Source organism: Bactrocera dorsalis, chromosome 5, assembly GCF_023373825.1.
Source record: "Bactrocera dorsalis isolate Fly_Bdor chromosome 5, ASM2337382v1, whole genome shotgun sequence".
Lineage (NCBI taxonomy): Eukaryota > Metazoa > Arthropoda > Insecta > Diptera > Tephritidae > Bactrocera > Bactrocera dorsalis.
The window spans coordinates 48,001,656-48,133,366 of record NC_064307.1 but is presented as its reverse complement, the minus strand read 5'-3'; the positions used below and the strand labels follow the sequence as shown (position 1 = coordinate 48,133,366).

General features: G+C 37.6%; 5 protein-coding genes across 5 annotated transcripts; 2 read left to right on the top strand and 3 right to left on the bottom strand.

Annotated features, from left to right (window-relative positions):
• Positions 1-33,930: 33,930 nt before the first annotated feature.
• On the bottom strand, positions 33,931-46,569 carry LOC125778905 (uncharacterized). The gene is given in 4 exon segments (XM_049458527.1): positions 33,931-35,040; positions 35,042-35,625; positions 35,628-35,738; positions 45,643-46,569. Coding segments are annotated over 4 exon segments (1,407 nt in total). The 5' UTR covers positions 45,851-46,569; the 3' UTR covers positions 33,931-34,536.
• Positions 46,570-55,846: 9,277 nt separating this feature from the next.
• Positions 55,847-57,639, bottom strand: LOC125778906 (uncharacterized). The gene has a single exon (XM_049458529.1). It carries the CDS (start codon positions 57,129-57,131, stop codon positions 56,112-56,114), a length of 1,020 nt encoding a protein of 339 aa, XP_049314486.1. The 5' UTR covers positions 57,132-57,639; the 3' UTR covers positions 55,847-56,111.
• A 1,216-nt stretch (positions 57,640-58,855) lies between these two features.
• LOC105229141 (uncharacterized) lies at positions 58,856-60,986 on the top strand. Its single transcript, XM_011209240.4, has one exon. It carries the CDS (start codon positions 59,043-59,045, stop codon positions 60,876-60,878), a length of 1,836 nt encoding a protein of 611 aa, XP_011207542.2. The 5' UTR covers positions 58,856-59,042; the 3' UTR covers positions 60,879-60,986.
• A 47,404-nt stretch (positions 60,987-108,390) lies between these two features.
• LOC125778909 (uncharacterized) lies at positions 108,391-108,950 on the bottom strand. The gene has a single exon (XM_049458532.1). It carries the CDS (start codon positions 108,900-108,902, stop codon positions 108,450-108,452), a length of 453 nt encoding a protein of 150 aa, XP_049314489.1. The 5' UTR covers positions 108,903-108,950; the 3' UTR covers positions 108,391-108,449.
• A 4,814-nt stretch (positions 108,951-113,764) lies between these two features.
• On the top strand, positions 113,765-114,356 carry LOC125778910 (uncharacterized). Its single transcript, XM_049458533.1, has one exon. The coding sequence runs from the start codon at positions 113,789-113,791 to the stop codon at positions 114,239-114,241; it is 453 nt and encodes a 150-aa protein (XP_049314490.1). The 5' UTR covers positions 113,765-113,788; the 3' UTR covers positions 114,242-114,356.
• The last annotated feature ends 17,355 nt before the right edge of the window (positions 114,357-131,711 follow it).

Genomic DNA, 131,711 nt, shown 5'->3' with positions numbered 1-131,711 from the left:
ATCCATGTGTTGTCAACTTCGATACTCACGCCTCTAAATTGAATGCTAAATGTTCTGCCATTGTCGTCTGGTGAGCGACGCCGATAGAGTGAATATCCATCATTTCTAGTTTGTGTTTCCGAAAGAAAAGTACGTGGATACTGTTTCGTGCATTTATTGACAGACATTTAAACCGAAGTGGGATTGTAATGTCCGCAAGGTCCATGAATCATATTGGTTTCCACTACTTCCTATAATACTGGATCTTTCTCTACATCAGGAATTTCCGCATTATTGAATGATTTCATCAATTTGATCTGGTGTAACCACCTTCCGCCATCCAAAGTACATCTAGCATCTAACAGCACCATATATGCGTTGCATCAAGATAATGTCCATCGAAGCTGTTGAAAAGTCTTGCTGTGACATCGTGACGATCGCTTTCTGATTGAACGCGACCCATAATAATGCACGTATGTCATCGCATCCTGGGAGTACTCGTTCATGTGTCTTGGGCTGCTAATGTATATTGATGCCAAAAAGAACGCCGACCGATATTAGCGCGACCTCTTCATGGCATCGTAACAAATTTCAATCTGTAATTGATCACTTTGTTTGCAACACACATAACATTTTCACTGAATAATTTTAAAAAAATTTTGAAGCAAACGACAAATTTGAACGATTTAAATAATTGAAAAACAAAATAAAAAAATTTGATGAAAAAATTTGTATGGAAAAAATTAACTTTTTGGAATTTTCCAATTTTCCGACTTTTCTTCACGAAAAGCATACAGGTTTCTTTATTTCTAAACGTTCCACGATCCACATTGAACATTCTCTGAAAATTTCACCAATATTGGTTCAGCCGTTCTCTTAGTGTTACTAACGAACAAACATTCACTCGTTTGCATGAGAAAAAGAAAAGGGCTGTTTTTAGGGGTTTTCCGGCAATTATTCCAATTTTTTCTCGGCAAAAACCATCCCTGAACCTCAACGAACATTTTAAAAAAAGAATTATCAAATTTGGTGCAGTCGTATGAAAGTGATGCGCGTACATACATTTTGGCGATTCATTTTTATTTATATAGATGTATGTACATATGTATGTATAAGATTATTTGAATCGTTGAATTTCGGTCGTTTTTTTATTCCAGCTATTCAAAAGAATAATTATTGAAAATTATTCAGTGAAAACTTTATGTGTGTTTCACACTAAGTGATCAATTATAGATTGAAATTTGCTACGATGCCACGAAGGGATCGCTCTAATACATATCTGTCGCCGTTCTTTTTGTCATCAACGTATGGCAGCCCAAGACACATAAACTACATGAGTACTCCCAGGATGTGATGACATATGTAAGTGTGGAATTATGGATCGCTTTCAATCAGCAAGAGATCATCACGATATTACAGCACGACTTTTCAAACAACAGCTACGATGTTTGATGGACTTGATCTTGAAGCAACGTTTATGTGGTGCTGTTAGATGCTGGATGTACTCTGTTGAGTGGCAAAAGAGAAGTATGCCTCACGCACACATTCTTCTTTGGATGGTGAATGGTGGTTACACCAGATCAAATTAATGAAATTATAAGTCAGTCACCAAAGAAAGGAACGTGGCGATTATTGACCGTGAACGAGATATTATCAAATGGGTCGATACATGAATTGCAATGAAGCGTTTTACAAGATATTTACTTTTGCAATTCATGAACATTTTCCGACTATTGTGCATCTGGCAGTTCATTTGGAGAATAGCCAAAGATTGTTTTTCAACATAGAGAATACAGTACAGCCAGCAGAAACACTTCCAACAACAAATTTGACATTGACGAGTTTTATCTCTCTCACTATTCGGAAATGCCTTGATATTATACATGGAATGCATCGTCGAAAAATAGTTACGCAGAAAGCAAGCTCAACCAGTAGATTGACATCCAGGTGTGTTCTCAACTAATGCATTAGGATGAATTTACACAATCCACCCGAAAAACTAGGATTGTTTCTACCTTCGGTTGCTATTGATAAATGTACGCGGTTCATCATTTGAGTCATTGCGTGAATGGTAAACTTTTTGAGAAACATGCCAGCAATTACAATTGCTGGAACATGATAATCACTGAAATCAAACGATAGACGATGCGATAGCTACTTCGCATGCCACTGAAGTTCGCACTTTTCGCGATGATCATTTTGACACATCAGCCTTCAAATCCGCGTCAATTATGGGATACGAACAAAAATGACATTGCCGAAGACATTTTACATCGTATTCGCTAAGAATTGGAAATGGGCAAATTCCGATCATCTTGACAATGAAGACGAACCTGTGAATTATCCAGTGGAATTTGTAAATTCTTTGGAGAGGCTTGGTACGCCGCCCCATCATTTGCGTCTCAAAGTTGGATCTGTCGTTATTATGTTTCGCAATCTTCATGCGCCGAAACTGTGTAATGGAACCCAACTGATTGTGACGCAGCTTTCGAATACAAGGGGCCGAACGCTGGATTCTACGAATTCTTTTGAGTTCTCACGATTTTCCATTTCAGTTCAAACCTATGCCCTGCTATACGTGACGAGTTTATAAGTTCGAAACCTATCTTCTCTATATGTACATTTACGCACCGGAACAGAAACCAAAAAATGTTGTTTATCAAGCTTTGCTTCATTGGACAAAATCTAGAAAAATCGCAAATAAATGATTTAAACACAAAATATAGTACATTCAACTTTGTTTTATTTCAAAACACATAATTTTACGCAAGATGTCTCCTGCGGGGTCTGTATATTTATAATAATAGAGCACTAATTATCCTGTTTTAAAACCCAAATTAACTGATAGATAGGTACAAAACAAAACCTAGGTAGAAACTAAACATAGTTCGAGGTATAAAAAACCTATATAATGCCTCTTTTTTAATTAACGCCCTAATATTTCCACCAAAAATGCTCGATGAATTTTCGCATGGATTAATGTCTACGACATTGATACAGTATCCAGGGAAATTTTACAGATCGGACAATTAAGTATATCATATAGCCGCCTTATGAACTTACCGATCAAAATAAATTTTTGTGTGGAAGATTTTTTATTTGACAAGAATATATATGGCACATAAGAAAAGTAGCAACAATATGATTACATCTATTATCTATACTAATATTATAAAGCTGAAGAGTTTGTTTGTTTGAACGCGCTAATCTCCGAAACTACTGGTTCGAATTGAATAACTCTTTTTGTGTTGGATAGTCCATTTATCGAGGAAGGCTATAGGCTATATAGCATCACGCTGCGACCAATAGGAGCGAAGAAATGGTAAATGTGTAAAAAACGGGGGAAATTATTTATCTTTGAGGGTTTCCGTTCCTTGCGCTGAGAAAGCGGTCAAGATACACAAAAGTTATGTATGAAAGAATTATTTCTCTTTTAATGATCTAAAAAAAAGTCCGTGAGTACAGTTTTTGTGATAACTAATTTGGTCGAAATTATTTGTTAGAGTTGTATTAACATAATAATATTAATTTTTCTATATTTATTGTTATTTTCTTCTGTCGTTACATGCAGTATAAAACTATTCAAATTTTTGAGGTAATCCGTAATTTTTGTGGTTAGCAGTCATTTTATTATTTTTGATCTTACTCGCTGATGTTAATTCTTACTCTGCTTTTCTTAGAAAATGCCACGGAAGCGAAAATCTGGTATATCCAAAATGGCATGGTAGTTTTATTGAGTGGTGATTTCCGTCAAACCCTCCCAGTGATTCAGAGGGGGACACCAGCAGATGAAATTCAAGCGTGAATTAAATCATCACGCTTATGGTCGACAGTTGAAAAGCTCCGCCTGAAAACTAATATGAGAGTGCATCTTCATAATGACGTGGATTCAGGACTTTACGCAGAAATGTTGTTGAAAATTGGTGATGGTTGTTTAGATGTTGACGTTGAAGGCTACATAGTACTGTCAATAGAATTTTGTAATTTAGTAGAAAGTGATGTGGATTTCATTGCTAATGTTTTTCCGGAATTGCGACAAAATTTGTGTAGTGATCAGTGGTTGTGTGCAAGAGCAATATTAGCACCAAGAAATTAACTAACTACGGAACTAAGTACTTCATATCCTGTGGAGTTTTTAAATTCACTTGAACTATCGGGTGTACCGTCACATAAACTTCAATTGAAACTAAATGTACCAGTAATGCTTATGCGAAATCTAGATGCTGCTCTACTATGTAATGGAACAAAGCATCGGATAACAAAATTGGGACAGAACATTAGTTGGTGCTACTGTTTTAACAGGTGTCGGTAAGGGAAATAGTGTTATAATACCTCGGATACCAATTGTTCCCACTGACTTTCCATTCAAATTTAAAAGGGTTCAGTTTCCCGTTAAGCTTAGCTTTGCTGTTACTATAAAGAAGGCACAAGGACAAGCATTACAGGTAGCAGGAGTGCATTTAGAAAACCCACGCTTCTGTCATGGTCAACTTTATGTAGCCTGTTCACGTGTATCTAATGCCCAGAATTAGCACATATTTGCACCCGACGGGAAAACTTATAACATGGTCTACAAAAATATACTAGATTAACACTCTGTATTTTATTTTTTTAAATTGTTAGAATTCAGAATTATTTATTTTTGTTTCGGTGAAATATATTTTAACATTTTTTGTTGCATTTCAATACGCATATTTTAAGGTATTGAAACTTCATTGTCTGTAGTAATTTTTAAAAATTGTTGATCTCAGCCAAGCAATAAAATTTAGTTATCATTTTGACTCATTTCTATTATTATACCCTTACCCTTTATCTCTCATACTTATTTAATAGCTCCACTGCGGGCGAAGCCGCGGGTAAAGAGCTAGTTTCACATAAATGCTAAAATTGTTTAGTTAAAGTTGTTTAAAATGTAATTTTGCATTGAATTTGCTGCTGCTGTACTAGAGTTGTACTGTACAATTATGCGTAGTCAATGCTGATTTTGAGTGGACACTTATGTACATATGTAAATGGCACAGATTACTTCACAGAAGTTGTACTCGCGCAGATTTTAATTTAAGATCATTTTTTGTGTTCTTGAAAAATAAATAATTAATAGTATTTCAGTGAAAGAAGTAACGGGTGATTTTTTTGAGGTTAGGATTTTCATGCATTAGTATTTGACAGATCACGTGGGATTTCAGACATGGTGTCAAAGAGAAAGATGCTCAGTATGCTTTGACATTTCATCATGAATAGACTTACTAACGAGCAACGCTTGAAAATCATTGAATTTTATTACCAAAATCAGTGTTCGGTTCGAAATGTGTTTATCGACAAATTTTGTTCAGCGATGAGGCTCATTTCTGGTTGAATGGCTACGTAAATAAGCAAAATTGCCGCATTTGGGGTGAAGAGCAACCAGAAGCCGTTCAAGAACTGCCCATGCATCCCGAAAAATGCACTGTTTGGTGTGGTTTGTACGCTGGTGGAATCATTGGACCGTATTTTTTCAAAGATGCTGTTGGACGCAACGTTACGGTGAATGGCGATCGCTATCGTTCGATGCTAACAAACTTTTTGTTGCCAAAAATGGAAGAACTGAACTTGGTTGACATGTGGTTTCAACAAGATGGCGCTACATGCCACACAGCTCGCGATTCTATGGCCATTTTGAGGGAAAACTTCGGACAACAATTCATCTCAAGAAATGGACCCGTAAGTTGGCCACCAAGATCATGCGATTTAACGCCTTTAGACTATTTTTTGTGGGGCTACGTCAAGTCTAAAGTCTACAGAAATAAGCCAGCAACTATTCCAGCTTTGGAAGGCAACATTTCCGAAGAAATTCGGGCTATTCCGGCCGAAATGCTCGAAAAAGTTGCCCAAAATTGGACTTTCCGAATGGACCACCTAAGACGCAGCCGCGGTCAACATTTAAATGAAATTATCTTCAAAAAGTAAATATCATGAACCAATCTAACGTTTCAAATAAAGAACCGATGAGATTTTGCAAATTTTATGCGTTTTTTTTAAAAAAAAAGTTATCAAGCTCTTAAAAAATCACCCTATAGTATAAAATGGGATCCGGAAAGCATATTATAATAGTAGAAAGGGGAATAATTTGCAACATGTAGAAAAAATGGCAAAAATTGGCTGAAATTGCTAAACTAATGGAAATTTCTCGTAAAAAAGTATACAACGCAATCAAATCATATATGGAGAATTCCCAAGTATTGGCCAAAGGCAGGATTCGGAAACCAAAACCACGTAAAACGGATTCGCGTGCAGACGTTTCTATAGTAAGAATAGCAAAAAATCATCCATTTAAATCATCACGCCAGCTGGAATCAACCAATCATTGGGCTTAAAAATACATATCCTCTAGACTTGTCAGAAAACGTCTGAATCAGGCAAAATTCTTTGGCGGCATATCCAACACCTTTCAAAACAAAATATTTCAAAACGACTGATACGAGGGCTGCCATATATATTTCTGGCCTAGTAATGAAAATAGGAATATTTATCAACGAAAATGGTTTTATTGTTTTTTAAAATATTCTCCATCAAGATTTATACACTTTTGCATGCGCTCAAACCAATTTTCGAAGCACTTTTTCCACTCCGATTGAGACACCTCCAAAACATGGTTTTTGAATGCTTCAACAGCATGTTCTGGCGACGAAAATCGTTGACCACGCATTATTTTCTTGATGTGTGGGAATAAAAAGAAGTCATTGGGTGCCAAGTCAGGGCTGTGCGGCGGATGACCCATCAATTCGACGTTTTGGTCGGTCAAAAAGGCGCTGGTTTGAGCCGATGTGTGAGAGCTCGCATTGTCATGGTGCACAATGATTCGTCTTCTCTTGTTCGTTTTTCGAATTTCTCCGAAGACTTCAGGCAAACAAATGGTGGTGTACCTCTCAGAATTGACCATCCTACGTTGCTCAAGCGGAACAGTCGCCACAACAGGCGACCGAAGAAACAGGCGACCATTTGCTTCGAAGTGCTTCTTCCACGAACAACTTTCGTTGGATTTGGCTCATCTTGAAGACCCACACTGTCGATTGCTGTTTTGTTTCGGGCTCATACGCATAGATCCATGATTCGTCACCTGTGACGATCTTATAAAGCACCGCGATCGTATTTTTTCAGCATTTCTTTACACCAATCCACACGAGCCTTTTTTTGAGCGATTGCCAAATTGTGCGGGATCCAACGAGAACAAACCTTTTTTGCGGCCAGGTGTTCATGCAATATCGAATGTATGGTGGTGGGAGAAATGCATAGGCATGCCTCTATCTGAAGGTATGTTACATGACGGTCTTGCATTATCAGTTCACGTACGGCAACGATGTTTACAGGCACAACGGCTGTTTTTGGACGATCTTCACGAATTCGTCTTTGAGCGAGCGTCGGCCACGATTGAATTCGTTGTGCCAGTTTTTCACAGTGCAATAGGATGGTGCTTCATAGCCATACAAAGATTTTAGTTCATCGATGCACTCTTGTCGTGATAATCCACGTCGAAAGTTTTTTGGCCGAGATGAATTTTTTAATTCCCTGTAAATAAAACAATTCACGATTAAATGACAAAACGTTCTGAGTGATGTTATGCTAAAAAATGTCAAACTTTTCAATGGAAATGTCAGATTGCACCTGGCAACACTTAGTGTTGCCTAGGCCAGAAATATATATAGCAGCCCTCGTATTCGCCAAAGCTCATGAAGAGAAAAACTTAAATTTCTGGAAAAATGTATTGTGAAGTGACGAAAAAAAGGTTAACAGGATAGGACCAGATGGATATCGTCCTAAGTGCCAAGAATATAATCCTAGCTACACTCAGAAAACGATAAAGCATGGTGGCGAAATATTATTATGGTTTGAGGAGCATTTTCTTGGCATGGTGTAGGTCCGTTCGTAAGAATCAATGGAAAAATGGACAATTTAATTTTAGAAAACCATACGGAACCATATGCTTTGAGCCTATGCCAATTAAATGGAAATTTATATAAAAATATCCTGTCCGCCGTTACAAAAACTTGGTACGCTATACCTGAAGCTAAGTGTCAGAGTCTCGTAGAAAGTATGAGTCGCAGGTGTGAAGCAGTCATTAAAAATAAAGGTTATAGCACAAAATATTAGCAATAAAAACGTTTGTATGGAACAAAATTTATAAAAATGCAATATGAACTAAATTTTTCAACTTTTTTAAGGTTGTGTTATTTATGTGTCTACATTATACCAAAATTTTCGCATTTTGAAGATTATTTTTTTAGCAATAAATTGCAACTTCATTTTGTACTGTTGTTGACGACAAAACCCAAACACTTGTTATGTATTAAAAACATTTATGTATGATACTATAACACAAACCAGAAGAAAAAAAAATGTGCCCATAGCTGCTTAAGTTATATATTTATAGTACATATACATATTTATATGTATGTATTTATTTGCTGGACATTATGTACATATATGCGTGTTTGATAACATATATATTAAAAGACCAAGCGATCGCACATATTCACGATGAGCATATGTACATATGTACATATGTACTATATGTAAGCAATTATGTGCGCTTGGAAACAAATTTGAAAGAAATATATTGCATAATGTTTGTAGGTTTGTCCATACACAACTTTGTATGTAACGGGTGATTTTTTTGAGGTTAGGATTTTCATGCATTAGTATTTGACAGATCACGTGGGATTTCAGACATGGTGTCAAAGAGAAAGATGCTCAGTATGCTTTGACATTTCATCATGAATAGACTTACTAACGAGCAACGCTTGCAAATCATTGAATTTTATTGCCAAAATCAGTGTTCGGTTCGAAAATTTTTTATCGACAAATTTTGTTCAGCGATGAGGCTCATTTCTGGTTGAATGGCTACGTAAATAAGCAAAATTGCCGCATTTGGGGTGAAGAGCAACCAGAAGCCGTTCAAGAACTGCCCATGCATCCCGAAAAATGCACTGTTTGGTGTGGTTTGTACGCTGGTGGAATCATTGGACCGTATTTTTTCAAAGATGCTGTTGGACGCAACGTTACGGTGAATGGCGATCGCTATCGTTCGATGCTAACAAACTTTTTGTTGCCAAAAATGGAAGAACTGAACTTGGTTGACATGTGGTTTCAACAAGATGGCGCTACATGCCACACAGCTCGCGATTCTATGGCCATTTTGAGGGAAAACTTCGGACAACAATTCATCTCAAGAAATGGACCCGTAAGTTGGCCACCAAGATCATGCGATTTAACGCCTTTAGACTATTTTTTGTGGGGCTACGTCAAGTCTAAAGTCTACAGAAATAAGCCAGCAACTATTCCAGCTTTGGAAGACAACATTTCCGAAGAAATTCGGGCTATTCCGGCCGAAATGCTCGAAAAAGTTGCCCAAAATTGGACTTTCCGAATGGACCACCTAAGACGCAGCCGCGGTCAACATTTAAATGAAATTATCTTCAAAAAGTAAATGTCATGAACCAATCTAACGTTTCAAATAAAGAACCGATGAGATTTTGCAAATTTTATGCGTTTTTTTTTTTTTAAAAAGTTATCAAGCTCTTAAAAAATCACCCTTTAAATGTGTACACTTATTGCTTCATTCGAAATCCAACCTATGGCGAAGCTCACGTTTTCTCAAGGAGTCAATGTGTCGAAGAACTGACGCGACGACAAAGCGTCACAACATTGTGTTGTTGGTAGAAAATCCGAGCTGTGCTGGAAAAAAGCGAACGGACGCCGATTGGCACCGCTTCCCATCCCACTGTAACAGCTTGGCCCACAAGCTCGCGCAAATATGTATGTTCCTGTATGAGCTTGAATACATATAGACGCAGATTTTTGCGTACTGCGGAAATATATGTATGTAATTTAGATCTGCAAAATATTTTAAATGGACAAGAACTAAGTATGTTGCCCTTTTTGTCACTTAATTCTTTGCTTTGCGGGTTTGCGGTGTTGACACTTGTCCCAGAAGAACCATCAGAAATTGTTCAATTTACATATAATTTTTAGCTTTCGTCATCGTCGCGAAAAGACGCTTCGTGGCAAAGGCATGCTCAGGAGATGTAATGGTGTTTGTTTATATGAATGAAGCGAGTCTGCCGTTTGAAAGTGCACTTGCGCTCTTTAATGAAAATATTGTTGTTGGCTGTTGTTTTTGTAGAACAATATTTTTAATTTTTGCGGGCGACATATGTATGTACATATTTACATGTGTTTTTTTTTTTTTACGAGGAGGAAGCATCGAAAGCCTGGACCCCTGGTCAGTGTGGAACTTGAATCCGAACTAAACCTCCTACCGTCCTGTACCGTTCCCCCCGGTACCACCGTCAAGTATTACGTCGGGAGGATGGTTGAGTGACACTCATATGTACGTAATGGTCCAAATGCAGTCAGTTGGAAGTTGCATTTACTTGGCCCCACCTCTGTTGGTCTGATAACCCCCCATGTACATTGTTACATTGTTCGTCGCCAACCCTTCCCGTCACGTCAATGTTAGTGTGTTTGGGTCGTGGTTGTTCGTTTCGTTTAGCCGCTCACTTCTCCGCTGCTGTTCGCTAGCACGTTGGGATTTCATAACCCTGGCTGCCACTTCGCAAGCAGCTTTCCACTTCTCTACTGATTCGACCATTTGGTTCACCAAGTTTTCAGGGGTTGGGTCTGCACCGAAAGCATTTTTTAAGTGTTGCCTCTCATGGTGTCATGTGTGTTCTACATTTTCGACGGTATCGCCTCCGCAATAACCGCATGTGTCGTTGTTTTCGTGTCCGAATCGTTTCAAATATGCTTTGAAGCAGCCATGTCCTGTGAGGATTTGAGTTAAGTGGAAATCTACCTCACCGTGTGGTCTGTTTAACCATGGTTCAACGTTGGGGATCAGTCGGTATGTCCACCGCCCATTTTCGCTTTCTTGCCAGCGTTTTTGCCAGTGATTCACCGTCTCTGCCCTTGCAATTTCTTTCAGTGTATTATGCGGTAACCTGTCATTTGTAAGACATTGCATTTCTTTCGCCAAGAGGTCTAAAGGGTGTAGGCCCGAGATTATTAGGGCAGCATCTTCCGATACTGTGCGAAACGCAGAGCAAACTCTTAGCGCGCAAGTGGCATATATAGAAAAGAGGCCACGGCGATAAGATTTTACTTCGAGGGCATTTCCCCATATCTGGGCGCCGTACAGTGCGACTGACTTTAATACACCAGCTAATAGTCGTCTTCTATTTTGCTTTGGCCCGCGGGTATTTAACATTAATCGGGTCAAGGCTCTGCACACTTTTGTAGCTTTTTCGCATGTGTACGCTACGTGTTCTTTAAAGGACATCCTTGCATCAAGAATGATTCCTAAGTACTTAATTGCGGGTTGAGTAGTGATGCTTACACCTTTTGTGCTGAACGTGGCAACTTCCCGAACTTTTCTGCCAGTAATGAGTACAGCCTCGGTCTTGCTCTCCGCTAGGGTCAGTCCGTTAGTTTCGAGCCAATCGCTTATTAACGTTATTATTCTGTTGGTAGTCGTAACTATATCGTGTATGTGCTTTGCTATGACCACAACCGCGATATCGTCTGCGAACCCAATGATGTGTACGTTTCCCGGTACTTTGAGTCGCAGTACTCCGTCATACATTATATTCCAGAGGAGGGGCCCGAGTACAGATCCCTGTGGCACTCCCCCGGAGATTTTGTATTTTTTGTAGCCCTGGTCTGTGTTATAGCATAGGGTCCTATCGTTGAAGTAACTGACTATCAGGTTGTAGAGATATGCCGGTACAGAGAAGTTCTTTAACGCACTTAGAATACTTGGCCATGATGCTGTATTGAAGGCATTTTTGACATCGAGGGTAGCAACCATACAATATTTGATGGTGCCACCTTTCCATCTTTTACCACTAATGGCCTTTTCCGCCAGTGTCTTCACTAGGGTCACCGCTCCGCGTGTTGATCTAGCCTTCCTAAATCCAAATTGGTTTGGGGATAAACCGCCGGCGTCGTCAATGGCTTTACTTAAGCGTTGATAAATGATGCGCTCAAGAATTTTTCCCGCAGAGTCCAACATGCAGAGTGGTCGGTAGTGAGACGGGTCTGTCAGAGGTTTGTTGGGTTTTGGCAGTAATATGAGGTGTTGCCTTTTCCAGATCGTTGGGAAACAGCCATCCTGCATACATAAATTGAAAAGTGCTCTAAATGGGTCTATGTTCCTAGCAATCGCTGTTTTAAGCGCTATATTTGGGATGCCATCTGGTCCTGAGGCTTTACATGGGTCGAGCCGGTCGCATGCCTCTATGACCTCTTCGTTCGTTACTTCTGGTATCACCTCTCTTTGTTGCACCACCACGATCTCTCGAGGTAGTTGGGGTCGGGTCGGGAAAAGAACTGAAACAATTTTGTCAAGGGTTGCAGAGGAAGTTGGCATTTGACCTCGAATGCGTAGTTTCCCCATTACGGTCTTGTAAGCGAGTCCCCAGGCATTGTTTTCAGCATCGTCACAGAGTTTGAGAAAATATTCCTGTTTACTTTTTTTGATAGTCTGTTTCAAGAGCTTTCTCTTGGCCTTGAAACTTGCTTGTAGAGAGTTGTATTCGTAGGTACCACGAGACCTTTGGTATAGGCGTCTTGCTTTTTGGCATTCTTTCCGCAGTTTAGCAATTGAGTCGTTCCACCAGTAAACGGGGGGACGATGATTGCGTCGTGGAAGCTTCGACATTGATATGTCGCATGCACTCTTAATGCGGCTCATAATCAATGAAGTCGCCTGGTTAACCGAGCGCAAGTTATCAGGTAGAGTAGCGGGTCCAAAGGCTTCTTCGAAGAGGTCTGGGTCGAATGTTTTGGGTCGCCATGAACTTCTTGTTAGGGTCCGTAAGTGGAGCCGTGTCTGTGGAGCATTTATCTCAAATATAATGGCATAGTGATCGCTGAAAGTATACTGATCGCTAATTTGCCATTGCGCTCTACGAACTAGGCTTGAGTTTACGAAAGTAAGGTCTATCACTGATTGTCGGCCGCCTTTGTTGAACGTGCATTGGTTACTTGTATTGAGTAGCTCAAGATCCAGGGAAGCAAAAGCTTCTAGTAAGGCTTTGCCCCTACTGTTAGTTCTTTTGCATCCCCATTCAATAGCCCAGGCATTAAAATCGCCAGCTATAACCAATTTAGTTCTACCTCGGGCATCGGTTACAATGCAGTCGATAATATTCTTAAATTCTTCATCATTGATGCTGGGGGGATGACATATTTACATGTGTATGCAGATATGTATGTATGTATGTACATATTTAGGCTTGTGTATGCATTATTTGTGTGGGAATGTTATACTCACATATGCATGTATGTATGTACATACATATAGAGCAGCGAGCTTATAAACGATAATATTATGACGTAACCGGCCAGTGGTTTTCATCCAAAGAAAAACACTTTACTAGTTCTTTTAGCTGGTTGTTTACTAGAAACATTAAGGTTTCTTAATAAAGAAAATGCATCTTTTAGACCTTTATAGTTATTTAAAATTTTAAGAAGATTTATTACTGACTTAAACTTATGAATATAATGATGGCTTTGTTGGGTATCTCGTTAGCGGTCTTTTCCCTGCTTTTGATTAATTGTATGTCAGCGTGTGTCATATTTCCCTCCGACAAGATATTTAAAGCGATGACAAATTGTTGGTCTTCACACTGACGAATTATTTCGGTGAGCTCGAAGTATCGAAATTGATGCCAAACCGGAGTACCTGTAATTGCGCGATAATGATTATTCCCTCTCGGCGAAAATATCCATCGATCTCCTATTGGTGGCAACTGTTTTAAGTCACCAAACACGATAATTGGAATACGTCCAAAGTAAGCACTGCTCTTAAAAATTTGCTTTAGCCTACAATCTAAACACGCAAACATCTTTGCTCCAACCATTGAAATTTCTTAATTATTATAAGCCTAATATCTATGAGATTAGCATAAATAGTGTTCAGTGTGTCACTATTGAGGGGCCGAGGAGCGGCGAAGGACTGGTTGACGGGGAGTGAAAAACGGAATGAAGTGTTAGACCTCCAATTCCAAATGCTGCTTTGCCAGTGGGTGCGCAAAGTAACACCTGGGCTGTTTCGGGATTAGTTCCTGTTACACTGTTAGCGCGCAAGGTCATAGACTGATAAATCGTCGTTATCAGCCGGGGTTTGCCCACTCCAGCACCACCTCCGACATATTCGTATCAGATTTTCTTCTTCCTGACATTGTGCATTACATAAGAAAATATTCCCTCTGCTTGTTGTTAAGTGATTGTACCATTGCCAATAAATATCTTTTTAATATTAGAGGGGGTAGTTTAATTAATCGATTGTTGTCCTCGTGAAAAACATTAACATCTCCTATTTGCTCTGCTCAACTAGAGCTCTGGGTTCGGGATCCAAAAGTTGAGAGGCACCTCTCTCATCAGCTGTTTCTTCCGCTGAAACATCTAGGTTTTCCAGAATCCGTTCAAGCTCGTTGGATAAAAATTTGTCATATTTGAGCTTATTCTGCTCAATTTGCTTCTTGTGTGCGTTGCAAACAGTCTCGACATAATTTTTTAAAAGCTCGGTTTCCTCATTTCTCCGTGGGTGAAACATCATGGCAGTTTCTCTGAAGAAATCAGCTCTTCAATTTTCAACGCTAAAACATTTCCAGCGCAGAATAAGTGCTTACTTCCTTTTCCTTAAAAATCCTGATCCATATTTTAATGCCATTGAAATATCCATTGTAGTCTCTATTATTAACAGAAATATTCATACTTGTTTTGGAAAATCTGAACCATGCTGCAAAATCTGCTAAGCATAGTTCTTCCAATTGATCGGACCTTTGAGAGTAGTGTTCCAGTAAGTACACTCTGTACATATGTATGTGTATGTCCGTAAAGCATCCAATTCACGTCTGGACTTTAGCATCCTTAAACGATTGTTTGGATGTGATGTATTTATAAATATCTCCCCATTACTGGTTTCAGATAAATGCAGTCCGAAATATTATAAACTGCTTCTATAGCTCTTAGGCAAGCTCGACCATAACTGTGTTTTTGGTACTGAATATATTCCTGTAAGTCCAAATCATCGATGAAAGTTTCAACTTCAGTTGTGTTGATGATTCCATCACTTTCCAATTGCGGTACATCGCTTAACCAGTACATGCCATGGTAATGTGGTGGTCCCATATGCTGAAATTCAATTCTGTAATAATAACGGACTACTAAATCTACTCTAAACAGTCCGGTTTTTAACAGTTTCAGCATTTGGCGGAATCGATTGCCGAAATATCTGGATTTGTCCTTATCTCGCCTTTTCAACGTCGATCATAGTGTCGTATTTCAGATCGCACAATTTTGCTATATGTTGTCGTGGATGTTCTCTTCTTTCCGCAGAAATTTGTTGGATACGACAACTCCTGAGCATCATCGTCGGTTGTAACGTCCCTTGGGCATCTACCTTGCTCTGGTGCCATTGCAACCCGTTCAATCGATCTGTTTTTAACGGGTTCATTGTCCATAAAACTTTCCTGGCTATCTGAATTTAAATCCTCTTCCATTTTCTTTACATTTTATATGCAATATTCTTGCTGGTCGCACTGTCTCCGTCATAAAATGTCTGTTGTCAAACCTTCGTGGCAGCATGGTGACTGTCTCTACCACAAAAATCGGGATATTTACTACTGCTCCATGAATGGCACATTGTCGTTTATATCCTAAGGATATTATGCACATAAATGGGATTGTCGGGGATATTAGTCTTTCCTTCAGACACGTTAAACCCTGAAGACATTTCGGAATATAAGGAAACTCCGATCCTTCTGTGAGGCTGATATTTGGTATTTTATTTGTTTGACAATCCGGTAAGATGAAAGCTTCGATGACAAGTAAAAAAATTTTCTAGCATCTTCCGAGTGCGCGAACTTTGATGAGGTCTGACGTTTTTCTAACTTTCAACAATGCGTACATATCAAAGATATTGGTAGCTCGTCTTTGACGGGCTTGTTTCTCTAGCAGAGTATCAGGAGAAAATTCACGACGTCTTCTGATATTCCTCCTGGCTTGGAATCGAACTCTTTCCCACGTTAATATTCCTCGACGACTTCTAAATGCTATTTGATTATTGGATTCTGCCGTGGTACAGAACGTTCCATAGTATTGTAACAGTTAAAACTTAATAAGAAATAATAATATATATCAAAAAATTTATGGTTATTAAACAAAAAGGATTTTTTCGATAAATTTGAAAGTTGATTGTGTTTAAGCTGCACGCATAAACTGAAGTAATCCGTCGTGTTTTCACCTTGTTCATAAAATTTTTTAGAACTCTATATGTAAAATCCTTCCTGTTTTTTACCTGGTTACACTTTACCTAACCTTCCAACTTTGTTTATTACCTAGGTTTTGTACCTACCAATGAGTTAATTAGGGTTGGATAATTATGCTTACAATGTTACATAATTATCTGTATTAATATTAATAAACAATAACATATCTGGAAATATTAAAATTTATTTATTATATGACTAACTACCTCTTTACCCGCGGCTTCGCCCGCAGTGGAGCTATTAAATAAGTATGAGAGATAAAGGGTAAGGGTATAATAATAGAAATGAGTCAAAATGATAACTAAATTTTATTGCTTGGCTGAGATCAACAATTTTTAAAAATTACTACAGACAATGAAGTTTCAATACCTTAAAATATGCGTATTGAAATGCAACAAAAAATGTTAAAATATATTTCACCGAAACAAAAATAAATAATTCTGAATTCTAACAATTTAAAAAAATAAAATACAGAGTGTTAATCTAGTATATTTTTGTAGACCATGTTATAAGTTTTCCCGTCGGGTGCAAATATGTGCTAATTCTGGGCATTAGATACACGTGAACAGGCTACATAAAGTTGACCATGACAGAAGCGTGGGTTTTCTAAATGCACTCCTGCTACCTGTAATGCTTGTCCTTGTGCCTTCTTTATAGTAACAGCAAAGCTAAGCTTAACGGGAAACTGAACCCTTTTAAATTTGAATGGAAAGTCAGTGGGAACAATTGGTATCCGAGGTATTATAACACTATTTCCCTTACCGACACCTGTTAAAACAGTAGCACCAACTAATGTTCTGTCCCAATTTTGTTATCCGATGCTTTGTTCCATTACATAGTAGAGCAGCATCTAGATTTCGCATAAGCATTACTGGTACATTTAGTTTCAATTGAAGTTTATGTGACGGTACACCCGATAGTTCAAGTGAATTTAAAAACTCCACAGGATATGAAGTACTTGGTTCCGTAGTTAGTTAATTTCTTGGTGCTAATATTGCTCTTGCACACAACCACTGATCACTACACAAATTTTGTCGCAATTCCGGAAAAACATTAGCAATGAAATCCACATCACTTTCTACTAAATTACAAAATTCTATTGACAGTACTATGTAGCCTTCAACGTCAACATCTAAACAACCATCACCAATTTTCAACAACATTTCTGCGTAAAGTCCTGAATCCACGTCATTATGAAGATGCACTCTCATATTAGTTTTCAGGCGGAGCTTTTCAACTGTCGACCATAAGCGTGATGATTTAATTCACGCTTGAATTTCATCTGCTGGTGTCCCCCTCTGAATCACTGGGAGGGTTTGACGGAAATCACCACTCAATAAAACTACCATGCCATTTTGGATATACCAGATTTTCGCTTCCGTGGCATTTTCTAAGAAAAGCAGAGTAAGAATTAACATCAGCGAGTAAGATCAAAAATAATAAAATGACTGCTAACCACAAAAATTACGGATTACCTCAAAAATTTGAATAGTTTTATACTGCATGTAACGATAGAAGAAAATAACAATAAATATAGAAAAATTAATATTATTATGTTAATACAACTCTAACAAATAATTTCGACCAAATTAGTTATCACAAAAACTGTACTCACGGACTTTTTTTTAGATCATTAAAAGAGAAATAATTCTTTCATACATAACTTTTGTGTATCTTGACCGCTTTCTCAGCGCAAGGAACGGAAGCCCTCAAAGATAAATAATTTCCCCCGTTTTTTACACATTTACCATTTCTTCGCTCCTATTGGTCGCAGCGTGATGCTATATAGCCTATAGCCTTCCTCGATAAATGGACTATCCAACACAAAAAGAATTATTCAATTCGAACCAGTAGTTTCGGAGATTAGCGCGTTCAAACAAACAAACTCTTCAGCTTTATAATATTAGTATAGATGAAACTTTGTGCCATTTACATATGCATGTGTCCATACCCTACAAACCATGAGCGGGTAAAAAACCAGATAATTAGTGGGTAACATGGTGGCAAACGTGGGGATAAACATATATGTAGAGTGTATCTTAGGCCGAGCGAATATTTAACCCACTCACGTACGTATACATGTGATCATACAACAAAAAATAACCAGAAAATGTGCGTTGGTGTTAGTGCATAGAGAAAAAATGTGTAGTTGTATTGCAATATTTGTCACAAGCGGGTAGCCGTGGTTGGCTGGGTAGCTGTATTTGTATAAATTAATGACTTACTTGTTATAAAGTCAAAAAATTAAAATTTTGTGGTCAAGAGTGACCTTTATTTGTCGAAATCAACTTAACAACTAACTCTTAATACTAATTAACATATTCTTAATATTGCCTAAATCTACCTGCGTCAGCACTTGGCAATTGGCGCATGCCGGATGTTGTTGCAAGTGTTTTATTTTGCTTATTCCCTTTTTAGGTCGATCCAGAATTTTGATCGGCGCATGCCGGATATTGCACTGCTGAAATTGACGATTTCGCTGAGCGCGCGTCTGGGCTATTTCCCAGTTCTTTGTAATTGTTGACTTAGCGCTATAGTGTTGGTGTCAGCTTTGGTTTCAACTTAGCTGGCGCTAACTCTTCCGCCGCCAAAAACGAACGTCCTCGTTTGTTTGGATTAAAAAACTGGGCTTGTGGGTTCTGTTAAGTAAGGCATTTCGGGTGTTGCGACTTTTTTAGTATCGGCCTCATTGGCGTTCGGATTGTAGCTCGATAGCTCTGGTTCTGCCTTGAAATTTATTTTCATGATTAACTTGATAATCAAACTTGCTATGAAGATAATGCTAATGATCATTAGTGAAAAATTTGTTACTAGGGCTGCTGTGTGGGTTGTTTTCAATGCGTCCAACCGCTTGGTGTTATTAATGTGAAGTTCTTTCAACATTTCTAAGCTTAAAATTTCTTCTTCCTTGTTTGAGGGGATATTTGATTGCAGTATAGCAGGCAGGGGTTTGCTGGTTAGTATCTCGTTAAAAGAGTACTTCTGGTTGTCGATTATAACCGTGGAATTGTGGAATTGCACTGCATATGATCCTTCAAGGGTTATTTTTTGGTTTTGGTTCTAATATTGTTGTTTTCTTTACATTTTAGTTTAATGGCAAATATTTTATTATCATTACAAGTTACAATGTCCTCGAAAGGGATTTTATTAATATATTTTTCCTTTTTTATTGGTTTAATTAGAATTGATTCACAAATTTCTTCATTTGTTAATGGTATGCTTACTATGTAAAATAACATTGTGTTATTTGAAGCTATTTTTACATTTGCTAGTTCTAATGACTCTTCAACATTATTTAATGTAAGATTATTCTTTAAAATTACAGATTTAACTAATTCTAATTCTTCGTTTGATAGAATATATGAATTTACAATTCCGGCTTTAGCCCAATGAATCGCATAATCTATATTGATAATTTCTTCCTTTATAACTCTAAGTTTGTATTTTAATTCTATAGCAACGTTGTGCTGTATGTCTTCGCTAGATTGAACGGCTTTCAAAATTTTATTTGAAACGGATGTTATCTTAATTATCCTATCAAAAACTATTTTATTTATTGTTACTTGATTCTTGTTATTGTCTACTATGTTATTTATTTGGCTCTCCAGTGTAACTAGGTCATCATGATCGGGAGTTCCCGCGATCCATTTCCATACTTTCCCTATCGTGTCTATAGACTTCTTAAATCTTTTTGATTTAAGTCTATTTAGATAAGTTTGTGCTAGATTTAATTCATTAATTAGGATGGGTAAAAGGGGGTTTTCAATAGTAATCTTTGATTTTACAGTGGTGCTTATTTCATTTAATGCATTTTGGCATGCATCTAGATCAACTTTGTGTATTATCCTATAGGTCCCAGTTTGAATTTTCGTCAGTCCTGTGTCAAATGTTGCTAGTTGTGAGTTCGTATAGTCTATAATTTTAAAGTCTGCGTACACTAAATGTACGAAAAGTACTATATACAGCTTCATGATGATCCTCGAAACCGATGAGTGTGTATTTGTCCTGTTCCATGTTTGTACTGGGGTGCACTTTCTCACACTGTTTTTGTTTTGTAGGCTTTTTGCTGCTGTTCCTTGTCGGTGTCGCTGGAGCGTCCAGGAAGGATTTTCCTATCCTTTTCACGCTCTTAATGTGTTGGTTACTTTTTTATCCTTTAATCCGCTCGGCCTGTAGGACCACTTGTCACCAGTTAAAGGCTAACCTTGTCTTTTTCGCGGCGTTTTTTTTTTTTAACGGCACTTTTAACTTTTCGCGAACCGAACAAGCTTTCTTCTTTAGCTCGGGCGCCAATTAATGACTTACTTGTTATAAAGTCAAAAAATTAAAATTTTGTGGTCAAGAGTGACCTTTATTTGTCGAAATCAACTTAACAACTAACTCTTAATACTAATTAACATATTCTTAATATTGCCTAAATCTACCTGCGTCAGCACTTGGCAATTGGCGCATGCCGGATGTTGTTGCAAGTGTTTTATTTTGCTTATTCCCTTTTTAGGTCGATCCAGAATTTTGATCGGCGCATGCCGGATATTGCACTGCTGAAATTGACGATTTCGCTGAGCGCGCGTCTGGGCTATTTCCCAGTTCTTTGTAATTGTTGACTTAGCGCTATAGTGTTGGTGTCAGCTTTGGTTTCAACTTAGCTGGCGCTAACTTATACATAAATATATGTATGTATTTGCTTATGTCATTAAAAGTTCTTAAAAGACCAATTGGCGCACATGTGTGCGTGTAAACAAATATGATAGACCATACGAAAAAGTTTTGTAAATTTGTCTACTTTCAATATATGTATGTATGTGAAGACTCAAGGCTTCATGCGAAACTTCCGTTGACGCGGACAACCAATGGCGAAGCTCACGTTTTTTGGTTTCATTTCAAAAAGTCAATTTGCTGATAGACCGACGCGACGTAAATGCATCACCACATTGTGTTGTTGGTAGAAAATCCGAGCTGTGCCGAAAAAATAAGCGATAATGATCGTTCGTCGATTGTCACCGCTTCCCTTGCCGCTCAAACAGCATGGATAACATGATACGTAACTTTAGCATTGGCTCTCTTTTTCTGTCAAACGCGTTCCCTGATTATTTGACAGCGATGGAGATCAGGGAATTTTTGACAGTTGATTTCAGAAAAGGCGGGATGCCAGAAGTAAAGCGCTATAATTACTTGACGAAATTAATGTGAAATGAAATTTCATTGAACTGTGCGAACATATTTTGGCAAAATAAATGTTTATGTAAATTAATTAATGATTTTGCATTTTAGCATTTATATATGTATGCATTTTTAAAGTGTTTAATTTAGTGTTTTGTATAATTTTTTATATACCCAATCTAATTTTTTCAGCAGTGGCATCATTGGCAAATGTTATAAAAAATGCGAGTTTTGACAGCTCTCTCTCGATTCAAAGAGTTTCGTATCATGTTATCCATGCAAACAGCTTTGGTTAACCAACGTAAATATGTGTGTTGTGTATGGCCTTGCATACATATCGACGCAGATTTTTGCGACTCGCGGAAAAATATTTTAGATTTGTAAAATATTTTAAATGGACAAGAACTATGTATGTATGTATTAAAAAGTTGCAAGAATTAATTCACGCTTTGAATGCAACAGAGAATTTATGAATTCATTTCTTAACGCGAGTTGAGCGCCGACGCAGAGTTGGAATTATGTGAATGCAGATACAGAGAAGACATTGTGAGTTGTTGTTTATCGCTAGCAGGTAGACTCAGCTCATTCCTCTCATAAACAAACCCAACTCACACTCATATCATCAACCAGCAATGAATGCAAAGTGTTAGCGTTCGCTTAGTCTATTATTACACGAGGCGACAAAAGTTGCTAATTCTCGGGCGATTCTCTTTTGCTATTGCCCATTACCTTCACACGAGCAACTTGTGTTGCGCAACTCTGTTCGAGTTTTTTTCTCATTTTCTTTCACTTTACTTTAACCCATTGTCTACTCTTTACTTTAACCCATTGTCGTTTCTTTTTCCTTATGGGTATTTGGGCCACTCTATCACATATATTAATCAGTTCTGACAATTAAGAAATACATTTTATTTATAATTCAAAATGAAAACAAAGATTATACGACAGAATTTCACATACATATGTCACCCTTTTCACTATCGTCTGAATCAATTTGTATGGCTTTCTCCATACATTTCACAATATCTTTAATTAATTCGATTTTTTCGTCATACTCCATTTTCTAAAATATTTAAATTATATTATGTATATTTGTATACATATTTGCAAATTACTTGCCAAAAGATGAAATTAAATTTTTTAAATATATTCAAAATATTAATCTCAAAAAATATACTCAAATGCAACTATGTACTACGAAAGAAAGAACACGAATGCCGAAAAACGTCGCAGCGAACTGCTACGAATAAGAACACAAAGCGAGTTGCTGAACACTGGAAACTCGGCGCGATTCTCCTCTCCTCGTCGCCCCCTCGCCTATAAACCAAGAGTTGCCGAAACAAAAGTTGCTGCGTGTAATAAGCGAGTTAGTAGTGGAATAGTGTGTGATAGTCACTTATTGTTATGTTCATTGTTTCTCTCATTCTTTTAACAGAACAGGGTGTACCCATAGTGCTAAGCAGGCAAATAGAGAAGATAAATGGAAGGGTTTTCCCCACAACATGTTTGCCTGCATTGTACTGGCCGTAGACGCTTAACCGAGACAGTTTATTAAATATTTAAATTCGTCATTTATTTTGTGTATACGGAGATAAAAGGGGGTAAAATAGTTTTGACAGATTTTTATTTTAATATTTCATATTTTCATCAAAAATAATGGATGTAAGTAATTGACCGCAAAATTCAGTGCAATTGTTTGCTAATATTTGCCATGTTGTAATACAATTACACAGGTGTACTCTGTTTTACAAAAATAGGTAACATTAGATGAATCTGCATCGTCAACCCAGTCGACGCCTGTACTAAGGCAGCAGCTTAATGAAATTAAGGATAATATAGTGAAAGGGAAATATAAAGTGGTGCTGGGAAAAGCAAGGTTGAAAATAGTGGCAGTTTGGTAAGAGATGTTGTTGCATGCAAAAATTGTAACAGCGTTTTTAAATTTATGAATATCACTTCTAACCTTGTGAAACATAAATGCTATAAAAATTTAAAAATTTGTGAGAGTGCTATGAGTTGAGCGAACTCGTTGTTGTTCTCACTAATGAGACTCGGTCCTTATTTTACCCAAACATGAGAATTCATTTTTACGTTGTGTGAGTGAGTGCAAGTTGAAATTTTTGGACAGTGACTCAAAGTTTGTTTTTTGCGTATTCATGCAGCCCTTTACTATGCATCAGTGATCTGCAGTGAATGAGTTAAACACAACTTTGAGCCACTTGCGAAAAGTTGAGTATGAAGCAAGCAAATTATTCACGGGATGAGTATAAGTGTGAATACTGCTCATTTACAATTACGAGAGAGAGAGTTTTGGCTTTTGAGCTGCTGCAAGTGTTTGCTTATGAGCTCACAATACTTATGAATCTTTGTTTAGGATTCTCTGACATTCATGAATACAAAACACTTGTGAATATACGAAGAAGCTCAATTGTGCGCAAGCCACTTGAGCCGTAACGCTATGAACCAAAGGCTAAGAAATCCATTACGAAATTGGTAAGAGTTACTATTATATTATTGTATAACAACAAGGATTTTGTAAGTGGTTCTAATAATGACTAGATATAATGAAATAAAAAACTGGATTTTCATATTTTGTGTTAATTTTCTCTATTATTAAAAAAATCACATATACATACTTACATTATTATGTTATCACTTATAATATTACATTTTATTTTATAAAATGATAATTCAGTTCCTTTCAATGGAATTAAAATTAAAAATAACAAGTAAGGAAGGGCTAAGTTCGGGTGTCACCGAACATTTTATACTCTCGCACGATAAAGTGATAATCGAGATTTCATTATCCGTCATTTACATATTTTTTTTTATTTTGCTGTAAAATTAATTAGAATTAAATTCTGAGAGATTTACCGATATTTTCGGTGAAAAATTAGGTTAGGCTAGGTTAGGCCTTGAAAAGTTGTAGTCCGATCACGACAATTTTTCCACAAGGGATACCTCAGCTCAAATACCGTATTTGTGTAAAGTTTTATTCCGCTACGATCATTGGTTCCTAATGTATATATTATACAGAGAAGGCATCAGATGGAATTCAAAATAGCGTTATATTGGAAGAAGGCGTGGTTGAGAACCGATTTCGCCCATATTTAGTATATATCATCAGGGTATTAAAAAAATATTATATAGCGAATTTCATTGAAATCGGTAGAGTAGTTCCTGAGTTATGGGTTTTGGTCCATAAGTGGGCGACGCCACGCCCATTTTTAATTTTTTAAAAAAGCCTGGGTGCAGCTTCCTTCTGCCATTTCTTCCGTAAAATTTAGTGTTTCTGACGTTTTTTGTTAGTCGGTTAACGCACTTTTAGTGATTTTCAACATAACCTTTGTATGGGAGGTGGGCGTGGTTATTATCCGATTTCTTTCATTTTTGAACTGTATATGGAAATGCCTAAAGGAAACGGCTCTATAGAGTTTGGTTGACATAGATATAGTACTTTCCGAGATATGTACAAAAAACTTAGTAGGGGCGGGGCCACGCCCACTTTTCCAAAAAAATTACTTCCAAATATGCTCCTCCCTAATGCGATCCTTTGTGCCAAATTTCACTTTAATATTTTCATTTATGGCTTAGTTATGACACTTTATAGGTTTTCGGTTTCCGCCATTTTGTGGGCGTGGCAGTGGACCGATTTTGCCCATCTTCGAACTTGACCTTCTTATGGAGCCAAGAAATACGTGTACCAAGTTTCATCATGATATCTCAATTTTTACTCAAGTTACAGCTTGCACAGACGGACGGACAGACGGACGGACGGACAGACAGACATCCGGATTTCAACTCTACTCGTCACCCTGATCACTTTGGTATATATAACCCTATATCTGACTCTTTTAGTTTTAGGACTTACAAACAACCGTTATGTGAACAAAACTACAGGGTAGGCCATTTAAAGTTGACCCAAAAAAAGAACAAAAGAAAACAATGTTTTTTGTTCATTTCAAAAATAATTTATTTTGGTCCAAGGGGATTTGTTTCAGCTAATATTTAAAAATTAGATCGCGTAAATGGGCACCTTTAGCTTTGACAGCTAAATGCACTCTTTTTTCGACATTTTCCATGACTTTGGCCAATGTTTCGGATGATATGGCGGCTGTTTCACGTCGAATGTTGGCTTTCAGTTGAGCTAAGGTCTTTGGCTTATTAGCGTATACCTTGGATTTCAAATAACCCCACAAATAAAAGTCTGGTGGCGTCAAATCTGGTGATCTCGGTGGCCAGTCAACATCACCATTTTTCGATATCAATCGCCCGATGGCCCATTTGCCAAAATTAAGGCGTCGCGAATAATCAGCTGGGTTTAGTTTTTGTGCCATTTGAATTTTATATGGAAACATCTTCAAATCGTTATGAATTATGCGTCGGAGAGTGGTGCGAGAGATGTCTAATTCCTGAGAGCGGCGATAACTCGATGTCGATGGTGTCTCCTCAATACTGGCTCGTACAGCTTCGATATTTTCATCAGAACGTCTTGTGCGTTGTCTGGATGCATGACTGGCATTACTGAGATTACCGGTGTTCACAAATTTTGCGTATAAAGACTTAATTGTGTTCTTAACTGGAGCACTTTTCACTTTATTTTTTTTGCGAAACGCACGTTGAGTTAACACAATCGAAAAGTTATTTTGAATATAAAGCTGAACAATTTCAGCGCGTTCTTTTGGAGTGTACTGTTCCATGGTATAAATTGTCTTCGAATGACGCTTCTAACGCGGTATGACATTAGCCGATTTGTCAGCGCTGTTAAAAGTTACAGCGTTGCCAGATGGGTCAACTTTAAATGGCCTACCCTGTATAATACTCTCTTTAGCAACTTTGTTGCGAGAGTATAAAAATCGTGAATAGTTAGATTTATGTTATCTACCTAAGCTCTGCTTTTTCTAGAATGTAAGATGCAGCTTTGCATCTAGGCATAAGAAATAATTGAATAAGAGGATAAGAAACAAAGAAGTTTCAGTTTTGTAGTTTTTACGAAGTCACAAGAATCAAGGGTTTCGTTCTTTTTAAAACCCCTCCGCGTATGTATAAAATACATTTTGAATAGGCACGGAATTTGTGAATGTATTCATGAATAAACAGTGAGCCACTTATTAGTGAATGTATTCATGAGCCTTTTAACTCATCTAATGGTATGCAACGAATAGCTCAATCAATTGTATACAGAGAAGCAAGCCAAGCCAAGTGTGAGCGATAAGCGATTGTGAGACATATTCACACTCATTATTACACAAGTAAGCCATGATTGTGAGAAGATAATATTTTTAGTGAGAGCAAGTATGAGTGAACATTGGGGGGATTCATGAATATGAGAGTGTAATCATAAGCCAAGTATTCGCTGCAGATCACTGGTATGTATGTTGCCACTATATTATCACACATATGAAATATTTAAAGAGTAGTAGAAAATAGCATAATTTAATTAAAATAAAAATTCGCAAGTGATATCACTTAATATGATTGCATGTAAACGTATAAAATTATATGCAAAACTCTCTATGACCAACTTCTCTATGATATGCATACATACATACTTACGTTCTCTGCGTGAACGAGTATATAAACATGTTCGTTGAGTCCGTGAGTAAATTTTTTAAAATTTGTAGTACTTTTTAGTAACAAATTAATTATAGGACGAATTTTAATAAGGTCAACCCTACACAAAAAGATGTCATGGTGGAGTTCATGGCTAACCACACATCATTGGCCAAAAATAACCTTTTGAGTACCAAGAGTTACGGCGTATAAACTATGGGAGAAGCTGGGAAAACAGTTGTGAAAGAAGGTGGGAGTGTAAAAAATACAAAATATTTTTTTGAAAAATATTTATCATCGCGTTGATGCTATGGTAGCCTTTACTATTAAAAGACATACATAAACATATGCATATATATGCTCGGTACTGTGAGTTTTTGCAAGCCGATGTGAGTACTATCAACGCCCCCAAAAACTAAAATTACTTGTATTTAGCAATGTAACTATTTGAGAAGTGTTTATTTACCTCGAGTGATTTTATATTGTTATAAAAACCACTCCTTGCAGGTAAGGGAATCACCTGGCGCAAACCATATAAACTGTGGGCAAAACTTCGTTTCCATTCCTTTAAGCACACGCAATATCAGCTTCGGAAAAGTGCTTTGATGCATCCCAACCAAATAGTCACTGCCAACACTGTGCTGCTATCCACCGCTAGCCAAAAGTGAGAGTGTGGCTGCTAAGTGTAGCACTGGAGACTCTGCTCAGGCGAATGATTGCGTTAAACTATATTATGTAGGACATATTCAAAGGCCTCTTTAGTTAGACAAAATCTTTTTAAAAATTTACAACGAAAATTGTATTAATAAGGTTTCATAATTTGTTTTTATACCGTCGCTGTATTCGAAAGTGCCAAAGGATTGATACAATCTCTTAACTGTCTCCGCAATATTTTTTCATTCCCAGCACCTTCACTATTTGATATTTAATTTGCTTTGCTTAATTTATTGAAAATTTGCAACAGTCTTGACAGTTCACATCTATTGTGACCATAAAATAAACAATATGTAATTTAAGAACTCTTGTGAATTAAGAAAAAATCACGATCCGTTTTCTTTCGTATGTCATAATGCCAGTCACCATATACGATTATCACATAATTTGCTTTCGAGTGTTTGCCGATCCATGTACGGATGTAACGAATCGATCCCAGTTCACATGCAGCCCTTCCGTGGCATCTTTACTGTAAAGTTTTGCTATTTGTTAGGACCTTTCATATAGTATTAGGGTGGGCGGGTTAGTATTCGATATTACTTATTTTTAAAAAATCTCAGGAAATAACAGAAGGCAATGTTTCCACAAAATTAAGTTTATATCTCTCAGGGAACGTGGGCACACCCTGTTTTCAAAAATTGTATCACCATGTGAAAGGTGTTCGAGAGTTGGAGTTTTCCATGCCAGAAATATATTCGCAATTTATTTCTTGTTGTCATTTTCATTTTCCAAATTTATAGTTTAAATGTCTCAATTGGTTTTGGGTATTCCATACAACCGTTAGATGATCAAAAATATTATACTCTTCGTAGCAAGTTGCTAGGATGGAGTCATGTGTAGAAGTTCACGCAAGTGAGGGAATTTCACTGATTGCCATTTACTTGGAAGTGGCTAAAAACCATTCTTTAAGAAATGGCTCAAGCAGCTCTCGTCTTCCGGTCTTTGACCAAGTATCCTCTGGGTAGCCAAAGAACATCCGTTTGAAGGCGAGCTACAATGAGAAGGCGAAACAGTCGGCAGCCTCGAATAAGAGACCCCCTTTTTGATGACGACCATGACAAACGAGTAGGTCCTTGTGGCATTTTTTATACTGGCCATATAAAGAAGCGCGGGTTCGGGATGGGATTCGTGGTGGGAGAGAGACTCCGTCGCCTAGTATTATCATCCCCCGCCCCCGTTGGATGAACGTCTTGCCACAATACCCATCAAAGCGAGGCTATTCAACATATCTCTGATTTGCGCCCACAATCCGATGGAAGCGAAGGACGATGTGACCAAAGATGTCTTCTATGTGCTTGGCAAGGAAGGTATCTTTCGCGCAACAGTCGGTAAATTCGGATAAGGAAACATCTCCAAATCGGTTGATGCTGATCGACTTCGCCGGGGCCCGAAATATGGTTATCTGTAATACTAGATTCCAGCGCAGAAAAATTCATCAAGCTACCTGGCTGTTTCCGGATCGAAAAGCCACCAGCCAGATCGAACATGTTGCGACCGTTCCAGTTTTTTTTTTTGTCAAAATTGATAAAATTATATTAAAAACACGTAAAGGAGGGCTAAGTTCGGAAATAACTGAATATTTCACACCCTTACAACTTGCAAGGATCAAAGCCAGGGAATTACCTTCAGATGGAAAAGGTTTATTAGATATAAAGGGGCTGGGTCAAATTCTCTCTAATTTTTATCCATTTAAGGCACAAAAAGAGTACGTGTAAAAAACGCAAACTGTTTTCCAATGACATAACAAGCACGTTGGCCGATTAAATTGGATACTTAGTCATACGGTGCCATACTTCAAAGGCACAATTCATCCAAAGTTTTCTCTCGTTACATTAGTTGCTTTTTGACGTGCTTTTAGTCCGATTTCGCCTATTTTCGCAGAGTCACAAAGAAATGCTATTTAGCTTTATTATTTAGCCACAAGTGCCCCTTGTTACTACGATCCCCTGCGTCAAATGACGGTTCTACGAGTATATCTTAATATAGTTCTTACTTATGCTCTGTAACAAAGTGTTGCATGAGTATAATAAAGGATTTCTTTTTACTATTTTTAACTTTTTGCAAAGCTACAAGTATGCATTTTATGTCCATTTTAACTTTGTATTGGCAATCCTGTCCCCTTGAGTTTTGTAGAGGCTGCTGTTTCGTCGAGTACGCCATATTTTCTGCGCATCTTAGATTATAAGCTTGTTTGCCCATGTCCACAAAAATCAAAAGGCTAGAACTACTTATATTCCATCCTTGTCCAGTTCATAAATCGCTTAGTCAATTTCTACGGAATGTACGCCTTTCCTAACAACTCTTTCATGTAGCTTTGCCATTGTTCATTTTTTCCTTGTTAGTTTACGCTTTTTTCCCATCTTTTGTAAGCTTTCGGCTACTTTTGTTTTTGAATTAAGTCAAATTTGTGTGTTGTACTTCTATACCGTTATTAAGCTGGCCCAACTAGTATGTGCAAATTAGCCTTTTATTCGCAATTTTTTGTCGAAGTTTTGTTCGACTTATTTATGTTGAGTTTTCTTTTACGTGGCTTATGTTCTTCGGTCTTTCTTTTGATTTAATACAACAATCATTCGAAAGTTCACTGGAGAGAAGAATATCTCAAGTTCAAGAAACTTCCATGCAAATATACGATAAGTAATTCAACTGCATGCAAAATTCTCAGAACACGGTTTCTTCCAACAGACTTCAGGACTAGACTAATTAAGGCGAACCTCATAAAATATATCTACAAACCCTCCCCTCCCCTGCTTTGTTTTCTACATGGCTGACGTTGGAAAAGTCCGAGTTAAATTGGTTAATGATCACAATAGTGCCAAATTTCAAAGTTGGAAGCTCTTCGCACTGTAATATTGCTGGAACAAATATTGGGTTGTCAAAAAAGTCTTGCGGTATTTTTATTGAATCAATTCGTGTGGCACCCATACATCGAGCTTCTTAGTGACTCCAAACTTCTTCAAATGGTTTATAACGGTTTGATGACTACCATGTCGGTCTCTTTCGACCAATTCAGCGATTTTATCGTAATTTTCGACGATAGGCCTTCCGGAGCGTGGCGCATCTCCGACCACCTCTACACCAGAACGAAAACGTTGAAACCATCGTTGTGCGGTGGAAATGGAAACTGTATCGGGTCCATAAACTGCACAAATGTTATTGGCGGCTTGAGATGCATTTTTGCCTTTATCGTAGTAGTGCTGTAAAATATGCCGTATTTTCTCTTTATTTTGCTCCATGTTTGCGACGCTATAACTCACGACTTAACGACTTAAAAGAAACGACAATCAATCAAACACGTGTTAGCGCGTGAAATGAGCTTTCCAAAAATGTATAGCATGACTCGATGCGACGAATAAAACTAGAACTACGCGCTTTCAGCGCCAACAAGCGAAAATACCGCAAGACTTTTTTGACAAACCAATATTATCATTTTTTGACCAATAATAAACAAAGGTAAAAATAACGAAGTGAACATTTTATCTGTTATCCACAAAATCTCAGCGAAACTTCAAACTTCTAATTATTTTAAAAATTGATTTTTTTTAATTGTGGAATGAGAAATGAACTTAGGAGTTGAAGACTACAGCAGTTTCTTCCTATTACTTTCTTAAAAAAATACATAAGTTTCTAAGGTCATGACCGAAGAAGCTCTTGGTTACAAATACCGGGCGATCTAAGTAGAGGTTCTTTTTTCAAAAGCCTTTTGTTTGGAATCTTATGTTATTTTTTTCAATATTTCAGTATTGTATGGCGATTCATGGAAAGACTTACATCTGAATAACGTTTACAAATCGTTCGACTTCATTATGAAAATTCACGTTCTGTAAAGAATGTGTTTCGCGCGCTTCGTTCTACTAATGGTGAACATAATCGGCATACTGGACGTACTATTCACAACACAATTACTCTTCTTGAGACGCAACTTTCATTATTGGATAATATTCGACCGAATAGACCATGTGCAGCACTCAGAGAAGAAAATAAAGCAGTTGTAGCTGGTACTGTACACGTAGATCGTGGAGCGCCGATTCGTGGCCGTTCGCAGCAACTCTTACTGACGCATTTTACGTCGAGATCATAAATTAAAAGCGACATTGCTTCGGTCTATGGGCTATTGAAGAGTTCCAAGAAAATTCGACGTTTTTGGTCTAAATTTTATTCCGCGATGAGGCCCATTTCTGACTCATTGGGTATATGAAGGAGCAAAATTGCCCCATTTGGGATGAAAAGGAATCTGAAGAGACTCAAGAGTGGATGGCTGAAATTGAAGCTAGTGAAATCGGCAATATTTGATTTCAACAAAAAGGCGCTGTTTCCCCCACCAGTTAATTAAGTTAGTTAAACTTTTTCTTTGATTCAGGCCTTGGAGCAAAATATCACAACTTCAATACTCTTGACAGTGTAGTAGAAAACAGAAGGAGGACTTGAGCGATTATTAACTAGAATTAGAGAGAAAATTAAGAAGACAGCGGGAATTATGCTGTAGAAGGACTCATTATTAACTCCTTTGTGGGCCTATTGCTATTCCCAAAAATCCAAAAGACATTCGATCTAATCGCTGGTATCACATGGATCCATGTATGCCCAATGCATTCCTCAATGTGATCATGAGTTTGATCGAGCTATTGACGATGTGATCTTACTTAGCAGTGAGAGAGTTTTCCAGTATGTTAACTTAGGGTTTGATCTTCAGCGATTATACAGCCGTTGACAACTATCTAGAAACTCTCTCTTTATTGTAGGTGGCTGATGATAAAATGATAATGATTAAATGTTTTTGTGTACTGTTATTTATATTCTTAAAAGACTTGTATTGTTTGCATTGCTGTATTTACTACTCAATTCGCTCAGTTTAGTAGTTGTGCAGTTCAAGTTCTTTTATTTTTTACCAAAAAGTAAATACGTAACGATATAGAAGGTAAATTAAGTGCGACAGCTATTTAGAAATAGTTGTTTAAAGAATTAAAACTCCTTCCGATGCTAATTTTTATTAATAATATTACTGATTTATAGTAAGGATGTGTTTCAAAGTTGTGGTTTAAAATGTATTATTCAAGTTTTTGATGAGAAAAGGCTGCTGCTGTACACCTACCCCCGCAGCTACATTTTTGACCTTCGTTAGTCTGGAAAGATGTACAAAGAAATTTTGAATCAGGTCAAAAGAATTGTTTTCAATGCCCTTAAGTATATACATAATTTTAAAACTATTCCCAACGTTACACGCAAAGAAAAAAACAGAAAAGTGCAACAGAAAAAGACCGCTGAATTACTACCATCGCCCGAAAAGGCCCAAAAAAGAGTTCCACTGACATTCTACATAAAACTCAAGACGAATATAATGTTCAAATATCCAAGAAAACAATTTCCCGGCGTTTGGACGAATTTGGACTTTACGGTAGGACAGCACGCAGGAAACCACTTCTGACTAAACTTCGAAGAAATGACGCGTAGACTTTGCCAACTATTATTGATCTTGGACAACAAATCAATGGCAGTATGTTGTTTGGAGCGATGTAACCTAAATTAATAGCATAGATCCTGATGTTCGAAGGTATGTTCGCCGACCAATCTATCAAGAAATTGATCCTCGCTATGTTTCACGCGTACTGAAGAATGGTGGAAGATCAATCATAGCGTGGGAATTTTTTCCCTGGAATGTTGTAGGTCCGCTCCATACGATTGCTGTAATTTAAAAAAAGGAGAATATGTCGACATTTTAAAAAATGCCATTTTGAATGAAGAATTTGTCTGTTATAAGTAAATTCCAACAAAATAACAATCCAAAGCATACGGGAAAGTTGACATTAAAGTATTTTGTTAAAAATTCCATGAATTCTTGGAGTGGCCTGAAGAGAACACATCTCTGTTGCTGTCAAAAAAGCTGTAGGTACATAAAATACCCCAAATATGGATGTTATTTTTGATGAAATTAGGACGGCATGGCAAGCCACACTAGTGGTGCGCTGTCAAAATCTTATAACGTCAATTCTCAATCGATGTGAATCAGCATTAAAGTGAAAGAGTTAAGTAACAAAATACGAACTGAAAGTAAGTTAATTTTATTTATTATTTTGCTTATAAAATATTTTCGTTTCTAATTAGCTGTCGCACTCAAATCGTTAACTCTACAGATTTTTGTTAAAATCTTCAAAAAAAAAAAAGGATTTTTAATTAAAATTTTTACTATTAGAGTTTAAGTTTAACGTAAGTTTTAATAAAATCAGTAAAAAACAATAAATAATAAGTGATTTATTGGAAAATAACATCATTTACTTCAAACTAAGTAGCGTTTCTAATTAGCTGTCAACGGCTTTAACTGCAATCAGTGGCTTGCAATGCTAGAGTTGAATGTTGAAAGAAATGGAGTGATATCTTGTTGTTGTCGTTGTAACAGCAGAAAATATTCCATAACATTTTAAGGAAAAGGAGTCGAAAGTTCATGACAGCTTGAAAATCTGAGTCGGCTTTAACCTGACAGTCTTTATGTAGATATATAGTATATCCTGGAAAGAACTAGTTTCACTTACTTTGAGAAGAATGGGAATATATGATCCTACTTTTAATATTTTTGTAAATATGAACTTCTGCTTGTACAAAATAAAAATTTATTATTTACGGATTCACACGCACAGAATTTATTTTAATAAATTACAAGCTAAGAAAAAATTGTACTATTTGACTCTTTTGATTGCAGCGTTAAACACTAAAAATGGAACAGCTGATTCTTATCAGGATTGTATACGTCAAAGGGATTCAGTAGTAGGGGATCAAGCAACAGGCCTTTTATATAGGCCCGTCACATTCAGCACCTAAGCCCCCGTTAACTTTGTACCAACAACTCAGCCACATCAGCGAGCTCCGTCGTCAGAATCGGCACCGCTTTTATGAACTCATCCACTCTGCAGGCATACAAGTATCCGCTCTTCAAGGTCTCTTCACTATTGCGCATCCATTTAAGCCAAGGCACTTGCTCGCGCACATCCGTACATATCACATATTCCTCGTGTATTTCGCGCATTGTAGCAAATGGGTCGTTAGTCCCCAGCAACACGATGCCAGCACGTCCATCCGCAGATACAATGATGCGAAAGTACAGAGCCGGTACCGGCAACAAGCCGTTATTATTTTTATCGTAAGACAAGTAGTAAGGACGAAGCATATTTCCGCTGGCGGTTCTCAATTGCATTACGCCCACAGTGCCGGTATAGCAGGTCACCGTTTGTTTCAACTTTTGGACAGAGGCGCGCACGCGCTCCTCCAATGTGGCCCATTGTCCGCCATTGAACGACTGCCACTGGGGTGCCGCATTGAAGAAAGTGTACATATGTGGTGCGCTGCTGTGTGGCATAGATCATATCGGCTTTGGCAGCCAGATGACCGCGCGATAGAAAGAGCGATTTCTTATCGAAACAGGTTTGCGCATGCGCTTCGCTGCCCAACAACTGTGAGGCCTGTTGTTGTTGATTCTTCTGAGAGTAGAAATAATTCATGTCGTATTGTGTGAAATGCTTAGCTTTCGAGAAGCTTAAACGCTTTACGCCGGGCTGATAGTATTGGTTGGCCGGTTGAAGCATGTAACGCACAAAATGCGTGCGCAGTTCGTCGTCGTCGTGACAAATCTGCATGGTTTCCAGGAAATGTGACCTCGTCAAGTTGTAGCCAACGCGATACAGCTGAGCGCTATTGTTGGCGCAGGTCTGCGCTGTGCGCTCGACAGTGTATTTCACCGGCTGCGTGCAGAGAAATTGCCGAAATTCGTATTTCTCGCCGTTCAACGTGAATGTGGTGCCTTGTAAGCAGCGCGGGCGGATGGAACGCTTCCTGCGTGATATACCCGCAGTATTTGTGGTGGCATTCGCAAAAGGTGAGGTGCAGATCAACTCTATGCTGTTGCCTTGTGGTATCTGATGAAACCGTCGTTATTTGGCAGCCAGTACTCTGTTGAGTTTGGACGGACATACAGCGGTTGCGGTAGGTTCGGCTTCGGCAAATCATATTGCGTATCAATGATGCATGGCAGTCCTGAAAGCATAATGAAATAAATATGAACTTTAATTCCTTGTAATCAGAACATTTTGAGCTAAGCTTAAACAAAAGTTCAATCATTCCACAGGTAGTGTTTGGCTTGTAAGATCAAATGATGACGAACCTCTAGAGACACAAAAACTCATTATCATTTGACTGGTCCATTTCTCGAAATTAGCGAGAACATTTTACCCGGCCCCGTAAACAAGCATGGCCGCCACGAGGTGTCAAAATCACGTTATCCCTCTGACGTGACAGAGACAGTATATATACTACCTGTTCAAAAATGAACAAATGCCTTTTTATCAAAGGGTCCAGTTAATCGGAATTCATAAATATATTTAGTTTTTCTATTATTCTAAACTGTTTTAACTTTTTTAAAGTAAAACCAAAAAAAAATTCAAATTTAATGGGGAATGTTTACTATCATTCGAAAGAAGAAGATTATCTCTTTCAAGTGATGGCCGCGGCTACGTCTCAGCTGGTCCATCCGTTGAGCCCAATTCTCAATGTCTCATTCGAGTAAGGCGTGATGTTTTGCTCCAAGATCTGAATCGCAGTATAGACTTTAGGCTTTACATATACTCACAGGAAAAAGACTAATTGATATTGCCCCATCGTATGATCCTGGAGGTCGATCGAGCAGCCCAAAACGTAAAATTATCTGCTCACCGAAGTGTTCTCAAAATAAGTCCTTTAATTGATACAATGTTGCTTATTTACGTGTATACCTTTTGAGCTCGAGATGGGTCTGAACGCCGAAATAAATTTGGCTCGAAATCGTCGGATCTTCTTGTTCTCTTGTTCTTGCACAAGCTGTATTTTGTACGCTTGCAATTTAATTTTTTTTCTTCTCTGAGTGCTGGACGAGGTCTATTCGGTCGAATATTACCCAATAATGAATGTTTGATCTCAAGATGGATGATGATGTTGCGGATAGTACGTTCAGTGGCCCGATTATGATTGACCATAAGTTGATCAAAGTGGGCGAAACACATGCTTTACAGAACGTAAATTTTCGTAATAAAGCTAAATGATTTGTAAACGTTGTTCAGGCGTAAGTCTTTCCTTGATAAAGTGCCAAACAATACTGAACAAAAATAATATGAGAGCTTGATCCAACCCCCGCATGATCTGTCAATAGAGTCTATTGAAAAATATATCTGTACTTGGATCACTTATTGAGATCTTAAATAATATAACATCAGAAATATGTAATATTATCTTTTACAAAAACACTTACAATGCACTTATGTAAGATATGGATGTTTGAATGTATGCAACACGCATGCGCTCATCACTCAACAACCAACCATACAAATATATTTATTTAGCTTTATATGTACATATAACGGGTGATTTTTTTGAGGTTAGGATTTTCATGCATTAGTATTTGACAGATCACGTGGGATTTCAGACATGGTGTCAAAGAGAAAGATGCTCAGTATGCTTTGACATTTCATCATGAATAGACTTACTAACGAGCAACGCTTGCAAATCATTGAATTTTATTACCAAAATCAGTGTTCGGTTCGAAATGTGTTTCGCGCGCGTGTTTTGTTCAGCGATGAGGCTCATTTCTGGTTGAATGGCTACGTAAATAAGCAAAATTGCCGCATTTGGGGTGAAGAGCAACCAGAAGCCGTTCAAGAACTGCCCATGCATCCCGAAAAATGCACTGTTTGGTGTGGTTTGTACGCTGGTGGAATCATTGGACCGTATTTTTTCAAAGATGCTGTTGGACGCAACGTTACGGTGAATGGCGATCGCTATCGTTCGATGCTAACAAACTTTTTGTTGCCAAAAATGGAAGAACTGAACTTGGTTGACATGTGGTTTCAACAAGATGGCGCTACATGCCACACAGCTCGCGATTCTATGGCCATTTTGAGGGAAAACTTCGGACAACAATTCATCTCAAGAAATGGACCCGTAAGTTGGCCACCAAGATCATGCGATTTAACGCCTTTAGACTATTTTTTGTGGGGCTACGTCAAGTCTAAAGTCTACAGAAATAAGCCAGCAACTATTCCAGCTTTGGAAGACAACATTTCCGAAGAAATTCGGGCTATTCCGGCCGAAATGCTCGAAAAAGTTGCCCAAAATTGGACTTTCCGAATGGACCACCTAAGACGCAGCCGCGGTCAACATTTAAATGAAATTATCTTCAAAAAGTAAATGTCATGAACCAATCTAACGTTTCAAATAAAGAACCGATGAGATTTTGCAAATTTTATGCCTTTTTTTTTAAAAAAAAGTTATCAAGCTCTTAAAAAATCACCCTTTACATATTGTTACAAAAGTAGTATTAAGATGTATTTGTATTGCTGTATGCATCCCTTATTACGAACAATAGCTGTAGGTATATGGAATAGCATTTGTCTTGTTGTAGACATCTGGCGCCACGACTGTCTGCTTGTCGAAACAATAGACATCTGGCGCCGCACTGTCTGCTTGTCTAGTTAAACAATTGCTGAGTCTGGCGCCGCGACTGTCTGCTTGCGTCTGGCGCCGTATAGCATTATGTTCTGGTAATTTCCAGACGCGATATTCTAGGAGGACACGTCGGCATCAGCGAGAAGTGCGTGGCTATATAAGCCGTGGCAGCGCCAACGTAATCATTCAGTGCTAAGAGTAAACTGCTATAGTGTAGACGAGTTGTTAAATATAGAGTTGTTGAATTAAATTAAACAGTGTTGATTTTATTTGTCAATCCAGAGATACGAACCTAACAAAGTAAACTAGCAAGAGTAAATTCGTAACAATTGGTGTCAGAAGTGGGATTGTCAAATAATCCAAATTCAAGATGGTTAAATTCGGAGAATTGAGAATTCAGCAATTAAAAAAGGAACTGGAGGAGCGTAATTTGCCGATAAGCGGGCAAAAGGCGGATCTGCAGGCACGACTACGTGAAGCAATGGAAGCGGATGGAATTAATGTGGACGAGTTCGAATTTGATGGGCCAGGAACTTCTACAAAGGTAGAAGAAAAATTAGAAGAACAACGAACATCATCAAGCGTAGACACTAACATGTTATTAGTGGCTATTAGGCAAATAGCAGAAAACGCAGTGCAAACAGAAAATCGTCTGGCACAGCAAATGACGCAAATAGCTGAAAATACATCACAGTTAGAGTCTCGCCTTACACAACAGATTACAGAGAATAATACACAAGTGCAAGAGAAATTTTCAAAATTTGAAGACGAATTAAGCACTTTAAAAAATGACGAAGAAAATTTAAAATCAGAAGTTCTTCAATTAAGTAATCGTGTGCGAGAACTGCAACTGCATGGCCCTGCACCATCAACAAATATCCAAAGATTGAAGGCACCCACATTCGATGGAAGTATTCCATTTCAAATTTTCAAACTTCAGTTTGAAAAGACAGCAATGGCCAATAATTGGAATGCAGCGGACAAAGTGGCGTCCTTGTTTGTATCATTGAAAGGACCTGCGGCAGAAATCCTTCAGACTATTCCAGACTGTGAACGGGACAACTATGAGGCATTGATGAGTGCGATAGAAAGACGATATGGTAGTGAGCACCGGAAACAAATATACCAGATCGAACTGAAAAATAGGGGTCAGAAGATGAACGAGTCATTGCAAGAGTTCGCAACTGAAATCGAACGACTGGCTCATTTGGCAAATGCAGATGCACCTGTGGATTACATTGAGAGGGTAAAAATTCAATGTTTCATAAATGGAATTCGTGATGTGGACACCAAACGCGCCACATATGCATTGCCAAAAAGAACGTTTGCTGAAACGGTTTCGCACGCCCTCACACAGGAAACAGCTTCCCTACTAAGTAAACCAGCACACAAAGTACAAAGGGTTGAAATGGAACAACCGGCGCTGATGGAAGAAATATTGAAGACTCTGAAGACAATTGCTGCACCGCGAGTAAATACAACAGGCAGATGTTTCAACTGTGGAAAAGCGGGTCACTTTGCCCGAAATTGCAATATAAAAGTAAACCCATCAAAACGGAAACAACCAACAGATAACGAGGACGGAGCATCCACATCTCACAAGTCGTTAAACTAAAACGGAACAGTTCAAAGGGGCGTGAGCTGGTTCCCACAACTATTTGCCCCGCCATCTCGATATCACAAATAGGTCGCCATGACAACAATCTTACTATCAATGGCATCGTAAATGGACGACTGTCAACGCTTACTTTGGATACTGGTGCCACACATTCAATTATCCGACCGGATGTGGTAAGAGGAACGGTTGAACCATTAGTCGGTTGCAAGCTTCGAACGGCCACCGGAGAGGAAGCAGCTGTCGCGGGAAAAGTGTTTTGCGAAGTAATGATTGGTACCCTGGAAGTTAATCACACCTTCATCGTAGCAGAAATCACGGATGAAATTATAATGGGAGTAGATTTCATTATTGATCACGGGGTTACTTTGGATTTAAACAAGCAAATGCTGTTTTGCCAGAACATGGAGATGCCTATAAACACCGGATATGTGACCAACGTTGAAAGTAAGAGGGTGATTGTTGATGATAATCAGAGTATTCCACCAAAATCTGAGGCGATTGTATGGGCTAAAGTGAATGGAGGAGGTGGGACTGAAGAATTGTGGATTGTGGAACCAACAAAAATAGATACACCCATATTGGTAGGAAGAACGCTTGTGAAAATTAGAGAAGACGCCACCATTCCGGTCAGAGTAGTGAATGAATTCAACACGCCTATAAGGCTGAAGAAAGGAGCAGTAATTGGACAGTGCCAGAATATAAGTGCAATAGCACGATGCGAACGGTCAGAACAGAAGCCTACTATTGAGCCACAGCAGATAAGTCCTACACTCCTAAACAATTTGCTGAATGAGGTGCATGGAAATGAAAAATTAAAAGCAGAAAAACTATTAGAAAAATACGCATCCATATTTGCAAACGAAGGAAACAACACAGGAAGAACGAGCATTGTCAAACATCGCATAAATACCGGAGACGCTAAACCAATCCGGCAAGCTCCGCGTAGGGTTCCACTAGCAAAACGTGAAGATGCTAACAAAATTATTGAAGACATGCACAAAAACGGTGTAATCGAACCTTCAATAAGTCCATGGAGCTCACCTATCGTCTTAGTTAAAAAGAAAGATGGTAGCACCCGTTTCTGCGTAGATTATAGGAAGTTGAATGATGTCACAAAGAAAGACAGTTATCCTCTACCGAGAATCGACGATACATTAGACACCTTGTCTGGAGCGGAATTGTTTTTCTACATTAGATCTACAAAGTGGATATTGGCAAGTCGAGATTGATGAACGTGACCGTGAAAAGACCGCTTTCAGTATGGGCGACGGGTTATGGGAATTCTCTGTGATGCCATTTGGGTTATGTAATGCGCCTGCAACGTTCGAGCGACTGATGGAACATGTGTTAAAAGGACTCAACTGGAAGACATGTTTGGTGTATCTTGATGACATTATCATCATGGGAAAAAGTTTTGATGATCATCTGAAAAATCTAGAGGAAGTCTTTCAGCGAATAGCATCAGCCGGATTACGCTTGAATCCCAAAAAGTGTTCATTATGGAAGAAGCAGGTCACATATCTCGGACATAAAGTGTCAACTGAGGGAATTCACACCGAGGAAGGAAAAATAAAAGCAGTGAAAGATTGGCCTCGACCCACCAACATTCATGAACTCCGCAGCTTCCTCGGCTTATGCACGTATTATCGCCGTTTCGTACCTGGATTTGCGAACGTGGCTAGTAGTTTACATGATTTAACAAAGAAGAATCGCCCGTTTGTATGGCAGTTGGAACAAGAAAAAGCGTTTGAGCAGCTTAAGGAACTACTTTGTACGGCGCCGATGTTGGCTTATCCAATACCTGGAAAGAAATTCATCCTGGATACAGATTCGAGCGCTTATGGAATTGGAGGTGTCCTGTCTCAGCTCATCGACGGACAAGAAAGAGTAATTGGGTATTACAGCAGAGTGCTCGGGAAACCAGAGAAAAACTACTGTGTGACGCGAAAAGAACTACTAGCTGTGGTGGAATGTGTAAAACATTTCCACAAGTATTTGTATGGACAACGATTCTTGCTGAGGACTGATCATGCAGCATTAAAATGGTTATTACAGTTTAAGAATCCGGAAGGCCAAATTGCACGATGGATCGAAAGATTACAGAATTACGACTTCGAAACGGAACATCGAAAGGGGATTCACCACAAAAATGCGGATGCATTATCACGTCGCCCTTGTCCACTGGAATGTAAACATTGCTCCAAATCAGAAGGAAAAGAAGGTATAATCGACGTGCGATTACTGAATATAGAACCTGAAGATGATTGGACTCCTCACCGCATCAGAATCAATCAGCTGGAGGACCCTGATCTTGCAAAGCTGGTAATGGCCAAAGAAAATGGGGTACGACCACCAAAGGAACAAATAAGTAACGAGAGTCCAACTGCAAAAGCATATTGGGCCCAATGGAACAGCATAAACCTCGTTAATGGATACCTTCATCGTACCTGGGAAAGCGAAGATGGGATACATTCGAGTCTGCTGATCATAGTTCAGATGTGCATGATCCCAAAAGTATTGAAAGAATATCACAATTGACATATTGGAGGGCACCTTGGAATTACAAAAACTATAGAGAAGATTAAACAACGGTTCTACTGGATCGGCTGTCGCGATTCCATAGCAGAATGGATAAGTAATTGCGTAGAGTGCATGGCAGCTAAAGGTCCTAAAGCCAAAAGTCGCGGTAGGCTACAACAGTACAACGTGGGATCACCATTTGAACGAGTCGCAGGTCCGTTCCCAACCAGTACGGCCGGAAACAAATATCTACTGATTGTCATGGACTATTTCAGTAAATGGCCAGAAGTATATGCCTTACCAAACCAGGAAGCGAAGACCGTAGCCGAAGCGTTTGTAGAAAATTGGATAACAAGGTTCGGAGTGCCCGTCGAATTACACTCAGATCAAGGCAGAAATTTCGAATCTTCCATTTTCCAAGAAGTCTGTACATTATTGGGCATCCACAAGACACGGACAACAACGTTACACCCACAATCAGATGGGATGGTAGAGAGATTCAACCGAACGCTCAAAGAACATCTGCGGAAAATCGTTGATAAAGACCAACGGAATTGGGACAAGTGCATCCAGATGTTCCTGCTGGCGTATCGTTCAGCGAAGCACGAGACAACTGGTTACACGCCGGCAAAGATTATTTTCGGATCTGATCTGCGACTCCCTGCTGATCTTAAGTTTGGAACGAATCCTACAGCTGTAAGAAATGATGGAGATTATTGTTCTGCCTTAAAGGAAGAAATGAATGAATTGCATCTAATGGTAAGACAGCATACGCATCTGATGAGCAATAAGATGAAGGACCGGTTCGATCAAGCCGCAAATTCAAAAAGTTTTGAAGAAGGTGATCTGGTCCTGTTGTACAATCCACTTCGAAAGAAAGGCTTGTCCCCGAAATTGCAGACAGCCTGGGAAGGACCCTATATGGTGATGAAACGACTTAATAACGTGGTATACCGCATACAAAGAAATGGAAAAGCACGATGTAAAATGAAAGTAGTACATTTGGAGAGGCTCGCCCCATTTGGTTCAAGAGGATTTATGCCTAATCGGGACGATTAGGCTTTAGTGGAGGGCAGTGTTACAAAAGTAGTATTAAGATGTATTTGTATTGCTGTATGCATCCCTTATTACGAACAATAGCTGTAGGTATATGGAATAGCATTTGTCTTGTTGTAGACATCTGGCGCCACGACTGTCTGCTTGTCGAAACAATAGACATCTGGCGCCGCACTGTCTGCTTGTCTAGTTAAACAATTGCTCAGTCTGGCGCCGCGACTGTCTGCTTGCGTCTGGCGCCGTATAGCATTATGTTCTGGTAATTTCCAGACGCGATATTCTAGAAGGACACGTCGGCATCAGCGAGAAGTGCGTGGCTATATAAGCCGTGGCAGCGCCAACGTAATCATTCAGTGCTAAGAGTAAACTGCTATGGTGTAGACGAGTTGTGAAATAAAGAGTTGTTGAATTAAATTAAACAGTGTTGATTTTATTTGTCAATCCAGAGATACGAACCTAACAAAGTAAACTAGCAAGAGTAAATTCGTAACAATATGATAACCTAAGATATAAAGGGTGATTTTTTTAAAGGTTGATAACTTTTTTTTAAAAAAAAACGCATAAAATTTGCAAAATCTCATCGGTTCTTTATTTGAAACGTTAGATTGGTTCATGACATTTACTTTTTGAAGATAATTTCATTTAAATGTTGACCGCGGCTGCGTCTTAGGTGGTCCATTCGGAAAGTCCAATTTTGGGCAACTTTTTCGAGCATTTCGGCCGGAATAGCCCGAATTTCTTCGGAAATGTTGTCTTCCAAAGCTGGAATAGTTGCTGGCTTATTTCTGTAGACTTTAGACTTGACGTAGCCCCACAAAAAATAGTCTAAAGGCGTTAAATCGCATGATCTTGGTGGCCAACTTACGGGTCCATTTCTTGAGATGAATTGTTGTCCGAAGTTTTCCCTCAAAATGGCCATAGAATCGCGAGCTGTGTGGCATGTAGCGCCATCTTGTTGAAACCACATGTCAACCAAGTTCAGTTCTTCCATTTTTGGCAACAAAAAGTTTGTTAGCATCGAACGATAGCGATCGCCATTCACCGTAACGTTGCGTCCAACAGCATCTTTGAAAAAATACGGTCCAATGATTCCACCAGCGTACAAACCACACCAAACAGTGCATTTTTCGGGATGCATGGGCAGTTCTTGAACGGCTTCTGGTTGCTCTTCACCCCAAATGCGGCAATTTTGCTTATTTACGTAGCCATTCAACCAGAAATGAGCCTCATCGCTGAACAAAATTTGTCGCGAAACACATTTCGAACCGAACACTGATTTTGGTAATAAAATTCAATGATTTGCAAGCGTTGCTCGTTAGTAAGTCTATTCATGATGAAATGTCAAAGCATACTGAGCATCTTTCTCTTTGACACCATGTCTGAAATCCCACGTGATCTGTCAAATACTAATGCATGAAAATCCTAACCTCAAAAAAATCACCCGTTACAATATATTTAAATTTAGTTGAAACGAAACTTCACAAAAGCGCCTGACGTGCATTTAAGCTCAAGCATTAGGCCCACTCTGTAAGTCTTAAGCACCATTTAGAAGATAGAAGAATTTGCTGAAATTTCTAAATTTTTCCCTCCATTTCATTTTAAGTGAAACATTGAGAGCCATCCAAAATATTTCGTCTCCACTGGATAGAGGATGGACATTCTGCCTTCTGCTAGAATGCTTTTAATTATTTTTGTTGCATTGTGTAAATCTTCGATTATGAGCAAAACAACCTTTGCTAATGCGCATGTTAATCGCGAATCAGAGATGCATTCGCTTTTGTAAAGGTGTTAAGATATTCAAATGGCTCGACACGTTTTCTTACGATTTTATTTTTATACTTCGTTCGAATTAGTCATTAATGCTTCGCATTTCTTATGTTTTTAGGGCCAGAAACGAAAGTCATGTAAACAAACGAAAATTGTGCTTTCACATTCTTACCTATACCTATCACTGTAAGAAGCTTCGCATTAGGGCGTACCTTAAAAAAAAAATCATGATCAACCTTTTTCAGACTAAAGTTGCTCAGTTACCGAAGAATGCTGGAAGATATCGCATACGAACTATGGTTACGCTTAGAGACGGTTATTTATTAAAAATGTCTCAAAAGTGTCGAATTCTTCTAATTTTTTGTGATTAACTGGAAAGCATTGTGTTTTGTGCTGATTTCTATATACATTTAGAAGTCTAATCTTAAATGTTACTGCTGACATTGAAGCACCACCCTAATGTATATGAATAAAATCTTTAAAATTGATCACTTTAAGACATACCGTTGTGTACCGACGTATTCACCGACGCTATGACACCTGTTCCAACACGCTTCAGTTCAGTAGCGACGTCATCAGGTGGTTTCACCGCTTCTCTGGCAACAACACTGACGAAAACACTGCACAAGGTAAAAATATTTAATGCTGAACGCATCAGCTGTTTTATTGCTGTTGTTGGCGTTTTCACCGTTCTTGTGGCGCGTAGGCACATGCTTATTTACATTTATCCACAACTAGCACCAGCGACCACTGACTAGCTGCCGCTCTTTAGTTGCCTGTAATCGCGAGCGGACTGAGCTGTTCGGGCCAGCGTTTGCCACTGTTATACACTTTCAACGCAGCACGTTCGATTTCCATTAACGGTAGAGAGTTTTGATATGTTTTATCAATTCTCTGTTCTTACGTTTGGATTAAAAAAATGCACTTCACCTGTTTTTCTTTTAAGATTTTGGCTAGAAACGTCCTACATTTTAAAATATACTTCTAGTTTTGTAACAGAAACACGCTTATAAAATGCTTCCGGTTCTTTGTGACAGACGGAAATGGCTTTTTTGGTAACATAGAATGAAAACTGAAGGAAACTGTGAAAGCCACTATATTACAAACCTGTTTTATTTATAAAATACATACAGAGTTATTCAGATCAACATTTAACTCGGTAGCAAGCTGAGGTCTGCCAATTTAACTCTGACTTTATCTTTATTTTAAGCCATGTTACCTTCGCAGCGTCTATTAACTTTTGAGTGGCAAAATTGTGAATTGAAAGCTCCAAATATCAGTGTGTAGCTTTCAATATGACTTAAAAGCTGAAAATGCGCTCAAAAGCGCTTTTTATAGTAGAGCTGATGTGATATAAAAATCAAGGCAATATCAAAAGTTAATCACAAGCGCTTCAACTGAAAGCTTGATTTTATGCGACAAAAGCTTTCGTGTGTCTGTTATCCACGCAGTTGATCTTCATAGCTGCAATTGACAGTTTTAATTTGAAACGTTTAAAGCAAAGCATAATCATTTACATATATTTAAACGTCAGCATCAGAGTTTGTTCAACTATACTATTTTTTTTTATCGAACGAGCTTAAGTAGATATAATATATGGACTAATCTTTATATATTTGTATATGAAGGTTTGTAAAGAAGATTAGGAAATTATTCTCCAAGAGTGAAATTCCAATTTATAAGGAATAACTTTTCATCTTACAAGATGCGTTTATATTTTAAGTTTCTTATGATACACAATTTTTAGGAATTAAATCGTGAACCACACCGCTATGACAATAGCTAGAGTTAAGGAAAATAAAGTTGGATAACCTAACTGGTACACAATAATGCACCGCTTGATATTTTGACTAATTGTTTTTGTAATTATCTTCACCGAGTTTATACATACAATTAAACAAAAACTTTCAAAATTTTTTAGGCAAAAAAATAAGTAAATAGTTAAATTTATCTGTTTTTAATTATCTATTGTTATTAAAAATGATATAATAGAGCTATTGTGTGCTTTTATTTGTAAAATAACGTCAGGTTTGTTAGAGCTTTGAATAATTTTACATTTTACATATTAGTGGCATCACTCCTCTCTACTGTCAACTCTACTGTCGTTGGCAAATATAAGAATATTTTCAAGTTAGCGAGAGCGACAACTGACGGCCTGCAGTCGTGTAGTCGTGCCGCTGTCTAAATAACTGTGTCCATAAGAACGTGTGAATTTTAATATTTGACTGATGTCGCTTGCAGTCTGTCGCGCTCAATGTGTTCAGTACATGAAGCGTTCTCCTTCATATAGCCTTTTCTTTGCAGCTCGACTACTCACAATGGAGAGTGAACTTTATCGCTGATTTCTCAGAGTAAGTACTATTCTCTCATTCTCTCAGAATAATTGCAACTGCAGACAAATTTGTTGCGCTCTTCAAGAAGCTACACCAATTGTGCATGTCGTAGCATTGTGCTCAGCAGCATTGCCAGCTTTCTCTATTTAAATAAATAGAAACATAATTTCGTAAGTAAATGGTTGATTAATAAGCTTATCAACTAAAAACTCATAAATAAAACCCAAACAAGGAAGGAGAAAGTCAAATGCACTTTTACATTGTAGTTTTAGCTTTAGCAGAATTTATTCGTATTCAACTTGGCACTTACAAGTGTGCTAAATTACTTTGTAAATATTATCTTTGTGAAACTCTGACCAAATTATTGAAATTTTTCAAATGTTGTTTCGGTTGGCATTGTGTTTCTTAATTATGTAGAAATTAAAGATTACATATGAACGCTCTGCACTTCAATAGATCCTAGAGCAGTTTCTTCGGTGCTTAAAGCTTCTTATTTAAACTTTGGCATCCAATAGTAATAACATATAAGGGGTATTCTCTTGCTCTTGCAAGATTGCAGATTGCAAAAATACTACACCGAAATATACAAGGGCACGAGAGCACCCATTGCAGAATCTAGTGATATATGAGCGACTGATTCAGTCAATTTATTGTAAATGACTATTGTGCATGGCTATTGTGAATTGGCGCACCTTCTGCATGCATTTTTAACAAAAAAACTGTAACAAAACTTTATAATTTAAATAGAAATTATAAAATCTAATTAAAATTTACCTTTCTCAACAGTTTAACGACGTAATATGTCTTTATGTAAAATGGCAAATACAACAGGGTTGCAATTTTATTTTTGCTTGACATTGCACGCTAATATACATGGGTTTTGGTCTGACATATTTCACAGCCCTTGCAAATACTTTTCTGCGTGTGTTTGTTGTTGTGCCGTTGTAAATCTGCAATGCTTGCACCGTGCACCGGGTTTTGCAAGAGCAAGAGAATACCCCTATAGTCTTCATACAGACATAAAAACCATTATAAATATTTCTTAGATCGGCATGATCTGGGGGCACTGTAGAGGAGAGTAATTTGTGATAACACACAACGTATCTGTGTGCCGTCATTGGGTGAGAGTGTTGAGCGGTTGCACCTCGTGTAGTGAATGCAATAGAGAAATAAAACTGCGAGATACTTATGTACATATCTTAGTTTTTTGCGCCAAGTAGTTTGTTACAAACTGAACTTTCTAGAATATATGTCAATGTTGCCATATGTGGCAGATGTACAATCACAAATTAATGAGCAATCAGGGAGGTTATATTATAATTCCGACACTTCGCGAAATACAAAATGCAATCGCATTGACCAGATTTGTTATTTAGTTTGTTCGGTTCCACTTAATCATTTCTCTTAGCGTGCCACTATGTTGTTTTAAGTGTGAGAAGTAAAACTTCCGAGATCCTGCAACCTAAAGTTTCTTTAGATTACTAAGGAAAAGGAAATTATTCCACGTATTCATGAAATATGGTTAATATGGTGAAACATATACATTTTACATTTACTTTTATAGTATTGCTAGTGCGACATTTAGTTGACGATGGAGTCAAAGAGTATTTCAAATCATTTCAATTGAAAGCTTAATTTAGCTATAGCTTGGGTTTATACAGCAAATGTTTAGTACACATAGAAGTTATTGCGTTGAATCTATAAAAATTTAACCATATACTCGTATTTATGTATATTTGAACGTGTCTTATACATATGAACATATATCAGCATTAAGGGGCAATACCAATGTAACCCATGAAAAATTAGTCGATTTTCGCGAATTTTTTTAAAGCAAAGTATTCAATCGAATGTTTCGGAGTTCTTTGGACATAGTAAGGTATATTTTTAGCTATGTTTTAAGATTTGTTTTTTACAAAAATGTGGAAAAATAACCAAACCATGTGCTGTCTTCGGAGGTGCCAAAAAAAGTGCGCAACGGCTGACATGATTCCGTCCGAATGAGTAGCTGAAACAAAAAAACTCAAAAAGGTTATTAAAGTTTAATGTATTTCTTATACAATGACCCGAAAATATCAAAAATTAACAAAATGGCGTAGTTTTGAAAAAAGAAACTGCCGTGTTTGTAATGCTAAATTGAAAAGTTTCAAACAATCAAAAAGATCATAGATCATTGTTTAGTAAATGTACTCAACAATACTCAGTTTTAATTAGAAGCTGATCGGTAAATTTCTTGTTGAGTTATGATGTCAGCAAATTTGGAAAAATTTCGTTTAGAGAAAAACGCGTTTAAAGTTTCCCTTACATATCGCTCATTTGCTGCAAGACCGGCATAAATCAAAAAACGTGATTTTTGAGTTAATGCTGCAGAATTGTTCGTTATATCATACTTCATGTTGAGTGAAAAATTCATATGAATACCTCTTATATGCCCCGCTTGAGAAGAGGTGTACGGTTGTAGTCAGTTGAAAACTTTAAACTCGTTTCTGGAGAATTGATTTTTTTGACCGCCGGTCTTGCAGCAAATGAGCGATATACATATGTATATGTACATACATTTATACCAGCTAGCGGCCGCTCTTTAGAATGCTACCATTCAAAAACTATTCAAGATACGACCTTTCCGATTTCACACGATATTTGTGGAAATATAAACTATCGAAAAAGTAAACCAAATTTTTTTTTTTAATGTCACACTGGTATATACCCTTAAATTTCTACAAAAGACATCTCCCTGGTTGATATCTCCTTACTCCTAATTCATTGAAATTACAGAAAATATCTGAAATTTCTATAATATCTAAAATATATACATTATATGTAAAATATTAGATTGTCAAAAATCTTTCTTCCGGATTTTTGTTTTTTTTAATTTCGCGTCTATGTATAGGGTGATTTTTTAAGAGCTTGATAACTTTTTTTTAAAAAAAAACGCATAAAATTTGCAAAATCTCATCGGTTCTTTATTTGAAACGTTAGATTGGTTCATGACATTTACTTTTTGAAGATAATTTCATTTAAATGTTGACCGCGGCTGCGTCTTAGGTGGTCCATTCGGAAAGTCCAATTTTGGGCAACTTTTTCGAGCATTTCGGCCGGAATAGCCCGAATTTCTTCGGAAATGTTGTCTTCCAAAGCTGGAATAGTTGCTGGCTTATTTCTGTAGACTTTAGACTTGACGTAGCCCCACAAAAAATAGTCTAAAGGCGTTAAATCGCATGATCTTGGTGGCCAACTTACGGGTCCATTTCTTGAGATGAATTGTTGTCCGAAGTTTTCCCTCAAAATGGCCATAGAATCGCGAGCTGTGTGGCATGTAGCGCCATCTTGTTGAAACCACATGTCAACCAAGTTCAGTTCTTCCATTTTTGGCAACAAAAAGTTTGTTAGCATCGAACGATAGCGATCGCCATTCACCGTAACGTTGCGTCCAACAGCATCTTTGAAAAAATACGGTCCAATGATTCCACCAGCGTACAAACCACACCAAACAGTGCATTTTTCGGGATGCACGGGCAGTTCTTGAACGGCTTCTGGTTGCTCTTCACCCCAAATGCGGCAATTTTGCTTATTTACGTAGCCATTCAACCAGAAATGAGCCTCATCGCTGAACAAAATTTGTCCGAAAAAAAAAAAAAAACCGAACACTGATTTTGGTAATAAAATTCAATGATTTGCAAGCGTTGCTCGTTAGTAAGTCTATTCATGATGAAATGTCAAAGCATACTGAGCATCTTTCTCTTTGACACCATGTCTGAAATCCCACGTGATCTGTCAAATACTAATGCATGAAAATCCTAACCTCAAAAAAATCACCCGTTACAAAGCGTTACAGAGCTCGTATCTGACAATACCATACACCAGGGTTTCCCAAAGTGGGCGCTAACGCCCCCTTGTGGGCGCTGCAGGTGTCAAGGGGGGCGGTAAGAGACCCAGAAAGAAAATGGGACCGTTGTGTAGAGGCTTGTGGGGTTATTTGTAATTTATTTAGCTAGGAGGCCTCTTAGACAACGACTACATGAGCTCTCGACTCTCAACAACAACTTGTGAACATCAACTAATATAAATTAAAAGATTGCTCAAACTCGGTTCTATATTTCTCTCCGCGTAATTCATATACATATCTGTCCTATTTTATTGAATATAGAAAAAATGAAAATCAAGTCGATCGGTCGCTCCGTCTCATAACGGGGCATTTCGACAGGATAGAAATTATAGAATACTAACTGTCAAACGTATTGCTATTGCCATTGTCAAATCTGTATGTGGGCATTTGCTATCATAACATAATCATTTGCACAAAGGTGTAGGGTAGGTAGGTTCGAGCTAATGTTGCGCATGCTTTGAGCTCTTGAAAATTTGATTTTATGACTTGCGAAATGACGTCGGGTAGGTAGCTGATGTAGCGCGTTTTGAACTTAAATCTTTTATGTGGAAAATAAAAAAAGGATCTTTATCCTTTCTTACAAATGTATTTCTGGAGAAAATAAGATAATACGAAAAGTCATATTTTTGGACTACTATGTAATAATTGCTGCATAAATTGTATATACCAATTAAAATAATAAATTTAAAATGAGCAATAATATTTTGATTTATGCCTGCATAAGTTTATTAAGACTTCACTCATTCCCAACCCAATTTGCATAAATTTTCTGTAAATTAAAAATATTAAACTAAATATTAATTTTTATAGTTATTTTGAAAATGTGCTTTATTTTTATAATATAAAAGAAACGTCTTAATACTCGCTCTTCTAATTTTCATATTACCGAATTGAAAATGCCGTCGGCATATGTGCAAATGGGATATGTTGCCTCTTCGAAATTTTCATAGAAAACTGCGCTGTTAAACTGCTGAAGTGACAGCTTATAGCTATGATATATGGCAAACTAGTTAGTATTCTATGTCTAGTAAGCGATGAGCAATGTGGAGTCTCCACAGGCAATAGGCACGGCAATACAGGTAGTATTCTATAAATTCTATCCTGTCGAGATGCCCCGGTAGGGTAGGTAGGTTCGGATTCATTGAAAATCCCACAAACCCATCCTCGCCTTTGTGTCTTCTATCTCTAAAAACATTTCCGAATGAAGCAATGAAGCCTTCAAGACTGCAAGATCATTTGAATAAAATGCATCCAGATAAGAGAGACAAGAATGTAGCATATTTTCAAGACCTAGAGAAGAAGCATAATACAGCAAGCATAACTCAGTCAAGTGTAGCAAAACTATTTTCGCCGGCTGCTAAGCAAGATGACGACGGACTTCGAGCTTCGTACAATATCTCTTTGTTAATTGCTCAAAAAGGCAAACCACATAACATCGGAGAAGAGTTAATATTGCCAGCAATAAATGAAGTAATAACTACCGTGCTTCATAAACCGGCCGCAGATATTATCCGAAAAATTCCTTTGAGTAATAATTCTGTGCAAAGACGCATTGATGAAATGGCTGAAAACATTGAAGAATCATTGTGCGATCACCTGAGGACAAGCCAATTCTCATTTCAGCTCGATGATTCTACTTTACCAACTAATGAAGCATTGTTGTTGTCTAACGTGTGGTTTATTAAAGATGAGAAAATATGTGAAGAACTCTTATTTGCTAGAAATTTAGAGACCGATACAAAAGGTGAAACCATATTCATTATATTGAAAAAGTTTTGCGATGAGAAAGAGATTCCTTTGAAAAATATTATTTCAATTGCTACGGATGGCGCTCCGGCTATGATAGGGTGCCATAAAGGCTTAATAGCGCACTTAAAAAATAAAATTCCAGATGTCCTTGGTGTACATTGCGTTATTCATAGACAACATTTAGTTGTTAGAAACTTAAGTGAAAAACTATTTCAATCATTGCAATATGTCATCAAAGCAGTCAATAAAATCCGCAACAGCTCTTTGAATGATAGATTACGAGTATTTCATCAGCTTTGTGTTACTAATGACGAGGATTTCAATCGTTTGTTGTTTCATACTGAAGTTCGTTGGCTATCAAGAGGCAATTGTCTGACTCGATTCTACAACCTATTTGACTCTGTTATAGAGTTCCTGGAAACTAAAGATACAGAATTTCAAGACAAGCTCGTAACATCAAAGAATGATATAGCTCACATGACAGACCTGTATAAATTGTTCAACGACATGAATCTCCAACTGCAAGGCGATAAACTAAATTTAATTAAAACAAAAAACATCGTTGCTACTTTCGCAGCCAAACTGCTTCTAACGGGTGATTTTTTTGAGGTTAGGATTTTCATGCATTAGTATTTGACAGATCACGTGGGATTTCAGACATGGTGTCAAAGAGAAAGATGCTCAGTATGCTTTGACATTTCATCATGAATAGACTTACTAACGAGCAACGCTTGCAAATCATTGAATTTTATTACCAAAATCAGTGTTCGGTTCGAAATGTGTTTATCGACAAATTTTGTTCAGCGATGAGGCTCATTTCTGGTTGAATGGCTACGTAAATAAGCAAAATTGCCGCATTTGGGGTGAAGAGCAACCAGAAGCCGTTCAAGAACTGCCCATGCATCCCGAAAAATGCACTGTTTGGTGTGGTTTGTACGCTGGTGGAATCATTGGACCGTATTTTTTCAAAGATGCTGTTGGACGCAACGTTACGGTGAATGGCGATCGCTATCGTTCGATGCTAACAAACTTTTTGTTGCCAAAAATGGAAGAACTGAACTTGGTTGACATGTGGTTTCAACAAGATGGCGCTACATGCCACACAGCTCGCGATTCTATGGCCATTTTGAGGGAAAACTTCGGACAACAATTCATCTCAAGAAATGGACCCGTAAGTTGGCCACCAAGATCATGCGATTTAACGCCTTTAGACTATTTTTTGTGGGGCTACGTCAAGTCTAAAGTCTACAGAAATAAGCCAGCAACTATTCCAGCTTTGGAAGACAACATTTCCGAAGAAATTCGGGCTATTCCGGCCGAAATGCTCGAAAAAGTTGCCCAAAATTGGACTTTCCGAATGGACCACCTAAGACGCAGCCGCGGTCAACATTTAAATGAAATTATCTTCAAAAAGTAAATGTCATGAACCAATCTAACGTTTCAAATAAAGAACCGATGAGATTTTGCAAATTTTATGCGTTTTTTTTTTAAAAAAAGTTATCAAGCTCTTAAAAAATCACCCTATACATACACAAAAAGAATCTGGACAGACGTGAGTTTCACAATTTTCCGAATTTATCAGTATCATGCAGTAACGACGAATTGTTTGCCTACTGCCAACATTTGGAAAACCTCCACATTGACTTCACCGAACGATACCAGGACATTTTGAACTTGGAAATACCAAACTGGGTGTTGGATCCGTTTTCAAATGTCAACACAGCAATGTCAGCTGGAAGAAGAACTTATAGAATTGACAACAAACGAGGAAATAAAAATCAAGTTCAAAAATGGTTACCAAGAATTTTGGCTACAAAAACCGATCTCGCAATTTTACCCTGGATTGTGGTCAATCGTTCAACGATTCTTGATATCATTCCCATCGTCATATTTGTGTGAACGTGGATTTAGTGCTGTGACAACACTGCTTACTAAAAATAGAAATCGTTTGCTTGTTACCGAACGAGGCGACTTGCGACTGTTCTTGAGTAAATTGGAGCCTGATATTCACAAACTTATTAAACAGCATCAGATTCATCCTTACATTAGTTTTTATATATGGATCGATTATTTTAGTTTTATTTTTAATAAAAGATTCTCTGTTTTAATACTATAAAGTTGTGTTTCAATAAGAGTTAACTTGAGACCTAAGCGCCGTTGTATGTTACCTACTGCGCTCAGGTTTCAAGTTGCTGGTTATAGTATAGTTTCGTTTGGAATTCTCCGTTAATATACATATATAGGTCACAATAATTAATATGAAGTTATAGTGGTTTTTAAATAGGTGAAAAAATGGGGGCGCTAAAAAATATTTATTCTCAAAGTGGGCGGTAGACAAAATAAGTTTGGGAACCACTGCTGTACACCAAACATACATATGTATGTATGTATATGTAGTTATATATATCAATAAAATTATACCTAGCTTATGGATTCTGGCTTCCGGATTCACTTGTACGAAAGCAAGTGACGTCATATTTATAGTAAGGGCGAATATCACTGCGTGAGGAATAAAGAAGGTTGAGGCTAATTTAATTAACTTTGATTAATTTATTGTAAATAATCTAAATTAAAACTTTGAGAGTATGGTTGTACTAAAGCCCCAACTTCCTCAGATAAATGTTTCCTCATGGAATCTCCTATTTAACTCAGGCCAGGACGGGCGTATACAATACAATACAAACACAATTTTTAAATCGAATTTTATTTATTTATTTTTGTAATATTTTATTAAGTATATTGCATTTTCCACACCACCATGAGGTTTGCAACCAGGCGCGTTACCGACTTTTTTTGGGTGCTCGGTTCCCCTAGAGTCCTGTTTTCACCCGCACACCTTAAAACTGTCTAATAAATTAGTGTTGTAATGTTTGAAAGCCGAAATCTTTAAATATCAAACGAAACTTCCTAAAACTGTAGCAAAAGTTGAACCTATCACAAAAAAATTCCAATACAGTAGCCCAACAAAAAATCTAAAAATCTGACATGCCTAGGATAACATACAATTACATCGACAATTCCTTCAAACCCAAAATTCCGGTCGTCTCTAAGTCAACCAACGGCAAATCTTTCACAACCGCTACGAAGTCTGGTACTGAACAGGCATAACAACAATCCTTATCGATATTTTGCCTGTCCCAGTTAATCCAATTAATATTGTGTGAGACATCCTCTGCAATCAGATATCCCTCGGTTGTCAGTTCTTCAATTTTCAGATAAGGGTTATTCACTCCAACGAACGTGATACCTTTACGAGACTCAGCATCGATACGAGTAACAATACGGTAAAATAGTTGCGGCACTCTTATGACATTATTGTTTTGCTTATCGTCCCCTAGATATAACTCGCGTCGCACATTGTTAACATCTGGCAAAGTGCAAACAACCCAGGTACCAGTCAAGCAGAGTAGGGTACTATTACTGTCATGAGCAAACTTACGGACTTCATCCTCAATGAGCGACCAGTTACCGGCATTGAAGGACTGCCATTGTGGCACTACATTCACAACATGAAAAGTGGACATTTGTGGACCACTGAATATCAAGTCAGCTTTGGCGACTAAATGGCCACGGGACAGATAATTTTTGGTTGTCACGTAAATCGAAACACTCTTTCCAAGTATACGACTGAGTGCCTTAATTTGTTTGGGCTTTTTGTAAAAAGCGTCAATGTTTATATCACCAAAGATATTACCGGAAGTGAAGTTTTTACGCTTCACCTTTTTTTGGCGGTGAATACTTGCAGGAGTAAAGGTGTGTTCAACGTAATGGGGTGCTTGGCGAATTTTTTCAAAACACACTTGCATTGTGGGTAGTGATGATGACTCATTGAATTTAATGCCGATATTAATCAATTCAGTGCCTTCGCCGCTGCAGCAAAGCCCTGTTCGTATTGGTGTTGGCATTGATATGGTAGTGCAATTGATCTTTGAGAAATTGACTTGTTCATTGTTTATAAAAAAATTTTTATCGCCAGCACATTGCGCCTGCAAAGTTTGTCCTCCGAACGGTGGCTGCAAATCCATCAGCGCAGTGGAAACTCAACCAATGGCCATGGGGCACTACAATTTCACCACTTGAATTGGGTAGCAAGTACTCAAGTTGATTGTGTGGCGTAAGAATTGGAAAATTGTTGAGCATATCGCCATTGACTTTGATTCCACAAGGTGAAAATGGTACTTCGTCATATTTATCTAAACTTTTGATTATCGTTTCAATTGGTAAATTAAAGTTTGCGGAATCAAAACTATTTATCGGTCCATTAGTGATACTGTTAATTCGTCCATTAGACGGATTTTTGTTAAAGTTTGCTGCAGGCTGATTAAGCCCGATATACTATATAAATCTCAAATAATAAGTACAACTACAAGTATCAGTAGCGAAAATATGAAAGATGCTTGCATTTTTCGTTGCTTTTGATTACTATTCTTGTTTATATAAAATTGACAATAACTTTTTTCGGATTGAGTACTTGCTACCCATTTTTTCTCTTATATATTTCCACAATCACCAACCTATCACTCTATATAAACCCTTTTGTTTGCCGCTCGATTACTCACAATGGAAAGTGAACTTGATCGCTGATTTCTCAGAACTTGTACAATTCTCTCATTCTCTCACAATATTTTAAACTGCAGAAAAATTTTTGCACTATTCAAACAGCTTCACCAATTGAGCATGCTGTGGCATTGTGCTCAGCGGCTATGCCATCCTGTTGTATTTAGATAAATAAAAACATAATTTCGTAAGTAAAGGGTTATTAATAAACTGGACCATTTTAATAAAGAATCTTAAAGTCATAAGCCCTTTCACACTATAGTTCTTAGTTTTAACACAACTTACAATTATATTTATATTTAAAGTGGCGTTTACACTATTGCAAAATAACTTTGCTAAGATTGTGTTGGTGTTTGAAACCCTGACCAAATTATTGAAATATTTCAAATATTGTTTCGGTTGATATTGTGTTTCTTAATAATATACCTGTAGAAGTAGGATTTCATATAAACGCAGATCCTTGAGCAGTTTCTTTGGTGGTTAAAGCTTCTTATTTAAACTTTGGTATCCAATAGTAATAACATATGGTCTTCATACAGACATAAAATCCATTATATATAAGTATTTCTTAGATCGGTGTGTTCTGGCAGCACTGCATAGGAGAGTAAGTTGCGATAACATACAGCGTATCTGTGTACCGTCATTGGGTGTGGGTGTTTGAGTGGTTGCACTTCGTGTAGTTAACGCACACAATAGAGAAGAACAGACTTCGAGATACTTATTTTAGTTTTTGGCGCCAAATGGTTTGTTACAAACTGAACTTTCTAGAATATATGTCAATGTTGCCATATGTGACAGATGTACAATCATAAATTAATGAACAATCAGGGAGGTTATGTTATAATTCCAATACTTCGCGAAATACAAAATGCAATCGCATTGACCAGATTTGTTATGATTATATTATAACCTCCCTGATTGTTCATTAATTTATGATTGTACATCTGTCACATATGGCAACATTGACATATATTCTAGAAAGTTCAGTTTGTAACAAACCATTTGGCGCCAAAAACTAAGATATGTAAGTATCTCGAAGTTTTTATCTCTATTGCATTAACTACACGAAGTGCAACCGCTCAACACTCTCACCCAAACAAATTTGTCTCCAGTTGGAATTATTGTGAGTAAATGAGAGAATAGTACTTGCTCTGAGAAATCAGCGATCAAGTTCTTTCTCCATTGTAAGTAATCGTGCGGCAAACGAAAGGGTTTATATAGGAGAACGCTTGGCAAGCACTTTAATAAGCAGAGACCCACCGAGTGAAAAGTTAATGATTGTGAAATAATATATGACAGAAAAATAATCAGTCAATCCGAAATAAAGTTACTGTCATTTCTTTTGATTGTGGAAATAAAATATAGGAGAAAAAAGAAAAATGCAAATATCGTCATTATTTTGGTTGCTATTTATAATTGTAACATTAGTAATTATACTGATTTTTATCCAGCGGACTAATGCATACTTTAACAAAAATCCGACTAATGGACAAAGTGACATTACCACCAATGAACCGATAAATAGTGTTGAATCATCTATCTTTAATTTACTTGTTGAAACGATAATCAAAATTTGTCATAAATATGACGAAGTACCATTTTCACCTTGTGGAATCCAAGTCAATGGCGACATGCAACCCAAGCCTGAAGCACCCATTAAAAAAAATGCGACTAATGGACAAAGTAACAGTACCACAAATGAACCGATAAATAGTTTAGAATCAGCAAATTCTAAATTACCAGTTAAACCGATAACTAAAAGTTTGGATAAATATCACGAAAAACAATGTTTATCTTGTGGAATCAAAGTCATTGATGATATGGGCGACAAATCGCCAATTTTGATGGAACCCAATCAATTTGAATACTTGCTACCCAGTTCAAGTGGTGAAATTGCCTTGCGCCCTGGTCAGTGGGTGCTACTGCTCTGCGCTGATGGATTTGCAGAACGGTTCGACGGACAGACTCTGCTGGCGCAATATATCGGCGAAAAAAATTTTATTATAAAAAATCAAGTACGTAATTTCTCAAATATTTTTTTTAATTTTCTTATAAAAAATAAAATAGCAAATTTCTCAAATAGATTTTCAAAATTTCTTATAAAAAATAAAATAATAAATTTCTCAAATAAATTTTCGAATTTTATTATAAAAAATAAAATAGTAATTTTCTCATATAAATTTTTAAATTTTCTTATTAAAAACAAAATAGTCAATTTCTCAAATAAATTTTCACAATGTCTTTTAAAAAAGGAAATAGTAAATTTCTTAAAAAAAAAATTAAGATTTTTTATAAAAAATATAATAGTTAACTTTTCAAAAATCATGTGCAAAACAACTTCAACCCCTACACCATTACGAACGGGACTTTGCTGCAGCGGCGAAGGCACCGAATGGATTTATATCGGAAATAAATTCAATGATTCATTCCTAATAACAATGAAAGTGTGTTTTGACAAAATTCGCCAAACCACTCTTTACGTTGAACACAAAATAACTCCGGGAGGTATTCACTACCGAAAACATGTGCCGCGTAAAAACTTCACTTGCGATGATTTCTTTGGTGGTAGAAACATTGACCCTCTTTACAGAAGTTCCAAACAAATAAAGGCACTCAAACGTATACTTGGAAAGGATGTTTCGATTTACGTGACAGCCAAAAATTACCTGTCCCGTGGCCACTTGGTTGCCAAAGCTGACTTGATATTCAGTGGCCAACAAAAGTCCACTTTTTATTATGTGAATGTAGTGCCACAATGGCAGTCCTTCAATGCCGGTAACTGGTCGCGCATTGAGGATGGAGTCCGTCAGTTCGCTCATGACAGTAATAGTACCCTACTCTGCTGGACTGGTACCTGGGGTGTTTGCACTTTGCCAGACGTAAACAATATACAACAGGAGTTATACCTAGGGGACAAGAATAATGTCATAAGAGTGCCGAAACTATTTTACCGCATTGTTATCGATGCTGAGTCTCGTAAAGGTATCACTTTCGTAGGGGTGAATAACCCTTATGTGGCAATTGAAGAACTGACAATCGGAGGATATCTGATTGGAGAGGATATATCACACAATATTAATTGGATTAACTGGGAGAGGCAAAATATCGAGAAGGGTTACTGTTATGCGTGTTCAGTACCAGACTTTGTAGAGGTCGTTAAAGGTTTGCCGTTGGTTGACTTAGAGACGACCGGAATTTTGGGATTGAAGGAATAGCTAGTATCAGAATCTTTTTCGATAATAATTATAACCTCAATAATATTTTTTTTATACAAACTTATTGAAAAAAAAAATAAATTTTATTCTGCATTAAGTGCGTGTGCCGTTTTATTTGGAAATTATTGAACGGTAAGACTATGTTGTTTCTCAGAAGGATGGAATTTAATATACAATATTGGTCAGAATCGATGTTCAATTCCATTTCCATGAATTTCAAAGACCATTTTGGCTGATTTTTTATGAATTCACGCACAGTTTCGATGGAATTTCCGGTGATCACAGATTTTTATTGGCCCAGATATTGATCGTCATTTATGTCCTCACGACCACTTTGAAAACGTTGAAACCACTCGTGCAATCTACCACGGGATAGGCAATCATCGCCATAAACTTGTTTTATCAATTGAAACGTTTCGGTAAAAGTTTTACCAATTTTAAAACAAAATTTAATGTTGGATCTATGTTCGAAGCTCATTTTCACTTAAAACGCAATAACTTCACTTCCACTCTGTAAAATGTCATGAAAATATCACTGCATAATCGATAAAGATAACAGATTCTAACGGCCTAGTCGACAAATAGATGACACTACCAGGGGCACAAGATTCAAAAAGTCCTGTTAACTTTGGAATGCATCTTGTATTGGGTATATGAAGGAAAATTCAAAGTAATGACCGTAAGTGGTTAGAATAAGGTCTGCGCCGGTTTTTCTCATTAAAAGTGCTGAAAATTGTTTTGATCAAAGGACCAAAGGAACGCATTTTGTTTAATATTTGGGCCAATCGTGGTATCGTTACATTCGTGAACGTATGGCTTGAATCGTAACTAATTGTATTTCAGATTATGTCATATGTACGTAATCGCAACGGAGTCATGTGTAGAAGTTCACGCAAGTGAGGAAAGTTCTCTGAACACCATTCACTTGGGAGTGGCCAGAAACGATTCTTTTACACATGACTCAAGCAGCTCACGACATCCGGTCTTTGACCAAGTATCCTCTGGGTAGCTTAAGAACATCCGTTTGACGGCGAGCTAAAGTGAGAAGGCGAAACATCCCCTGCATAGGGTTGTGCGCTGGGTTTGGGACCCGCCACGTAAAAAAACACCCCCAATGAAAAAGCGTAAACAGCCTCGGATGAGAGACCCACTTTTGATGACGACCATGGCAAACGAAATAAGGACTACGAATTGAGGGCATGCACCTGGAATGTCCGGTCCCTTAACTGGGAAGGTGCCGCTGCCCAGCTGGTAGATGTCCTCGTAAAGATAAAGGCTGACATCACCGCCGTCCAAGAAATGCGATGGACGGGACAAGGACAGAGACGAGTAGGTCCTTGTGACATTTACTACAGTGGCCATATAAAGGAGCGTAAGTTTGGTGTGAGATTCGTAGTGGGAGAGAGGCTCCGCCGCCGAGTACTATCATTCACTGCGGTGAATGAACGTCTAGCCACAATCCGCATCAAAGCTAGGTTCTTCAACATATCGCTGATTTGCGCCCACGCCCCGACGAAAGAGAAGGACGATCTGACCAAAGATGCCTTTTATGAGTGCTTGGAGCGCACTTATGAGAGATGCCCCCGCCACGATGTCAAAATTCTGCTTGGCGACTTCAACGCCAGGGTGGGCAAAGAAGGTATCTTTGCCACTACGGTCGGTAAATTCAGCCTCCACGAGGAAACATCCCCAAATGGGTTGAGGTTGATCGACTTCGCCGGGGCCCGAAATATGGTTATCTGTAGTACTAGATTCCAGCATAAGAAGATACATCAAGCTACCTGGCTGTCTCCGGATCCAAAAATCACCAACCAGATCGATCATGTTGTGATAGACGGAAGACACGTCTCCAGTGTTTTAGATGTGCGTACGCTCCGAGGTCCTAACATCGACTCGGACCACTATCTTGTCGCAGCCAAGATTCGCACCCGCCTTTGTACAGCAAAAAACGCACGCCAACAAACACAAGGAAGGTTCGACATCGAGAAACTGCAAGCACAACAGACGGCCGAACGATTTTCTACTCGGCTTGCACTCTTGCTCTCTGAGAGCACTCGTCAACAACTCGGAATAAGGGAACTGTGTGACGGCATTTCAAACTCCTTACGTACAGCTGCAACCAAAACCATTGGTTTTCGGAAAGTGCAGAAGAACAGCTGGTACGACGAGGAGTGCCGTGTCGCAGCGGAGAGAAAACAGACTGCCTACCTCGCAACGTTACGATCGACCACAACACGTGCGGGATGGGATAGATACCGAGAGCTGAAGAGGGAAGCGAGACGCATCTGCAGATGGAAAAAGAAAGAGGCCGAAATGCGTGAGTACGAAGAGCTTATTAAGCTGGCGACAGGGGTAATGCTCGAAAATTCTACGAAAAGATGCGGCGGCTTACAAAAGGTTTCAAGGCCGGAGCATAATCCTGTAGAACCCCCAAGGTGATCTAGCCACCGATGCCCAGAGCATACTTAAATTATGGAGGGAACACTTCTCCAGCCTGCTGAATGGCAGTGAACGCACAACGCCAGGATAAGGCGAACCCGATTCCCCAAACGATGACGGTGGAGCAGTTCGAATAGCAATTGCCCGCCTGAAGAAAGCGGCAAGGGGACGACGGATTGCTGGCCGAGCTATTCAAACACGGCGGCGAAGAACTTATAAGGAGCATGCATCAGCTTCTTTGTAAAATATGGTCGCACGAAAGCATGCCCAACGATTGGAATTTAAGTGTGCTATGCCCAATTCATAAAAAACGAGACCTCACAATCTGCGCCAACTACCGTGGGATAAGCCTCCTCAACATCGCGTACAAGGTTCTATCGAGCGTATTGTGTGAAAGATTAAAGTCCACCGTCAACAAACTGATTGGACCTTATCAGTGTGGCTTTAGACCTGGCAATTCAATAACCGACCAGATATTCACCATGCGTCAAATCTTGGAAAAGACCCGTGAAAGGAGAATCGACACACACCATCTCTTCGTCGATTTTGAAGCTGCTTTCGACAGCACGAAAAGGAGCTGCCCTGAGCAGCACCAAAAGCTCCGTCAGAATTGGGAAGGACCTCTCCGAGCCGTTCGATACCAAACGAGGTTTCAGACAAGGCGGCTCTCTATCGTGCGATTTTTTGGGCTGCAGAGCTTAATCGAGCAGGTACAATCTTTTATAAGAGTGTACAGCTGCTGGCGTATGCCGATGATATTGATATCATTGGCCTCAACACCCGCGCCGGTAGTTCTGCTTTCTCCAGACTGAATAAGGAAGCAAAGCAAATGGGTTTGGCAGTGAACGAGGGCAAGACAAAATATCTCCTGTCAGTCGTCGCACTCGTGACTTGGCTCTCACGTCACTGTTGACACGTCCGGTGTGTTTTACGTGGGTACCTGCTGACGACAACCTTACTCCACGGCGCTCAAAAGCACAGCGGATCAAATCAATGCGTTGATCAGCGCCCTGAGAATGCTAAGCATTTTCAGTACCAATTGGCAGTGTGGAATGGACACACTAACCACCTTGGTAGGGTTCGAGGCCCATCTAAAACCTCTGCCGTTCTTTGGGTCCGGCACCCGGTTGCAATGCAACTCCACATTCAACTGACAAAGTCAGTTCTTCCCGCGATTTGGGTTTCAACCACAACCACCACGATACTCCCCGAGGGGCCAGTCCGCATGAGCAGGTTGGAGTTACCTCCAAGGGCTCCTGCTCCCCGTGGTACCAGAATTAAGTCTCCGGTCAGACTTCGTAGCCGAAACTACTACCAGTTGAGCTTCCATACTGCTCCGGACTGGTGGCCAGCAAAGAAGGTGAGGTTGGACCCCACTAACACATAAAATACCCACAACGCAAACACCTAACACTCATACAAAAAACTAAAACCCTAATTTCCAGCTAACCGCCTTCGCCGCTTAAATAACTCACGCGCAAACAACCCTAACTGTTCGGTATTCTGACTAGTGGAGATCACACCACTAACATCTAATCGTCCATCAGTCCAGCTAATCCCCATACCACCCAGATCCCTAATGTCCGAGTACATCGGGCACTCCGCAATTAAATGCGACCAATTCTCAAACTCCGCCCCACAAAAACACCCTGACGTATCTGATAGGTGCCTCTGATGCAAAAATGCATTCAGAGGCCCATGCCCCGTAAACAAGAAACCCAGACTTAGACAGAATCTAAAATCTGGGTTATCCTCAACGAACCCCACGTCCCGAATGTACTCGTAAGTCACTCGGCCGTTAGGACTATTGTCCCAACGTTGTTGCCACCTACACCTAACCCTATCATCTAGGAGCCTCTTGCTCCCTAGATATCCCTCCCTCTCCACATCATCGTCGGAAATCCAATCGTTCCGCAGCAATGACACACTCAAACCCCTTCTTAACCTGAATGCAACAGCTCTCTGTATGACAATCAGGTCAAGAGGGGGTGCACCTAACAAAACCTGCATCGCATCCGTTGAGACGGTGCGACATACAGGCAAGCAAGCAAGCATCATACAACGCTGTATTGAGAGGAGTTTTTGAGACCCCATGACAGTCGTGGCTGCCTCCCACCATACAGGGGCTCCATATGTGGCACAGGCCACAAACAAGCCACGATATATGGTGCGGACAGCACGACGTCCGAGACCCCAATCGCTCCTCAAAATACGTCGTATTTTGCCTACGGTTGCCTGCAGTCGCTCCTTCACGCTCGCAAAGTGTGGAGTAAAACACAACCTTTCACTTATGGTCAACCCCAGATATTTGACTTGCGTCACATATCTGATGCTGACCCCGTTCACACGGACAATCGGTGGACGAGACGGCGACAATCTACCTTTCAGCAGCATTGCCACCGTCTTTTCCATCGATATGTCAACCCCCACACCTAAGCCCCAAGAATTAACGATCTCTAAGAGATCTCCTCCCGCCCGTTCTAAATCCAACCTCGAGCGACCTTCAACCAGAAGAAGAAGGTCGTCCGCATACGCGCAACATTTACAGAGTGGCTCGAGCTGCCCAAGCAGAGTGTCCATCATAAGGTTCCAAATATATGGACCACAGATGGAACCCTGTGGGCAGCCTCGAACAACTCCAATCTCCACACTCCCATTCATGCCGACAAGAGAGGCCTTTAGTCGGTTGGCTCTCGATCTAAAAATATTCCTACTTCACATTCCCTCCATCTCTCGCCACTCTTTTTTTCTAAGCTCTATTAGGACTGCCGTGCTCAATTATTTAACAGAGTTCCACAATTGTTGGTAACGGTACAATATTTTCAAGGATTGGCCGCTCTCCAAGAAGTTTCTTTAGTCCTCTCTTTCATCTGTATAACGTGAGGACATAAAACGCACATATGCGGAACGTCTAGTCACAATCCGCATCAAAGCGAGGTTCTTCAACATATCGCTGATTTGCCCCCACCCCTCGACGGAAGAGAAGGAAGATGAGAACAAAGATGCCTTCTATGAGCGCTTGGAGCGCACTTATGAGAGCTGCCCCCGCCACGATGTCAAAATCGTGCTTGGCGACTTTAACGCCAGGGTGAGCAAAGAAGGTATCTTTGGCACCACGGTCGGTAAACTTCCAAATGATCGATCATATTGTGATGGACAGAAGACGGAAGAAACCATTGGTTTTCGGAAAATGCAAAAAAAAAACAGTTGGTATGACGAGGAGTGCCGTGTCGCAGTGAAGAGAAAACATATTGCCTACTTCGCAACGTTACAATCACATAACACATGCGCAATGGAATAGATATCGAGAGTTGAAGAGGGAAGCAAGACGCATTTGCAGACAGAAAAAGAAAGGGGACGAAATGCGTGAGTGGTCAACAAGGGTAATGCTGGAAAATTCTATGAGAAAATGCGACTACCGAGGGATAAGCCTCTTCAAGATCGCGTATAATGTTCTATCGATCGTATTGTGTGAAAGATTAAAGCCCACCGTCAACAAACTGATTGGATTTTATCAGTGTGGCTTTAGACCTGGCAAATCAACAACCGACCAGATGTTCACCATGCGGCAAATCTTGTAAAAGACCCGCGAAAGGAAAATCGACAAACACCACCTCTTCGTCGATTTCAAAGCTGTTTTTAACAAGACGAAAAGGAGCTACCTTTATGCCGCGGAGTCTAAATTTGGTATTCCCGCAGAACTAATACGGCTGTGTAAACAGATGTTGAGCAATACCAAAAGCTCTGTCAGGTTCGGGAAGGACCTCTCCGAGCCGTTCGATACCAAACGAGGTTTCAGACAAGGCGACTCTCTATAGTGCGACTTCTTCAATAGTTCGAGCTGCAGAACTGAATCGAGCAGGTACCATCTTCTATAAGAGTGTACAGCTGCTGGCCTCAACACCCGTGCCGTTAGTTCAGCTTTCTCCAGACTGGACAAGGAAGCAAAAGAAATGGATCCGGCAGTGAACGAGGGCAAGACAAAATATCTCCTGTCAGTCGTCGCACTCGTGACTTGGCTCTCACGTCACTGTTGACAGTCATAACTTTGAAGTTGTAGATAATTTCGTCTATTTAGGAACCAGTATTAACACCACCAACAATGTTAGCCTGGAAATCCAACGCAGGATTACTCTTGCCAACAGGTGCTACTTTGGACTGAGTAGGCAATAGAAAAGTAAAGTCCTCTCTCGACGAACAAAGACCAAACTCTATAAGTCGCTCATAATTCCCATCCTGCTATATGGTGCAGAGTCTTGGACGACGTCAACAACGGATAAGTCGACGTTGGGAGTTTTCGAGAGAAAAGTTCTGCGAAAGATTTATGGTCCTTTGCGCGTTGGCCACGGCGAATATCGCATTCGATGGAACGATGAGCTGTACGAGATATACAACGACATTCACATAGTTCAGCGAATTAAAAGACAGCGGTTACGCTGGCTAGGCCATGCCCGGATGGACGAAATTACTCCAGCTCTGAAAGTATTCGTCGCAGTACCCGCCGGGGGAAGCAGAGAAAGAGGAAGACCTCCACTCCGTTGGAAGGACCAAGTGGAGAAGGACCTGGCTTCGCTTGGATCATCCAATTGGCGGCGCGTAGCGAAAAGAAGAAACGACTGGGGCGCGGTTGTTAACTCGGCTATAATCGCGTAAGCGGTGTCTACGCCAATTAGGAAGAAGAAGAATCGCAACGCCTACGTAAATGAGTATGTAAGTGTGTCTGTTGGGTCCGTAGTAAATTTTTTAAAATATTTATATTTATTATTTTTTAGTAATAAATTAATTTTGGGACGAATTTTAATAAGGTCAACCCTACACAAAAACATGTCATGGTGAAGTTCATGGCAACCACACATCATTGTCCAAAAATAACCTAATGAGTATAAGGAGCTGCCACGAATAAACTATTGGAGAAGCTGGGAAAACAGCTTAATGCTGTGTGACCACCAGTTAAAGATGCTAAGTTGTGAAGGAAAGTGTGAGTGTAAAAAATATGCAATATTATTGGTTTGTCAAAAAAGTCTAGCGGTATTTTCAAATGCAAAAATGAATCTCAAGCCACCAATAAAATTTGTGCAGTTTATGGACCCGATACAGTTTCCATTTCCACCGCACAACGATGGTTTCAATGTTTTCGGTGTAGAGGTGGTCGAAGATGCGCCACGCTCCGGAAGGCCTGTCGTCGAAAATTGCGATAAAATCGCTGAATTGGTCGAAAGAGACCGGCATAGTAGTCATCGAACCGTTATAAACCATTTGAAGAAGTTTGGAGTCACTAAGAAGGTGCCACACGAATTGATTCAATAAAAATACCGCAAGACTTTTTTGACAACCCAATATTTTGAAGAATATTTACTTTTTATGATTTTTCTAGGATTTCGCAGATTAGAAGTGCCAGTAGTTTTCTTTCGTATGTTTGCCGATCCGTGTGCGGATGTAACGAATCGATCCCGGTTTTTGTTATAGTAGGGGGAAGCATCAAAAGCCGAAGTGCGGAACTTTAATCCGCTAAACCTAACCTACTCCCAACTCAGGACTCTCCCACGGAACCACCGGCTAGGTGGGAGGTACAAGACATTTAAGTCTCCTCTATTGCGCGGACTGACGGACGCCTAGTCTGTTGAAAAGATCTCAGTTTGGTCATTTGGACGCTAACGCTTCGCTGACAGCTTTCCATTTATCAGTCGACTGACACATGAGTTTTGAGTGTGTTAGCTTCCAAAATCGAGGGCAATGAAATAATACATGTTCAGAGTCTTCTATATACTCTGTACACGTCGGACAGTTCGGACTAATGTCATTGTTGAATCGGAAAAGGTAACTTCTAAAGCATCCATGTCCACTAAGTATTTGGGTCAGATAGAAATCTATGTCCCCATGTCGTCTGTCTATCCACGAGTGGATGTCCGATATGAGTCGATGTGTCCAGTGCCCTTTGGATGAGGAATTCCACCGCTCCTGCCACATTTTAGTACTCTTGTTTCTCTCCTCTGTCCTTACCGATACTGTTTTAGGCGTTGATAACACTGGGGAACACAATTTTTGTTGACTTCGATTTAATACTTGTTTTTGAGTCACTTTTGGCCTTTGAATCCAAAAATAACCTCGTTTTTTGTCTAGCACATCAACTTTTTAAGCTACAGAATACCCTCTTTCTCCCAATAGTCATATAAAATATCCTCACGAAACAAAGTAAAGATGAAAAATTATACTGAATATACTGTTCACAAATTGTAATTTAATTTGAACAAATGCTATTAAATCACATTTTTTGTAAAGTGAAATTGTCATTGTAAAAGGGATAACATGGTTTTAGCAAACCCGGACATTAATATTACGGTAAAAATTTTCTCTTATAACTCTTTCTGGAGTGTTCAGTTTGTGGACAATCTCGCTTGATGCTCCAACAATAGTTAGCCATCATGTGCTCATCCCATCTTCCCTGATACCGAGCCTCCATGGTTTGTAGGTCTTGGTGGAAACGCTATCCCTGCTCATCACTGACTGCACCAAGGTTTGTGGGGAAATTGGCGAGATGACTATGTAGAAAATGCAATTTGATGCTCATATTGCAATGTCAATGTAGTTCTCTGCTCTAGTATTTCCAAGAAAATCTTTGATAATCGTTTTGAATGCCAACCAAGCGTTCTTTTGGAGTTCTGTCATAGTTTCGAAGAAATGTTCATCTTTAACTATATGCCGAATCTGTGGATCATTAAATACACCAGCCTTTATCTTTTCAAAGGACAGTCCAGGAAATGCCAAAATTAAATACTTGAGACAATCCCCTTCAGAGAGTATAAAGTTTTAACAAACTGTTTCATGAGCCCAAGCTTTATATGTAGAGGTGGGAGTACAATGCTCTTCCTGTCGACAAGTGATTGATGTAGAATGTTCGGATCACCAGGTTTTAGCTCAGATCTTGGCGGCCAATTCGACTGCACCCAATGCTTCTCACGAGCTCTGCTGTCCCACATACACAAAAACAAGGATACTTTGTGTATCATCGTTGCTGACCAAGAAGGAAGCGGACCATTTTAAGGTCAACACATATGATTCACTTATGCATGTCATATTGCAGCAAATCAATTACTCTCTTTATGTCTTCATATGCTTCTTGTAAACGAACAGAATGGCCGATTAGAACTGCACCAAAGACATTTCCATTGTGCAATAGTATACACTTCAAGCTCCTCTTTGAGCTGTCTATGAAAAATCTCCATTCAGTTGCGTTATATGTTGGAATTTCTAACACATTCATCAAACCTTGTACGTTACAGCAATATACAAATCCTAAATCATTCGAAAGTATGGCTGAAATTCACTTTCTCTGGATCGAAAGTAGGATACCGTAGCTCCTTTTTCAAGCAAGTTCTTCTCATACAGTCTGGATGCCATCAGCTCTGAAGCTTTTTTGGATAGTCCCAAATCTCGTGCCAAATCATTCAGCTCATTCTGATCAAATCCCTTTCGAGCAGAGTCGTCTTCAATTTCAAAGTCTTCATGGTTGGAGTCACTTGAATCATCATCACACACGCTTTCTTGTATTTCTGATAGGGGTAGTTCTTCGAAAACTTGCACTGGGATTTCAGCTGAATGAGGCACTGAGCGTATAACCGTTAGTAAACTAGGATACTCTATCTTACATTTATTTTATGTTTTTGTTATAACCTGACGTTTCCACCATACAGAAATAACAGTCACTTGAATGATCTCTGGGCTCTCGCCAACTCATTGGTATACTAAATGGCATTTTATCACGTGTTCCCTTAGTCCACTTTCGTAAACTCTGGACACACTGCTTGCACACCTTGTGAGGGGCCCAAGCTTTATCCTGATCACTGATTTTCATTTTAAAATACGCTAAATAGGCTTGCCTGACAAATGGACTAATGTTCCTCCTTTGACTTGGAATAGTAAAACTGCCACAAATATAGCAAAACGAATCAGCACTGTTTATACACCTTCGACGTGAAATGCCACAGACAGACATGATCTAACTGAAAGAGAAGTTGTTCTCAGAAATAAATGTAAAAAAACCGGACGTAACGTATGAGCACAAACAACGTCTCACCACACAATCTCGCGCGTAACTGAACTTGCTCGTATGGGAAGAAGAGAATGACGCCGTAGGTCACCAACGACAGGTTCATATATGTCCCAACTACCGTCTAGACGATTGTCGTCACAAGCATGAACCTGCTGCTATTCTCCTACAGCGATATTCACTTATTCCAAATAAAAAAAGTAAACTTCCGTCTATAAAAGAGCGTACCCCGTTTTATGATCTAAGCAGCACACTGTAGCAAAAAAACTTGACGTGATAGAAGAAAACTGACTTCGGATTTGAATTTAACATGCCTAAATAACTCTAAAACAGCTGTAAAATCAAAAGCAACAAACATTTTATTTCACATTGTTCCCCAGTGTAATTGATACAAGATAAACGCTCGAGATCATCTCCCTGGATGTCAATGGGCGGCATGCTGGCTAATACTTCAGCTGCGTTTGTTGATATAGTCCGGAAAGCGCTTATTACTCGAATTGCAGAAAGCCTATGCACTGCAATTATTTTTTTTTTGCATACGCTTTTATGTTCATTGCCTGTATCTATACTGGTACCGCATACAGTATTACGGAACTCATTGCTTTCGCCATTAAGAAACGCCGGCTGGAACGCACACAGCCTCTATTGGTCATCATTCTCGATAGGGCATTATAGATTTTGTTTGCCTTCGCGGAAGAATACTCCAGGTGTTCTTTAAATTTTAATTTGGAGTCCAATATTACTCCCAGATACTTCAGTTGCGGCTGCGAGGTAATCTCGCACTCCCCTATAGTGAGCTCTATTCGTTCTTCTATCTTCCTTATCAGTAAAACTTCTGTTTTTTTCTTCCGCCAGTTTCAGACCCATAGAATAGAACCATTGGCGTAGACTATTTAAGCACTCATTACATTTATTTCTCAGGTCGGCTAATTGTTTGGCGACTGCTACCACCATGAGATCGTCCGTATAAGCTACTAGTTTCACGTCTGTTGGTTGCTGCCTTCTTAGCACCCCGTCATACATAAGGTTCCATAATAGTGGGCCTAACACTGAGCCTTGTGGTACTCCACTCGAGATAGAGTAGCTCTTAGTGCCTTCCTCCGTCCCAAAAATCAGCTTTCTGTTTTTAAAATAGCTCGTTATTATGTTTATGAGGTATTCAGGGGCCCGTATTTCATCTAGGGGTTTAATTATGTCTGCCCATTTTGCTGAGTTGAACGCATTTTTGACATCCAGGGTTATCAGCGCACAATACCTTTCCATCTTTTGCCACTTACTGCACATTTCGCAATATCGACGACTTCTCGTAGTGTGTCAATAGTGGATCTCTTTTTTATAAAGCCATATTGTCTCTCTGATAATCCGCCGGCTTTTTGGATTGCTAGTTCCCAGCGGTTTCTTACAATGCTTTCGTACACTTTCCCAATCGTGTCGAGCATGCAAAGAGGTCGATATGATGAAGGTTCTTCTGGTGGCTTTTTTGGCTTTGGGAGTAGAACTAGGCGCTGAATCTTCCATGGATCGGGGAACACCTCTTCTAATATACACGCATTGTACATGTTAATAAATAAACTGGGTTTAAGAGTTATGGCTTCTTTAAGGGCTCTATTTGGTATACCTTCTATTCCAGGTGCTTTAGAGTTTTTGATTTTTTTCGCAATAGCCACATCGATCCCAGTTCACATGCAGCTCTTCCGTAGAATCTTTACTGTAAAGTTTTGCTGTTTGTTTGGACCTTTCATGTATGTAGTATTAGGGTGCGCGGGTTAGTATATTAGTATACGTTATTACTTCTTTTTAAGATACCTCAGGGAATGACAGAAGGCAATGTTGCCACAAAGTTAAGTTTATATCTCTCAAGGAACGTGGGTACACCCGGTTTTCAAAAAATTTAATTCATATCCTCACCATGTAGAAGATGATCGAGAGTTCGAGTTTTCCATGCCAGAAATATTTTCGCACTTTAATTCTTGTTATCATTTTCATTTATTAAAATCTATAGTATAACTATTTCAATTGGTTGTGAATGTTCTATATAACCGTTAGATGAACAAAAATATTAAACTCTGTATAGCAAGTAGCTGAAGTATAAAAAAAAAGGTTGCAACATTCCAAGGATGCTCATTAAATACGCCAAAGAGCGCAACAACAATTTCCTTGTCCAATTATATGTAATAACTGTTCACACCTAAATTCATTACTTCATTTACACATTCCACACTTAGCCTTCTCTCTTATTATTTATTACAGAAAATTAGTAAAGTCTGCACTGGTGGGCAGCACAAACAATATCGCCAAATTAACACCAACACAGCACAACGCCTCCTTTTAAGTACGTCTTGTTTATGTATACTACAAGTTTGTGCGTTTGGCCATGAAATGCTCACACATGCCTGTATTCATATGGCTGGAAATATGTGGAAAGGGCAGTTATATTTAGGAACCCAGCACGCAGTTTGAAGAAGAATTTGTTTAGGAAACAAATAATAAATATAGGGTGATTTTTTAAGAGCTTGATAACTTTTTTAAAAAAAAAAACGCATAAAATTTGCAAAATCTCATCGGTTCTTTATTTGAAACGTTAGATTGGTTCATGACATTTACTTTTTGAAGATAATTTCATTTAAATGTTGACCGCGGCTGCGTCTTAGGTGGTCCATTCGGAAAGTCCAATTTTGGGCAACTTTTTCGAGCATTTCGGCCGGAATAGCCCGAATTTCTTCGGAAATGTTGTCTTCCAAAGCTGGAATAGTTGCTGGCTTATTTCTGTAGACTTTAGACTTGACGTAGCCCCACAAAAAATAGTCTAAAGGCGTTAAATCGCATGATCTTGGTGGCCAACTTACGGGTCCATTTCTTGAGATGAATTGTTGTCCGAAGTTTTCCCTCAAAATGGCCATAGAATCGCGAGCTGTGTGGCATGTAGCGCCATCTTGTTGAAACCACATGTCAACCAAGTTCAGTTCTTCCATTTTTGGCAACAAAAAGTTTGTTAGCATCGAACGATAGCGATCGCCATTCACCGTAACGTTGCGTCCAACAGCATCTTTGAAAAAATACGGTCCAATGATTCCACCAGCGTACAAACCACACCAAACAGTGCATTTTTCGGGATGCATGGGCAGTTCTTGAACGGCTTCTGGTTGCTCTTCACCCCAAATGCGGCAATTTTGCTTATTTACGTAGCCATTCAACCAGAAATGAGCCTCATCGCTGAACAAAATTTGTCGATAAAAAAGCGGATTACGGAACACTGATTTTGGTAATAAAATTCAATGATTTGCAAGCGTTGCTCGTTAGTAAGTCTATTCATGATGAAATGTCAAAGCATACTGAGCATCTTTCTCTTTGACACCATGTCTGAAATCCCACGTGATCTGTCAAATACTAATGCATGAAAATCCTAACCTCAAAAAAATCACCCGTTACATTCCCAGCACACATTAGTCGCTGCGAAGTCGGAAAGCAACTGTCACCGTTTTCGCATCTACGGTATAATAATTGCCGCAAGCACAGTTCGCTCAAAGACCCGCAGTCTACGGCCTGCCGATCACTGGCTTGAGGTTATGATCTTCACTCTCTTTTCTGTTTTGAAATATCGATATACATATGTGTACTTCTTTTGCGATATCAAACCGTAAAGCCCACAATTTGAATACAATCTCCAATCGAAACTGGTTAAAATTATGTGACACCACAACTTTTTTTTTTAAACTGGATCTATCAACAAAGCTTTAATCTTGAATCGGTTCTGTTTCTACTTTGATTTAATAAGGAATGTAGCGACAGTAGCTGACAAGTGAAGACTACTACATATTTGAAATCGCCTCCGGGAGTTTGCTGAATTCCAGGCTGCTCGATTTTTGTTTTCTGAATCTCTATGACCAAACTGGGAATAAACGAAGATCCACTGAAAAATGAACGGCGTTTGAGCTCTTCATAGTTGAAAACTAAATTGCAGGCTATTCAACGTGTCGAGGAGATTATTATGAGTGCTAACTTATTTATCTTTAATTTGTTTGGTAAATTTTTATTACAGCTATATGCTTTGTTAGCCCAAACTAAAGAGTTTATTCGGAGATTCCTGTGACTCCGTGAGAAACAATCTAGGTCAAATTCCGTGAAGGTATTTTGAGAAACACAAAAGTTTTTCATACAAGAACCATCAGTTTGCATAGCAGCTATAAACTAAAGAGGTCCGGTATCGGCGGTTCCAAAAAGGTCTTGTGAAGAAAAGGACGTGGCAAAATTTCATATCATTGTCGCAAAAACTGAGGGAGCAATTCGCGTATATACAGAGAGCCGGATGGACTCAGCGTTTCTGACGTTTTTTTCAAAGAAAACCTATTATAACCTGTTCAGGGTATAATAATAGAAGGCAGAGTTTTTGAAAAAGTATCCAATTTTTTGTCATGTCGCTTTTATCTCACCAAAAATGTTTCAATGACGAAGTATTTGGCGGTGCTATGATCTCATCTCTACACACTAAAGCGTTTGGGTTTTCGTTGCCTGATGCATCGTTTTCTTCTCGTTCCTTGTTTTCTGTTTCTTTCATTTGTTTGCTGGCATTTAACCTTTTAACTAATTAACTTCCGGCACACCCACTAAACAAGAAGCAGCAAGAAGGGGACAGCGAAAAGTAGTAACCACTTTTACTGTTTTTGTTGTTATTTTGATATTATAAATGCAAGTGTTTTTTGCTGTTGTTTTAGGCACTATGCCGGGGTGTTGACATTTTTATTCAATTAAGCGCAAAGTGCTTGCCTCGCGAATTATTCCATTTATATGTGTGTATATACGTTTATGTATGTATGTTTGCATGTAGGACAGCAAATATTTTTTTGCTCAAACGCTCACATTTAACATAACGGGATACTAAATTGTACTACTCCGGTGTTTCAAAAATTTTAAAGGCAATGGCGGGCATTTGCAATAACAGTGGCGGACACTAAAATGCTTACAGCAAAAAATTAGTAACGTTTTCCATCGCAATAAATTCAATTAATTAAATAACAGCTCATAAATGTAAAGTGGCTCGGGATTTGGAGATGCAAAATTACCTTTAGCGTGACCGAATTATTGTGTGATTTTTTTTTTGTTTTTTCTGATACTAAAAATTGCAAATTCCATATCACCTAAAAACCATTCAGAAAAATGGTGTCCATACTCCCTGTAATACTTCCAAGCCGATTTTGCAGTTCAAAAAATTTGTATCGAAAATTTTCGAAACGAAGAGACGATAGCGTTCGTTAGTAACGCAGATGAAATTCGGTTTCATCAAGAAATATTACTTTTTCGTGCTAGATAAAACCAATTTTTTTTGCTTTCTAGGTTTGTACTTTAATCGCTTGTGGGAAAATTCGAATGTATGTATATATAACTTTCAGCGGATCGCAGTTCAAGAACATAGAATTCAGTAGAGTAGTATTTCTACTTGCTATTCTTTATACACTTTTTATTCACAATTTATGTGACTAGGTGCATTTAGCCAAAGATGGCATCTGTACTTGTATTCTCTCTCAATGTATTGTTTATTTTTCTTTCAAATTTTAATTGCCTTTTGAAGAGTCTTCAAGCTTAAGTAAACAGCTGATTTCGCTGAACTTATCTAGCTCAACGATATTCTATACTTGTCCACAATGCTTTGTCTGCGACTGTATAACTCAAAGGCAAATGAAGCTTAGCATTAACAGAATGAGCGGCTATCAACGGGACTAAGCAGATAAGTTGAGCTTGTGTATGTTGACATTGTCCTGAACGCATTTTCACATTTTTCGTAACTTTTCTTATGCGTACAATTATGAGCGTGAGGCCAAAAACATGGAACATAAGCAGACGCAACCGCCTCAATTATGTTTTGAAATGTTTTTGCTCATGCGACGAATGCAAACAGGACAAAAGCCGTCGACCATAGCAATCACAAGCCGTAATTGTCTGTGGCTTTCGCTGTTTAAGCGCTAAATGTTTTAAAATGCTGCCATTTCTCGCCTCATACACGCGCTTCCATGCTATGCTATGCGCCGCCACTAATTCACTTTGTGCCGAGTAAGCAGATTATAATGAACACCTCCGAGTGCGTGTTAGTGATGATTATGCGCGGAATTTACGAGCAAATAAGCTTTAAGCACCATTTTTTCCCAACACTCAGTAGCGCAGCTTTAAAGCCACCGACGCTTGGCACTGAGCATAAACGTCATTGCCATTTTCTATTTCAATATAATTTTTAGTGGTGCATTATGTGTTGAGCTGTGGCACACTGACCACTGCGACAGCACAGTTGGTGTTAACAGGCGGCACACAAAATGATGAAGATGAGAGATTTTGGCTCGTAAATAACTCGTTTCCTAAATATTTAGTGTACTTGCAGGCGTTAAGACTTTTCGGCATTATTTTATTTTTAGAACACAAAATAAAACGAAAGAGTTTAATAATTTTCATAGAAGATGTTGAGGGTAAACGCTATTTTAAGAGCGCATATGTGTATTGAGGATGGTAAAAAAACCATTTCAGAGTGTTAAAGAACACTTTTTTTAACTTAGCTTATTAGATATAAGATGTGGTTTAAGCTACTGAAACTTGACATCTCGAAAATTAGTACAGTTAGCTTATTCATTCCACTCTGATTCTTCAACTCTGACTTTTAGAGCCTTTTGCTTACTCTTCGGTTAAACGTGTAGTTTAAAGTAGAAATTATTCGAATGGTCTTCTCGAATTATTATAAAGCTAAAGTGACAAGCAAACAAATATTACTTGAAATCTATATTGTTATAAAATGAATGCAAATTAAATTCAACATTTTCGAATTCTTCCACGAGAAGGAGACCGATCCGATTAACCTACAAAAGAAATACTTAAATATGAAACAGTGTGAATTATTTCTGAATTTAGTCTTCTTTTATTCTCATAAGAAAAAAAGTAAGAGTCCTTAGATCTTGATCTTAGTCGAAAAATAGGCATTTCCCGTCATCCGATGTCTTGTAATAGTGGAAGATCCAATTTTCTTTGGCCCAATAAAAGGGGCTGAGCTTTGTGGACTTTTATTTTATAGATCACATCTGGTGAGTTCCGAAAAATAGTAACCGTCACTTTTCCGGTAGATAAGAATATATTCGCTTTCTTAAAAGTCATTTAGTTGTGTGAAGTCCGCTTTTTATGCCTTTGATTAATGAAAATACCTATAGTCCTACAGATAAAAGGATTAGGTTGCAAGTAAATCAGTATAAAATCTTAATTTTAAGTTTTAGGAATTTTCGATCGATTTGAAACAAATTCCTTTTTACATCCTTTCTCGATATATTTACACTATATAATTCAAGCAACCATGACGATATCAGCATAAATTTTTGTATGTACCTTCTATCTAAAAATGGTCGAAATCGGCAAACTGCCTTTCAAGACTCCTAAATGACGAAGTAGCTATAATTTCGCCCAAATTTGTACTTTTCATGGTATAGAAGGATATAAAAAGAAATTTTCCTCGATTTTGATTAACCACTTTGTATATCAGCTATAAGATAGCGGCCCGATATCGGTGGTTTCAACAAATGAACCAAAGAAAAGAGCTTGTTTGAGTTGGAGAACGATATCTATCAACTGAGGGACTAGTTGCGGTATAAAAAGAAAAACGGACAGGCAGGTTTGGCGAAATCGACTCAGCTCGATGTGCTGACCATTTATACTATATACAATGCAAATAACGAATAGGGTCTCCGACATTTCCTTCTGGGTGTTGGCAAGCATACTTGTCTATACCATACCCTGAAAGCGGTATAATAATCAACCATTCCAGCAGATATCTTGAATGCAAACTAAAAATAGATGAAATCCACTATACTTCATTAATATAACGTATCTAAGTTAATATAAAAGTTTAATAACTTTGGCTTGAACCTACATAAATATTGGTAGTCTTTTCGTGTTTTGTCAGTGGATGTAGTCGTATAGTGTTGGAAAGGTGAGACTTTTAGCTTCATTTAACCAAAAAATATTTAAATTCAGGATGTTGAAAAAAAGTTACAGCTGTTCATAAATGAATGAAAGTATTGAAGAAATTCTCTATATTTTGAAATTTTTGTGTAAAAAAGGGAAGAATACCACGCAAGCTACTAATGAAATTTGTGAAGTTTACGGATCCGATGCTGTGTCAGTTCGTGTAGCACAACAATTATTCGCTCGCTTCCATTCTAGAAATTTCGAAATTTCGATTTACACTTATGGAATAGTGTCTCTAGCGCAAAATGGCATATTTGTTTATTTATTTATTATTATAATATAATAAAAAAATAAGTTTAAATTTTATTAAAAATACGAAAGGACTTTTTCGACTACTATAGTTTAATGAAATTCGGTAAAGAAATTTTTTCGAACACAGTGATTCATCTATAAATATTACAGAAGCATTGCAGACCTTGAACTACCCACAGAGTTAGTTAAGTATTTACTCATATACCCATTATTATGATTGTATTAAATTCTTGCATTTGGTTAATTTAGTGAAAACCATGTAAACACTAGTGAAAGACACCATAACCGCGTAAGCGGTGTCTACGCTTAGAAAGAAGAAAAATAAAGACATTGGGGTCTCTTCAGAGTTTGGTATTTTGATGGTGGAAGCTGTTTTATGATAAAAAGAAGTCTGCAGCACTTTGGCAATTATCTAATAACGACATATCCTCACGCAACTCAACTAGAAGTTTAAAACTCAATTTGTATACAAACTTGAAAAAATATGTCTTGTTTTACAAAGTAAAAACGATGCTCAATGCAAAACCTATGTGTCAAGTTGTGAAATTTTCATAGAATATAGTACAGTAAAAATTATGCATTATCAGCGCTTTTGGTTATGCTCCCGCCATGCTGATTAACATGACATAGTGCAGCAATGATATCAAGGAAAATTGTCTTAGCGAAGAATTAGAACAACAATTTGAAATAAAGATTAAAATGAGTTGGTTGCAAGTACGTATTGTGGCCAGAATTTCTCGGCACAGCAACTAGACAAGCACGCATATAAAGGCAAGAAGTAGCAAAAAGAAAGCAACAAAAACAACCAACTTATGTTCACAAAAAATGTATGAATATAATTGCAGCACAATGCTACAAGTGCGTGGAAATTAAATTTTATAGCGCCTGCAATGCGCAGAGTTTTTGTGTGCGGGAAAGTATAAAAATATTAAAATGTAATAATAATGAAATACGCAACACGAGCGAAGTTGATAATAGCCCAAGGCGGAGCATAGCAAAAATCTAAACACGCATAATAATAAAAGCGTTAAAAATAATCAAATTTCATGTTAAAGAAATGGCAAAGTACCAGTTCAAATGTTAATGTTAATATTCAGCGGGCACGTATACGCCATGGAGCACCACAATGAACACGCTGCGCACGTAATGCGGCACATTAGCACTTATGGTTGCCACCTGCATGCAGTGTTGCCGCAAATATTAAATTTTTATTATAACAGTAATAAGCTCAACATTTGTATTTGTTTGCACAACAGTTGAGAGAAAAAATTTTGACTACAGTAGAAAAAGTACTTAAGTTGAAAGGTGAAACAAACGGGTATTAGCTAAGAATGCGCTCTCTTTAGTTATATTAGCAATAATTTATTTAACATAATAATATCTTCTTTTTATCAAGTGACGAATTATATCCGAGGCACCTATCAACTGATCTTTTTCGATATTTATTTGGTAGCCATTGTGGGTTTCATTAAAGAGAAAATATATTAAAGGGATACGCATTTTCTTAACTGATATATATGATATCGGCCAATATAACAATTTAGATATTAAAAGCAAAGTTTTTCTTCAAGTTTACAATAAAAAGTCATTCTAACTGTGAAACTCTCTACAAAAATTCGCTACAGATGCTTATAAAGTTGCCAAATTTGCTTCTATTAAACAGACCAAGAAAATTTAGACATTTGTAACTCAATATAATATACCCTCACTCAAACACAGTATTATTTTGAATAATTAAAGTGAAATATGAAGCCGAAATCAGCTGTTCGCTCTCACAACGTTGCCAAAATAACCTTTCGCTGGAACAAAACTTATCACAAATTTTTGATTGAATAATTATACAATACTAATGAAGTTATTTCAAGTGAAGTTACTGGAACTCTACTGGGAAATCATCTGTTCGCTTAATTACTGTAAAAGTTGTCCATAGATCTTCTCTAAACCAAAAAAATGTTTTATAAACAAAAAGTTGGGTATTCATAAGCTATTCAGTATAAAGAACCTTGACTTTGACCTTGAAGCTCCTAAGAGAATTAGTTGGTCTAGTACAAACCTTTTTTTACATTAAAAGTGCTTAAGTGGCAACACCGAAATCGATTTGTGAGTCCTTATGAAAATTCAAATATATATATAGGAATGTATGTGTGTGGATGTACATAATGTAAATTTTTTGTAGGCGTAAGTAAGCAAGTAATTGCAGTAATTTCTCTCAAATGACTCGCGTCTCACGCATTCAGCAAGTAAGAATATTTTTTACTGCAGACATCTCGCACGCACACAAATGCAAATGCACGTGGACGATTTACATATGTGTTTTTTGTGTTCTTGCAACATGTTGCTTTAGAGTATTATAGTTTTGTTCATCTAACGGTTGTTTGGTTTGTTTTATGGCGTTATATTATTATATATATATATGTACATACAACACATGTGAACAGGATGATGAGACGCTTTGAATATCGGGTGATTGTCTGTACGCCCAACGGCCAGTCAGATGTTCATTCACTATAGGTTTAGTGCTCATATCTCACAAACCATTTGAGTATATGAGTACGAAAGGTGCTAAACGCGAGTTCTTGTGACATCTCCTCACACAAAGTGGAAATGGGTGAAATCGGAAGGCAATCACGCCAAATTTACGAAGAGCGGTGATGATTAAAACTGCCTAAATAGTCGTTAAATTAATACGCCAGAAGCATAAACGTAAAATATCTTGGTAACTGTTCAATCAATTTCAACAGAAAAGGAGGGTAAACTATATACGTGTCCTTATGTCACAGCATAGAAATGGACGAAATCGGGTCTTCAATTTACAGGATATAAATCGAGATTAACTGGCGTTATCAAAAATTAAACTTCTTCCTCTTCTTGATTATTCGCGGATATACTGCCTACGCGATTAAAGCTGAGTTTGCAACAGTACGGCAGTCGTTCTTCCTTTTCGCTATTTGCCTTCAATTGAAGATTGCAGGTCTTCCTCCACCTGTTATTTTCAACGGAGTCTATCACAAAATGGTCGATTTGGTTGGTCGCTTTCCGATTCGGAGGGAGCCAGGTTGAATTTTTCTATGATAAGATCGAGATAACCTTTCCGCCATAGATACCTTCTTTACCAACCTTGACACATTGTGGCGGGAGCAGCCCTCATAGCATATCATACCATAGAAGGCATCTTTGGTCATATCGTATATCTCTCCCGTCGGACGTACGCACAAATCAGCAATATGTCGAAGAGCTTCGCTTTGATGCAGATTATGAACAGACGTTCATCCACCGGGTAGACGGCCTCGGCGACGGAGTCTCTCTCCCACCACGAATTCCACACCGAAATTGCGCTTCGTTATATCGCCACTGTAGAAAATGCCACAAGGATCTACTCGTCTTGGTTCCTGTTCCGTCCATCGCACTTTTTGGACGGTGGTGATGTCAACCTTTACTTTTATGAGGACATCAACCAGCTGGGCAGCAGTATCGCCCCAATTAAGGGGCCGGACATTCCAGGTGCATGACCCTAAATCGTAATCCATAATACGTTTGCAGTGATCGTCATCAAAAGGGGAGTCTCTGACCCGAGGCTGTTGTGTCCTTTTCTCAGCGCTCAAACCTTGTTTCGCCTTCATGCAGATGTTCTTAGGCTACCTAGAGGATACTTGGTCAAAGACTGGAAGCCGCAAGCTACTTTAGCCATATGTAAAAGTTTCGTTTCTGGGCAATCCCAGGTGAATTGCGCTCATACAATTTTCCTTATTTGTGTGAGCTTTTCCAAACATGGCTCCGTCCTCCAAATTAAGCTATGTACATACACAAATTTTTATTTAAGGTAGACGATATAAAGTAGCATCGCGTGGTTTAATACATTCAGGAAATCTTCGCGAGTTTTCAAAATGTTCCGCTCTAAAAAAAATATTAGCGTTTCCCTACTTGTTTATTCTTCTTCGCCATATGTAGGTGTTTGAGTGTAATACAGTATACAAGTAACGTGTTGAGGCTATAACGGCACATATTTTAAAAACTGTTGCACGTACTTTCGTCGGTATTTCAACATAAAAACGCAGACTTTTGTGAATATATCGATATATATGAAAACATACGAGTATCTTCGATAATTTAGTAGCAGCTTACAGTCTGTCGCGCATATTCGTGCATAAGAATTCACAGATGCCGTTATATTCTGCTCAGTTCACACTTCGCCTTTGCACGAGTGTAGGTGAGTGTGCCTGTGTGCAGTTAGTACTTGGCATGTAAATATTCCTTTCAACATAAATTGTATCCGCTTGTATTGACTGACTATTATTGTAGGTGGCTATCTACACAATTATATTTAAATGTAGGTATATTCACACACATGCATGCATAAACACATGTACATATTTGCAGCCACACGTATACATGGACAACCTATACGGCGTTCTCGTGTATTATTTAAACATAAAAACACGTTTATTGATTCGGCACTGAAAAAAGTCGTGAGCCAGAACAATTCATGCAGACGCATACATACAAACATACACATTAATATTTCTGCAATAGTCGGTGCAATGGCTGCAGAGTCGGCGGGTGTCGGGGTATCAATGGTCGTTACTATGCTAAGCCGATTAGACCAGCAGAAGCGTCGGATCAAAGGTGTTTTATTAGAGCTGCTGCAAGCTCGAAAGCACACACTTACTAATGCATACATATGCAGAGTAATGTGGAAAAACTCCTCTGCGCATGTATAATGACATGCGATGGTGTATATGGATAACATGCATTCAATTTTTATACTTTTACCGTTGTCGCTGAGCTTAACTGCATTCTAATCGTAATTCCCTTTATTTATTCAAACACATCATAAGTCTCTTTTATCGAGTTTTTGCTTTTCAGTTTAAGCTGACATAACCTATAACTGAGTTTTAATATTATAAAACGATTTCAATGACTTTTTTGCTGCGGCAGTTAGTCCTTAATCGTTATACATTTATCCCGCAACCTCGCATACATACATATTATAAAATCTTTCTTTACTTTCTCGAAAATAGCGTGACAAAAGTCCATGACATTCTATTTGCAGACTGCCCATTGAAGATCTCCGAGTTAACTGACTCTCTAGGTCTTTACAAACTTGAATTATTGATCATAATAAGCTTTCGATATGATGAGCACCGCGTTTACTATCTCTGCACAACACTTCTATCCCTTGGTACTAAAAACCAAGTGATATGTTTTATCTCGAAGAGAACATCTTCAGTTAATTCATGATCTGACATAATTATGAAATATTGAAGTGAGCCGTATTTGGGAAAAATGTCTAAATTCACAAAAAAAAGATAACGAATAGCAGTTTCGCTGCAAAATATTCATATAATATCAAAAACGTTTACTTCGGCCATTCAGCGGATAAATTTGAGACAGTTTAGAGGCAGTCGGTATGATTTCTTAACATTTCTTATCCAACTGTTCTCTTCTTTAAGGTTATGCTTATCCTAAGTCTCGCTTTTAAGTGCTTTGAATTGGAAAAGGGAAATTCCTGCAATTTTTACCAACCGTGTCTATAATATTTGTGAACATAATATTTTCAATGAAAATGATTACCTATTAATTTACAGCAGTAAGTACATATTGCTCTATAGGCGAGCATTTTGACCCTAAAAATTTTCAATTTATTGTTCAAAATAAGTTGCAATATTAATATTAAATAAAATGTTGAAAAGATAAATAATAGATAATGTTAAGCAACAATAACTGCTTTAATACTACACATGTTTTTCCGATAATCGTCGTCAGTTGATCTGAAAAATGTAGTATCGAAAGAATGCATTCTAAATTTCGTCATGCCTCTGATGACCGACCCGAACGCTTCAACACTATAATGGAAAGGATTCACAAACATTTTTTACGCTATTTTACCAATTGGATAATATTTTTGCACGCTCAAGTTTATCCTAAGCCAAAAACAAAAAAGCTGTTTAAAGAACATAGACAGATCTAACGATCAAAGGTAAACCGTCTCCAATAATGTTATCCTGTGAGATCGTGGAGCTTTCGCTTTTGTCTGCTGTGACCAAAGTCCCCTTTTAAACTACTCTCATATATTTTTATCAATTATTTCTATTCATATTCAAGGAAAAATATATAATATCCCCTGCTTTAAACATATTTATTCTTCTGTCATTCAACTAAAGTGAACCATTATTTCTCCTTCACATATCAGCCGAGTGCATCAAGTGTTGCTTGTTATTCGCCGCTGGCATTAAGCCATGCTCACGCACACCAACTCGCTCCCCTTCTCCACTTCATTTGCCATTACTTCGTTGCTTTGTCTATAAGTGCGAGTACGAATGTGGCTTATGTGCAGGTAAAGCGATGTGATGAAGTGGCGCACTTTATCATTTGCATTTATTATAGAGCACGGCACGCTCTATAAACACACACACGCACACTCAGATATACGAGGCAAATGTGCATTTATGCAAATCGCTGCAAAGTGATTGAAATAAATGCAATGAAACGTGTCGTTAAACGTTTGTGAAGGATGTAAAGCAGGGAGAGGAGAGAAGGAAATAAAACTGTCATATGCAAGTGCATAGGCAACGCAATAAAATGCAATGCTCGCCTTAACACACACACACACACACATATATATATATTCATGTAAGAAGGTGGAGGCGTATAATAGAAACGAGTCGAGTCGAGTAGGTTTTGAAAGCTTTTATTGAAAGTTGTGCGACATTAAGGACAATAAGCTCTTTAAACTCTACCTGCTCTTTATGGAACACAACGTGTGAGTGTATGTGTGTGGCATCTGAATATTTAACAATGCATATTGCATTGATGTGCTTAAATAAAAGAGGTATTTGTATAAGCTGCTTTGATGTGAGTTGTCAGAGGAGCGTCAGATCGGCATGAAAGAGACAGGAAAGAGGACTAGTTCTCTTTCATTCAATATAATTTAATATAATAATTTCTAATACGACTGCAGTTGCTATCTCGCTAATAATATTCGCTGTGAGTAAATAGATCTCGAAAAGCAAATGAGGCTAGCTCTCTGTAGTTCCTAATTCTCATATTTTAAGGCCTCCTTAGTGACTAGATGCGGATAACTTCACTATTAGATTCCCCACCTTTTCACGGGCGACTATCAAGTGTATTGGCAGCAAGAGGTACTGAGCAATAATTTGGCGAGGAAACCGCTTGCAACTGTGCACCACCCATACTTAACAAATTATGCTGACAGCTTCAAACACTAAACATTTCTCAACACCAGCCAGAGAAGCACTTTCAGAGCGAGTTTTCATAAGTGTTTATTAAGCACCGCTAAAAAATAAACACGCTGTCTCAATTTTATTAAGATAACTTTAATAATGGCTGATACATGCGGTCTAAAGTCCCCCGGAAGTTCGAAAATCCTTATATTAATTATGTGGTGGCTAAGGGATGTATTGACCCGATTCAACATTTTTATAGCACACAGACATACTACTATCAGGAATGGATTCTCACTGAATTTCAATTATATACAAGCCTGCGAGAGGTGTGAAACCTTAAAAAACAGTCGAGAGATCGATGAAGCCATGCTTCGTTCTTGATGACCTTCAGTTGAAAAGGTCACTCATGAAAATATTGACAAGTGAAGTATAGGTGTTTGAAAATCGTCAGGTAAGTGTTAAGCAGATGACAAGAGAGCTTGCCATCTCTCACCAATAAATAAATATTTTGCATTTTATTTACTATTTCATTCTATCTCTTTTCAATTAAATTTGTGGTAGTTTAACCCTCTGCTTTCTATGATGTACTTTCCAATCTAACACTTTGAGAGAAATCAACACCCAACTAATGACCGTCTGTAGAAAAATTTAAGTAAATATTTATAATCTATTGACATTATGTAAACTGATGATATAAATATGCTTCTAACAACTGCTTCAAGACATTAAGAGTACGTGGGCCACGAGCTTTTTTTTGAGCGATTGTCAAATTGTGCGTGATCCAATGAGAACAAACCTTTTTTACGGCCAGGTGTTCATGCAATATCGAATGTATGCTGGTGGGAGAAAAGCATAGGCATACCTCTTTCTGAAGGTATGTTACATGACGGTCTTGCATTATCAGTTCACGTACGGCATCGATGTTTTCTGGCAGAACGGCTGTTTTTGGACGACCTTCACGGAATTCGTCTTTGAGCGAGCGTCGGGCACGATTAAATTCATTGTACCAGTTTTTCACAGTGCTATAGGATGGTGCACTCTTGTCGTGAAAGTTGTGAAAAATGATCGCACGAAAATGTTCACGAGTTAATTCCATTTTTTGGCCAAGATAAATTTTTGAATTCCCTGTAAATAAAACAATTCACGATTAAATGACAAAACGTTCTGAGTGATGTTATGCTAAAAAATGTCAAACTTTCCAATGGAAATGTCAGATTGCACCTGGCAACACTTAGTGTTGCCTAGGCCAGAAATATATATAGCAGCCTACGTATAATGTGAATGTAGGCGAAATCGGAATGTAGGCGATATCTACTTCCCATTTCCCACAATTTAAAATTCCATTTGAAACTTTCACTTTCCAGTATACAAATCAGGAATGAATTAATATAACAGGATGAAGCATTCACAATTCTGCATTTGAGGGATGCCACCTTATGACTAAAAAGCCTCTAGGTAAAGAAGATGTGTCGTTTTGACCAAAAAAAAATATCATTTTGATAAAACTGAATCACCGTAAGCCTTTTCCAACATTGGCAACGATTCCGCACATGAAATTTGGTTGGAAATATAAAATTTGGGACAAACTCTTTGTTCGATATTTTTATCCATTATAAAAATACCAACGCACTGTTGAGGTGTACCGATTTTGGCGTCTGCTGTAAGCAAGTTGGCTGAAAATCGCGCTCAGATTTGGCATTGTTATTAGGGGCAGTCGTACCAACTTAGCAAAACACAAACGAAAGAACATTTACCTGGGGAATTTAATTACAATATCCGAGTGCTTTTTTGTCACAATATATGTATGTTTATGAGTTAACACCTACGTGGTTGAGAAACAATGATTTTAATGATTAAACCGTCACGTTTTCTTCTTTTCAATATTCTAATTAACAAAAAACTAACCATTTGTATTTTTTAGTTCAGTTAACGATCATGTCAACAACTTCGTGCATCTCAACGAAGAGAAATTTTTTTAGAATTCGCACAGGTAGTCAAAGGCATGTATTCCCCACATAAACATTAAATAGATACATAAAAAGAAAAAAATCTACTTTCAGTTTTAAAGTATTATGACTGATGCTTCGAAGCGCTCATCCCGTTACAGAAACAAAGTTTAATATAAAAGTTGGATTGATAAGATAATGATAGCGAATGCAATGATTGGGGTGCGCGAAGGAGAGATTGCATAAAATTTTGGTTAAATAAACCTTATTATAAAAATTTATTTATTTTCACTTTCTCTATTTTCTCCGGAAACGATTTTCGCACATTCTAGAATTATCCTTTGCCCTTATAACTAAGTTATCTCTAATACAGATGTTATGCTTCACGCTGTGCTTTTATGTTTATTTATGTAAAATTTTATTACACTATTTTTGAAATTTTTTAAATTTCCGTCATGCGTTTATTTGTTTGTTTGCAAACTAACATACAGCAGAAGAACCCTTCTTCTCTCAATAAACTGAGTGACCTGAAGATATCTTGAGCTTCTTAGACAATTTGAAAATATAAAATATCTTAATTTAATTTTAGTTATGTACATAAGTATTGTTTATAATGTAATGTCAATAACTTAACACTTATTTTAACTAAATAACAACAAAATATTACAAAATATTTAGGCTTATAAACCTCATGGCCCTCGATAACATTTAGGTCATGTTACACTTTAAAACGAGATTTCCGTCACGTCCCTTTCAACTTCTTCGTCAATGTCGGCATATAATGATGCATGCAACAACCACCAAGTGATCCTAGCAATCCACCTGCCGTGTGAAGGCGTCGATATCTTGAGGCGAAAAATTACATATTTTGCCTTCACAATTTATCAGCAGGCCTCCAGTGAGATCAATTTTCGTCTTCGTTAGATGTAAGCGATTCATTTTACGTCGTCTTAGTTCCTTTCGATAAACGAAAATGTGTAATTGGAGGAGAGGTTTCGAAGAGCTGTGCTGTATGTCACGTTTCATAGTTTCCTCACGTTCTCTTTCAGTTTCGTTGTCGTAGAACTCCATATCTACACCAAAATTAAGGTCTGTATCCAGATCCACGTTCAAGTGGAACGCTAAGTCACTATCAAAATCCATGGGTCTTCTGCCATTTTGTATTTGAGCTGATTTTTATATCTTTTGCTTTTTAACACTAATGTTGTTATGATCAGGAGAGTACGGATGTGAATGTTGATATTTCTAAACAACCACAGCTTTATCAGCTAGCCTTAATAACAAGTACTTAGTAAAGTTTTGTCTTCAGTAATCATTCCTTTGTGCTCAGATATTTTACCTAAACGACTACTAAGGGTTATGCCAACAAAAAACACTGGACAGCAGGTGGGCTTTATTCTCTGGGGTGGGACTGCACCAGTGCCCTCGAAAATTTAATCGGAGATTAATCATAAGTTTATTTTCTGGTAATTTAAGTAAAGCTTTGTCCATATTTTTAAAATCTTAATTTATTCTTCAAAATCCATGTCATGCCCCATACCATTCCGCCAACGTTTTTTCCAGTCCATGAAACAGGTGTTAAAGCTTATTTCCGGAATAGCCTTTAATACGCCTGAAAATTGTTTCCCCGGAGTAGTCGTTACAGTTTGCTGAATAGCCCGAAATTACACGGAGCTAAATCAGGCGAACACGGTGCGGCACGATGTTAGCTGAAAATTGGCGACAAATTAACGAAGCATCATTGCACTATGTGGCGTTGCATTATCGTGGTACAAAAACCAATGTCGACCCATAATTTCAGCATCTTTCTATTCTATTCGGCCGATTGATCATCTGTGTCCGGGTCATAAACATAGATCCAAGACTATTCGCCAATAATAATATGTTTCCTGACATCCTGTTAGTTGGAAAGCATTATTACACGGACGTTAACGCGACGCTGTTTTTCGAAAAAATCGAGTGCTTTTGGAATCAATCGTGTTTTCGGTTTTCTTGGACCCAAATGGCCTTTCAAAATGGTTTTCACTAATGCCACTAAAATTTTTTACCGTTAATCGTCGATTCGCAAGCACAAATTCGTTTATTTTGTTGACGTGGTGGTCATCAGGTGATGTACCTTCCTTGTGGAATACAATCCCTTATCGTAAAAATCGCCGAAGGCACTCTATGTACTTTAGAAAGACAAGACGATGATTATTTTTATGTAACATTTGGCACAGATGTCAAAGACAGTCATACCAAACTAGAAAATAATTGTTTCGACGAATGGGTTGTCGCGCAAAATTTAAATTAAAAATTCTTTCGATTTCGATCGAGTTCGAGCAATTCCCGAAATGTTGGCGGTATCCTAATACAAAAGCTGTCTAACTGAACTTTTAGGGGATTTTTAGTAGTTTGCTGCAGCAACTCAACTTTAGCAAAGTTAATGCCTTAATATTGCGATAACACAACGTCCAAGTACTACTTAAGTATACCATCTTCCAGCCAGGCTATTTTCTCTGCAAAAATAACAAAAATATAAAACAGGATATGCCAGTCTTAATGGTTCCGTTAGTACGATTTTTCGCAAAATGCTTGTTGTTATTTTATACATTTTTACGGTTGCTGTATTGAACTCAGCGATCATCTGTCATTCGGCGCCGCTCTCCATCGGACACCTTCGGCCATACCAGCGGTAATTTAGTTTGCTTACTGCCAACGCACTGTACGCCCTTAACACCTCACACACACGCCGCGCGTGATACATTATTTATGGAAACGCACAAACGAGCATAACTGTGCGTATACATATATGAGTATTTGTTTGTGTGTAAGCGCTGAGCTGCACGGCCTTCGGCGAAATTTTGTAAAATACGCGCACGCTTGTCTTTGCTGTTCGCGTGTATGTTAATGTGTTGTTCTTGTTGGTGTAGTTGTTAGCACTCCAAGCGCGCGCTGGCCTATGCATTATTGTTACAGGCTCTTGGTCACTTTTCAAGCACTGAATTATCGCAGCGCCAAGATTTATTTTTATTACAACGACTTGGCTGTGGGGCAGGGGGCACGTATGGTAGCCCCTGGTATTTGGTACGGTATGGTTCATGGATATGTGATAATGTCTGTAAGGCGACCGTTTTCAACGCAATACCGCTACATTAATGCATGTCTGTGTGCATACGGACAGCAGCGCAGGGCCATTTAAGCGGCGTTCTTTTGCGTTTATTTAAGGTTCATATGATTTTTTGTCCAATCATAGCACATAAGCGGCTTACAGGTTTACCCACAGTGACCCTGGAGGTGGAGGTTTTATAGGCGCTCAATTTTTTGTCGTTCACACTTTTTCGACTTCGCTTATACTTATATATACATACTATATATATGCGATTACCCACTAAACAAAAAGTGTTAGTTGTGCTTTTGCATCTTCAGCTGTGTCCGCTGGTTGCAGACGAATGTCTCCCATTTGCGGCAGCGGAGCCACCGGCAACCGATAAATGAACTTCAAGGAGCATCCAAAATGTATCTTCATTGCTCAGGGCCCACTTCCAATTTGCGTCCTTCAGAAAACACGGGGAGATGGGCTTCTTTCCGGGAAAAAGCCTTAATCTAGAGAACTCATGGCAGTCCTCCACTTTTTCGTAGTAGCTTTTCCATGAAGTACTCTTTCATTTTTTCGGGCCTTGCCGAATGAACATCTGCAAGACGCTCTGATTTCCGAGAGTTTCACAGTCCACCAGAGCTTTCTCACTGCCTTTCGGTGTTTTCAGTGGGCAGAAGCTCTCCAGTGCAGTTTTACATGCCGAGCTGAATACTTCGACCCACTCGTTCACCGTGTTGGTGATGACCAAAGAGGCTACCTTCGGCACGCGTAGGAAAGTTTGTCGGAGCCTTTTGCAGTACATTTGTACCAGTTCGTATTCTCTGAGTTTCTAAAAGACTTTCTAGGTGAACATTCTCCGACTAATCTGAGCCCAATATTCCTATGATCAGAGAACGAGTCATCGTCAAGAACGCTCCAGTTTGAAATCATTGAGGCAATTCCGTTTGAGCTCAGGGTGAGGTCTAAAACCTCCTCCCTACCTGCAGTCATGAATTTAGGAGAGTTTCCTCTATTACAGATTTTTGCTAACAATGAAATCAAAAAGCGACTCACATCTGTTAAAGTGTTCCAGATTGAATGCCGCGAATTATGATATACTTTGCATGTTATAGTATGTTATGTTGTGTTACGTTATGTTGCATTATGTTATGTTACTTTGTGGTACTTTATGTCACCGGCTGGTTTGCTGGCATAAGTCCGTATACATCAATCGAGCGCGGGAATCAACATTTTTTCTTGCCACGTAGTAAAGCTGTGCAGTCCATATATTACTGTATCCTAACGTTTTATTGTATTTTTTCTGGCCTTAACGGTTTTTATTGTGTAGGCAATTGATAAATGCACAATCATATTACTGGCCGGGATTTGATTTAAGCCGAAATACAATTAAACATTTCAATTTGCCAATTGTGTCATTGATCTTCCGCCCTTGTTGTTACATCAAAACAGTTTTTTTTCTTCAATTGTGATCAAAACCTGAATATATGCAAATGTGGCAATTAAGGGCGTTCAAGGGTGTAAGTAAGCTATAGTCTGAGACCGCACTTCAGCTAGATGCTTGAGTTGCTACTGTAGGAAATTTATGAAATAATTATTCAATGAGTTGTTATTACTAAATTCTGTCACTTTCAACTGCGTATTGGTACTACACGGCGTATGAGCAGCATGTTTGAGTGGGGGTTTTGACGCAACATTGAATGGCTATCTCTGGATTTATCTGTATACATATATTGTGTGATTATTAAATACATATAAAGGTACATTCTTAATACATGGCGTATGAGTAACATTCAATTCCTTTTTGCTCATTGGAGTACGTGGCGTATGAGTGACATTTTATGAATTTAATGAAAAAACTTTTTAAATCAAAAATATTGCAACATTTTAACATGTTTCTTTACCTAAAAGCGTTTGACAAACAAAATTCTAACGTGAAATTGAAAAATATATACTGAAATTCACCTCAAAGCTCTCTGATTGAAAAGGAAAAATATTTTGAATGCGACGGAAAGTTACACACGAGTCTGTTTGAACGAATAAACTCAGATGCCAGCGAGCTGGAGCTGGTTTCGAGGTTCGGCGGAGGAGAAAACATATTGCAGTAACAAATTTCGGCAAAACATAAAGGCTGCTGGAGAATATATGTACCGCGGCTGCTGCGAAGTGAGAGAGTAATGGAGGAATGTGCACCGTTAACTTTGATTTCATGGTATCTTGTGACAGTGGTCATTTCGCTAAATTAACGAAATGGAAAATGCAGCGAATGCCAGATGCAAAGAAAAGCAAAACATATGAGAGACATCGTGCCGACAAAATTCATGCAAGCCGTAAAAAGACACAACCGGCAGAACTTGTAGGAAATATGAAAGCATAAAAGTCATAAAATAGCAAAGCACTGGTGGTTATTAATTTCTCGTACATGAAAGCAGCATATAACATATATAATTATATAATATCAGAATATGAATAGCCTACATTATTAGATCATTACTATTATTAAGTAAGTCTCTGGCGGCTGAAAGATAAGGCTGTGATCTTAAATTTTATTCCAAAAATAAATATTTAATTTGAAGGAAAATTTAGCTTACAGTTAGTGTGTTCATGAATACAAGGTAAAAAAATGTGGTAACTCTGCATCTGGTCCAACTAGCTAAATAACTGTAAATTAGTAAAAGGAGGCACCGGGCAAGAAGTTTCGAAAGGAAAAGAGTAGCCGCTCAGTTCAATTTTCAAATTGGCTGCAGTTGTAACTCAAAGGCAAACACTCAAATTTTGATTTTTTTTTATTATATTGTATTTTGTAACTATATCTCAATCCAGTCTTTAGAAGCTATTTTCGACAGTTTTGTTGCAAAATGTCATTTCGTTGATTTTTGTAGAAACCTTCGGCATTACTATACAAATTTAGAAGAACTTCCTCGCAACTTACAATCTTCTGAATATTTGGTTCAACAGAGTGATGAAGGCCACTGGTTTGTGAGTCTCGAATCCGACGATACATAGAACGTTCGGCTTCCATTTTTTCCGTTGCCCTAACCCACCTTTCCTCTTTCTACTTCATGCGGTTTGACTTAGAGCTTAGCCTTTCAGCGGCGCCGTATAGCTTTCAATCCCTCCTTACTGGGTTTTGCCATTTTCTTAGTCTTTATAGTCGATGCAAAGTAATTAATATTATTTGACGACAAATGTAAAAACTATTAATATTTTTCATAAGAGCAGGAGAGAGAAAGCTTTAAGCTTTCATAAGAAGTATTTGGTATTTCGTCAAAATTTTCGATTGAGTAGATACTTTGTAGCATTTTTTCGAACTTTCGGCTTCGAATATCTGTTTTGTGTTTGCAGTAAGAATTCTAATTTATGAATCAGGTGTCCCTTGCCATTTCTAACAAGCTAAGCGCTATCAGCTGCATTACCCAGAGTTTATTGTCCAAATGGGACTATCGAAAAGGATAAGCTTTGAAAGTTCTATAACTTTTTTTTTGATTTCTCTGGCGGTATTTTAAGGAGAGCAGCTGTTGGTCAACGGTTTGGAATTCATATCTAAAAGTTTTTGAAATAAAATATATCAAATAGAAAAATTTCGGCATTGATTTTCTTGCCGTTAAAGATGCTTTCGAGATATTCATATTTGCAACTAAATTAAAGAAACAGAAATGAATTTATAAAAATTAAAAAAAGCGCTAGCAAAAATAAAGACACATTTTTTACAATTTGTCGGTAATATTTTTTCTACTCCATCTTCGTATCTAATTCTGCAGGCAATTCTTTCACAGTCATTTCTATTTTTCTTGTTTTTCTTGTAGAAAACTTCTTATTCCGCACAAACGATTTTCGGTAGCACAGGCAATTTGCTAGCGCATGCAATTTCCCGCTATTTGTCCAAGCATTTCTCGCAGCTAACACGCCGAACGCAATTCTAATATCCTGTCACCGAGCAAATGCGAGTATTTTTCTTGTACAAATTGCTGATTTCATAAAAATCTACTGCATTTCTGCTTTGCTGAGCCATCTTGGACATAATGATTATGACACACATATTTATTGCGACACGGAACGGAGAAAACTTTTCGTTTAACACGCTGCAGCAAGGACTTCTTCTCACGACATGTGTAGGTGTGTGTGTAAAAAATATGTGTGTGTCTGTGTGCCGCTGCACATTCCAATCTTAAATTTATTTCGACTGATTAAAGCGATCCGATTCGATTCGCTATGCCTTGGCAGCAGCCAGCAGCGGCATGCCGAACATTAATATTATTTCAGCGCATGTCCTTTCACATGCCTGCAATGAAATGCGAAAATTCTATTAGCCACTATCTATTTGAACTGCCAGCGAATTCAATAAATATTATAGTTTCATGCGTTTCATTGGAAATTTTTCCAAATTTTTTACATTTGTGTGCGCGTAAATTGCGTGTCCTTTCGTATCCATGCATGTTCCTTGATAGCAAGTCACTTTTCTTCGTCGACATGACGGGCAAAGCACAATTTTCCAAAACCAGGGGAACGCGCATGTTGCAGCAAATGTCGTGTTTTCTGTTTTTATTTTTCCAAACCCGTATACAACAACAAGCACCAAATTTGTAAAGTGAAAGAAGAAATTACTCTGCTTTTTCAATAAAATCGCTCGTATTTTACTTGTGTTGCCCGCTTGCCTCGACTGCTGCTTTCAAAATATAATTTTAATTAAAATTGATAGCTGCTGCCATATTGCCGCGCTCCCTGCCTGCCCTCCACCGCCTGCTGCTCTGTTTCGTGCTTTTTTGAACGTCAACAAATTGGCTGGAATGCTGGTCGAGGCACGCCTTATTGGCAGCTGGCTTAATTTATAAACAACTCGGCAAACATTACAGCAGAGCACAGCTCCGTAATACGATGTACGACAAAAACATGACAGCGAAACTAAAACAAAATAAAAACAACAACAAAAAATGTTTCTCGAATTTACAGGACGCCTTTTGACTATCTATTTAGTGGCTTTTTACACACGCATTTGATGGGTTAGCTTGCTGACTTGCTTGCTTGTGTGCAGCACGCGGTGCTACAGGGCGTATGAGTACTACCGGTTGTATGCTGAAGACACCACAGTGTTAGTAAAACTGCAAAATAACAAGCTAGTAAAAACTAAAACAACATATGATTTGGAGCTCGGAAAGAGTTGTTTCTCCAAACTTTAAAATAAATTGCCCTAGAGCAGCAAAGCTGCTCAACATTTTTGTTACCAAAAATTTTAGTAAATTGGATTTTCAATGTAAATTTTTGCAAACTAACTTTGAAATGCTTGCAAAAATAACTTTATATTTTTCTCGGTAACAAACTTTGGTTCTTTTCGGACGAATAATGGAGTTTTGTTTAATTTTTTCCACGATTATTTTATAACTATTTAATGGCTTTAAGAGATTTTTTAAACTTCGTTTTCGCTTATTTCTTGAATGACAAGTTTAGTTGTCTAATTAATTATTTTTTTAGTTATAGATATAATAGACGAAACAGTAAACAGATCGGGTGGGCAGTTGTATCCACTTAAATGGAGAACATAGTTTAAAAAACTAAGGGACTATTCTACAGGATCACAATAGTAAAATTGCAGTATATAAATCGACACTGAAAATGAAATTATCTCGACTTCTAAACCTATAGTGGCAAACAGACAATCAAGGATTTTGAGAATTATCTTTTGAAAAATTTTGCTGAATTGTGATCATGCTGATTTTTTATACAGGACGTAGATACGCTTAGCGACAAAGTCACTTTCGTTAAGCTCAATAATGAAAGAAAAACATATGATTTTGCTAATCATTATTATTTTTTTGAATAAATATATAATTCAATTAATGTTATGGTTAGTTTTAGGAAATAAAAATAAATTATACAAGATTTCTCAAACATAATTTTTAATATTTGAGAGAAAAATAAAATGCTTAATTCGATGTATGACCTTCATTGTTAGCAATAACTTCTTCCAATCGTCTGGGCATAGAATTAATTAAAGAATGGAAAACGGTTTGATCAATTGTTTCCAATTTCATTGCTTCAAATTTCAACGATGTGATTTCTTATACATTTTACGTTATCAAATTGCCGTCCCTTTTCGAAAACCTTGGCTGATAACACGGTCCGAAGGTTTTCAATAGGGTTTAGGTCGTGACTAATTGCAGGTCAATCGAAAAATTTAATATTCCGAGCCAGCAAGAAATCAACTGTTTTCTTGGAACGATGTATCGCTGCATTGTCTTGCTGGAAAAATAATTCATTTCCTATCAATTCCTCTCAGAAATCAATAAGAATTCATCCAGTAATTTATTGTAGTATTCCGAGTCTATTTTTGTTGTTACAAAGCAAACTGGAGTTTAAATTTTTAAATAACGGTTTTCTACTCGTCGTCCCAAAAGCGATATTTTTCGGGGAAACGAAGCCCGGCTAATTTGTGTTTTTGGTCAATGACGGTTTGGCGCATTTTTTCACATTTTCTAATTCACATTAAAGTATTTTTTTACTCCTCGTACTCCTATCTTTAAATTAACCTGCTGTTTTATTTGTCTCGCACTTACATTTTCCTGCATGATAAGTGGTTTAATGATAGGTTTTTGCCTTTCGTTCACTTTTGGAGGCCTCCCACTTCTCATATTTTTCCCATAATTGGTCCCTAATTATAAAAAATTTCTTACAATATCCTTCGACCTATTTAATCGCCTTGAAATGTCTCCGTTTGACAAACCCTCTTCATGATATGCCATAATTTTTCCCTTCTCTTCTTCTGTCAAAGCTTTTTCCGCGTGGCATTCTTTACGATTTCGAGAAAAATTAAAAGAAATTGTGAAATTAAATAGCTAATTAAATTACTTATGCAAGAATAATTAATAACTCACATGTAGTCTTATTTGTCACAACTAAAATAACAATGGAAACAAATAAGCGCCCTCTGGCTTTATAAATATTTCATTTAATTAATGTTAATGTTAAATATTCACCGCCTACTGCGATTAAAATACTAAATGAATATGAAATAATTCAAATGTCATCCCGTAAATTTAAAATGCAGAATCTGTTAACACTTACATAAATTTTTCTAAGAAAAATATGAAATTTGAAGATGGCTTTATAAATATTTCACTGGGTGTAGTACATTTACTAATATTATTCATTATGAGAAGTAGTAATGAATGATTAAAGAAATAACTATTTAAAGGCAAATCATTATTTAAGCCCCTTTTTTGTGTTCAAATAGACAGGTTACCCTTTATCTAAACTTGAAACGATTCAGTTTCTTCATTTCTTTCTTTAGCGATCTTCCATTTCGTGGTATCATTGATCATCTGCTTCAAACGGAGCCTTAGTCTCGGTACACTTATTGTCCCCAAATTTCTTTTCTGACAATGTGAAGGCATAAAATATTCACTTGATGCCAAGTACTGAAACTACGTAAGCTCTCGAAGCCAAACTAACACAATTTGGCAACTTTTTTCATTGATTTTTAAACTGAGCAATGGCTATAATAGCCGCTCTTGATATTTGTTCAAGGTTGTTGATGAAAGAAGGAATAAGGAAAGGCTTAGCTTACTTCCAGATATTGGCAAAACTTCATAATAAAATAAATTCAATATTCGTCATTCGAATTCATTACATTCTCACTTACTAATATTATAGGTCATAGACTCACTAAGCTTCGTTATAGCATTACATTTTCATTAATTATTGGTGTTATTCGAGTATACGTTTACATTTTCGTGCAATGTTAGAAATCTATCTCAAACACTGACCGACATAATCGGCATAAGATCTCCTAGAATATACATGCAGTATATGTTAGCTGGGGTAATTCTTGGGTCAACTACAGACAGTTTTGTTAAAACAACTCTTTATTTTGGCCAGCATTATAGTGTAAAGTTAACCCGAAGTTTGAAAATCTTTGAAGTGGGTACTACCAAAGCAAATGTTTCAAAGCAAACGCAAGATGTACCAAAAATAAATAAAATCACGTCAGGGAGTATTGATTTTTTAAAGCTTTCATCAAAAAGCAGCCACTGGCACTGATATTTGTATCTCCGGCCTAAAAATTCGTAATCCAATTTTGGTAATTTTTAACAGATAGTTTCGGCAGCGGAAAGGCAAAGGTTTGATTCTGTTATCATAATCGGCAAACAAGTGAGGAAATAGCTAAGTCAACTGATATATACGGTATAAGGTCAATCGGATGATTGAACATCTTATTTTATGTATATGGGAGATGGATGTAGTATGGATCCGACTTTATCTATTTTTGGCATATACTTATTATTAACAGAAAAATTTGCTCCCTGCGTTTCACTAAGGTACCTTACATACTATTATCAATGTATAGGAAGTCAAGTCAACCGCATGTTTGAAAATCCTAATTTTAGTTATATGGGGGATAGGGTATTTTTTTTTTTTGCTCTTTTTATCCATTTTAGGCACAGACACTTACTTACTTATGTATTAGCCGATAAATTGGGTATAAAGTATGCCGAAACCTTACAATTAGCTATAAGGTGGCTAACGGAAATATTGATCAGATTCAATCCATTTTTAACATACAGACATATATGCCGTTATGAGGAAATGATTCTCTCTGAATTTCATAAATATATCCCACACGTTGGTCGATATTTCGAGTAACAAGTAAATCATATCTCGGCCGATTTCGACACTTTTTATACCTGGGATAGCATACCTTAAAGTCAATTCGTGCAAGGTTTCATAGCGATATATTCATATGACTTTGAAATTTTGGTTTAAATTGGTCGAATAGGTCCAAAGCGAACAGTGCCACGTTCATCGTTGAAATTTTGCATCGGCTTTTGAAACCCTCTTGTGCGTTAGACGTCTCTGACGCTTATAGTCATTGATTTGTAGCACGTTTCGTTATTTTTAATTAAAGCATTCTGTAGAGATCGTGGTTATCATCCGATTTCACTTATTTTCACGCCGCCAGAAGAGATGGCGACATAATTTGTCTTATGTCGACAATATAGCTTGAATGGTGTGGGAGATATTTAAATAAGTAGCGCTGAAATAGTGTTTAAGCAACACAACAAACAATTGATGAGGCTTTTTCAGTATTTTCCGTAATTAATTTTAAAAATGCAAATATTGTTAGTTTAACAAAAGGCTTAAATGCAACCGTGCGTAAAAACAGCTAATACTGCGCTATAAACACTAAAGGAAATATCAAAGTTATTTAATGGTTTTTGGTTTGGTTTTTGTTGGTATTAGCTCGCCGCCACTGTTTAGCAGCACAAAAGTAATTAACATAATTAGAAGTAAGTAGAACATTAAAGCGCGCAGTGCAAATGCCAATCAATGGGTTAAGTGCACTTTGCATAATTCAGCGAAAGGGGAAAAAAGTCAGTCGGCAAAGCCGCTTCGGCGCACGCGATTGTCAATTATGCAGCGTTTATGCGACTCTTCAGAATAAATGCCTGCGTGCGCGCCCTAAAGCATGCAATATAGAAAGGAAAAGCCTCGCTGATTTTTTATGCAAATTAGTTTTTTCTCCCTCAACTATAGCGACCATATGTTAGGACACGTACGACAAAGGTGAAGCGGAAGTTTGAATAGGCGCTTTGAATTTTATGTGCCTTGGGTGAGAGTAAAACAAGAGTTGCATGCGGCTACTTTCTTTAATACTAGTTACAAGGGAAGGAAAGAAAAACCTTAACGTACCAAGTCATGCATTTGCTTTAAGAAATTTTTCATAAGAACGAAAGCTCGCGAATTAAAAAAAAAACCCTCATGGAATGAAAGATCGTTTTTAGATTCATATCTTGGTATTTGGAGGAGTTTTTTATGCTAAATTGTTCATATCCGATTGTTTTGCACTGACCCAATCCAAGAAAGTAGTTGCCAAAGCTCTCCAAAACCGCTCAGTCATATGGTAGGCTGGTGGAAATAATGGTTGTTAGAGTAACACCTCATGTCAGGTGAAAGTAGTGATAGTTAGAGTAACATCTGAAGTCTGATTTAGATTTACCCTGAAGTCTCAGCCTGAGAGCTCATGCTGCCGTGGACCAACTGAGATAACATGTCACTCAACTTTGTCAAACTTCCGGTCTGAAAGCAATTACGCTTGTTTGGTACTTCTTTGTAATTCAATTGTCATCAGATAATTGAGATATCTAACTTAGTATTATTATATCACCTCATCGGAGGCTCCACAAAAAGACTCTACTAGGAAGGCATCTCCTATATGTGTCTGCTTGACGTTTCCAGGTAAAAATTGAATTTTCGATGTTGTTACTGACGTTCCGTCTCGTTGATGAACTTTTAAAAGGAACTTGTATTTTAAGGAATAGTCTAGAAAGCTTTAAGCAGCATGTTTTTGACAATATTACCTTTCAATTAAGTATTGCAATAATTAAATCCTGTGTTGCAAGCACTCATAGCATATACCAAACCCCGAAGTGCTTGCTGGCAAACCTTCAGAAAATTATTCCGGCCTTTTCAGTTCACTTGGAAAATATTAGCATTCTTCACGTTTAAAGTAAATTGCTAAGCCTCCAGGGCGTTGCCTTAATTATGAAAATCAAATACGCTAATTAGGATTCAGCCCGAATTCGTAGAAAAACGTTAAGGATGTTTACCTAGCTAAGCGTCTGATTAAATAAGCGAAGAATGCCTGAATTAAGAAAGAAGCAGCAAGGGACAAATATTGACGCATTTATTGCAAGTAGCGAAAGAATATTGAAGCAAAAACCCGTACCCATACTTAATGAGAAGTGAGTAAAAGTGAATTTAATCAGCGAAATCTTATTGACGTCGACGCATTCAAATGGTTAACATGCTTTTTTTCAATGACATTGAAATGATGGTAAAGAACACGTTATCAATAAAGACAGGAAAAGATAGCAGATTAAAAAGATAACTCGGATTCATTTAAACCAAATGGACATAAATAGAGTAAAGCCCTGAAAATTACACATTTTTTGTATGTATAGAGATAACCATCGGCCTTCAAAACGATAATACCGAATTAAATCTTTTGCTCTGGTGGAAAGAAGACTGAATAAAGACCTATACTGTATACAAATGGCTAGACCTCACCAAGCGAAGCTTTTTCTGGAGAGATACACCGGGGAAGGTTCAAACAGTTTACAAACTAAGACCTATCTAGCGGTATTTTTACATCTGCTCTGTAACATAGCGGCGTAGACACCTGAGTATCCACGCCTTGAAAGTCGCAATATGAGACACACTCTTTGTGCCATATCCATAAAATATTTAATCTAACTAACAGTATCTGCAAAACAATAAGATGTATAAAAATTTGTAATGCTTCTTGTATCTCAACGTATTCAGAATTGAAATCTGGCGTTAAATTTATTTAAATAGTAATTCATACAATAAATTTATTCATTGGTGATAAACCTTGTTAATCTATTTTTATGGTTGTTGACCGCATGCCAATGAAAGAAATTGAATGTCTCTGGAATCTTTGGTTATTGATATCTTGCGCTTATGATTAGTGCCCACCGTCAACAAACTGATTGGACCTTATCAGTGTGGCTTTAGACCTAGAAAATCAACAACCGACCAGATATTCACTATGCGCCAAATCTTGGAAAAGACCCGTGAAAGGAGAATCGAACCTGCCTTTATGTCGCGATGTCCGAATTTTGTATCCCCGTAAACTAATACGGCTGTCTAAACTGACGTTGAGCAATACCCAAAGCTCTATCAGGATCGGGAAGGACCTCTCCGAGCCTTTGGATACCAAACGATTTTTCATACAAGGCGACTCCCTTTCGTGTGACTTCTTCAAATTTCTTCTGGAGAAAATAATTCCAACTGCAGAACTAAACTGAGAAGGTTCAATCTTAAAAGTGTACAGCTGCTGGCGTATGCCGATGATATTAACATCAGTTTCCCAAGAATGGATAAGGCAGCGAAGCAAATGGGTCTAGTGGTGAACGAGGGCAAGACAAAATATCGAATCGAAATCCAACGCAGAATAACTCTTGCTACTTTGGACTGACTCTCGAACAAAAACCAAACTCTATAAGTCACTCATTATTCCCGTCCTACTGTATTCGGCAGAAGCATGGACGATGACAACATCTGATGAGTCGACGTTGCAAGTTTTCGAGAAAAAGGTTCTGCGATTTGACATTGTTCAGCGATTCAAGAGACAGCGGCTGCGCTGGCTGGGACATGTCGTACGTATGGACGAAAACACTCCAGCTCTGAAAGTATTTGACGCAATACCCGCCGAAAGAAGGGAGAGGAATACTTCCTCTCCGTTGGTAAAACTAGGTGGAAAAGGATACGCCCATTTTTTCAAAAATTCTAACCACAGGTCCCCTTGCTACTGTGATCCTTTGTGCAAAATTATAGTTTTATATGTTAATTTAGTGCCTAGTTGTGGGTTCTAAGGGTTTTCCTTTGATGACGATTTGGCGTGGCGTGGCAGTGGTCCGACTACGTTCTTCCACAAACTCTTTCTTTCTACCAAGGAACATTCATAGCAAGCTTCAATACGATATCTCGATTTTTACGAAAGTTACAGCTTGCACGGACGGACGGGGAGACAGACAGACAGTCCCTTAGATTTCAACTCGAAATCGTGAAAGGAAAGTGATCAAATTTGTTATCTTGTTAACTTTACATACAGTACAAGCGCTCGCATAGTTTGGTTAGTTCCCATAATTAATATAAAACAGATCGCTATCAAAAACATGAACCTTTATAGCCTTTTCGCATAGAAAAATCAATTATATAATGATGATAACAATTGAGAAGTCAGTTTTTAAATTTCGCATAGCTGGCTCCAAGAACGATAACGATAGCTTCGATTAATGATCAGCTTTTATACTTGCTTGTGTTCTTAATTTTATATTTGTTCTAATGATTCAAATTCATCAGCTGATTTATAACGTAGATAAAAACACGTAGAGTTAAGCACAGGGAAACGTGCAATGTGGACAAAAACTCGCAGAGCTGAGCTGCATACTCGATTTTAATTCGATTAAGAATTAATGTAGTCTAATAATTTAATTTGTATTGAAAATTAGCGTTTTAGTAGAGGAAAGGCCAGCTAATTGATCAACTAACTTCTTTGCGTGTCGAAACAAACTATAATTAAAATGGAATATGATTGAAAATTCTATACAGCGATAGTAACGCGATCTATCGAAACTAATTTAAAATAATTTCCAAATTTTAAATTATCTAAATACACCGTTTAAATTGTGGGGATTTGTAAATTCAAACCATTCTATAGTCTACCAGTGACACATAAAAAATTTCATTTAAAAATTGGTCCAACCGTTTAGCAGAAGTTCAGTGACATACACATGTACACTAGAATTATATATAAAGATAAATATAGATACTTTAAATAAAATTATTAGTAATTACAATTATGTGATAGTAAAGAAAACGGGTAATATGGTATACCAGAGTGAGGCCAATATGGTATAGCGTACCATATTACCCGCGTTATTTGCATTAGGCTAATGCTTTCACTTTATTGTTAGAGTGTATTCCAAATATGCCGAAAAGAGGTGAACGCAGACAGTGGGATAAAGAGAATATGGCAAAGGTCATAGCAGCTATGAAAAAAGGGGAAATGGAAATACTATTGGCCTCTAAAAGTGAAGTTCCGCACACAACATTACAGCAAATGGCTAGAAGCGAAAAAAGCCGGCAGAGGAGCTATTTTTCACAAAATTCGGCAGTAAACCTGTGTTCAGCGAAGAAATTGAAAACGAATTTGTCATTTATTCTTTGGAGATGGAATCTCGCTTTTGGGGGCTAAGTAGATTGGACAATCCCTTGCATTTCATTAGGCACTTAGAAACTTAATAACAGAATGTTGAGACTGGTTGAATGCGTTTTGCAAACGCCATAGTAAAACATTAAGTTTACGTACACCAACTGCCACTTCTTTTGACAGTGCAAAAGGATTCATACGCCAAAACGTTGCTTCCTTTCTTAATTTACTTGAAAATGAGTATACAAAATATAATTTTCCAGCAACCCATATTTGGAATGTAGATGAGACGTGGCTATCAGTGTTGCAATCTTGACAGGCTAAAATATGCGGGTCTTTCGTGCCTTCATATTTTATATTTCCTAGAAAGAATAGTAAACCATTTCTTATGAAGGATGCTCCACCTGGATCGAAATATTCGTACTATCTAACTATAATCCTTCACAAATAGATATCAGTGGCTTTAAAAGTACTTAAATTTTCCTTTGGATAGAAATATCTTCACAGAAGAAAGAGCAGATAGCACAGTCCCAACTGAAAATCCCTTAAAAAGGAATTCTTGTTTTCAACGTAAAGCGATTTGGGATCATGACATATAGTATGCATTCTAAGGAGAAGTGCTATATTTCATTGCAATTCCTGCATATAAAACTTTCTGGAGTATTTTATTTGCAAAAATTAATTTTATTTAATTTAGAAAAGAACTAAGCCAAAGAGGCCGTTTTCTTTAATTTCATTTTATTTGAATTATTTTTATAATAGATACATAATAAAGCATCGAATGTATTTAATTTTCAAATTTTATAAACTTATCATTACACCCATTACACCATTACAGTCAAGGGCTATATTTGCGAGTATTAAAATTCTAAATAGAAACAATTAAGTATTGAAGGTTTCTGACGAATCTTTTCATAGTTGCAGCCAAACTACACTTAAAAAAATCGTTATTTATAAGGAGAAGATTCAATACCATTAATAAGTTGAATTTGCTGCCGAGTATGTGCGAGGTTTGTTGAAAAAGTATCGCTTATTTCGTATTTCTTAACATTCTTTATTGATCATTTAACACTTTGGCAAGAACTTAAGGTGCGCGACGCTCGTCTAATGGAAGAAAACTGTTAGCAAAACCTTCTCATTCAACATATCCTGGTCGTCTCCGGTTTGGATCCTATGGAGAATTCTGGATTGTCGCGGGCTGAGTCCAACAACTCCTGAGCAAGGTCTACGCGAAATGGTTTTGGTCTCTGCAACCCGACTCATACCTTAATTATTGGCTAAAATCGAATGACATGATCCAATTTATTTCCTCAACAATTTCTCTAATGGTGATTCGCCGATTCTCAAATAGTATTCACTTCGGTAATGTTTTCAACTTTTCTTCACGTGCGCGGGCTTTCCCTTATGCCACAGCCAAAATCTTGTTTTTGACACACAATTTTATACAAATCCATTTTTGGAATAAGCAAAAAATCGAGGACGATCAAACACGCGCCAAAGTAAAACATCTGTAAAAAAAATATCTAAAAATTCAGAATGGCCGACCTTGTCAGCACAAATTAGGTATTTGGTCCTACTCAGCATAACGCCACACACACAAGCATACCCAGCTGACCAAGACATTCAGTCGCGATAAAACAGTCGAAAATCGAACACTCGTAGCCTGCGAAAATCAAAATTCGTTTTACTCTTGGTAGAAGCAACGGTAGTCAAGACTGTTCAAATATATATACCTATAATATATTTATACTATGCCGGCTTTATCACATGTACGGAGTCGCTGCAAAAAGCACTGACTCATAAAATTTTCAAAATTAAATTCACTAATCTTCGCAAATCTCTGACAGTATTTGCGCATAGAAGTCAAGTGTTACAGTGCAGTAGACGGAAGAGAGGCGGTCCAAGGTGCTTGTGTGTGTGCGTGACCCTCAACACTTTCCGGCACTGCTACAGCATCAGACTTTAGAACTGTTTAAGTTGACTTTAGAGTGAACTCTAAAGCAGGGAGAGAGGGTGGGAGACTGTGAGAGCTCATACTCACACCACTCTAGGAAACTTCGTGCATCCAGTCACTTGTTACAAATGCAGCAGCGAGTGGACAAGCAAGGACTTACGCTGTCAAACTGACTTTTGAATTATAATTTCTCTCACATTTATCGCAATTTAGCACAAATTGTTTTCAATACCACTAAGGGGATAACCATGTGTGCTACACACTCACAAGCATACCCAGTTGACCACGCCATTCATTGTCCACATTTGTATGTGTGTGGCTACGTGAGGAGCTGGTACAAAATGGGTTTTTAAGACAAACACAAATACGGAGCGTAGATATGGAAATTAAATGCAGTAACAGATGAGCAATTAAATGTGTTTACATTGCTGCAGGGTTTTTCGGACGTAATTAAAAATTCGTATGTAGCGCAACCACACTCACGTCACTTTAAGTAAAATAGACGTTTTATTGGACTACATTTTAAACAGAAGTAATTTCCTAGCATGAACTCGAAACTTTTATAAGCGGTGATGGCATTCTTGCTAAATGCTCCATCGAGCTCGCTCTTACTAGTGGTGAGTGCTTTGGAGTTATACGAAAGCTGAAGGGTCAAAATGTTTGCGATGGCAGTTGAAAAAAACCCTTTCTTGATATATCTACACACTTGTACCTTACATATACTCGGAACATATTTTTGGCTGCTGGCGTGCATTTTGAACAACTCTAGGGTTCTGACAACGGAGAATGATTCGAGCAGTTTCTACAAGAAAAGTTTAGTTTTATTTATTCCTTCATAGATAATAAGTTTTATATAATTCTTTCAAACTAAAATTTAATTTACTTTAAAAATTACAAATTATTACAGAACAAAAAATTTAGCCTTATAAATCTCATGGTCTCTAGATAACATTCAGGTTATGTTGCACTTTAGAATTAGTTTCCCGTCCACGTCCCTTTCAACTTCTTCGTCGATGTCGGCATATAATGATGCATGCTGCCGCACCAAGCGATCCTTGAAATCCACCTGCCGTGTGAAGGCGTCGATATCTTGAGGCGAAAAATCACATATCTTGCCTTCACAATTTATAAGCAGGCCTCCAGTGAGATCAATTTTCGTCTTCGTTAGATGTAAGCGATTCATTTTACGCCGTCTTAGTTCCTTTCGATAAACGAAAATGTGATATTGGAGGAGAGGTTTCGAAGAGCTGTGCTGTATGTCACGTTTCATTGTTTCCTCACGTTCTCTTTCAGTTTCGTTGTCGTAGAACTCCATATCCACATCAAAATTTAGGTCTGTATCCAGATCCATGTTCAAGTGGAACGCTAAGTCACTATCAAAATCCATGTAGAGATCTTCTGTCATTTTGTATTTGCGCTGATCTTTAATATCTTGTAATGTTTAACACTTACGTTGTTGTGATAAGAATAGTACAGATCTGAATGTTGATATTTCTGAAAAATTACAGTTTTATAAGCATTTCCACTCAGGTAGCCTTCATTACAGGTACTTTGTCATCAGTAATCATTCCTTTTGTGCTCAGATATTTAATTACCTATTATATACCAGATATTTAATTACCTATTATTCGACTATTAAGGTTTGCCTTGAAAGACAATGAAAGATACTTAAGTTATGCCCACACAAAGGGTTAGCGACAGGTAGACAATATCCAATGACGATATCCAATGAATGATAAACGAAGTTACACTTCGCGTCTATTATCAATAATAGTTTTGCTAGTTCATCCGAAAATATAGAAAACGCACTCTTGTTCTTTACTGGCATTATTGTCAGGAAAATACATTAAGGGGTTACACGAGTTTCCTCGCGTAAAAAACAAACTTTTTTCAATAATTTTTGTCTCATATAAAAAATGAAATATTTTATTAGAATTTTATATTGATACAAACGTACACTATTAATACAGAAATACTGAAATTTTTGAAAAAAAATATATTGAAAAATACGTGTTTTAGTTACAAAAAAATGAAACGACAATTTTTTTATTTTGAAGTAGTTGTAAAAGAAAAAAATCATTTTTCCAGGTCTTTAAGAATTGTATCCTTCTTCCAAGTCTATAAGTATTATATCCCAAAAACCTGTGTAAAAGTTCAAGAAGATCGGTTGAATAGTTCTCGAGAAATCCCGCCAACCAACTTCAAAACACAGTTTCGAGAAAAACTGGTTTAAAGAGGGCGCACCTAACTTAGCTAGCCTCGAGCGCACAAGTTCTTAAGGCTGTATCTCCGAAACTATTACTCGAATCAGCTTGAAAATTTAGGACAATATTCTAGGAGAATTTCCTTGGATTAGTGGAAGCAATTGGTAAAAATCAATCAAAACAAATCAAATAATTAGTCGAAGTTAATTTTTTTACTAATAACAAATCAAATAAACACTCAAATAATTAATTTTCGCGGGGAAAGAAGAAAGTGCACATCAACTGTTTCTTTTACCCGTTACTTGTGCGTATATTAAGGGGGAGCCTGCTTTAGAAGCTTCAAAAGTCAAATTTTTGGTTTTTGCTTTAATCTCTTTAAAAATTATCTAAAAATATGTCCCCAAAGTTATAGATGGGAATTCGAAATACTTTCGAAGCTAGAAGGGAAATATTGACCGAACGTCTAGCAGATATATTAACGCTTGGGCAGAAAGTGAAAACTTTGACGCGCGTTTTCTCGGTTTTTTATTTTAACAATTTTTCATAATTGGCGGACAAGATAGAAAAAAACTAAACGTCGTATGGAATTGCAAAGTTTTTTTGGTCAAAAACATGTTTTTTTCTGTTTTTTTTTTTTAAATTTCTAAATTTTTACACTTCAAGGCCTAGAAATTTTGCGCTAATCTATAATTTCCCTCCCAAAAAAATCCTTAAAAAATCAATTTTTTGAAGCCTCTAAAGCAGGCTCCCCCTTTAAATCAGCTGTGCTAACAATTTCCAACTACAATCAGCGCTGCCATACTGGTCAAATAAAAACTAAGAAAAAAACTTCTAATTCAAACTTCATTATCGACCAAAGGACAGGTTTCTAATACCCAGTAAACCATTAGAAAATAAAAATGGCTGAACTCCTTCGTGAGGTGACGCCGAGAAACACTCTCAGCGCATTTAGAGTAAATAAAATAAGAGAATGGGAAAAAAGCTAACTCAGTTATCAATGAAAGGCTTAGAACTTTGGAAGCGATTTGCATTCAGTTACATGAAGATAACATAGAGTTAAAAAAAGAAAACGAAGAACTAAAAACTAGTTAAAGCAAGCATGTGACTGTTGAAGCAAAACCTTCTAGTATGAATGTAGATCAAAGATACGAAACCGATGAAGATTATCTAGCTAAATAAATTGAGTGGATACTCAAAAAGAAGCGCTCTTCAAAAAAACGCAAAACTGATACTTCTCCAACAATTATAAGCTCTTCGAAAAATAAAGAGCAAGCGTCCAACAATGATACCAAAACCTACCATCGGTGAGTAATAAATGATTTTTAATACTTACATAACATACATAAAGGACTTACATTCTAATATTACAGCTCTAATAAATAACAATTTTTAATACAGCTTTTAAGCAACGGCGTCTACAAACTTAATGTCTTCGATGCAAATTATTATCGCACAATAACCAAATTCTTTCAAAGGAAAATATAACTTGGATAAGCTACGAGAGTAAACATATTAGGCCTCAAAGGCAATGATAAAAAACTTACACCACTTATGCGATACGCAGTTAATTTTATATAATCTAAAATTTCAAGGTTTTAATGTCTTAAATGCAATTAATAAGCTTAAATGGAGGACTAAAGAATCGCTAGATATGAAAGGTCGAGAACTTCTCAAAGCTATGCAAGTAGTAGGAAGCCAGTTTGTTTCTACTGGAAGACCAACTTATAGGCCTTCAGATAGACAGAAATTTCCACAGCTTCTTGAATACCTTATAATCATTAAAATATCGAAGTATTAAGTATTAAAGATTGCTCAGACCTAAGCTCTGACCCTTCACCATTGTTATTAACGCTATATGAAAAGCCAATAATTTCGGCCGCCAAGCCAACGTTATGTAATAAACACACTAATTGGTATAAATTTAAAAGTATAGCGAATAAAGTCGGCCGAAAGCTTAAGCACATATCGACAGATGTTGAGTTGAACTGTGAGATTGAAAATTTTACAAAAATAATTCAAAACGCTGCGTGGAAGAGTACACCAAATATCCATGTGAATCTAAGTGGTACCAAATATTAAAAAACTTATCACAGAAAGTATCTATAAAAAGCGCAAGCTTCGACGGAGATGGCAACAAACTAGGTTCTCTGCTCTCAAAACTGAGCTTAATAAATGTGTAGCGAAACTAAGAACACAAATTAAACAGTTTAAAAAATTTTCCTTCAAAACTTATCTGGCTAAACTCACAGCTGATAAATCCACCGACTATTCTGGAAAGCTGCCGTATTTACAAATCATTGGAGAAACACATTTATGCCTAACGATGGATATGAGATAAACTGTGAAAATAGTTGGTTGGATCCACATATCAGCATTTCTCCTAAACTATTAAAGAAATTAAAAATCTTATCGGGAACACAAGACTGATAAAAACATCTGGTATAATTTAATAACAGGAGAAATATTATGCACACAAGACTGATAAAAACATCTGGTATAATTTAATAACAGGAGAAATATTATGCAATACCACAGAATTGTATAAAAAACTTGTGAACATTATAAACAGTGTTTGTAACGCGGCTTTCTTGGGCGTGTCTGAAGCTTTTGACAAAGTTTGACGTTCGGGTCTGCTGCTCAAATTGAAAAACATGCTACAATTATAAATATTGTACTTTCGCATTAAACAAGAGGATGCATACTCGAACTTGCAACCGATAGAAGCGGGTGTTCCCCAGGAAAGCGTGTTGGGGCCAATGTCTTATTTGCTTTTTACCAGTGACCTCCCGTCTGTCCCGTATATGACAGCGACATTTGCGGATGACACATCTTTGTTAGCAGCTGGAGAGTCAGTATCTACTCGACAAGTGCAAACAGCAGTCAACGTACATAATTACTAAGTGGTCATCTAAGTGGCGCATCAAATTAAATGACACCAAATCAATTCTCGTCGACTTTACTTTGAAAAGGCCGACTTATCGTCCGATTTATATAATTTATATAAATAATATTCCTATGATGCTAAGCACCTAAGTATCATCTTAGATCCTAAGTTACGCTGGCAGGAGCATGTCAAAAAAAAGACCGAGCTTGATATGAAAGTTGCTTAACTTGACCATCTAGTTGGCAGGAAATCAACTATATCAACTGAAAACAAACTATAAGTATATAATCAAGTTCTAAAGCCACTTTGGGCCTACGGAGCCCAACTATGGGGTTGCTCAAGTCAAAGATGTATTGCCAGCATTCAGCGCTTCACTTACTAAGGACTTTAGTTAATGTTCCTAGGTACGATAGCTCTGCTGACCTGCACCGTGATCTAGGCGTGAATTCAGTGGTAAATGAAATCTCCAAATTAACAAACTCTCACGAACTGAGGCTTAGACAGCACGTCAATGAGGAAGCCTCCAGACTCATCAAAACTGTTAGGCGAGAAACCTAGTAAGACAACAGTAGCAGCAGATGTATTTCTTAACATTTAGCTTTTAAGTATTTCTCCTAATTAATTATACTAAAATTGTTGTTAGTATTTTATTTCTATACACTAGGCACAATGGTAAAATAATAAAAAAATAGCATTTAAAAAAACTAAGGAATAGAAGAGTTGAAGAAATAGAAAGAAGCAATGAATTTTGCTAATGTAAAGTGTAGACAAATGGTAGGTTTTAAAGGTTTAACATTTACTATGTTTGTAGACCTGGTTAAAAAAGAATAATTTTCTTTCCCTTTTATTTCTCTTAAAATTTCAGGCTCCCACTTTTATTCCTTTAAATTACGAGAAAATAAACGTATGATTAATCGCCTATTGAATTTTTGTTTTAATGTCCCTGAGATTATAGCCTACCTGTCGCTTACTCCTTACTGTCTATCGAACCCTTAGTAGTCGGTTAGGTAAAATATCTGAACACAAAAGGAATGATTAGTGAACACAAACTTTACTAAGTACCTGTAATTAAGGAGACCTGCGCTGAAATGCTTATAAAGCTGAGGTTTTTCAGAAATATCAACAATCTCATCTGTACTCGCCTCATCATAACACCTTAAGTGTTAAACATTACAATATATTAAAGATCAGCGCAAATACAAAATGGCAGAAGATCTCTACATGGATTTTGATAGTGACTTAGCGTTCCACTTGAACATGGATCTGGATATAGACCTTAATTTTGATGTAGATATGGAGTTCTACGACGACGGAACGGAAAGAGAACGTGAGGAAACAATGAAACGTGACATACAGCACAGCTCTTCGAAACCTCTCCTCCAATATCACATTTTCGTTTATCGAAAGGAACTAAGACGACGTAAAATGAATCGCTTACATCTAACGAAGACGAAAATTGATCTCACTGGAGGCCTGCTGATAAATTGTGAAGGCAAGATATGTGATTTTTCGCCTCAAGATATCGACGCCTTCACACGGCAGGTGGATTTCAAGGATCGCTTGGTGCGGCAGCATGCATCATTATATGCCGACATCGACGAAGAAGTTGAAAGGGACGTGGACGGCAAACTCATTGTGAAGTGTAACGTAGCGTGAATGTTATCTGTAATAGTTTTTTGTTATTTAGGTCAATTAGTGTTAAGTTATTGATATTATAAATATTATCTACGTAAACAATTAAAATTTAATAAAGCTATTATGTAATTTCAAATTTTATAAGTAAGATCGATATTGCTTCAGATGACTCAGAGAATTTTTCTGATGTGTTCCGCGATTAACTGCTTTATCAAAATTTAGAGACTGAACTGTACAAATAAAAGCATGATGCAAGTTAAAAAAGTGTTAAATATACTATATAAATAAACTTTTCCATAATCGATATCTTGAATTTATTTTTGTTCCTTACAGTGCTGGAGTCACTTTTTGTTTAGATGGCACAGGGACTCTGCAGTACAAAAGAATCATAACAAACTTTGGAAAAAAGCTTGCACCATTAAGTATAGACACTTGAAGACTAGGCAATGAAGTTAAGAAAATCGCTGAAATGAGCTTATTCAAATGAACATGAAGGCGCACGGTGAAGTATTACATTTGCATTAGAGATAACTTCCTTATAAAAGTAAAGCATAATTTTCGGGCGTGCCAAAAGGGTTAACGGAGAAAATAAGAAAAGTGAAAAATTTTTTTGGAAATAAAGTTTATTTAACTAAAATATTATGCAATTTCTCCATCGCGCGCCCCAATCATTCCATTCGCTATCATTATCTTATCAGTCCAACTTTTAGATAAAGGTTTGTGTCTGCAACGGAATAAGCGCATCGAAGCTTGAGAGGAAGCGGGACTTCCATAGTGAAAAATTATTTTTTTGATTGGGATAAAAGCTACTATTGTGTTTTATAGAGTGAGTGTGTTTATCTCACTGTCAGACTGCTATTTAGACCAATCAAATGCGTATATGGCGGCTACATACCTTTGACTACCTGTGGGGGTTCTAAAAAATCGCTCTTCACTTCGTTGACATACGCGAAGTATGATGGGCGGGATCGTTAACTAAACTACAAAATACAAGTGGTTAATTTTCTGATAATTAATATAATGGAAAGTAGAAGACCTGACAGTTTTGGTGGGAATTTTCATGAAAATCATTGTTTTTCAACCAGGTAGGTGTTAACTCACGAGTATATACATACATATAATTTGAATTAAACCTGTGATAGTTTAACTATCTTCTTCCTAGGGTGTACTACACTTTGAGAGAGAAATCAACTGATTTTCACTCAACTAAAGACCGTCTGTAGAAAAGTTCGTTAAATATTGATAATGTATTGATACTCGTATTATATAAATTGATAATATAAAGATGCTTCTAGTAACTGTTTCAAGACATTATATTTATTCAAAGATAGCGATAAAGAATTTTTGCAGATAAAAATGTATATTAATTCCAGAAGTTCTTGATCTTATTTATATTTCAAATCAACTTCATTGTTATGTCCGATTCCAATTATATAAAAAATTTGCAATTATTATCAATTATGACATAATATTTTGATATACGAGTATCCTGAGGAACTGAAAGGTGCCAACAGGAGTCTATACCAACGAACGTCTTTCCTAAAACATTGTGTCTGTTAAAAGTTGAAACAAATATTTTATGGAAAACCCCATAAACAAATTATAACTACCTTTGTCAGTGATGAGTTAAAAAGTCCATGTCCTTAAGTTTTGAAATTTGACATTTTAATGATGAAGAAGGTTCGATTTAGTTCTCATCACTTCAAATTCCTAGAAATTCTAACTTTAAACAACTTTTACTACGCATTAGAAATAATTCCTCTCTTTTATCATCAGCAGAAACATTTGCAAGAGTTTCGCATTTGTCACAATGCGTGCCTCGCAACAAGTGTCAGGTCAGAATGCTTGACAAGTGTCAGAGCTAAGCATTTTCGCAACATTTTCCTTACACTCTGCAACATAAATTCACATACACTCCACTGCCACCCCCACACTTCTCAACACTCCCCTGGTCACTGCGCCCCACTTACCGCCGCTCCACTTGCACTTGCACCTAATAATAAGTGCGCACTTAGCTGCATTTTCATGCATTTTTGCGTCTCTATTTGCCGCTCTTTTTGCAACAATTTGCAGTGCCAACTACTTACGCCGATTACCGACGACTCTAACAAAACTTTACGTTTGCGTAAGTATTGCGTTGCACTTTCCTTAATGCCAACATCTCAACTCATTCGCTGCACTTACCCATTCATACTTGCCGCACTGCAAGTTGCAAGTTGCCAGCGTCACTGCGTAATTGGTTGCCGGACGTTTTTCATGAGTCAATGGTGGCAACAAGAGCCAGGCGCCGCCATAGAGCTTTCAGTGCTTTGGAGTAGTTTGTGTGTAAGCACTAGTTACCTTTAGTATTTTGTCATTTTGCTTCTTTTGTGCACATTTCCTAATTTGCTGATCTACTACTTTGCGTATGAATCGTTCCAGCTGACACTTGCAGCTCGAGCACTTGAACGCTCCTAAATACTTACATACAAATATACACGGTGGTACCAAAGGAATTCCGAGCTGCACGCAATTCACTTTAATTTGACTTATGAGAGTCCACTAAGAATCTTTGTTAGTGCTTCGCAGAGTTTGGAAGAGAATTACTTCCGAACATGCCAAAATAACTGTAAATGAATGCTTCCGCATGGAACTACATGGAACCGTTAAGCTTATTGAAGAACCTCATAGGTACTAATTCATCAATCAAAGTGCCATAAAACTAAGCACTAAACTAATGTAAAAACTATAATTTCGCACAAAGGATTGCGTTAGCACGGCGCAGTTTTGAAAAAGTGGGCGTTGGCCCGTCTTCAAACCATTCAAGCCAAAATAACCAAATTTGCTCAAGATAAATCTCAAAATAAATAAAATTGGATCGGAACCACGCTCACTTCCCATATAACGGTACTGTTAAATCATTAACCAAAAAATCCAGAGACATTAAATTTTACCACTTAGGCTGCTTTATAAGAGCCGTGGTCAAAATTGGACAATGAGCGTGACACCGCTCTCCTTTAGGTGAAATCACATACCTCGAGACCTGCTCGACCGATTTCAACCAAACTCATACGTTTCGTTCTTTTTGACGCTTTCACTCTCCGAATCCACTCTCCAAAACTTGTATAAATTGACACAAAATAGTTCAAGCCCCTAGCTACAAAATATGCGGACCCCATTACCTATATTTGAATAAGCCAATATGTCAGCTATCTTAAAAAACTTGAGAGAGCATGTCTTATTCAGAAGAAAAATGGATAAAATTGGGCGAAAGCTTGCTAGGGTTTTTGAACACCCAGCCGACTTTACTCTATATGATTGGTGATTGAATGTGAGGAGCCTTCATGAAACCTTGGGAGCATTTTATCAATACTATTTCACATATACTTAATATAAGATCCTAAAATTTTCCTCAAACTTAATTGAACGTATAAATGCCAAAACCATGTGAAATTAGCCTACGAATTACTCAAATTCCCAAATAGTACTACATATATGTAGCTTGTGTCAAATATGGCAGTCAGTGTATGACGTTTTGCACCCTGGGTTAGATTCTTGCAAGTTGCAAGGATATAAAATGGTTGGTTGCACCCGAACTTAGCTCTTCCTTAGATATTTATTTTTGTTTTCCAAATCCAATCTAATATATTCATATATCCGATTTTAATTTGTTTGTTCTCTAATTTAACGAATTTGTCTCCGGTATATAAAAATGTAGATGTAGAGATTCAACAGAGACTTAAAAAATTTATTTTAGGAATATAAATAAGATCTCTTCGAATCAAGACATAAGCAAAATGAGGTAAAATGCTACCAATTGTCAAATCGATTGGTTCATTCATTCCTATATTCGACGGTACAAAGTTCAACGAGAAGCTAGATATTTTCACATTTTGGAACGTTTGGTTCTTCGACTAACAACTTTAGACAATCTGGCAACAAATTTTGAAAGAAATAATGGCAAATTATATAATGTTCATTTCGTTAGTAACCCCTGGACAAGCTATTAATTAGTGTAGTGAATTCTTTAGTGTGAGGCGTTATCCTGCTGTAATGAAGAATTATCTTTTAGTCCCCGCTCAAAATATTATTCAGCTCTTCCCGCTGGAGTTTTGAAGAGATTTAAGAGAAGGCCAAATTGCCAGCAGAGAATCAAGGGAATTGAGAAAACACCTTGGCTGCAAATATTATTTTTTGAGAAGATTTCAATCAATGACCTTGGTCCTAAAATAACATAAAGGAAAAAGCGTGAACTTTCACTAGAATTTCTGTCTAAATAAGCTCAGATAGAGAGTATTCCTAAAGGGTTCGTGAATAAACAGTTACATATACTTTAAAACACATTGAATTACGATTCTTGCTAGCTCACAAAGTCAACCTTCCATGTTACCTGCCTGCCACAATTCCTCAGGCAAGTAATTGCTAGCTTTCTCTACATTTTGCTGTCATCATTGCAACTGTTATGACTTGAAATGAAGTTGATGTTCACATTAAGTGCATAAACTGCATTTTAGCTGACCAAAGGAATAATAGTGAAATTCATTGTGAAAGCACTAAAACGCTAGTATGTAGAGAGGACAAACAACGCGGGATAATTTTATAGTGAAAAATAATATTTAATAAGAAATGTCAGGAGTATGACCTATCATAACTATTTTCAAAGTTTTAGAAATTTCTTTTATTAAAATCTGCTATTTATCTTTCGGATTGTACCGGTACCTGTACCATAGACCATCTACATTGGAAGATATAAAAAAACAGACTTAACTCTTTGACTCCAACATAAATAGGTAAAAGGTGAACTAAATACCCTTTTCAAAGGAAAATTTAAAGTATTTAAAGTATAACACATAAATATATGGAATTCGAAGTTTGTAAAAAACATTAACATTTTTTCAAAGAATGATGAAGAATAGACCGACATAAAAAGGAAACAAAAGACAAATGTCGAAATTTATATTCTTACTCTCTCTCTTTCCCAAGAATGCGAAATTATGAGTGCAAAATGATTGGCAGACAATGTTTATAATATTGCTAGGAAAAATATATTCCGTTATATAATATTAACCCGAAGCAATTAATAAATGGAATAGCATATCTTGTAAACTACGAAAAATCTCTGAAAGAAACAACAAATCGAAACCACTTTTTTGTTGCTAATCGAGGTTGCGCAGAGCGGATACTTGTCGAGTAATTTGTTGATTTCGTGCTGAAGCAAACCGGAAGCTGTTTTATAAAAATGAATTCTGCCATAAAACAGGTCAATTTAAAAGTCTCCAGTCTACCATAGCAAAAACCATTTTTTCCAAAATTTTATATCCACCTTTTTGATACCATTTTTGTAGTACGATTTGTCCTTAGCTTCAAAATATAACAGATCTCAGTTTCGGCGATCACCACTTCACTCGACGAAAATTTCTTCACAACGAGTATCCTTTTGAGATCAAAGAACACTTATAGTTGCTGTTAGCTAGATCTAAAAAATAAGAGACATTGTCTTGTTGAAACAGCCCTTTTTTAATTGCGGCCGTTTTCAGCGATTTCGTCCTTCAAACGGTCCAGTAATGAAATATAGTCCCTGTTGATGGTCCTTCTTTTTTCAAAGAAATCAACAAAAAATGTGCCCTGCGAATTAAAAAATATAGATGCCATAATCTTGACCACCGACTATTGCGCTTTTCCGCGATTTGGTGCTAGTTCACTATATATAGACTACTCGGTTGACAGTCAATTGAACTTCCGAGTGACGTGATGGAGCCATATCTCATCCATTGTCACATATCGACGTAAAATCTCGGGGTTTCCATACATAATACGCCTTAATATCGCCAAACACTGTTCGGAATCATAAACTGATCGTTGGTTTTGGTCACAAGTTAGCACGCGCGTCACCCACTTTGCATAGAGCTTTTTCATACCCAAACATTTGTGAATAATATGATGTACACATTCAGTTGATTTCTTTAGAGTGCCTGTATCTCAAACAGCTTTACTTTAGGGTCATTCAAAATTATTTTGTGTATGTTTTTGATGTCTTCGTTGGTAGTAGCCGCTTTTGGGCGGCCACGTCTTCAATCCTTCGTGGTTAATTTTCTTGGGGCAGTATTCCTCTTTATGCATTTTTTCACAATAACGAAAGTTGCTTTACTCAAAGCAGTACGATTCACAAGCTATTGATCCGACAGCTGTAAAATTTTTACGCGCTGCTTTTGAAGGTTGAGGCTAACTAAATATCAAATAGATTTAATTCTTGTAGTAGGGCCATCAACGTGTTACCTATAAGGAAGACAGTATTGGTCTAAAAAAGCGATACTGGTTTAAATATCTTAAGTAATTATAAAGTATCCAAAGAAGATAGCGCGACAAATACTTCTGTCCTTGAAGTCATAGGTTGAAACAGTCAATGTCCCTTTTGATGGCGAAAATTTTGCTGTTGCAGAATGAAGCGTCTCTCTCAAGGCCAACATTAGCATGCACAGCTAATGTGAAATCATTATTTTCGATAAATATCATCAAGATATTCGAAGAAAAGAGTTTTCGTATGAACTTTAATATGTTGGCAATGAATGCAGAATATAACGAAATATTTCTGTGTGATGTAAAGAGGAGTTGGAGAAGAAGTTGTTTGTAGTGAGCCTAACTAATCTTCATTTCTGGAATGAGAGGCATCTTTATGAGCTTAGTATATTTTTTAGGTAGCTATAATGTAAATGAAGAAAAGCGGAAATTCCAAACTGGTTTGTTAATCACTTACAATCTGGCTAGTCGGTTGATTCCAAGATAGAAATCTCGGAAACTCCTACTACGAGTATATTAAAAATTATTCTTACAACAATCTCTATATTCCTAACCGACAAGGGTTTTCTCTTCATGAACTATTTCAGAAATAATTATGCGCCCATATCGGGGTTTGCGAAACTAGTTCTTAAAACAAGTTTTCTGTGCAAATAATTTGCTTCAAATGTTATAAAAGAGTATCTGAACTATGGCTAAGCCTTTTCTCAAGACCTTCTCTATGAAAGTTCTAGTTCAAATCGCATACTCGTTTGGAATTTCCTTGCTCGTTGAGTGTAGCGACAACTATCAATTGCACATTATGTACAAACGTTCGTGGAATAACGGAACAAAAGCACAAAACAAAACATTAACTTCGGTTGCAACGAAGATATAATACCCTTCACAAATGGAAAAGTTTCTATAAAAGAACTTGATTTTAATTGTTCACTTTGAATGCGGGATATATGCTATAGTGGTTTTGATAAAGAAACAGCTGCTTTAGAGAAAAAAAAACGTGGGAAAAGGAGAACCTATATACATATATACAATATATATAAACGGAAGGACGGATGTGGATGAATAGAGTCAGCTCGTAACGTTGATTATTTATATAAATACTTTATAGAGTCTCTGGCTGTTACAAAAAAGGTGGCAAAGTTAATACTCCCTGTTCAGGGGTATAAAAATAAAATTGAAAGGAAAATGCGAAAATTCAGCTGGCACTTCAGTGAACAATTTTCTGCTTTCACACATTTTTGCATTTTTACACGCCATGCGGGTTGATCCACTAAGTGGTGAGTGCGCGGGTGAATGAATGGAAAACAAAAGAACACAGCGACTGCGATAAAGTTGAGGGCGAAAGTTTTAGTGAGGAAATGCACTGCTTGGGACAGCGGATCCGAGTGGTTGGCTTAGCAAACGGCAAGGAGACCTGCAGTCTTCTCGGTTAGCACTGCATAAGAGAATGCCAGCGGCGATGTATTTATGGCACTAAAGCAACAACAACAAGCAACAACAGTGGCAATGGCAACAACGAAAACAACAACAGCAGAAGTTGCAAGAATAACATAAAAATCATGATTTGTTTTTCGTAATGATGCTGAAATTGCTTTGTAATAATATTAAAAAGTTAAATGGACGACGAGGGAGCGGTGAGGGGTACTTTTACATAGATCATTGCAGCTGTAGTGGCAGCGCAACGAGGTGTTCACAGCATAGTGAATAATATTAATGGCGCTTGCAGCTGCAAGGGCAGACAGATAGGGCGAGGGACCCTCATTCACACACATACACATACTTTGAAAGCCCTCTGTTGGCGCTCGAAAATTAAGAGTTGTGTGCAGCAATGACATTTAATATTTCGTTTGAGATATGAAAGGATGATGGACAACGGCCAACGGAGGATGAAGTAATGACACAACACTGGGTGGGCGGGAAAGCAAAAGAAGAGTTTGTTGTGGCATGCTTCGCCTTAGAGAATTTATGAGTTGCAAGTTGCCATACGGTGCGAAGGAAAAAAGCGGGGAAATTGTGTAAAAAGAATTAACTAAAGAACGCGAGCGCTGAGACTCTGAACAGATTGTAAATAATTTAAGCGAAATAATGAAGTGCACGGAGTGGCCACACTGTCAGTGCACAGCAATGTGTACACAGCGCGGCACACCGACTTGACGCAAGCGTTGCAAGTGAAAAATGAAGCCATTCTTGCTGGAGAAAAACGAAATTAGTATGTTATTACCATCAGCATACTTTGTAATATGGGAATATTTCAAAACTAGTTACTTTTATAGATATTTTACGTTTTGAAAAATATTAATTTTTGAAAATAATTATTCAGAGAGAGAAGCGTGGGACAAATAGGATTTATTGGTGTCTGCTTCATTTCATTACAATATCATCCATCCATCTTGTAAATAGAGTTTCAATAGTCCAGGAACTAAACATTGCAAAAGAAACTGTTTGGAAGCATTTAAAGTAGACTCGATATGAAAAGAAGCTCGATGCATGGGTGCTATATGAGTTAACGCACAAAATATCATTGAAATTGACGCCCAGCTGCTGAATCGAAACAAAATCGATTTATTCCTGAAGCGGATTGTTACTGGTGCTGAACAGTGGGTCACTTACGACAAGGTCAAGTTGAGGTCGAACAGCAATGAGCGGGCGCAATTCAAAGTCAGGATTTACGGTCAGGTTTTACATTGCGTTGCTAGGAATGAACATCTACTGGACCTAACTGTCAACATTGGGACCGTCTAAAGGAAGCACTCGCCCAGCTTTGGCCAATAGGAGTGGAAGACTGTTTCATGAAAACATCCGGGACTTGGATATGATGTTCTTAAGCGTCCAGTGTATAGTTCAAACCTGGTGATTACTACCTGTTCCTGTCTATGGCGAAAAGTGAAGAATTCGCCTCAAGAGAAGCTTGTGAAAATCGTATTTCCCAATTGTTTACCAATAGAGACCTGAGTTTGCTATGAGAGTGGCATTATGAAATACCCTCAAAATGCTTCATTTTAATGCAAAAATAATAGGTTTCTTTAAGCCATTCTTTATTTTTGCTAAGTATTTTTATTATAATATCTCACCCATTAACCAAAACATCACATTATTGACTTCACACATTCACCAAACTCAAAAAAGATCGATCGGTTGTCAAATATCTCCCTTCCGCCTTTTTGCTCTTTATTCAATGCCTTATAGGATGTTTTATAGTGATCGGATTTAGACTATGTTAGAGAGTGACATTTTGAAGATGAAGCGGCATGTCAACAATGGCTTGTGGATTATTATTACCCAGAATGCGACAATTCTGTTTACTAACGTAACGACTCAACCAAAAGTGAGCTTAATCGACCAAAAAAGTTTTCTTGAGAAAATCGTGATCGGTTACTATCTCGTTTTGAGCCGATGGGTTTACTGCACGTGCGCTGCGGTTGATGGTCGTTCGGCTTCGGCCCGCGATTATGTGGACTGATTATTGAGTGCAGCGTGAACCGAACAATTTCTTTGGTATTGAATTTGCAAATCTAGTTTCAGAGTGAAACTATTCAACCTGAAATCAAACCAATTTAAGTATAAATAAGGTTAGACCTGAAAAAAAGTGTTGCCTAATATAAAATCAAAGGTCTAAAAAAATACTAGGTATAAAACGTGATATATATCGACATTAGAAAGTGGAAAATATTGTTTCATTTAGGGACTCAACTGCTCTAGTACTAGTGTACTGCGATATCTTGACCGAAGATATGGTGGAAAATTTACAAAAAATATCTAAAATACTGAAATCTGTAAAAAGACACTAATCAAACCGGTAACATATCACACAATAATCCCTCTCCTTAGAAATTGAAACCATTATTTCAAATACCCATATTAGCGCTAAAAATTTTGCGCTGATCATCGAGGTTTGAAAAGCTGTTCATATTGTAAGTAAGACAATCCGACAATTGGCCAGATCTTGTGCCTTAGAATACACTAAATACCACATTCGAGCAAATAAATTAATATTTTGTAGAAAGTATACTGCCACTACGCACCAATTTTCTACGTCAGCGTATCCGTGGAGCCCTGTTGCTTTATTAAGAAATTACAAGTAGTTAGACAAGATAATAGCGTTGAAATTTTGATAAGGCAGTAGCCGACTATGCAAAGGCGCTGCTGCCGGCTGTCTCACACAATTTCGCAGAAATCATAAGGGCTGACGGCAGAGACTGTGTTGACAACATTATCAAGCAACACAACGACAGCCACTACAAGCATATCTACTAATTACGTCAAGACCTTTGGTTCGTGTCACACTTTGCAACAGGATTATGCGAAGACAAATTAAACAGAGAATATGCTAGGCGATCTAAGCCTAATTGAGATGTTCTGCCTGGCTACCGAGCAGGCGGCAAGCGTGCCACAGCTACAACAATCTCAGTGACCGCTTTGACAACCAATTAACCGTAGAGCTTAGCAGCTGTAAGTGAGCACAGCACCAACGGTGTGACATAGCAAGTTATATAACCAGCATCCAATTTGGGACGACCTAGTGAGCGTCTCACAATGTACACAAACCAATTACAAAGCGACCGAGCAAAGTGAACTGAAGAACGGCAGCAACCGAACGCAACATAATGAGCAGATAGACAGAGCAAACGCCCAGTGGCTATGGGCAACACGCACACAGATTAAATAGCAAATTGTATGGAGGAAGAGGGTACAGGAAGGACAGCGGCTCGAGCACATAAGCAAGCAAAGCTTAATGAGAGGAAAAATGTAATCTTTAAATTGTGTCTCAGCGTCAATGACGAGGGCAGCACACCCTTTCGCACTCCGCTGCTGCCTTTATGAAATTTAGTGCCACATTGTGTAGCGATTTGATATAATTGAGCGCAAATTATTATGAGGCAAAATAATAAGCTTAAATTTGTAAGTAAGGAGGATTTCCGGCGCTGTACACTACGCAGGCGGCCGTCCAAGCTCGAGAGCTCCAGCGAATGTCTTGCGAAGCTAAGTAAGAAGAGGCAGATTTAGAACCAGAAGTAAAAGTAATAAGAAGTAGAATAAAAGGGTTTTCCAACGCAACTTTTTTAATTTGATTAGCACACGCGCGCGGGCACTCACCTTCACAACCCCTGCGGCTCGCACAGTAAGCATTTTGTATGCCAAACTTAAGTTTCCTCCCAGAAGTGCTTTTGAAGGCGTATTAATATGAAATGCGCGGATTACAAGCGTTATTAGTATATGTGCCGTTATGTACACGCAATTACTTCGTCGTGGATTATGCGGCAAATTTACAATATCTTTTAAAAGCTCTCTCGGTTACTTTTTTTCCTTTTGTATTCGCTACCTTTTTGTTAAATCTTTGCTTTTTCTTGTAAAAATTATGATTTTTACGGTACAAGTTGCCTGTGTTTGTGACCCGCTCTTTTGGGCTAAGCTTTTAAGCTAGTTAAAAAGCAATTTGAACTTGATTGTTGTCTCCTTCAAACATTAATTGGGTGTGAGCGAGGAAATAAGCACAGCACGAGCCGAAAAAATAAAGCATAATCAGGTTGGGGTTTTGTATTTATGAAAATAAATACATGAGAAATAATAAAAGGGATTTTTTAGTATAAAACAATAGGCTGGTGGTGAGAATGTATGAAAACCCAAATTTTCCGAATTTCAAAGAATTTTTTTTTACTCACTACAGTGCGGCCACCATAAAGGGTTAAACCAAAATTAATCGAATAGGATTAGGTGGGCCCGTATGACCGCAACATATGAATAGTATGCCAAACAATGAAATTTGGAGTGGAGTCACTGATGAGTTCGGGATGTTTTCGCGGAAATGAGTTAGGTGTACTTCGGCGGATCGATGATATAATTATATGGAAGACTCATATCTTTCAAAGTTTGGATATATTCAAACTCGAACATGGACAAGGAGATGTTTTCATATAGGATAGCGATCCGAAATATACCACAAAAATTTACCAAATCGTGGTTTGTGGATAATAGGATCATATTGCTCGACTGCCAGTCCAGTTCTAATATCTATTGATATCTCTCTGAAAAATTTCACTCGTTCTTTTCGCCTCATGAAACTGTGCATTTGTCAACAAAATCAAATTCTTGTATGGAAACTTTTTTGTACGACTATATGGTATCTTTTCAGGAAATTTGGAAATTAAGCATAGCCGCTGTCTCTTAATTCGCTGAACTATGTCAATGTTGTCAATTTTCCGCTAACTTGTCAGATGTTGTCGTCGTCCATTCCTCTCCACCATACAGCAGGACGGGTATAATGAGTGACTTAAACACTTTGGTCTTTCTTCGTCGAGAGAGGACTTTCCTTCTCAATTGCCTACTCAATCCCAAGTAGCACCTGTTGGAAAAAGATATTCTGCGTCGGATTTCGAGGCTGCCGTTAATGTTGGTGTTAATGTTGGTTCCAAGATAATTGAAAGTATCTTCGACTTCTGAGTTATGACTGTCAGCAGTAAATTTTTTATATCATAATATGTGGTCTTTCCAGCCAGTAGTAGCAATCATTTCTCGTTAGATGCAAATTGTTTGCCAGTTACGTTTTCAGATTTAGTTTATGTTGCAATAGGCAATGGACCTGAAAAGGATATTATCAAATAGCACAAAAAGCGAGATAATTTTAAAAGTAAGCTAGGACCATAGTGAAAGGTATGTAGACTTTGTATCACACATGATTGAAAAAAGAAACTTGTATTTGTTGAGAAGAATATGAAACTAAACCACAATCGTCAATATTTTTATGGAGTAAGTTTCAAAGCACATCAGAGATCATTAACCCCACTTTTACTTGTGCGGAGTGTACGTATACCACCATATCAATAAACGAGACATTTTAATGACTAGAGAGGAAATTATGAAAAAATCACTTGTTCTTCAATATTTTTTAGTTATCTGCATATTGGAGTGTATAAAATTGTGCTAAGCAATTAAACGCCGATTAAAATTTCTTTTTTATGCAAGTGCCGAGTTGAAAGGGTAAATTTTGCTTATGTAAATATTCGCAGGTTCAATAAAGACAATATTTTTTTCTCTTATAAGTGATAATATAGTACCTCAGGAGTAAAAACGTGAAACATATTCAATACATAGATTAGTAAATGATTAGTTGGTTGAGACTCTACATTTTTTGAATTACCCAGCAAAGGAGCAACCACCGATTAGGGTAGTGAGTAGGTTTCTCAATAATCGTATGATCTTTGAGAATACAATTCTAGAAATATGACAATTAAAATAACTGTACTTTATTTGAGACAAGCTCGGTTAACCTGGGAAATTTTTGCAGAAAATGTCATAAGAATGGTCATTAAGTTAATCAGAAGTTTGAAATTCTTATACATTTCGTATATAAGGTATTCCGTGTTTTACCCATTTTGGGCAAAAGGATACTCCGTTATTATGGATGCATAAGAACCTTCTCACCAAACTTCTGGAAATTCTGAGGAATCCTAATCGATCTGAGAGTGGCATTGTCCTGATGGAAGATAATTCTTCTCTTATTGGGCAAAGCAGATCGCTTTTAGATAATTGAGTCGTACAGACGTTCCAATTGTTAACACTATTGATCCGAATTAAGGTCGTTGGGGATGCACTCATAGTACATCTTTCTCAGTCAATTCGTGTTTGGTGACGAATCTTCCTGGGCGCTAACCCTGGCTTAGCTACCGATTGCACGGGCACACATCGTTTCGACCATGACCGCTGTCGCTTGACGTTGTCATATGTAGGTCGCTGTGCCGCTTCAGAAAAGTGATTAGCGATTAGCGTTAGCTTGTGTGGCATCCATGCATCACACTTTTTTTATATCAAGCTTTATTAGAATGGTACCAAAATTTTTTTTGTGCCATATTAAGTTCTTGGGAGTAGAGCGAATCGACGATATCTGTTGCTTTAGCGGTATTTTTAACAATTGGACTTACAGAGGAGCATCCTTCATATCAAAATTTTCACTGAAACCGAAATTGTATCTATAGTATCAGGACCACAAAGACTATTTGCATTTTCATCCACTCGCCTAGCATTTTCTATTTTCTCGAAGAAAGGCTGTAAAATATGTCCTATTTTCTCTTTGCTGGTGCCTATCCATAAAGTATAAGGAAGAAAAGCGAAGAAAGGATTTACATGATTTTCCCATCGTTTCAATTGCTTTGTGACATAAGGGGTATTTTCTTGCTCTTGCAGAACCCTTGCACGGTGCAGGAATTGCAGATTTTTTCACCTAATACAACGGCACAAACACACGCAGAAAAATATTTGCAAGGGCTGTAAAATATGCCAGACCAAAACCCATGTTTATTTGCGTGCAATGTCAAGCAAAAATGTAATTGCAACCCTGTTTTAGCTATCATTTTACATAAAGTCATATTTTGACGTTAAATTGTTGAGGAATGTAAATTTTAAATAGATTTTTTAATTTCTATTTAAATTATAAAGATTTGTTACAGTTTTTTTTGTTAAAAATGTATGTAGAATGTGCGCCAATTCACAATAGTCATGCACAATAGTCATTTACAATAAATTTATCGAATCATCCGTTCATATAACACTAGATTCTGCAATGGGTGCTCTCGTGCCCTTGTATATTTCGGTATAGGATTTTCGCAATCTGCAATCTTGCAAGAGCAAGAGAATCCCCCTATAGTGCATCTATCGGCTAAGAGGTCATGATTTAGCAATTTATCACAGATACCTTCAAAGGGTCAGCTATCTCCTTCATTAACACAAATTCATCCTACATCTACAGTCAATTTATAGATAGTTTAGATCTAACTTCAAGATATAATTTGAGGGCTACAAAACGTTTAGTCTGTCTGGTATACAGTAAATTCTAGCTGTTAGTTTGACAGATATCACCGATTTAATAAACCACACTCCTGTTCTCTCAACCGAATAATTATTCTCACACTCTTACGAAGTAAGCAATTAGGTTTTAGTCTTAGCTAAATCTGATATCTTAAACCACTTAGTTGTCTTCACTATTTTAAGTAAATTGTATAGCTTTAATGAGGATAATTACATTCATCAGCTCAGAACTGAAGCTTTCATTAAGTCCATTATTTGAGTATATTAGAATGCTAACCAACAATAAACGAATTTAATTAAGTGAAACACTTCGGGTTTACTAATTTATGAACTGGTATACCTTGGCGAAGAAAGGATCCTTTTATTTGTGCACTAATACTCGAAACTCGGCAGTCCGCACCGACTATTGTTCGTGTGTGTGCATTTCAGGCAAATTCATTAAGTAAGCCATAACAATAGCCTTTATAGGCGACACACTTGAATACTATATAGAAAATATACGTATACATATATATTGTATGGAGGAATTGCTATATTGCATGCAGCTTGGAAATTACTAACAAATTAATCTTAGCCGCACGGCAACATGCATTTAGACTAAATACTAAATGTTTGTGTTTGCTTGTGTGCAACGATTTATTGTGCATTTCCGTTGCCACACACAAACAACATATGTATGTGTGTGTATGTGGGTGTATGCTTGGCTAAATGTAGCCAAAACATTATAGCTGTGGCAGCAAAAACATAGCAGGATGCATTACCTGCCACATTCATGCCGGATGCAGGCTTGGCAAAGCGCCTCAGCATGTGAAAGGCCATGTGGCATGCTGATTTGATTGTGGGGAACCTACGGAGCGAATTGTATTAATCAAAAATTTCCACAGTAATATTCCTTGAAGGATGGCGCGCTATTGGCTTAAACCCAAAGATGCTGAAAATGCCCGAGCGCTAAGTGGGAGTGTACAAAGAGAGCAGTGGAGAGCTGGAGCAGTTGTTGGTATGTGATTAGTCTACATAGGTTGATTGAAGTGCAATATTTTTGCATATATTTTAAGAAATATTTACGCTTTGGTTGAAACTTTACTGCGGTATTTAGGCCATACAGAAGATCATTGAAAGTCGAAAAAACTCCAGAACGGTCTGGCGCCAATTTTGACAGTTATGTGGTATATAGAAACAATAAATCACACTTGATCTGATTTATGGGCAATTTTTGAGCCTGAATATATACTCTGAACATGGACTAAAATTTGCATATGTCAATAAAACGACTTGAACCCATTACAAATTCGCCAAGCTAAGCTAGTTCTCATGGAAGTATGAGAGTCAATATATTTTAAGCTTATCCACAGGCGAGGAATATAGAAAACAATTTTAATCATTGCTTTTTTATAACTACTTCGATAAACCTTTCTGAGGGCGAGGAACGCATTAAATCTCTTATGACTCACACCGGGTAGCTTTCGTCAAACTCAAGAGCGGCCGGATAATATAGGGTGATTTTTTAAGAGCTTGATAACTTTTTTAAAAAAAAAAACGCATAAAATTTGCAAAATCTCATCGGTTCTTTATTTGAAACGTTAGATTGGTTCATGACATTTACTTTTTGAAGATAATTTCATTTAAATGTTGACCGCGGCTGCGTCTTAGGTGGTCCATTCGGAAAGTCCAATTTTGGGCAACTTTTTCGAGCATTTCGGCCGGAATAGCCCGAATTTCTTCGGAAATGTTGTCTTCCAAAGCTGGAATAGTTGCTGGCTTATTTCTGTAGACTTTAGACTTGACGTAGCCCCACAAAAAATAGTCTAAAGGCGTTAAATCGCATGATCTTGGTGGCCAACTTACGGGTCCATTTCTTGAGATGAATTGTTGTCCGAAGTTTTCCCTCAAAATGGCCATAGAATCGCGAGCTGTGTGGCATGTAGCCCCATCTTGTTGAAACCACATGTCAACCAAGTTCAGTTCTTCCATTTTTGGCAACAAAAAGTTTGTTAGCATCGAACGATAGCGATCGCCATTCACCGTAACGTTGCGTCCAACAGCATCTTTGAAAAAATACGGTCCAATGATTCCACCAGCGTACAAACCACACCAAACAGTGCATTTTTCGGGATGCATGGGCAGTTCTTGAACGGCTTCTGGTTGCTCTTCACCCCAAATGCGGCAATTTTGCTTATTTACGTAGCCATTCAACCAGAATTGAGCCTCATCGCTGAACAAAATTTGTCGATAAACACATTTCGAACCGAACACTGATTTTGGTAATAAAATTCAATGATTTGCAAGCGTTGCTCGTTAGTAAGTCTATTCATGATGAAATGTCAAAGCATACTGAGCATCTTTCTCTTTGACACCATGTCTGAAATCCCACGTGATCTGTCAAATACTAATGCATGAAAATCCTAACCTCAAAAAAATC

Coding starts and splice junctions, on each gene's coding strand:
- LOC105229141 (XM_011209240.4), top strand. CDS start 59,043: ATGCAAATATCGTCATTATTTTGGTTGCTATTTATAATTGTAACATTA.
- LOC125778909 (XM_049458532.1), bottom strand. CDS start 108,902: ATGACAGAAGATCTCTACATGGATTTTGATAGTGACTTAGCGTTCCAC.
- LOC125778906 (XM_049458529.1), bottom strand. CDS start 57,131: ATGGATTTGCAGCCACCGTTCGGAGGACAAACTTTGCAGGCGCAATGT.
- LOC125778910 (XM_049458533.1), top strand. CDS start 113,789: ATGGCAGAAGATCTCTACATGGATTTTGATAGTGACTTAGCGTTCCAC.